The sequence below is a fragment of the Pocillopora verrucosa genome, chromosome 3 (assembly GCF_036669915.1).
Source record: "Pocillopora verrucosa isolate sample1 chromosome 3, ASM3666991v2, whole genome shotgun sequence".
NCBI lineage: Eukaryota > Metazoa > Cnidaria > Anthozoa > Scleractinia > Pocilloporidae > Pocillopora > Pocillopora verrucosa.
In genome coordinates this window covers 8,050,958-8,165,255 of record NC_089314.1, presented here as the reverse complement: position 1 = coordinate 8,165,255, position 114,298 = coordinate 8,050,958, and the positions used below count along the sequence as shown (strand labels likewise).

Below are 114,298 nucleotides of genomic sequence, written 5' to 3'. Positions count from 1 at the left end.
ACTCGGCTCCGCACAAGTACTGCGAAAATGTTAAATATGTAACTGTTCGCCCACTTGATATTTTTTTATATCGTCGTCTTTAATTCGATAACTCGTGGTTTGGTTACCACGCGCCCGAACGGACCTTCAGATGGCCCACGTTTCAAAGAAGGTCGATTTTAATTAAGCGAAAAAACTGAGAAATTCAACCATCGTATAATACGTGTTATTTAAAAACCACTAGGGGACTGTAAAAAAAGTTACCCTATATCAGTTACGAGTAGAGAAGATCCCTCTTGTAAGAAAAAAGATGGGTCCCTTGCTTTCCAATTACATTCAAAAGGTGCGAAACAGGCCAATATAATCACGAGATATATGAGAGTTGTCGCATGCGTGCAAACAGTCCGCGGAATGTAGTGGAGAACAAATGGTTCAAGTATATATATCTAGCGGAAAAAGATATGAATAGCAATGAGTCGTAAACTCCTCCCCTGACAAGGTAATCCGTCATAGGATGACAGAATTGCTAGATATTTCGTTACAACTCCACTAAGTTTTCCTTTTTTCATTTCGCGAGGGGAACATTTCCATGTATTAGTCGACTATCTAGTTAGTTAGTATTGTGTGATATTTTACTAGAGGTTAGATCAAATGAAGAAAAGTGAGAGATTGATTTGGGCAGGAAAAGAGTGGGAATTTATCATTTTTCGTGTTAAATATATCGAATTCTTCAAAGGCAAAGCACAGCTTTACTCATTAATGAAGATTAAAATGCAATTCGTTAATTAAATACATTACACGGCAAACATTTGGTAGACTTATTGCAATTGTGACTTTTTCAAAAGCCTTGACTTAGGCTGGAATTTTTCCAGAGGTTCTTTTACTTCTACCCTTGATATTTCAAACACAGCTGTAGTCTAATTTTACTGAGCAACGACGCTGTGTACCTGACAACAGTGCACCCCACTGTTCTATAGCATTCGACGACATCCAGCTATTCTGCGAATTGCGAAATATTATTCAAAAATTATGCTGCTTTCCAAAAGAGAAGAAGCGAAAATCAGCTTATAATATTTTGCCCGCAAAACAAGTACTGAAATAATCCGATACTTTTTTCGCATCTTAACTCGTAGGACTTTACTAAAACAAGGACGAGACACCAAAATTTGCTATATCTGTATGGACTCAGGCTAGAGAAAGGTCATAACAAGCTGGAGACTGAGTGTCAATTGTAAAAACTTCGCTTATCAATAGAAAAGGCCAACTGCTCCGATAAACATTTTTTTCCGATGTAGTAAATATCAAGAAATGACGCTAGAAATACGATGAAAAGGAAACACAGCAGCTGGGCAGTTCTCACGGTGCTGGAGACTGAATAATGAAAAACTGTTGAATTTTTGGTTTGAATATTTGTTGTATACCTTACGAGAAGAAGTGTATTTCATAGTAAAAAGTGGGTTTTCCAGCATGCATTAATGAGACATCCAGATATTCAGCATTAGCTTGTTGGAATTGGATTACACCTTAAAAACCCATGCATTAAGATTGTTCTTTGAAAAGTTCCTTCCTTATGCAAAGAACGGCAGAAAGTACGTCTTTAATAGGATTGAAACGCGACCTGTAGGCTTAGCCTACTTTTGAAATGCAGTAAAACACATAATTAACAGTGTTTGAATGTTAAAGCATCTCGACGCTCCACAAGTGTCTAAGAGCTTTCCTTTTTGATTATCAATGCTAATGGAGAGCATTAAAGGTAGAACCCAGAAGATGCCCACTAGACTTTATACAAGTGTTGAAAAAAAAAAAAAACACACTGAAATAAAAGAGAAGCGCACTTTTTAAATCAAAATTTATTCAGGTGTTTTTGTCACAATTCTGGTTTTTTTGTCAATAGCTACAGATCACCAAATGATGATAATGAACAGTGGAGGTTTCTTTCATAAACGAGCACGGTAACCGTTATTGCGTTTGGTGTTATCTCCTACGTATGGACAAACGAAAAAATAATCTCGTGGAAAGAAGAAAAATGGATCTTATCAGTGGGGTTAGAATCAATGACATTTGAAGTACATGAACCTCTGCATTTAGACCAGGGAGAGGATATGAGTAATGGCGGAGGACGTTACAACTTCCTATATACATAGGATCCTGTTCTACAGCATGGCATTATACTGAAACCTCAGAGCTCAAGAAAACAAACGATTTGTTCTCAACGAGTATTCGTTTTTTTTTCCTTCGATGATTCTTGTACAAATCAGTTTAAAAAAAAAAAAGTACAATAACTGAGGGGAAAAAACTTGAAGTATGTGTACTTATTTAACAATCATTCCCGAAGTGGAGGTGTATAGTGGTGATTATTTACCAAGCTACGAAGTGGACACTTAATTAACTGCGTGGCTGAGGTGAAGGAGAGCAAGACAACAGTGGTAGATAAAAAAAATGTGAGCAGACACTGAGGAAGGGAATTTCAACGCTTAAAGCATATTTGTTCTGTATTGCTACAACTGGCCAGTGGTTACATGCTCAGAGATATAAAACGTCATCAAGAAACGAGAGTAATTCTAGAAAAATAATGATTTCACCGGTTCTAAAGAGTTGAAAAGTATAATTGTTTAGATCTCCAGTGAGCCATTGAATATTAGTCGGTAAGCGCTTCGCCAGTATGGGACTAAAAGTCAGAGTTAGGGAGTTAAGTGAATAGAATGAGACGCATTTGGCTCAATTGTCATACCATTACGGAAAAGGCGATGATTGCTCATGATTTTTGTTTGTTTGAGTTTTGCTTCCCTGCAAAATTTGAACATACAACTTAATTCCATTCAACAGATATTTCTCTCTGAATGAAAGTAGCAGCACAGGCTGGGACAGAAAATGTAAATAATAAAGTGGGAGCACGCAACAATCTATAAATAGAAATAAAACTTACAAAGTTGAATAAAGTTTTCCTGGCCACCGTAAGCTAGATTCGCGAAACATCAGACTGACTCTCCAGCAAAGGGACGGTTCATTATAGGTAAGTGGCAATTAAAGAAATGGCGGTTAAAAAGCTGAAAAAAAATGGCAGAAACTAAGCAAATGTTAATAGGTTAGGACATTTAGTCAAACTCAAATGATATAAATTCATGTTTTTACCACAGATGGGATATTAGTACAGAAATGAACATCGCAGCTGTAGGCTGCAGTCAACGGAATTGCAGAGCAGAAGCCTGAAGACATGCAAACTGTTGACGAGGACAAGAACTAGCTCCACCGGTATTAGCACGCTTACGCGTGCTACCAAATGGAAAACTGTGGAAGACATATTAGGACAGGCAAATTCTAGTGGTTTCCCCCCCCCCCCGTTCCGATAACAGGCATCTGAGCATAGTTAAATGAAATAAAATCGTTGTTTACGGGTGATGTACAGGTAATCAAATGATTCCCGTGGTGAGCCACAAGAAAATGCAGATAGACTTCTTTGATATTGGCTGAAAAAAGCAGAATTTTCAAGAATACCACGAGTAACTACCACATAAAAGGATCCTCTTATATCTAAAGGCTTTGAAACAAAAGCAAGATGTATGTAGATGTTACATTTTGCCTTTTATTGGATTTTTAACGATTTTATAACGAGAGAAATCACATTCTCGGTCAGCGATCTTGCCCGTGTTTATGGATTGCTCCGCTTTAAGCTACATTTAAGGTGGCTTCCTCAACTATTTACGATTGAACTTCACTTCAGGCGCGAGTTACGCAATGAAACATAGTTAATCATGTTATCGCCAAAGTTTTCTATCACGAGATTTACCAAGTTTGGTAACGATATAAGGTTCTGTTTTGAGTGCCAATGTTTCGATTAGGGACGTAAACGTTCGCAACATGATCATCTATCGACAGGCAGATACATTTTTGGCCCATATGAAATGTTTTCATTCCTCGCCACATATGGAAATGATATTGTCTGACCGTTGAAATGGTAAAACAAAAAAAAAAAAAACAAAATTTCAAGGTCGTTCATTTGGTCTTGACAGTCTTCTATGATTGGTCATTTTTCTCAATATAATCGATTTATTCATATAGGACTTTTTCAAGAAAAAAATAGGCTATATGCATAGTGGATGTATGTGTTTGGGGACGGATCCAATTTGTCCAAGGTGCCGCAGTTTGTTCATTAAATAATAAGAAACTATAACAAAATTTCTCTACACATGATGGTTGCCAAAATAGTCATACTCGGAATTAACGGAATCGGACCCTTACTGCTGAGATGTGATTACGGATCGAATGAACTCCACTCAGTCCTAGTATTATTACTAATAGATCACAGATGACGTCAAAACAGTGGCAAGAACTAAAAAGAGGCACCGATGTGGCGGATGTTCCATTGTACAAATACATATATTATCTGCCGACAGATATCTCAGCAAGTTTTATTATTATCGTATATAAATGGCAATTAATAGTAAGGAATTTGTTTATGATTTACAACTATTTGATCATGTCAACGTTAGTTAAACCGGAACAATCATTAGGCAACCGCCTTTGAAGAGTTCCCAAACCACTGAAGTAACAAAAAATGAAGTCCTTTTTCGCCTTTGTACGAAAATGTCCCTTTGAAAGGTCTAAGAGGCGCGCAAAACAGTGGTAAAAAGGGCATTAGTGGACGCGTTACTTTGTATAGAATGAGTTGACTGCGTAAAACTTAATCTGCACCCAAGAAAACCAACCATAAACATCTTGGACTTAAAATAAACACGAACTCTCATCTAGAACAATGGAGTCACATAAAAGACTGATTTTTAAATGCAGCCACTTATAATCTTTTGTTGGCTTGAACCCTTTTTCATTCTCGTTAAGTACATAAATTCTCACTGTCCGCTTAGGAACATTTGTCTCCATAAGATGGTACACCGTAAGAATATTATTTAAGTTGAATAGGACACATAATTATTATCAGAGACAATACAGCAGTTGGAAAAACTGATTCTGGACTTTCCTTTCAACACCCGCAATCATTTTAGTATTTGCTTCTTGATGCTCTCAATGTTCATCCAAGTGTAATCCACCCAGATGCTCCATGACAAGAGATAGTTGTAATTGAGTTCTGCAAGATCTAATAAACCTGGATTGAAGTTCGAAATTTCTTATCATGTACAAAGCCTCTTTCTCGCAAAACTTCTACCACTATGGACTTGTAGCTGCATCCTCAAATAACCTGGGACCCAGAGAAAAAGATGGAAATTATCGTAAGAAGTAGATTTGTAAATAGATTAAAATGTAAGTCGGGAGTGACTACTGAGGAGAGACGCTCAACCTTTCTCAAATCGTTGCAATTCTTTCATTCGTCGTCAGAATGGATAGCAGTGAATGGGTAGTTATTACAATACGAGACTTTGTCTATATTAAACAAACAATAAAATATAAAAAATAGCTCATTACCGCAGGAAGATTTCTAGGCCCAACTACATTGTTGGGCATAAATGCCTCCCTCGTGATCTTTTTTTTGTGAACAGAGGCCCTCGCCTTTCTTTCTGAAGGGGGCGGATATCTCTCGTGCTCAGGATACTTGTATTGGAAATGGTTGGAGTAATTAGTTGTTTACTGGTCTCTTCAATTCTTTCTCTGTTGCTATTGTGAAGTTGAGAAATACAAGAAGCGCTTTGCAATAACTTCAATGCGAAATATTATCTAGGAAATGGAAACCTTTGGGGCGATGGGGATTTCGTCAGACAAGGGGCTACTGCTCCGAAAAACGTCAGTTTTTTGACCCCTTTACGGTGGCCAATTTACGTTTTTAACTCAGTTGTTAACACTAAATTCCCTGCTGTACTCTACCCACCCGACGCAGGCACCACAGTTTCTGTAGAAAACTTACCCACTTTATTAATTGGGTGATATTTCAGTTAATATTTCCCAAAAGCAAAAACCTAAGTTATCTCCACAGTGAAGCCTAAGTTCTTTGTACCATATTTATGTGTTCTCTCCTTTCAGATCATGTGCTTGACCTTTCTTTCTCACGAGAAGCAGTTGAGGAGATATATTCGTTTGCTTTCAAAGGGCTGGAGGGAGTTAAAGTGAGCAGGCGAACTACAATATCATAACTGGAAAAAAGATTTATTAAAATCTTGGAAATAGTTGAACACAGTACCCTAATCAATCTTGTCAAAAATTCATGGTAAAATAAAAAAGTCTCTCGAGTACATACATGTCGAGGTAAGAGGTGGGATTATTATTCAGGAATAAGAGCTTCTCTAACTACAACACCCAAAAGTTGCCTCTATACTTGATACTTTTTACATTTTACGCCCCTTGCCAAGGGAGCCGTTGGAATGGAATGTTGAGCATCCTCCTCAAATTGACATGCTTACAAATTGGCGAGTGCTACTACCACTCTCAAAAACGGAATATTGCAAGATTCTGTGTAAGAAGAGAACAAAATAAACAGGAGAAAGAAAGAAAAATGGATGTAATGAATGGACATATTTTCAATACCTAAAGGTAATACATTGTAATTACCTTATTTTGATTCTTCAGGGAATAAAAGTGCCTTTCAATGATTGCTACTTGATAGGGCGTAAACCATTTGTTTACATTTAGCACATATACACTTTGATGCAAAAGAGCAAACTATATAAAGATGAAAAACAAGACAAGTAAAGCATACTTCCCCTTACCATCAGAAGAAAAACTTAAGTCCTCATGATAGGACACATCAGATTTTGCAGAGGATTTGGTCCATGCCCATGAATCTGGGATGTAATGATAAAGTTGCATGAGTTCTCCTCTATGATGTATCTAATTTAGTTAATTGAAAGTTTTATAATGTTAACAAGAGAGAATGGCAAATATTTCTCAGCTGGCTTAGATGCTTTACTAGCAGTTGTGAACCCATTCCCTCTAATGGTCAAGGTCACCTCCATATCCAATATTATTCACCACATCAATAACTGTCATTGTGCAAAGTTTGTGATTTATTATAAAACCCACAATTCTTATGAAATTTTTGTTTGCATCTATCTCAACTGCAGTAACCCATTTTATTAAAGGGAGGTTGCTGTCCAACATATAAAAAACTCCAACATTTCTCAAATCAGAAGTTTTACACCCTGCAATAAAGTGCTAGAAGGCAAACTAGTTTCATAATATTTCTCCGCAAAATTGTTAAAAATGCAATGCACACAACTTTCTAAAAAAGTGCATATCAAATTTACATGTAATATTATTTGTTTTTATCCTGTTGCAGGATCTCTTACATGTACATACAGACTCTACATTTTACAAAATGGGTACAAGACATGAGCAACTCAATAGCATACAACAAATCTTACTTGTAAATGGGCGGAAAGGCCACAGTAACACCATCCATATCCATAACAAAACAGAGCAAAGATAGTAATACATTGCAGACATTGATTCCTTCTGGAATAGATAAACCATAGTTGTTATTTAAATGATGCAATAAATCCACTTCTTATCAAGAGTAATGATTGATTGATTGAGTGAATGATTAATTGACCAGAGAACCCTTTTTATTTGCTGATAGATTAAAAGATTAGACATGGTTTGAATTGAATTAATGAATGTAATCAAGAAGTTACAATTCATAGAACCAACGTTTCAACACTCCTGTCTAGTGCCTTCATCAGGGGTGATCTAAACACTGCAACAAGAGGTCCTTTCATACGCTCCTTTTTTCCTTATTTTCTGAGAGAAAATCCCTTTTCCAGCGTTTAGATCACCCCTGATGAAGGCACCAGACAGGAGTGTTAAAATGTTGGGTCAATGAATTGTAACTTCTTGGTTACATTTATTTAATCTTTAAACCAGAGTAGCATCAAACCATGTTGGATTGTCCACCTGGTTGCCATATATTAATCTTTTAATCTAAAATATTATTTTAGATTAAAAGATTGTTAAATTCCTCATCTTAAAACTAGTTTGAGGCAATCACCCAGGAAGTGAATTTCTAGTTCCCCTGGAAGGCATTTGCTAGAATGTCCCATTTAAAACAACTCAACACTAACATTGATCACTGTGAAGATCCATTTCTGCAAATAAAAGTAAATCACTCACCATCCTACTGTACAGATAAACCCTTTTCCTCCTTTTCCATGCCTAAAAATATCAATTCCCAGAGTTACAGCTGCATGCATCATAACTTTAACAAAAGGGTTGATAGCCTTATTCCAACAATTGTAAATTAATTGATCCCAATTTAACTAGATTACCTGGCGTACAGCAGGTTCTGCTAAAATCTCATCCACATTTGGTCTGAAAATGTTACAACAAATTCAGCTGACATACGATGCAATTGAGAAGAGAAGGTTAAAGAAAGTTTAAATGATTTTGGAGACACCTATGTCTTCTAAAAGAAACTTCCCAAATCGATGCTTAATTTAAAAAAAATGTGTTTTCTGGTGTTTCCTCAAATCATAAATAATTATGAAGAGAATACAACAGACCTTTGTTGTGGTGAAGGATTCATCATCTGCAATATAAGTCGTCTAAGCTCTAGGGATATACCTGAAGAGCAGAAGACCAACATAAATCTGAGTGTATGTATGGTATCTGAATCTAAATCTTAAGTTTGTCAAATGTGCTTTGTTTCCTTGGTATGTTTTTCTAAACTTCAATAAGGATACTTCAAATATTTCATGTTAGAAAAGGGTTTCTTTGGCAGGTTTCAAAGCAAGTATTATTAGAAATCTATTTACACTAGTTCATATATGCTAAGGTTCACCACCACTTGTGAAAGTGGTGTTGAGCTGGCTAGTGTAACTTGTATCTCCCACTGTTTTAGTGCACTACCATAATCTTTAAACAACAAATTAAATTAGTCTGAATTCATTTATAGCCTGAAGTAATTTTTAACTACAGCATGCATTCACAGTATTGTATGGTAAAATTTCATAGCAATTTGCTTGCAGTAGATAACATTGACTGTTTGTGAGTGACTTCAATGTGTTTTTCTGGCTGTTCTTGTCACTAGTCTTAGTGGATGAACAAACCTTGTGTAAAGATGTTGGGAAGTTCTCCATTTCTAAGTTGATGCCATGCTTGTCCACCTTTTGGTAATTCAAGATCACTGGCCAACTCTAGTAGAGTTATGCCCAAACTGATTACAGCAAAACAAAATAGTGCCAAATAAAAACCCACACATACATCTACACATACCAAAATTAAAGGGCAAAACACTCATTTTTGCACTCCTGAAATAATGTACACTTTGAATACAGCCAAACCTCTCTAATAAGGAAACCAAAGGGACCTAACTACTGGTGTAAGTAACTGTCTTGAAGAGGTGTCTGTCTTATAAGAGGTAACCACATTTATGTAGCTTTTCATACTTCCTCTATCTGTGTTTAAGTGTCTAGACAGATCATCAACAAAAAAATAGGAGGAATTGAATTGCTGCTACTCTCACAGAAGACAACAAACCTGAAGATGTCTGCACTTTTTGTAAAGTGACCTTGCATTAGCTCTGGAGCAAGGTATTTTGGATCACCTTCCAAAGCTTGGGTGGTGTCACACTAGATATAGAAGAAAAGAAAAGGGTAAAGGGTACCTTGAACATCAATCAATAAAAGAAAAAGAATGCTCAGCACTTATTCTTTGAAAAGGAGATTAATATTTCCACTACTTATTTACAAGTTTAAGGAAAGTTATTTTTTAATTATGCACAGAAGCAAATCAGTTTTTGTCTTTCCCCATTTCCACAGCCAGTGTCAGTCCAAAATTCACCCTAAAAAGCCAGATAAATAAAATTGCAGCTGTAAAGAACATTGGTTACAAAGTAAGTTATAACAAAATTGTTTTTAAAATTATGGATGCTTTGCCAACAATAATTTGAAAAATGGATTTGAAGGTTTGTTTTAATTATCAGTAACATCTTAGTTTGAGGTTAATGTTAGATAGAATTTTTTGGCTGTTTCTGTTTTGTTTTGTTTTTTCTATGGAACAACCTCGGAAGCAGAATGCATTTAATCTAAGGTATTGCACTTCTGCAGTGAAAATCACCTGGCTTGGAGCACTCATTTGCAAAACAGTAGGCCATACTAAGTCAACAACACTTACTTTTGATAACTCCAACACCAAACCAAAATCTCCTATTTTACACAACCCATCCAGACCAATAAAGATGTTTGCTGGTTTGATGTCCATATGAATCAAACCATTATCATGAAGATGCTTCAAACCCTGGAAAATAATTTGCACAAGGCTTAACATTTCTTCTCCTGATGCCAAATAACATTAATTGCCAAGTTCACGGATAAATTAAAGATGCTAAAGGATAAGAAAGACAAAATAGACTCCTTCAGTCATGAAATAGAAAGGCAACAGCAAAACAAAGCTGTTTTGCACCTCAGTTTGACTGCACCTTTGCAACATTCGTAAAGTAAAGATTTATTAACAATCTGTTCGATTATGTGCCACAGATAATTTCATCAACCAACTGCACACAAGAGTTCATTTTCAATAAAGATGTATACAAGTGAAAATGCATACAATGTACCATGCAGTACTAACCAAAGTCAAATCAACTAGAAACTCCCACACAACAGATTCACTGGTTGAATCATTTTTCTCCAAGAAGTCCTTGAGGCTAGATATAAAACAAATCATTATTCAATCACACATATCAACTATATCCATTGTGATAATAATCACTGATTTGTTTAGATCACCATGCTCTTCATACCTCATCTCACACAACTCTGTTTGTATGTAAAGACGTTTCCTGAATTGTAATCAGAAACATAACATTATTTCTACAAGTAATTATAGTATTCATTTCCTTTAGCTGTCACAATGAAACACTCCACATACTTGCAGAGCACTAAAAAATTATAGGAAATAAAATTACAATGGGATATTTATACAGTTAACAAGAGGTAAAGCGAGACTAGAAAGATGCCCAACCTTTCTTCCCATGCCTTGACAAATTTGACACAGTTTCTATGACCTTTTACCAGCTCATGTTTGTTGACCTCTTCAAGTTTATATTTTCTGTGAGAAAATGTAAAACAAATCAGGTTACAGAAAAACAAGATTACTCTGGAATTTGTTGTTGCCAATAAAAACAAAGTGGTCCTCACCTATCAGCATCACCACGGAACCTATCCCTTGATTTCTTAATTGCATAAAGGCATCCATCTTCCTTACTTCTCACTTTGAACACCTGCAAAGGCATTGATTAATCAATAAATTCATATCTTGAGAACCATTCAGTCTTGTCAGCCCTTTATCTACCAGCTAACAAGTGCTGAAGCATTTGGGAAGGATCTCTGTATTGTTAGCTGGTCTGTTTTAAGATATTACTTGCATTAAACTCTAATAGTGAAAACAAAATCAGTATACTGTTTTAATTGTCACAGAATGAAATGCCACTGAGGCATGAAGGATCCACATGTATACCATTCAGCTAAATCATCTCTTCCTAAATGTTTCACAAATCCAAGGTCAACAAGGCTTTCAGTACCTAAGTATAGACTTATTTCTGTTAGGTTAAACCTCTTAACCATAAGAGTGACCAGCATCTAATGGTAAAATTTCCGCACAGCCCCATACTACATTATGCATTCAGTTCTTGGATAGAGAAAACAATGACAAAAACAATACATTGCCATTGGGAAAACAGATTTGTTTGACAATAGTATGGGGCTGTGCGGAAATTTTACCCATCTAATTTCTCCTTCATATAATTCAGATCTGAGAATAAGGGAAATGATCCCCAAACCTAAGGAGCTTTGATTATTAAACAGACTCTCCTTTTCAGTGTCAAAAGAAATGTACAGAGATAGGTTTGAAAAATATTGAATACTAATTTCAGGGCGTAAAGGTTTAAGCAACTGTGAGTATTACTATATGCCCTTTCTGCATTTACACATAACAGCAGTATTGAACTTACCTCTCCAAATGAACCTGCTCCAAGTCTGCTGATAACTACAAAACACTGTTGAGAGAATCAGTTGAAAATAGTCCAAACTTATTTTGTTCATCTGAAGAAAACACATTGAGATGATTCCTCAGTATTGGGCACAACATGTACTGTGCATAAAAATAAACCAACTAAGCAAGCACATTCTGTTAACATGTTTCTCCTTACAGCATCACCCTTAAATCAAATATTAGGGCAATGAGAATATTGGAAATGATCACCGATTTCAGAAGCTCCTGAGCATCAATCAAATTCTCCTAGTCAGTACCATGGCAAATGTAAAGAGAACAGTTTAGAGAATATAAATACTAATCTTAGAGTGTACAGGGTTAAAAGGTCACATTCTAGCGAGTCCACACCGCTGGTGCAGTAGAGTGTATGTTTATACAAGGTTGAGAGTGCAATCATGTTATGTACACAATGAGAAAACCTAGAAAATGCCACCATAATTTCTTCATTGGGACAGCTACTTGTAATAAAGGAACAGATTACTTTAGTCCAGGTACTTTTTCATTATCTTTTACGTCTGTATCTTATGCGTTTTATAAACATGCGAAATATTGTAACATATAATAACGTACTTAGTGTGCAGCTGTACAAATGCTGAAATTGCATTTGGCTTTGAATATGTGCACTAAGGTATTTTAAAAGAATTTTCCATAATTTAATTGCTGTACACTGTAAAAATAGGAGGGAGAGTCTTCACAAAATCTTTTCAGTTAGGAGAATATTATTATAAAACATGAACCGACTTATAATTACCTGCTCAAAATAGAGATCTCGTGATTTCGCATTGTAGTGGGGGCTTTTAATTTCTGATTTGAGTTGTCAAGAATGTGCGTCAAAGAGTGGTTAAGCATTCAAATTTAACAATAAAAGAAACAATATTCAACTCGACGTTCATGAACAAAAAGTTCTGGGAATCTCGAGAGGTAATCCAATGGAAATATTACATCATCAAAATTTCGCAAACTTCAACACAACTACAAAAGACATTAAGCGTTCTTTTCAAAGGATACCACTACCACTATCTCGAAAACTGACTTGCAGTGCTCCCACCGAATTTCTTCCTGTATGTTTAAAAACTCTGCTTATTGGTGGAGCTGATTTCACTGGGGCTCGTGGAGGTAAACAATCTTCTTCAATTAAGTTTCTGTGACTAGGTTTCTTGGGTTTTCGGTGACTAAAAGTGGCCTCTGTGACGATGTTAGGTATCGGCCGAGGACTTTTTAAAGTTTCCCCCATCGTTCACACTGACTTTCACTTAAAATGAGCCAGAAATATGTCCTTTGAAGATGCCATCGGAAGAGATTTATCGTGTTTCAAGATGGCGCACGGTTTATGGGAAGTCAGCGACGAAGTACAAATTTTGGCGCCAAGGACCAAACATTTGCGTCACGTGACTAAAACATCAGTCACCAGTCTCTTTTTCCGATTGTAAACAACGGAGAGGGTTTTGTAATTAGCATGTAAATCCAATTTCTACTCGATTAAGTGCCATGAAGCTAAAACGCTGGGGAAAGTTATTAAAAAGTGCCCCATCTAAAAGCTAGCCTGTTCCAGGTTCTCAGTGGGAAACGAGCCAAAGGGCAATTAAAAGAAAAACGCCGATTGTGCGGGAACACCTGTAATTTTTCGCACGCCTGGTAGTTCCGTCAGTTCCTCAAACCAAAATTCTAGCATGATAATTTTCCTTTCACTGATTGAAAACCAGTCACAGGAGTCTCCCTAATACTAGATCGCGAGACAAGCAAAGACACGTTTAACAATCATTGCGGCCGCGATAAACAGACACATGAGTTACAATTCCATATATTCATGATCGTGTTCGAAACACGATTAATTCTAATACAGAGTTCACTGCTATTGTACCTGTACAGAAAGTGTCAAAAGCAGCACGCGTGTAAAGTCCATTCATATAAACAGATTATTGAAGTATACGAAATTTACACGAAATCAACAGAAAAAATATCCCAAATAAATTGTTTATTTTTCGATTACCTGCTCCACTATACAACGACACCTCTCACCTCATCCGTAACACGCCGACACTAATCCATAACAAACAGTTAACTCTGACAATTCACCCCTTCATTCTCAAGATCTCTACCAAATCTCCAGACAATTCTCATGATGTCAGTTGGGATAATTTGGTCCTGGATCAACTAATAATCTCGTAATTGATAAACGTCTTTACTCTTATCACTTGTCTGCTTGATGTTGTATTGATATTGTAAGGAGAAATTCTGTCTTTGTCACTCCTAGAAGTAAGAAGTTTTAAACTAAAATTTGATATTTGATTAGGTTAAGTGACTCGTCAAACGACCCCACCGATTCCACATGAAAATTGACTCACTCTTTTACGACATTTTAACTTAAAGGAGGAAAATTCTGCCATTAGATTCATACTTTGCTCGTATTAAAAAATACTGCAGCGATTGTGATATTTCAAAGCAATTCCTTCAACTTTTAAACACACTCCCTAATAACCTAAAAATGAAAACCTCACCAAACAGGAGTATGTTCCTGCAATCTCCTTTTTTAAGAGATGCGATTTTTTTCGTTTTAATATATTTCAACTCAAATAAAGAAAAAATTGTATATCGACCTAAAATATCCCACAAGTAAATAGTTGATTAACTTTAAAGATATAACATATCTTATAGGGAACTGTGTTCACCATGTACAAAATGCCCATTTATCTCAGTATAAAAATTGGCAGAGATTCCCACACTATCTGTTTAATAGGCCCATGAAGTAAACGTTATACAGGAGCTAGAACTAGGGCTGTACGGCAAGGAATGTAGACCTGCAAAATAAAAAGGCACAGATACATAAGAACTTAGGGCAATGTAGTCAATGTCGATGCGTAGGGCAAATGCCTGGGTACGAGTACAAAGAAAAATACGCCACGAAAAAGAAGGAAAGGATCTGGGGACGAAGGGTAGTTGACAGCAACGCCGCGTTAGAATTCCCGCCACACAATGAACTTACCAAAAGAGAGAATGGTCTGTCATGCCATGGCTGGCTGTCTACAGAGTATTCACAGTTTGGATCCAATCGCTTGTGCCCACCGTACTCAGCTGAATCTGTCTCCAAAACTATTCTGTATCTGTAATCCTTCGTTAAGAAACGTGATCAAGTCATCCTTGTAATCCCTCTACTTTCTGTAAGGTCTTACGTCTCTTCAAAATAATAGGATAAAGAATGTGTTTTCCCAGTCACTGTAAAAGTAAAGCGTTTGTGCACGTAAAACAAAAGTACGGGAGACTTAAAAGAGAATCATTCTCCAGAAATCATGTAATCTTCATCACCGCCTTGAAAAAATGAGTGACAAAAGTTTCTTTGACCGACTTCTGAGATTCCAATTTCATAAAGGCTTTCAATGGCAGAGTTTAAAATAGTACGGTTTCTTGGGCATACTGCCCCTTTACTGCTTTTTCCTACAAGCACACCGGGAGGATTGAGCTCGGTCGTCAGCCGCTGGTCGACTAATGAGCCTGTGCTCCTTCGCCGAAATTGAACAAACCGCTAAAGTTGAGCCTGAAAGAAACTCTGGGATCTGGCGAAATTTGATAGATCGATCTTATCCATCGAATTCAGTATGAAATAGCTTTGGGTTAATCTATCGATAGGTTTCGTTCAGGATACTTTCCAGCGATGCTGGCCCCGATTCTGTAGTCAGCGAAACTCTTGGTAGGGTGAAAGTTGAACACCCACATTAATGAAGCTCTTTCAAATACGATGAGTTTGTCATCTTCATGGTGACAGGAAACGTAAGCCTGGAAACAAATTAACGAAAATGTTAACTTTGAATAGAATTTCGTCTTGTTATGAATATATAATTATTATACATTATATAGATCGTGTTATTAACTTATTATGAATATATAAACAAGCTATTCTACCTACATTGGATTATGGGTGTATAGTTTGAGAGATTATGGTAAGCAGGATTCTCAGCGTTGAAAACGCCTCCAAAACCAAGCAATGGGTATTATTTTATCAGCTCATCGTAAATCTCGTTATCAGGACATGCGCAGGAAGTTAGGTCTTTATCATTAAGAAGTCGACGTCGTTTCTTAGGGTTTCAATTAGTTTGTAGTAAAGTGAATAAAAAATATACCTTTGAGATTTATTTACAGACCTGCACCATTAAATAGTGCCTTAGATTCAAGGTCAATCTAAAATTTACAAAATACAGCTACTTAGCCGATCGAGCCCTTACAGATACAGTATTTAAAACTGACCACTTACCTGAGAAGACTCCAGCCAATGGTATTTTTCCTCCAGGTGCATCATGGCCCGGTCAAACTCAAACAGACACTTGTATCTAAGCAACGGATCGTCCACTAGATTAAACTGCCTCCGTGCATAGTGATAGCTGTTGTTGTTCCCCTCGCGTGGAAAGTCCAACCATTCCGGATGTCCGAATTCATTTCCAATGAAATTCAGGTAGCCTTCCCCTCCCAGACCAAAGGTTATCAATCTGAGAAGAAAAACAGAACGGTTGGGAAATGATCCTAGTAACAGTCATCACCTCGTCTTGATGTGAAAACTGAGACAAAAGTAGAGTCGAGAAGAAACCTCCAAACAAATATAATTTACCTTATCATCTTGTGTAATGCTAATCCCCTATCGATGATGGGGGTCAGCGGCGTAGTCTCCGACATATGCGTGTACATCTCTTTATCCATTAACCAGAATGCAATAGTCTTGTCACCGACAAGGGCCTGGTCATGACTCTCTGTGTAAGCAATGGTTTTCTCATTGTGTCGTCGATTGATAAGAGTCCAGACAATATCCCACATGTGCCAGTCCTCGTCCTTCAGCTCTTTTAGAACCTTTGAAACATTAGTGACAGGGGTTTCAGTAAAAGCCAATTACTGGGTCTGCCGCCGCCTATAAGTATAGTAAATCGTATGAACGCGAGTGCATTTCGTGATTTATGGGCACGAGTGATGTTTTGAAAGTTCTCAAAATTGCACGAGCCGTAGGCGAGTGCAATTTGAGAACTTTCAAAACATCATGAGTGACCATAAATCACGAAATGCACGAGCAGGTTCATACGATTTTTTATTTATTAAATTCTCGACAAAATTACTCCAACATTTTATCGAGTTGTTCGTGCTCGTATTCTTCCATTTTTGGGTTTACTTTTCGTTGAGTCGCCCATGTTTGCCAGACATTTAACCAGGTCTGTGTAGCTTTCAACGTGTTTTTGTTTTTCGCATTTTCTTTAAGTTGCTCAACGATGTTTTGGTTTGACAAAGCAAACCGGCTGTCAGCCATTTTTTTATAATTTGGTGTTCAAATTTGGCGCTTCCCCGGTGTTTCCATGGCAACTTCTCCGTATTGCACTCTATAACCTCTATTGCACTCTATAACCTATTTATGCATTCATCATTGACCAATCAGAAACGCAATATTTTGTTGAGTATATAATAAGACTTCTTACCGCCGTCTGTTTAGCCTTAGCCTGAGGTGCAGGCGTCTTATTAGTGCGAGCTAACGCTGTAAGCTCGCCATCGTTTGTTTAATTTAGTGTTAGGGTGGACGGTGGGGATAGGGGGCAGGGGAATCTTTACTTCCCCACCCCTACCCCTCTCCTTATTTTTGACCGACGACCACCCCCCTGGTCCAAATTTCTTTCTCTCCCCGGCCTTCCCCTGCCAATAAAATCAAAGACGGCGGCCATAATTTTCGTTAAGAATATACTGAGCACTTACTCGTCAAAATTACGCCTGCTTTGCTGACTAGTTTAGCCTTCAAGCATGCTCTCGTGTTTGGGTTTCGCCTTACGGCTCCTTTTCGAGTAAAGTCGCCCATTGCATCATCGGCAGACGCTTGTGCAGAAAAATTATTGAAACCCTAGATGTTTCAAATGGCCACAGAAAAACTAGACGAATACCTTAGAGAGCACTTAAGTGGTGAGGGTCGAAAATCCAAAACCAAAGTAATAGAGAAAGGCAATTTGATCGTAGGAAAATAAAACTAGCGCTAAAGAAACTAAAAGAAAAAAAAAGCGTATTGTTTGAGGCAGGAAAAGCGTCACCAAGCGTCGATTGATTTTAGATTTGCGTATCACTCGTTGAGAGCATGGCGCACGTTTTCTGAATAGATTACAGAATAGAGCACTTTTCGATTGACTGTCCTAAAACCAAAACCAAAACCAAAACCAAAGTAATCAGGACGGCCGATCAGAGGAAAGAAAAGAACCATTAAGAGCCAAGGAGAACTCAAACTAATACTGCCTAAAGCGCGCGAAAACGCGTGTGGCTAAGTCGTGATTGGTTTAAGTTTTGAATCTGCTTGGCTTAGGAGAGTGGCGCGGGTTTTCTAGACCAATCATTGAGCAATGTAATGCAAAAACAAAGCATTTCTGGATTATTTACTTCAATGAAAATTGCTCTAAGCAAAGCAAAACAAAAACGACACTAAATCAAATATTTTATTCTTTTGCTGCCCTGAACCTTTTGACTCTAAAAATACGAGTCTGACTTTTCCTTCCTAGCTGCTATACATTTTATATCTTGGCGAAGCAAAGCCAGAATTAAGGATGCGCGGATTAAGCTTAGTTTTGATCTATCTGAGTATTCACCTTAATCCATCTGTCCGGGATGGCCATTCCAAGTCGATAGTCAAAACCCACTCCACCTTCAGTGATTGGACGACAAAGGCCAGGCATTCCTGACACTTCCTGCAATGGTACATTGCATGGTACATTTACATTGTAAAGGATACAATGGTTCTGACGATTTCCACTGACGGTGTCGAAACGGCAGTCACTATCACCGATAGCAGTCCCTTTCGAGACCGTCCTCGCATGTACATTTTGTAAAATCTGACAACTCGATTGAATGGTAATCCTTTAACCCCTAAAAGTGACTAACATCTTATTTCCCTTTTACAAACTCTCCTTAACAGCACCCTACGAAATGTATAGAGAACAGTATGGAGAATATGCATACTGATGTTAGGGTGTAAAGGGTTAACCATTAGTCCAAACAATTGACTCCACTTTGCCAATGAATGAAACAACACAGACAATTATTTTTTTTTTTTTTGGCTCCGAACGTCTCCTATCACCTTTAACCTAATTTGATAAACAAAGCACCGGATGGATTCTACGGAATACACTGATTGTTAAATTTTTAGTTTAAATTTACCTCGGCAATCGTGATAACGTCAGGATAAATCGTATGCAACATTTCGTTGGCTAACATGAGGTAGATAAGTGATTCCGTATCTACTCCAAGTCCAAAGTAATCCGGATAGTCTCCGCCGAATCCATGTCCCATTCCGTGGTCATGGTAGATCATAGAAGTGACACCATCAAATCGGAAGCCATCGAAATGGTAATATTCCATGTACCAGCGAAGGTTGGAAAGAAGGAATCGGAGAACCTCCCACCTGAATAAGCAATTGTTCAAATCATTCAACAGTTGGTTCATGCGTCAGTGAACGTTCATCGAGATGTGAAGCTCGCGAAAAGTTTGGGGGGAGCAAACCAGAGGCGGACCCAGACCTTGAGCTAAGGGGGGGAGGGGGTGTGTCGCTTGCCCTGCCGGCTTCTCTTCCTTCTGCGATTCTTCTTTATTTTTACCCAAAGTAAGGTGGGGGCCTGGCCCCTCCCCTAGATCCGCCGCTGCAATCAATATGCGCACAAGCGAGAGATGCATACTAGCGAAGAGTGTACAACATAAAGAAAGAACAACGTTGTTCACTGCAATATGGAAACAAATCTGTTACGTCAACTCACTGAGTGTAGTCAAAGAGTCGACTGTCCCACAGTGAATGAAATCCACGTCCACTCCCATGAAAATAGCAGCTTTGTGAACCATCAAATTCATTCAAGCCATCCATCACATTCTTTGCGGCATGACTGTGCACTACATCCAGTAAGACTAAAATGCCGTTCTCATGTGCTACATCTATAAGTTCCTTCAACTCCTCCGGCGTACCATAACGGCTAAAATGAAAAAAATATATTTTAGCGGCTTTACGGATTCCAAGTGTCGGGATGTTAAATTTAAAAAATTCTAACATCTTTTTAAAAGAATACTCTTTGTTACGGAATGCAGAATTTGGGGTTCACGCTCATTTTTTTACTCCCAGCCACTTGGTTCATCAACAAGTCCCGTCAGCATCCAGATTTAGTGGACAACTTTACTCAATTACAACCTTCTCTTGCGAAAGTTCAAACCTTTCCTTACTGTCTGCCATACAATTTTATGATATTGTTTATGATAATTATTGTAAGGAGAAATTCTGTCTTGACTATTCGTGAGAGTTTAAGGGATAAAACTGTTCAAACGAGATCAAACACCTCACCTGGAGGCAGCGAAGAAGTTGGTTACCTGGTAACCAAAACAGGCGTAATACGCATGTTCCATGATAGCCATAAGCTGTATGCAGTTGTATCCTAATTTTTTTATACGTGGAATGACGTTGTGTGTAAAATCTTTGTAACTTGCTACTTTTGGCTCTGGGGAAGCTATACCAACGTGAGCCTCGTAGATTCGCAGGCCTGAAGTTTTCTTGGGCCGACTGTGCTGCCACTGATATGGTTGTGGAGGGTCCCAATGGATTCCTTCATACAGAATGCTGTCCTCAGGACAAACGGCATAACGAGTCCAAGGAGAAATGCGATCCACTAAATTACCATTTTCAAGCTGAATTGAAACCTACAAAGAAAGTCATGAATGAATCAAGTTACTCCTTGTTGCTGACAAAATATTTATTTGAGGCAAAAGGATGAAAAAATATATTTTCCACACCTACCTTAACTTTTGATCCATGGGGGATTGGTGATGAACCATCCTCCTTATAAGGGAGGACTAGCTCCCAGACTCCAAACTCATTTCTGGTACATGGATGAGAAGTTCTGGACCAGCCATCTGAAAAAAGTCGGATTTGAACTTTTCATACCTTATCTTAAAAACTTGTCTAAAAAGTAAATTTCCCTTTGTCCATCAAAATTGCCAGCCAGATCCAGCCTGCAGTTAACAAACTGGAAAAGCCACAGATCACTTAATATTCAGACAATTCCGAGCTGACTAGTCAATACTAATAAAAAAAAGCAATCATCAAAACAGTTTCACTCACTGAAGTCTCCGGTGAGATACACTCCACAAGCAGCTGGGGCCCATTCACGGTACACCAAACCCTCTGGAGTTCTGTTGATCCCAAACTTTTCATAACCTCTGGTGAACTTTTCCACTCCACCTTCATTCTTCTCAATATCATCCTTTAGTTTGGACAAACACTTGTACCTGTTAACGATAAAAAAACACAATGGTCACAAGTAAGAACACAACTCTTGTGCCTTACCCAGTTGTCTCTCTGGCAAGCACTGTCAAGCATTACCCTTTAGCAGCATTTCCTTATTCTTCCATTTGGTCTGCAAATCTCACAGATAAAAGTGGCTGCAGACTTTTCCTCTGAAATACAGTGACTGACTGAAGCATATCAATATGTATTGTTCCCCCTTCTATCTAATTTCTCTTTACAGTATAACCCCTGAATCAGACTTAAAGGTCACTGCAATAAAGGAAATGATCACCAACTAAAGAAGCTATTGAATGTTAAAAACAATTTCTCCTTGTAAGCTCCTTTGGAAATGCATAAAAAGAACAATATGGAGAAACCAATGTTAAGGTATATAGGATTAAAGCTGGTTCATGGATACAAAGTTTTGTGAACAAACTTGTATTCCAACAAGTATTTCCCCTCTAACCAAATGACTGACTCTAGTTCTTTGCACTTCTTTACTTACAACGTTACACTAAAAATTAAACTCTCCACAATTTGAAGAGTGCAGCAACTACACGAGTTGCACAGAAGACCCCAGTGCAAACCTACCTTCTCTCTATCTCAGTCTGGTATGGTTTTACATAAGGATCATCATGAAGAAATCTGGAAAACTGTGGAACTACTTGGTCATCAACCATCTGTAACAAAAATAAAAATTAAAGGTCTTAATAACTACTCCTTTTTGGGGGAAACTGTCACATTAAATAAAAATGTAACATAAAAAAAAATGAATTGTATTGTATATACAGCTGGATAGTCTGTCCATTACAATTTTTGTTTTTAATATGAAAGTGGGGAAAGCCAGGTAAGAAGAAAAATTGCAAGAGATCAAAAAAAATTTAATGACTATCTAGGAGGAAAAGGTGCATTTTAGACTCCTTCCCAATTTCAGCTCCTTATCTTTATCACTTTCACCATCCTGGCATCAATAAACGAGATATAGTGGGATCAGGGATTTTTTCTCAAACTTTAGCCTTTAGCAGGGATTGAAAAATAAAACAGATGCCATCCTCAAAATATCACTTTTAATACTCCTTATAACTTAATCTCATGTAAAACACACATTGCTCAGTTATATAAACCCTGAAAGCAGAACACAAATTTGTGTTATAGACATTGCAACACAAAGTGAGCTTACACGCCATGTTTTACACAATTTAGGGGAAACAAAAGATCTTCATCTGTTTTTTTTAAACACATTTTGTTATTAATCAGATCAGGATTGTATTTGGATGACTCAAGGCCTTCATTTCATCCATGCTTTATTATAAACTGCACAAGAAAATAACAGCAAATTGCAACAGCAATGTGGTGAGAAACCAACTGAAGAATGAACAACATTTAGTACATTTCATTAACTATTAAAGTAACCCTGACAATTGCTCCAAGTTGGCTTTCTTCCTTTTTTTTAAATTTTCCATGACAAGATTACTGAATTTCCTGTAAGCCAACTCTCTGATATTAGAAAAAAAAATATTGCCTGCACACTGTACAAGGTACACAACATGACTGAAATCTTTCTCCAAGGACATACTAATATCTTTAAAGCCTAAGTTCTTTGCAATCTCGTGGTTTTTTTTATCCTTTTCTTTGAACCTTTTTCAGCTATAAATTTCATGCACTTATCAATTTAAATAATTAACTAATAAGTCAACAATGGTAATGTTCTTGCAATAATATTTATAACACTTTGTTAAGCCTTAATTTAGATAATTTATAGTCCTACCAAAAATGTCTGACATTGTCTCTTTCTAAACTAAAACACTTTACTCTTCTTCTTCATTCTCTACACCACAGAATACGTTAATGGCATGGGTATAAATTTTTTTCACATATAGGGTAAGTTTATGGACTTTGAAATTCTTTAGAGGAGGGAGAGTGACTGTTGCATTGTGCTTGCTCTGTTCAGTGCCTTGTTGTCTTTCAAGTAGTGCAAGAGCTCATCATTTTAAAAACATTTCCTCTGAGTAAGTGACATTAAATCACTGAGAGGTACTGTAATGGAATCAAATACATTTCTTCATGCTGTATCAAATCCAGCAATTGAGGATCATCAAAACTTGATAAAAAAAATCTTTTAAAAGTGAAACTGATAAGGTACACTAAAAATGTACCCTAAATAAAGCAACATGCCTGAGAATTCTAACTAGATGTGCAAACTGTAAGAACATTCCACTATTATTTGTTCACTTTTATGTCAAATATTACAGATAACTGGAAAATGATTGCATAGTGGAACAAGTGAAACCTGTTAAATTCAATCCGACTGAAAATACATTTTGAGGTATGAAAAGTAAATTAATTAATAACCATAGTAAGGAGGTCACCCTTTACAATCTGGTGAATTGTGCAAAAAAGGGGACTCGCTCGTTTAGCTGCCAAACCTTAGCCTTGACTCTGTAGCAGGAAGCAATCATGGTAAGGGTTTGACTACTTCTCATATTAAATAGGATGTTTTTTTTCTGGTTAAACTTTTTGCCTTCTGACACTTAAGTTTTAGGTTTATTGTTTCTCAACATGAGAAAATGTAAGGATTACATTCTTCCAATTTCCTAAGCTCTGTTCAAAATTAGAGTCTCTGTGGCTCAGTGGTAATACATCCGGAGCATGGAATCCAAAGGTCTGAGGTTCGATTCCTCAAAACTTGTCATCTCTCTTATTCTATTAACAAACATGACATTGCTGATCCTATCAGTATGTGGGACATGTGTCATAAGAACTTTGTAATAGGTCTTAATCACCATACAGTCTCTGTGACTCAATGGTAGAGCATCAGAGTGCAGAATCCAAAGGTCTGAGGTTCAATTCCTCATGAGGAATTGAACCTTTCTTTCTTTGTCCCATGACAAGATGAAAAACACCTTTCTCTAAATAGGATGGTTGTTTATCACAGATTACCCCTCACCCCTAATCCTTTCACTCCCAGGAATGACCAAAAACCAAATTTCCCCCAACAGTATCCAGACAATTTCAAGCAGAAATGTAATGAGAATATCAACTTAGAGATATTGTTTGATTCACAAATGGTTCTTAGATCTACAATTCAAATAAAATTAATATATAGAGGATGGTGCAGGAAATTGAGTCAGAGTGTTGGATCTATGAATGAAGAAGAATAAAGGAGAAAATAGCCCCTGACCAGAAAACATAATTTTCATCTCTAAAATTATAAAGTAAATAAACAGGTGTGTCATTGTGTCAATACTTGGCCAATGCCTTTTCCATTGGCTATTGATCACCAGGTGAATCAATAATAAACTATGCTTACTTTATGTTACAACATCGGGGCAGATTATAAGAAGCAATTACACAAACACCAAAGCAGAGTGAAGGTTACATGTACCTTTTGAGCGCCAAAAATGTATAAATTATGTCTCTGAGCCTTTGTGCGCTTCATTCTCCAGTAACCTCACATGGGACTGAAATCTGCATAAACAGAGGAAATTTGAACTTGTGCAGACATTTGTTACTAAAATCATATTATTAAAAGTTATTTTGTTATTAAACATGATTATGGAACAACTGACAGTTAAAATAAAACTCACTACAGAGCATCAACACAATAAGTTTAACATAATTAAAGAAATGTTAAAATCTGTTCAAAGAGTACAAAGGAAAACAATATTAAAGACTATGTATTACATGTTCTTTACTACAGATTATCTTTTAATCCTTTCAGTCCCTAGATCTCATTAGTAATTCTCTATATTATCTGCTGTACAATTCTTATGATGTTAGTTCAGAGAATTTGGTAATGAATCAACTTAGAGTCTCTTGGTTGATATGTTTTCTTTATTCTCATCACTTGTCTACTTGATAATGTATTGATATTGTAAGGAGTATTTCTGGCTTGGTCATTCAAAGGAGTTAGGGGGTTAAAAACCACAGAAATGAAAGGGTTATTATCAAGCAAAATGCCTGTCTCTTACCCATCTATTTCACCTTGGGGGAGGGGAAGGAAAATCTTTTCAATATTTACAGGGTAACTCTAGCGAAGGGGATTTTAGAGATATCCAAGTACAAGATGCTATACATTGTGTATGCTCTTCAATCTTACCCCTCCACCAAAAATCATCTTTTCAAACAGAAAATACACATATCAAATGATCTATTCTCATTTTAGTAATTGAAAGTAACTGAAACATTGTGCATCTATTGTTGTATAGAGGGAATGTAACTGAACATAGTATTTCAGCACAGTGAACCCCGTCAGTGCTGCAGTGATAATCATGCTGCACATTTTTAACAACAACACCTTCATTGTTGCTAACGTCAGGCAAAATTAAAGTTGAATATGATCCAATGCAAATAATATGAAACAAACAGATAAAATGCATAAAAATTTTGAAAATTGTAGAAAAATATCCCAGCTAGAAAAAGGAAAAAAATCATTCACAGATGGCCTACATTAATCCTTTAACTCCCAAGATCTGATTGTAACATGTAATTCTCCCTTCTTACTGTCAAAAATTTCCTTGTAAGTTAGTTGCTAGAATTTAAAGTTAGAACAGGATAACAACTTCTACCTGATAAGTTTGAGTATTCTCATTTCCTGTTTGCTGGATAATGTATGGATATTAAAGGGAGAAGTTACATACAACTCTACATGTTTAGAATCACTTCTAGGAGATAAAGGCTCCAGAAGTAAAGTAAAAAAATAACAGTAGAGTAAGTAAAATAATTTTAATTGCACTTGGTAAGGAAGAATTGATCAATATTAAAATACAGGATGCTACAAATCAATAGAAATCAATCATCACTGGAAACTGATTGATTGCTTGATATTACTGGATAATACTCAAAGTTTGTTGATCGATTAGGTAAAATAATTGATACATAAAAATAATCGCAAGAGTTAGCTCCAGAATATTCTTAATAGTGATTTACTCAACTGAGAGAACAAATGACATTGTCTATATTCAGAATTAACTCAGGGTTTTTTCTTACCTGTAAAATCAATAATCACAAAAACCACAGGTTTTGATTTTTATTGATTTTTGATATAAATTGATTATTTAGGATAGAAAATCATCAATTACAATAGATTAAATTGAGTATTGAATTCATTAATTTGAAACGTCTTGAAATTTAACAAATATCAAAAAAATCAAAAATCAAGTAAAAATATCGGCTTTTCCAGACCATTTCACCAAACTATAAAAGAAACTCAAAAGAGCATAAGGACTATTAACTATTGAAATACACAAATAAAGAGATGAGAGGGTACTTGTAGTTGTATTATTGAAAGGAAACTGATTAAGATTACAGTCTACTGATCAAGAGCAACACACAAATACGCAAAGTAAATGAGTCATTAATGAATATTTCACCAAAATGCTCTTAATGTAACCTCAAAAATCCCATCCTTGTATCATGAAATACCACCCTGATCCCTGCTATAACCGATAATAATAACCTTTGGAACACACTCTCGCTGCACGCGCTAGTGTTTCAATAAATCGGAACTACACTAAGCCTATATTTAGAAACTTTTGCTCAAGTTCAGTAGTCAAATATTAGCATATTGAAGAGACGAGACAAGTTACTTACAAAATAATTGATCCCAAAACGGATGAAAAGCTGATGCTAACATATTTCTTGCAAACTTTCACTTTCTTCCAAATGAAAATTAGCTAGCAGGCTTATGAGGTTCTATTGCAGGCGCAGGTCGAAGTTATGGAGAGTATCGATTAACACTGCGTGGCGCGCGCACTACCACTGACTAGTAAAAAGCGGGCCCGTATAAGTCTTGAGAAACTAGCTATCATGATCCGACAAGTTTAAAATCAGGATCATGGTACACATAAAGTAATTGTGGTTAAACGTACCTTGTTGAACGCCATGGTTGCCCACGGGACTCTTCTTTAGGACGAAAATTGACCCAAGGAATCACCTGACGAGCCAGTCGCCATCTTGGGGTGCCTTCTAAGTAACCTGGCCTCGATGCGCCAACCTAATTCAGCGACGAGGGGTGGGGACTATACTGGTAGCTAAGAGTTTTTAAAACTTCATTGTAATCAAAGTTCGGATAACTTCAAGTAAATGAAGCAATATGCGAATCGGATCAGATAATTGGTATACAGCACCCATTTTAGCTGAACGAATTATTTGGAGGAAATTTCTCTCCATTCGTTCCCTTAAAAAAAAATGGAGAAAATCGGCGATTCAACAAATCCATATGATCTTTTGCAAATTTGAGAACGTCAGATAGAAAAAATAGTTTAGCTGGGATAAAATTAAAATAAGAGTTCAATTAAACACATTTTGGGTGGCAAAAAAAAAACCCTCGCTTTGGGCCTCTCGGAAATAGACAATCGTCCAGAATCCAATATATGATAGACCTAGAAATCATATCGTGACGCAGTCTCAGTCAGACCTCGAAGCCCAAGAAACTACCCTCTACTTCTTAGTACATTCCAGTCATTTAGTCATCTAATTCACTTACGGGAATGTGCCCAATATTTTCAAGGAGGGCCCTAATGACGTGTGTGTGACACGCAGAAGAGTAGTAGACGAAATTCTCTTTTTAAACATTTAAACTGTAACTCGAGTAACTCTTACGCATATTTCGTTCTATATAAAATTTTCACTTCCTTTATTCCTCAATGAACGCGCGTTGCCGCATAAAAAATAGTTTAATGATCTTTAGCCCACCCAATTGTGAGCCAACACCAGCTACTTATCAAATTTTGATATCAAAATAGCTCATATACGAGCCCCTTGAAACGAGGGTTAGTTCGAAGCCTCCGATAGGACAAATGATTTGCTGTTTACATCTAAAGAAAATTCATTTTTGACGAAAAAAAAAAACTAAACAAAAACACTTTTTACACTTGCCTTTATTTTGATGGGTAGGGGTCATAGAACGCGGTTTGGCAGTAATAGTCACGTTTCGTGCAAAAATGTATGTAAATCCATGAAAAAAATGTCATTTCTCTTTCTACATGTTTGTATGGTTTAATACAATTCTATTTTCTCGTTTACCTGTACAGACATTTAGCGCTTATTCACAAAATAGGTCGTTTCAAATCATAGATTTTTCAAAGCCAGATCGTATTTCCCTTTCATCCACGTAACTCGCATAATTATTAATTTTTCTACGTCTTCGCCTTCGTCGCTCCAGAAACGTCAGTCTATTTTTCCATGTTATGGCTTCGAACATCATCACTTCATAATTTTTCTCTTTTCTTATGTCTTCCTTTCTTTTTCTCAACCAATTTACACCTCGACCTATGGTCGAGAGCTAGGCTTCCTCTATATCACGTAAAGAAATCATATAAAAATATGTTTTCACTTCTCTTCAAAAGCTTTAAAATATTCTGGAGATATATACAAAGTCAAAACGCAACAGACTATGGTAAAAATGTCAGCTTCTTAAAGTGGAATGCTCGATGCCTGACAAAATGGCCATTACTTCCCCCCTTGTTAGCTACGCTGCACATTTCAGCACAATTTCCATCATTTCTCCAGCAGTTTTTTACGCTGTTTATACCCCAAGTGCGATGAGTTTCTGATATTTCGTTTTATTCCTAGCACCCTCATACTCCGTCGTCTTTATTGACCTCGTCCCGATGCGGTTCTTTGGATGAGAACACATGCCCCGTCACGGGGCAAACAGTCTTATTTCTTGCGCAGTGTATATGCGTCGTCACGCCATTCGGGTAACGCGCTACAGCTGGGTCATTAAACGGCCGCCGACATGCTTGACATAGTCTTAAAATAAAATAAAATAAAAAAATCAAAGATGCAGTCAATCAGTTTCTATCGAACGTGCCAGAAAACAGACATCCGTTTGTGTCAAGAAAACTGAAAATAATCGCAGTGGACCGAAAGGCCTTACGGGCTTTCTCTGTCTCCTCAGTTCCTCTCATTTGTATGAAACCCCTCTTTCCCAGGACTAACCACAAAGGAGTTTCGCTTGAAGTACGAGACATTTTCAAGCATAAAGGTGATGAGAAGAAAGGAAAATATCAGCTAGGGGATACTGTTTAATTGTGATCGTGGGAGGGAGAGAGGGAAAGAGTTAAATCGATACTTAGCGCAAACTGAACTTTGCAAGAGAATTTGGTTTGGATGAGAATCACTGTAGAAGATGGCAGGGTGAAAAAAAGTTTAGGCTAAATTTCAAATATGATCAAACTGACACGTAGCTACATTAACAACAAAAAAATTACTTTTCCTCCGTCACTGAAAATTTAGCTTTATGGGAGATCATGTGCGAACTTCGCATCTGAAAGAAAAGCAAAACTCATTAAAAACCAGAATTCAAAAGATAAAATATTTCAAAATGAGAAGACATGAAAGATAATTAACATTAGAGTTTGTGGCGTTCATGTTATTGTATCCACAAGCATGCTCACTTTGTGGTCACTTGTCATTTCGGTCCTATTCATATATGTTTTTACCCAACAGTGAGGCCAAGATATCTAAATATTGTCCTGCTGGTTCTCTTTTGCACTCGTGGACCGAAGTGAAGAGTGTTTTTCCTCTTTCTTTATGACTGCTTTCAACACCTATGGTTCTATAGACCTTGATGACTGTAGTAATGTTGACATACCACCTGGAACAATTTTAATGGAGACAATATGTTCCCCACAAAAGTAGGCCATTTTTCTACTTCTCGATTTACTTCGCTTTTTCATTTTTCCTATGCTTTGCATGTCTATGAGCATATCCAGCTTTCACGTTTTTGTCACATCATGCACGGTACAAAACTTGCCTTGAGGTTTTCTCCGCGAGCTAGGCTGCTAAGAATCTTACTGGTGCGACTTTTATGGAGACTTGACCGAACTGAACCACACAGGAACTGAGAAATTACGCCGATCGACCATTCGTCAGGAATCAGCTTCATCGCCTAGAAGAATGGGAAAAAAAAGCAATAACTTAAACAAAATGTTGAGATGTGTTTTAGTTAATTATATTTCAAGGTATTAAAAGGTTGCCCTGGTGATTTAGGTCAAGAATTGTGTCACTCTTCACCCTCGCATTGCGTTTCCTGACTATTGTCTCTCCTGTCTTGATGTTTGATTATTCGAAATTGAATGTCATTTCGAAATTGGTTTTTTTTTTTTAGTACTTTATTATGAGTTTTTTCTAAGTTCTCCTGATTGTTACGCAATTCTTCACGGTGAGATATAAAGACTCAAAAGCCTATAAGATCGGACACGCAGTTTTTGTCTTTTAGTAGTTTTTCTTGACCATCATAATGACTTGATTCTGGCTATGACGCTCGTCGGTGGTCATGTTTGGGTTTGTTTACTGACCCTAGCCTGCAATGCAGGCGTCTTATAAGACATTTCAAGCTCGCGATCGTTTATCCGACCGGCCATGCTTGATGTGGAGTTAGTTCCGTCATTACATCGTAACAAGCTGGGTGGAGGTCTATTTTGGAGACGTTTTTCTTTTTTTATCGAATGTGCATCTGCAAAACTACTCAACGTATTTCAGAAAAAGGAACCGCTTACCTCAGCTGTGTCAAAGTCACACATATGTGAGTTTAGAAGTGCAACCGCTGGGGCTATTAACGGTTCGTGGTCCCTGTGAGACACAGAACAAAAACTTGATTTGCTCATTTAAGGTTTCTTATTTCTCCTTTATCCTTCGATAACAGGACAACGAATTATACCAAGCGAAGGATTTTTATTCAAGACCGCAAGCTAAAACTCCAAATTTTCACCAAATTTAAAACTTCATTTTTCTGATTGAGACAACGTATGTACCCTGAGAAACTTGCGAGGTTGCCAAAGCTTATTAGAGCTACTCAGCAAGTTTAACCAAGCAATGGACGATAAAACTTTTTCAAAACGTAAGTTTTTCCACTTACTCATCAGGAGATAGGTAGACTTCTAACAAAGTTTGGAAAAGCTTCATACGAAAGTTTCTGTCTTTGCCCTGCAGAATAAGAGGTGAAAACCACGCATGACCAAAACGCTGACCAGTTTAAGATCAAAAGCTGATGTATAGAGACCCATTTAACCCTCCACACCCTAACACTAGTATGCATACTCTCCTTATTGATCTGTCTACATTTCCTTAGGTGCTGACAAGGAGAATTTGTTCAACAATCAAGAGCTTCTTCAGTTGATGATCTTTCCCTTCATTCTCGTGATCTTAATGTGTGATTCAGGGGTGATATTGTAAGGAGAAATTGGATTTTAGTCACTGTTAGGGGTCAAAGGGTTAAATTCTATACAAATAAAGCAACCGCTGAGGATCAGATCTGGCGAACAAACCAACAAGGAGTGATCTTCATTTCAATGAGGTACAACTTTCAAATATTCAGCTCTCCAGTTCGGCGATAATTTCACAAAGAAAAACGTCAAACGGGATGGATCTTCTCGTGAACGTTCAAAATTCATTGTGATAATTACTGTCTGTGCATACATATCGGCGCAAATTTTCCGCGAATTGAAAATTATTCCAGAGTAGAAGACCACTCCAAAAGAGATTACAATAATAAATCACAACTTAAATGAAAGCAAGACGTCGAGTTAGATTCACCTTTGAATGTAGCTCACAGAACCTTTCAGCCTCAGAGAAATCCTCAAGTTTGTAAACTAAAATCTTCAGTGCTTTATTGTACTGCTCCATCTGAAAAAACGTACAAAATTATTTAATAAAAAGCGCTGTACAGTGTACATTTCGATGAATATTGCAAAACTAGAACCAAATTAATTGCAAAAACCGATCAGAACACAGAAAATATTACATCGATCCAGTGAAACTCATAGCAAAAAAAGAAACTGCTCGAAGCGCGGGAAAACTCAAGTGACCAAGTCGCGATTTTGTAGCGACTAGTTTTAGCTTTGTATCTCGCTTGGCATCTGATTTGTTGGGAGTTTTCTGGCATAATCTGGGAGGATATTTTAAAAAGCGAAACCATTGCGATCCCAGTCTTTTTACTCATGACAAACCAACAAACGCTGCTCTAGAAGTGTAAGCAACCAGGCTTTCAGTATTAAAATTCATTCTGTTACAAGCCTGTCACTGTCAAACCAGGGCCTTCAAATTGCAATCACAAGCGACGCAAGAACAAAATTGGACTTGATCTCAAGCCGTAAATTGTCATTGCACCACTCACTCTGTTGATATCACTTCACATCTTTTTGATGATTTGCTAAACAATCGCACACCAACCTTTCCATAAAGAATGGCGGCTTCAGCATCTAAGTCAGAATCATCGTTGATCTTGGATAGCAACAGAGCCACTCGATACAGCGAAGACCACTCCAACATTGCCCGCAGTTTCACTCTGCAAAGGAAAACAGGAATACCTTGAGCTTTCTTCGCAAACAAACCGCATGGCCGACATATCAAATTTAAAAGTAACAAACCAAGAAATCTGACCGAGAAAGGTGTTTTTTTTCTGGAAACTTTTCATCGACATCGATACGCCCTTTGTCCAATGTGGCAATATTTAGTTTGTTCTTGCCTACTTGCGAGAATCATACACAATCCTCACTGCTAGATAATAACATACCTTTGTTTATCAAGATTGCCCAGAGAGCAAGATGGATCTCTTCTCATTTTCAACACTTCCTCCAAATAAAGAAGGGCTAGATGAGTGTGATACTTCTCTTTCTGATAAAGGAATAAGAATTCGATAGAGAAGAAACAATTCAGTATATCAGCTAAACTGTTGTTGCTATTTTCCGACCAATCAAGAACGGTGGAGATTTTTCTCATAATAGCGTGCACATAAACTTTGAGTGACTAAATCGCTTTCGATTTGAAAAGTTCAGTGTCACCTCACGGGTTAAAATCTTCCTCCTACTGAAACGTGTTGTTTGTGGTCCTCTTCACTAATATAAGGTGGGGTAAAAAGGAACTCTAGATGAGGGGGACATTGGGATTTTCAGTTTTGGCTATTTTTAAATCGGTTTTTCGGTTTTGGTGTCCATTGCGGTTTGCGGATTTTCCGTTATTTAGCATTTTGTTTCGGTTTTCGCGAAAAATACTAACGGGTTTTCGGATTTGACCTATTTGGGTTCCGGCTTCTCTTCGATCTGAGCGGCAATTACGCGCCTTCACTGATCTCGAATAGCCGCGAAACGCAAATGTTATTGAGAGGAATGCGTAACAAACCAATTCAAATATCGCAGGGATCCTTTAGTAGCCCACGTGAAGCCGTACCCTCTCCCCTCCCCCCCCCCTTGGTGAATTGAAAGCGAGGGAGCCTCGCCTTCGTTTCACCTTGGGGGGAGGGGAGGGTACGGGTACACGTAGGCCAATCTCTAAGAGGTTCACGAGTCTTGAATGACGCACAAGACTTTGACCATCTGTAGGGGTCCATGCGTCTTGAATGACGAATATGGCGCTGCAGTAAGACAAAGGACAGTGTGGCAAGAAACAACAATGGCTAAGCACGGAACACTGCTTGAGTTTCTTTATCAACGCCACCTCGAAGTTGGTGACCAAGTTACAGGCCACACGTGACTGATTGACTCAACATTCCAATAGGATTTCCAAACTTTCAGGTCTTAGTTCGCAAATGGAAATGTTAGATTAGGGATTTTCGATGAAACTTTGTAGAGCTATAGATTTTTTGCGACTGTAAAATTGCAATCCTATAGAAGACTTTTGTGCGAATTTCCTTAATTCAACCGGGCTCCATTACCAGCTGCTGAGTCCGCAGAGACCACGCTCGAGGTCCTCGAGAGTGCAGCTGAAATAAAGCCTACAATTTAAGCAGATACTAGAAGATAAGAATGCCAAGTCCATGGCATTCACAGATACTGTGATAAAATTAATGTCGTTTACTCTGCATGTTCCACTTGTCACCACTGACTGTATCGGATTGATCAGGGTTTTAATAACTGGGATCTAAAAATGTATCGGTTATGACAGTTTTGCATGCGGTTTTCGGTTTTGATCGAATTTTTTTTCGGTTTTCGGTTTTGGATGATTTTTTTCTACGGTTTTGTGGTTTCTAATAAGCCCCAATGCCCCCCTCCTAGATGGATGACTGTTTAAAAATGTGCAAGAAATATTTTCTTAATTACGTTAGGGATATACGGTTGGTTGCTTATCAAAAGCCGACAAAAACGAAGACCACACGAGCAGAAGTTATGGTCAACTTCCTTAAAATTAAAAATTAAAAAAAAACGGTTGTTCATCTTCGCGTACAAAAATGCTTGCAACTAAAGGGTTTTATACCTGAAATCCGTTAATGGTATCGATAGCTATTTACACTACTGGCGGGACGTTTCCATTTACTCGTTGACTGTCACAATGAGTGTAAGTGTGTTTGGTAATAATTGTTTAAAGAAACATCACAAATGAAAGCAATGGCAGTTGTTTCGTGCTGTGAAAAGAACGTCTCGAACATTTGTCATACCTCGAATTTCCTGTCGTACACAAGATACTCAAGATAATATTGTAAAGCAACAGGAAATCTCTGTAGGTATTCTACAATCAAGTCTGGTTTCATTTTTTCGTCTTTGGGTTGATAATCTGTTGGTCTGTCTGTGAAAACCTGCAGAGATGTTAAGAGAGGATCACCAAAAATATCACACCATCATTAAATTAAAATGTTGTATTAAAGTTTACCCTCCGAAGTACAATAGTTAATTCCCTTTCTTCTTTTCCTTGGAGATTCCGTGACATTTTTTTTTTTGGGTAATCACACCAAACAACTTTCAGCTCCCGAAGATTTACTAAAAACGGTTTGCTGTCACAAGGAGACAACGAATCAAGGCGAAACTGAATGGAAGTGTACCACGAAACCTTTTTCTTCTGCCTCTAATAATGCCTCGCTTCCATCGCTAATTCATTGGAAAAATTTTTCGTTATTCGGGTCGTTCCGTTTACGTTCTCATGTCTGTTTCTATCATCGATAACGTGTCGCTCACTCATTTGCTCATAAACTTAATGCACCTTAACGGCTATTTCTTGATTCTTCGCCAGCAGCCAAGGAACGTTGTTCCAGAGAAGCTCAGAATCCTGCAACCTTAAAAATGGGGTAAGAAAAACTGAAATCAACCTTTCAGGAAATGCTTGATTGTTTTCAATAACTGGTTATTTTTGCGTGCATACAGAAAGTTAATGTTGATTTTCTTCCATTCATCGCTCAAAATTCGTCAACTGACGATAAAATCACCAACAGATAAGACCTTACGATACAAGTGACCATTACTTTTGCATCTATCAAGGACCTCAAACCATCGCGATCTAAGTATTTTCAGTATACAGTACAGTGCTTGATTCCAAGTTCCATGAAAACCTTTTACAAAAAATCAGTGCAGTTTGAATGACATGAATCTTTACCTAGAAAGATACTTTGCGACGTAGTCTATCCCCGGGAAGTTTCTATCTCTAATCTCCTCCTGTATAAGTCTGGGAATGTAACAATAAGAGAATAACATTAAGGAAAACTTTCAATGAGGCCAAGCTCCCTCCTGCGATTTCCGTTTTGCCAGCGTTAGTCGAAGTCCTCTGAATCGTTTTCAAAGACTTCAAGGAACGCGAGACAAGACTAAGAGACTGCGAGCCACTGTGACAAGTCTCTCCGGCAAGCTCCTCCCTTAAGCACTGTTTTCCAGACTAAGTCGCTGCGACTTATTTCATTTCCTCTTTCAGCGCACAAACTTAATCTAGATTGAACTTGAATTGAAGGGGTAAGTTTCTGAAGTTTCATTCGCTCTGACGAAGGGCTAACGCTCGAAACGTCAGCTTAGATACTCTTTACGGAGGCCAATTTACATTATCAACTCGGTGGATAAAACCAGAATTATCTTGTTATCCCCCCCCCCCCCACCCCCCACCCCACCCCATACCGACGCTACACCACTGTTCCTTACCCCCTTTATTTATTTAAGCATGACATCTGCCATATAATTGCTGCGGGCTCTTGTTTAAAATTGTGTTTTACACTTTACGAAACTCAATAAAAAGCTGCAAAAAAACATACCTTTTCCAAACAGCTATCGCTTCCACAGGTTGTTTGTGATAGTCATAGAACAGTGCCAAAGCGTGGTACCTCTAAAAACAGAAAAAGACAAAACGCACTTTCTACGTCTCCTTTGTCACAGCAAAAACAACAAAAACAGCTCAGCCCTTTTCTTTTCATTTTAAGCTAGAGTCATGACGTTGTCTCAACCCTTTTATTGCAAGGATCTGACAGATACTCTATTCTCTAACTGCAATGGTCGTATATTTCCTTGTATTTCAGTTGAGTGAGTTCGGTATTAAACAAGATAACACCTTCTGACTGACAAGTTCGTCCATCCTCATCCGCTATTGCTGGGTAATGTAATAATATCATTAATATAATGATATTACCTATAGGCATTAAACAGTATGAAGATAAAATTAAATGTACCGATCTTCTGAATGACTACAAGTGTCGGTTTGATATTGCGATATCTTAGCTTAGAGAAGCTGTGTGTGCGCTTCGTTTTACACACCGAACAAGACTATCGTCAAATGGAGAAACGTCGAAATTTAATTACGGCAAGGCAGAGAAAGACTTGAGGGATAATACTAAAGAGAGTAAGAACAAGGGTGGGTAGAGATGGTGAAGATTAACGCGGATTAACGGTGAGCAACAAATTTACTGAAAAAAGTTTTCAAGATGTATGGATTGCGTGTAGCTTTTTAAACGTCTTATTAAAAATAAAAAACAGGTTGATGTCGAAGCTATTCGGTTTGTGTCAAGGTCTAACCATGAGAATAAAATAAATATGATAAAATACATACCTCGTGTTTTTGAAGGCAACTGATGGTATCTGCCACAGTGCAGGCGTTTCTATTAGACACCAACCTTAGTAAGTCTGGAGAATTTATTTGTGTGTACAACTTCACCAGAGCCGTGTCGACCTCCTACAAAAGACGAAAGAAGCCCCCTATGTCTAAGAAAGAGCGCACTTCGTGAAACCAAAACATTAGTAATCACAACGGTAAATCAGGACAAAAAAGTATGCAACATCGAGTAAACTTAGTGAGATGACTATTTAGAGTCAACCGATTCATACAACAAACAAACAAACCTCTTTGTAGCCCGAATCTTCAGCAGATTCTCTGGTTTCTTCCTGGAAAGATAAGATGATATCATGATTTTAGCAGCTACTTTTAGAAAAATATGATTACGACCTCGAGATTTCTTTGATAGTCGACGAAGGCCAAACATTTCGCGTAAAGATTGAAAGCGAATAATTTGATTGTTTTAGCATAAATATGCCAGTCGTTCATAGCTTAATGACCTAGCAAGTATGTGTTTTTATTTGATTCTGTCGACAACCGAACTCTGTGAGGCTAACCACTTTACGCAGCTGATCTATCACGGATCATATAATAAGCTGAGTTGTACAAGCATTCTGGTTGCTTCTTATTTACGATCTATTGGAGGCATAGATGGCGTCACCATCGACAGCATTTTTCTTCTTTATTATATGAAACAAACAGATTTCATGTTACCATGGATCTGTACAGTAATAGATCACAGAAGACTTAAAATGTTGTGAGAGCATCAGTGACACACTCGGCTGCGCCTTATTTGCCACTTTTCAGTTCTTACTTCATTTTCAAGTCATCTGTGATCTATCACTGTACAGACCCACAGCAACATAGAATCTATTTGTTAATTTGATAGAGAATAGCACAGCAAATCGGGTTGCGGCATCTGTGAAAGAACACGTGTACATTTGCACTTTTCATATGGTTCTGCTCGTGTAACTTTCCATGTTCAGATCATTCGCTCACAGTGGCGAAAAAAAAAGGAATGCGATATTTTCACTTTAACTGTGGGTCGTGCAACCAGCACAAACTAAAGCAATAAAAAGCACAGACAATGGACCAACTCACAAGGAACTGCATCAAGAATAGCTTGGCCTCCGCCAAAAACTGCTTACTACCTTTCACTGCAAGAAGGCGAAAAAAAAAGCAAAGGTTTAATATGAAATACTACCGAGAAATCCAACAAACCCAAGCAAACCTTCTCCGTCCTTTGACTTGTTACCCTAAGTTATTACAATCACATTCACAGAAAATAAAGCTTGTATACTTCTAAATCTTGCCCTAAAACACATCAAAGTGGCCCCTGGTAAAGCTAGACTCCAGACCACTCGAAAAAACGTACGGCACGGTAATTGTTAGGCCACCAATCTAGAATGTCTGAGTTGCATCACTTAGCGAAAATTATGATAATGAGCTCACCAAGAGCACTCAGCTCTGTTATTTCTCTGGATGGTAGATATTTCCAGTTAGAAGAGAGGAGGTCTGGAAATAAGATTATCAGCTAAAAAAGAAAAACAAAAGACGTGACATTAAAATATCAACATGCAAACGAAATAATACGCAAAAGATAGTTGCTTTCAGGAAATTTTGCAACAAGCTGGTCAGCAGTATGTAAAACTAATACATCCCCTCTCGTAGTTCCCAATTTTATTTCGATGTTAATAATTCAATTCTGGTTTAATTTTGGTTTAATTTTGGTTAATTATAAGTACTGTACTAAAAACTGACAGAGCAACAATCTTAAGCTTGCAAAATCAGTCCCTTGAACGCTGCAAAGCTGCTCTCTGAGCTTCACAAACGGAACTGCCGTAGAAACCGGGACAAGCCAAGAACAATTAAACCGATTTTCTGAGAGTTTGCCTGAATGAAAATAACTCAACAGGCACAATTAAGCTGATCCACGGCCCTTAGTTATTTTCCCGTGTTTCATTTACATTATTCTACAATAGGAAACAGCGTGCACTAAAATGGTGATGATTATTTTTTGTTTTGTTTCTTCAATGGCTGTTTGCCTTTACGGGTAGTTAAAGCCCCTCCTGATTGTGAGCAAGTCTTTGGCATATTAATCATTCGCAAACGTTTGGCCAAGACATACCACGGACACCCCAGTCAACAATTGAACTCACACTGTTTAACCAGGTTGAGTAGTGAGCAAAGCGTTTACACTGATTTTATCACAATGAAAGGTCTCCCTTTTTTTTTCTTTAACGCAGATAAACCATCCTAAATGTTACCCAGGTTCTAAAGAAGTAGACCCGCAATATCTATAGTGCTGATCACCTAGCCATAGTTTTTCAAAGGCTGGATAACGCCACACACTAGATAAATTTCTGCCTGGTTAGAAAAGTACGTTACGTTAACCCTTTAACTCCCATGAGTGACCAGGACAGAATTTCTCCTTACAATATCAATACAATATCAACCAGATAAGTGATGAGATTAAAGAAAAATATAAATTTGGGGATAATTAGTTGATCCAATACTAAATTCTCTGAACTAACAGTATAAGAATTGTATGGTTGACAGTAAGGAGAATAACAAGTTTGATCTGGGAGTTAGAGGGTTAATACATATCCACTGGATAGTTTTACCCGCTCTTTGAACAACTAGCCAAGGCCGACACATTTTCCGAGATTATTGGAAACCCTTAAAGAACATTTGAAATCGCAAAGCGATACCTCTCTCGGATCCAGTCCTCCCTCTTTCATGAGGCTTCCTGCTTCTGTAAAGTACCCTTCTGCCATGTATATAAATCCAGCTTGCTGTTGCGTTCTTTGAAGGATCTGAAACAAATGTCGTAACAGGTATGATATTTCAAATTACCAACCGCTAAATTGCATACAGCTACTAAATCTTGTGCAATAAACTGAGTGTTAGACACGCCTTTAGGCTGGTAATTCATCATTAAGTATCAGAGTACACAGGTCACGTCACAGTAAAATTGTTTCCATTCCTTTGCACAACTTAATCCAGTTTAAGAATTGAAGGCCTTAATTAAGCAAAGTTTAGAAGGAGCTGTTTACGAGCGACAAAATAAGACACGAGACGAGAAGTCAAGATGGGAATGATCTTCGCAGTTATGAACACTACTTTTAAGTAGTGTTCGTTATTTTCACAACTGCTTTTAATAAGGCCTGAAAAACATTCAGGTTTGTACGGGAATTCAACCCATGACCTCAACGATACCGATGCAGTGCTTACCAACTGAGCTAACAAGCCAACTTTGAGCTAGCTTGTTAATAGCGTTCATAGCTGCGATGATCACTATCATCTTCATTAATTATTCTGCACTTCAAATATACAAAGTTGTACAAGAAGTCCTCTTAATGAAAAATATCTAAACTGCAAAAAAATTCGAAAAACAAGTTTTACGAGCCAATTTTGTACTTAGGCTAGTTCAATTTAGTGTTCATCAAATGACACAAAAAATTCTATTTTTCCCTGTATCTGCTTGTGACTCATGTGGCACGTTTTTGTTCTTATCACATGACGTCATTTTGATCTACTCCTGGACAGCCATAATGTAAAATGGAATCCATCTGATACATGTACCACTCCCACTACAAATGAAAAAATTCTTAGGCAGCCAGGTCATAAATAAATTAGCTATTGCACATGTTGTTATTTAATATCTTTTTATAGGAATGTACCTTTTCATCTCTTTGCGGCCCTGTTGCTGTTTCCATGGCGACATGAGCGAGCTGAAGAGCCTCACTTACTCTTTTCTCGTTTAACAACATCTGCACCTGGTGAATACAGTCAATGGTAGGGTGGGCAGTCAACATCTAAATTTATCTAACGACCTCCCGGGACACAAAAGCAATATTTTAAAGGGCCCTAAGAGTTATTAGTGACATTCAATCCACTTTTTCATCTTGCTGGTAAAGAACTTGAGATGCCTGTAACGTGCTTGATGATCGCGCACAGCGAAATCTCTTTTCGTGATCTGCGATTTGAACCCTTGTGTTTGCACGTCATTGTAAGGCTTGGATAGTGATTTCACTCAGCAATTTCCGTAGCCAGCCGTTTTGTAAGAACTCTGTGACACAGATGGTGGCAGTGGCCGAAACAATAAGCCAATCCCCTTTACATTTTCACTCCGACTTTTCACAGCTCTGCCACTCAAAAGTTAAGTCTGCAAACCAACCAAATGGCCTACACCAACAACGCTCCTGCGGAATTCAGCATGGGTTTCATTGAAACCCCTGGCCAGAGCTCTCAATCTCTAATCTGCTGTGCAAGCCATGAGCCCAGTAATTGCTTAGCGTTAAGTAATTAACCCCACTCAGCTGCCGGCTATGGATTTTGTAAGTTCTGTTGATTCAAAGCGCAAGTGGTGAAAAACGTGCTCGTAAACAATAGATGAAGAAACTAACCTGTTTTCTGAACGAAAGCTGCACCAAGCAGTAGACTTCTCTTGAAGAACAAACAAACACTTGATTATCGTAATTCAGAAGGAGTCTTCCACCCTTGAAAAGATAAAGCATTCAAATCAGGAGCATGGTTTGAAGTGATAGGACTTTATTACCTTATTTTGCCATCAGTGTAGGTATTTAAAACTGCTTTGCCAAACAACGGGAATTAAATTATTTCAGAAACCAAGAAAGTGTATGACAGGAGTAAAAGAAGAACTGAATGTATAACACTCAAAGTTAATGAGCTTACATCAAGAAGATTTTAACTGAACTTCTCATACCTTGAATATAAGTGACTGCTTCTGTGATTTTTGGTCTTGCCCTATGATGCTTTAAAAAGCAGAAAGTGAAACGATATAATTCAGATTTAAATTTATCAAATGAACATTATCAAAGTTCTGCTCATTGCAGATTGGCACCAAAAAAAGAAATGCAAAATGCAAAAAATTAGTTAATTGTCTATAAACATTGGACCTGTGAACAGAAATGGAGTTGGCTCCAAGTGCTACAGCATAAGGAAACGAATATCCCAGAGCCAGCAATCTCTCTGACCAGCTGAGTGGTGCCCTCTGAGAGGTCCCTTCTGAAGTAACAAACATGCCCATGACATCTGTGGGCCCATTAAGTAAAAACTCCTCCTACAATGAGGCAACAAAACTTCACTTTACTAATGGATGGACAACACTGATATAGTTTCTGGCAAATCAAATTGTTTAGAGAAAGTCTTGCAGACAAGAATAGTGGACCACACAACATGAGCAACCTTAAGTTTTTTGTGTCCAAAGTAACCTGAAATTGCTAAGCTTTCACTTTACATTGCATTGATGGAATCAGAAAACCTGCCCTCCTTTCTCAACCATTCTTATTCAAAAGTGAAACCAATAGCTCTTTGGTCACTGGGTTAGACCACCCTTGACACTCAGCTCATGCATTTAAATTTTGACTTCTCATCTGCTGCCCATGATATTTTCTTTTCCTCTGAATGGCCTCTAGGATTACTTTGGTTTGGGGTTGAACAAAACTCAGTCATTGCACTCTCTATCTCTCTCTATCTATCTATATCTCTATTCACCCATAAATCTCCCAAAACAGATTCACAAACAAGCACTCACCATTCCAACACCCATGACAAGTCCTTTAGTAACTTCAGCCTCATAATGAAATAACTCTTGAACCTAGGTTCAAACATAATATAAAAATGTTTTAAAACTTGAAAACAAATACTTCTCGACTGAGTCTGGTTGGGTGTGAGGGAAAGTATTTGGCCCTCCACCATGGCACACAGACCTCTGACCATACTCAGTCCATACATCCTGACATAAAGGCAAATACTTTCCTGTCTGACAATTCTACACAGTTCATACTTTGGGTACTGGTACACATTATTTTGATCCCATATTTCTGCCTGATCAACAATTACTTACAAGGCAATCCTGTAACTAAGAGAGTTGACACTGTGAGGTACATTTCTGTAGTTTGCAATCTGAGATACAACATCAATTAATTTAGTCCTATACCTTGCCAGAGAGAATATTAACCAAGCAGTAACGATGTTGATTAGCCAATGCCACACAAACAGATCCTCCATCGACTGCCTGAAGCATGAACAGGACCATTAAAGTTACACTTTGCACCAAAGTAAAATCTCAGTCACTAACTCAATGATTAAAAAGAAGCCCTTAAATTCCATTTCTGGGACACCCCAAGAAATCTTTTTAAATTGATAACCACTCTAATCTTGATCCTGCCATTTTAAGGGAGGGGGGAGGAGTAAAAAGGGAGAGAATGTAACATACTTCATGTACTTATTGCTTCATATTGCAGATTTCCATATTGCAAATTACAGATTTTTTAATTTCTTCATTTCTTTTCTTAAATTACTGACACTTAGCCATAAATATTTTTTGTCACACATGCCAAAATAACAGAGTGGCATAGAAGTTTAGAAAGAAAGGCTCACCACTGTGTAGCCGACATGTAGCCTTACCCTCCCCTCCTCTCCCCCCCCCCCCCCCTTGAGGAGAAACAGAAGGGATGGAACCTTGGGGAGAGGTAAAGCTGCACAAAAGCTTATCAATGGGAGATGATCAATGGCTACCTCTACTTTGAATGTTCATCAATCCTAAGAAAGTAATTTTTTTTGTGTAAAATCCATGACCATTTGATTCATATCACTATTACAAGAAAAAAAATTTGATCATTACCATGTGCAGTGGAGGTTCTGGAAGTGGTATTTCTTTCAATAGAGTTATCCTGTCTTCAGTAACAGAGAGAATATGGATGGCTTTCTTTTTGGAAAGTGACATACACACCTGAAAATTAGACATAATTTAAAGCATTAAATAACATATAACTTCTCTACCATACACCTTTAAGTTTCAAAACTTACTCTGCTACCAAATTCTTTTCACATTTTTGGTTTTGCTGGTTTGAATTTCGGGAAAAATGAGGCTCATTTAGTCGGAAGAAAAGAAATTTATATCAATGGTGATTGCTTCCTTGTAGCTCTTGACATTTCTACATGTATATGCACACTGTACACACACTGGGCACTATGGTCACACACAGTGTCGTATAAAATTTTATTGTTGTCCTTTCCTCTAAACAAATAGGTGAGTTGAACATCATTCTTTAATGCAATGCATATTGTTTTAAACTTTCAACATTTATTCAACTGGTCAAATACCTTACAACTAAAGATAACAGTGCAACAATGAGAACAAAATACTTTACCTCAACAGCAAATGGGTCAAACATATTTGGATTATCATTTCTACAAATAGCTGTCACCTAAAAAGCAAAAAAAATTTAATAACATCATCAATGAGAAGTAGAAGAAGTAACTAATTAAAGTTCTGACTTGAAAAGACATTACTGATGTTTGACTGTTACCTGGCATTTCATAACTATTCTTGAAATGTGAGCATTAAGAAGTTAAACCTACTCATGGACCAAAAACTGTTGGATATTATGAAAAGGTTTTGAATTCATCGTTGTTGTTATTTCCTTCACTGCTTCAGTTCTCATTTGAGACTGATGATACAAAAAGATTGCCAAAGACCCTACCTACTTCTATATTTTGTAAACTTATTCCTCTACAGACATTGAGGATGTTACATGACTGTTGCTATTATCATAATCCCTCTCATGTTAGAACTAACTACTTTAAATCACAGAACCTTTCATATGAAGGTTCTTCTTTGACTGACCTGTTTTACACTAGATAATCATTAGCATTGTACACAGCACTACAACATCTGAGTGTACAGATACACCACATTGAGTACTGTAAAAGTCACAATAATTATTAATTTATGCACAAATCTGTGGAAAACATAACAATTAAATACCTGAACTATTAATAATAACAATAACAGCCAATCGCTGGAATTCCTAAAAGTGGAATGAATACTATGTTCCATACCAGTAAAAAACAAACATGCATACCCCTTTAAATCTGTCCTTAAATCCAGTGGCCAGAAACTGTAACAAAATGTACAAAATGTTGAGAAAAACTGCATTCCAAAGGACATGATGCACCAGTCAGGATTACAAGTTTCCCAAATTTGTTAGTCAGCTGGGGAAAGGCTTAAAAGATTCCAGGCTGGGAAAACAGGCAGGAAGTTTAATCATGATTATCACTTTTACAGTAAATGGTTTGAACCCAAGGGCAACATGTGGTAGTGTAGTCTGATCATCCAGGTGAGTGTAGTCCCGAAAAGGACTGTTGTTGACTAACATTTCAACAACCTGAGCAGAAGTCATCATTTGAATCAAGATTGTGAATGTTGCCTTGACTCTCATGATTGCTTTCGCTCAGGTTGTCGAACAACAGTCACCACTACCAACAACAGTCCTTCTCATGACTACACTCACCCAGACGATCAGACTACACTAATCTATCACATTATCACTTTTAGTCATTTCAGAATGCCATTCACTGTGACAGTTATTGAGCACCAGAGAGGGAACTGAAGCACTCAGTTACATACTTCAATATCTGCTTTAGCCATACTCATGGAAAAAAATCAATCCTCACCTCCATGCCAAACATAGTAAACATCAAAATACTACCTAGTGGTATGGAATGAAAATGCATGTCAGTCATGATTTTCAAAATTAGCCTTTTAACCCCTGAGAGTGATAAACAACTTATTTCTCCTCACAGTATCATTCTCAAATAAAACAATAAGGTCACGAGAATAAAAGCAATGGTCATAAGGTCAAGAAGCTCTTGATTGTTCCACAAATTCTTTTAGAAGTACTATAGGTAATATGTACTGAACAGAATGGAGAACTTGCAAACTGATATTTGGCTGTAAAGAGTTATGGAGAAAGGACAATGCACCAAATGGGATATGTTCAAGTAATCTACACCATTAATAAGGCTTCAACTTACCATCACACAGAACTAGAAGTCTGTTTATTGCCGGAGCAGTCAAAACTTGTTGTATTGGCTTTTTCTGTCGATTGGAACAAGATTCACCTCTTAGAGTGAAAAAGCACCACCTTGATCATTTTTAATATCAAAATACCTTGGCTGAAAAGGTAGCAACATTTACTGACTAAAAATTTCTAGACATTTTGTATGCAGTGCAATTGCAAGCTCTACTATTATTGATAACATCATCTATTAATAACATATAACAATATTATTACAACAGTAATTAAGGACTAAATCTCACAGGTGAGGAAATTGCAGGAAAAAGAAGCTTGAAACTAATCAAATAGCAGCAGGGTTCAAACCTTTGCCTCCCAGCTATTACAACCTTCAACTTAGGTACATAGCTAGATATTGGGACAAAGGCAGATTTTCATACACAAATGAAAATATGCATTAACAAACCATTCCAAGATGTTTACAAGCTTGAAGTCTTGACTGAAATGTTGTCTTTCCCAATGGTGAAACACCTTCATCAATCACATAGTTCAGGACAAAACTGAGAAATAAACAAAGCAAAAGCTCTGTTCAGTTAATCTTGGTTACTAGGAATTAAATAAAACATGAAACATTTTCACATAACTAAACTATCATTCAATTATAACTAAACTTGCAGTTAAGGTACTCAAGTGTGTGTTTAAATAAGGTAAAAGCACATTTCATTAAAAAAAATACATACCAATCTGATGTACCAATGTATAAATTCTGGGCTGCACAATCAAGGCACTCCACCTGGTCAAAATGTCATCATTAGAGAAGAAAGTTATTGGTTTTGTTATGAATATAGGGTAAAAAAAAGTGGATCCCTAACAAATGTTGCACAAGATTCCATGCAGATCTCAAAGATTTGATGAGTAGTCTTAACAACTTCCTGTACTAGGCAACCAGTAGAAATATTCATTTCTAAAACTTTCGCGATATTGACCAATATCAACAAATACTTGATAGTAGGAATTATCATTGTTATCAGTCAGTTGATAAGATTAACGCTGATACTTGAAAAACTGATGAAAATGGATGACTCCAATAAATCTCTCTCGATATTCTTCAATTTCACAAAAGTGCGCTCTGAAATATTATATCAATTTTCAATTTAAAGTTTGCGCAGTTTACGTTGCCCATTTAGATCTACGCCGAGCGGTACCTCAGGATCGGTCAGTTTTTAACATTCAGAAATACATGTAGAAGGGTTGATCACGGGTAAACAAATCGTAAGAGGGATGAATAGTAAATCTTCAGCTTTATCATGCAGCATTCTCAAAAATAGATATCTTTGGAATTAATTAATTTCATAAAAATAAATAGCTCTATGGCAATCGATTCATCGTGTTTCAATCTATTTTATGGGTGAAAAGAAGAGATATACAAAGTTAACTTACCGTTTTTGGTCTATCTGCAGAAGTAGTCACTATTCGCTCGATCACTGGTGCTATTTCAAACGCTCTGAAACTCATTTTTGCCTGAGATTCATAGTTGGCACTACTGCCATAGAACTCCGCCATATTGTTTTGACCAGTCATGAATCGCGGGCTCGCATTGTGCAAACTTGACCCCAGCTTCACTCTTTAATTGGAGACGATACCACCCTGAGAGGAACTAAGGGTACCCTGGCTTCCTCTGAACTTTGTTCTTGCGTGGGAAACGCGTGGGAGTTTTAATAGTGTGGGCGAAGATAGCAATAATTTCCGACAGAAGTGCTAAAAACAAAGGATTTTCTTGGACATTATGTTTCATCTTAGCAACTAGAACAAAACGTAATTTTTTCTCGATTCAGTGACTCATACGTTGGGAATTTTCTAGAAAATAGCATGGATCGAACTACATTCAGTAATTTTAAAGCATTTCGCAGTTCAATAAACAAATAGAAAAGATTTCAAAAGTGTGAGAAATGTTAATTACACACCGCTATGAAGGTTATCTCTCTCAAAAATGGCTTTGGGGCCACCTTTTTCGGTTTCAATTTAGTTCGGGAGCTGACAATCATTATGTGGCATCAGTTGATTAAATACGTACTAAACTACTTCTTTTCTCCTTTTTTTATTTTTGTTTATACTATTTGCAACCTTCTGTATCAAAATGTTTCAAGAGTTCTAAAGTAAGAGAGTCAAAATTTTTCCCGATATCATGAGAATGGTTTGATACAGCAATTTTATGTTATTTTTTCAGTTTTTAGCGGAAATTTTTTCGAATTTAGTGAAAACGAAATGGACTCTACTCGATTTCACCGGAAACTATGGAATATTTGGGCGGGGGGGCTCCATATAAGGAATGTACATAATAATTTATTCTCCTCTCATTAGATTACTTGAATTGTTTGAGTTAGAAAGGCAGGAAGACGCAACATTCGGGGAACCGATTTGCGACAGATTTAATCACAGTTAGCTACAGATTCTTTCCTTCCCTTTCTCTGTATATTTTCCGGGGAAAATGAGCATGGAATATGACGCTGACACCGTTTCAGCTCCTCGGCTCGTTGTGATGAAACGAGGAGAAGGTGGCTATGGGTTTAACCTCCATGGCGAGCGAAATATTCAAGCGGGGCAAAGTATCAGCGCTGTTGACGATGGCAGTGAAGCGCAGAAAGCAGGCCTTCGAGTCGGGGATAAAGTGATCGAGGTAAATGGAATGAATATTGAGAATATGTCTCACGGCGATGTTGTCAAGCGGATCAAGATGAACGTGACCGAAGTTTCCATGTTGGTTTGTGACCATATTACTGAGGCGTATTTGAAACAAGAAGGTCGCCCCATAACCGCTGATATGGCTAATCTAATGACAGTTTATCAGAACAAACAAGTTGAGAGTGAGCCAGTACCATCAGAGCCGCCACAACCAGTTGTTGTGGAAGAAGAACCCGAACCCGAAGTGGAGGAGTCGAACACCGTGGAAACAGCACCGACCATAACAGACGAATCGAGCACGAACGAAGTTGATTCTGCCGAAGTGGCGAACGAGGCAACTACACCCGAGGAAGTTAAACAACTGAACGAGGTATTGGAGAAGGAGGAGGAGTCATTGCCTGCACCAACGACAAATGGTACCGTGAATCACTCCGAAGTCGAACCTGCTCCAGAACCTTCTCCAGAACCTGCTCGTCCGCAACCAACTCCAGTAGTACCAACTCCAGTAGTACCTCCTCCAACTGCGCAACATGCATCGACCCAGAAACCAACATCTAAACCGCTAAGAAGCACCATCAAACAGCAAAAAACTGAGAGCTGGGATGACAAATACAAGAAGTTCCAGAATTTGTGATTTCCTTTCATTGACACTGCACTTATGGAACAGGAGTTCTGCTCACGTTATGGAAAGTGACGGAGAACATTGCAGTTGAAAGATGGCTACCAGTGCGGTGATGTATGTATACTAGATTTGAGCTAGAGTTCGCCCTGAAAACTTCAACGTTTTCCTTTGAATTATTAAAAGAATTGATATTTTTGAGATGAAGTTTGTAGAACTAGTTTGACATAAGCACACATTTTTGTATCATTCAAGGTTAGCGAAGTGCCTTCACTATGGCATTCGAATTTACAAACTTAATTATAAACCTTGTAGTTTAACCTTGGAGCTTTTTTCGGTGGTTTCTAGGAAATCATCCCTTTTATTCTGATTTCCAGGGCTTGTGATTGTTCAGTATAGATGTCAATTCCTCGCTGCAGTCGTCACATTATGTTAATATATAATCATGGCTTTGTAGCTCTTAATAGGAAATATTTCAAAATCGAATGTTGAATTGAAAACATCTTATGACTTTGACAGTCCTCCAGAAGGTCGCAATAAATAGCTATTTCCACTGAAATGAGTATGGATTGATTACTCTCAGCTGGAAGATGGATTCTGACCAACTGTTTCGAGTTTTTTCAGCAAAATATTTTTATTAATTATTTCGTGGCAGATGTTAGGTTAAAATGCCAAACAGTTTATTTTTTTCCTATTCAGTCCTCCTCCAACGAACTCAACGTAGACGTACATTTCGATGTCCTTTGCCCATAATGTATCATTGTAAATTGTATTGTCGCTTTCGTAATGATATTTCCAATATCGTCAAGCTATTTTTGTGTATCTATTTTGTTTTCCAATCGTTCAGTAGCTACAGGTAAAGATTTCGCTTGATCGTGCATTCGAAACGTCAACTGTAGGAGCTCTTTACAGTGGCCAATTAACATTTGAATTGCGGTTTGTTAGCCACGGACAATTGAGGCAGTCTTTTCACAAACTTTGCTATTTCAAGTTGTTGGCTTTCATTGGTCACAATTGAGCGTCGCTTTATTTAAAGCAGTTGAGAGCAAGAATAATTAACGGGTTTGTTTACTTCGTACCCTCGTATCGAGCAATATTTATTGCGACAACATTGCAACTTATTAAATACCGACGATACTCCATTAAGCGCGTTCGCACTTTACCGCGAGCGATATATTTTCGGATAGATTTGAACGAACGCGGTGTAAGATAAATATTCATCCGGCTATATTACGCCCTTGATCTTTTTAACACACGAGACTTAGTAAATAGAACGCTTATTATTCTTAAATTCTATTCGAAACATTTGTTTTCTACCACGGTATCGGGTGAAGCTTTCACTCAAGGTTCTCTGTACCGTGGTCGTACTAGTAATATTCAGCTTTTTCGCATTAGCCAAAAGCGCTCTTTTGTAGGATGAATTCTCCGACGTGTGACCAAATGTTTTGCATAACAAAGAATCCCCAGGTAAACTTTTGCTATCATATTTTCGCAGCGGCCGCGACTCTTCTAGAAAATTATGATATGCTGGCTAGTTCAAAAATCGAACTTTCATACTAAGCTGGAATGCGACATGTGAGAAAATTTCCAATAGAGACTAAAGGAAATTAGACCCTCATAACAATGTAGAAAAGAGCTAACTTCTTATATGGGGAAGTGATCATTTTACTGAAGTGGTTAGCCTTGTTATACAATGAAATCTTACTTAGCATAGGAACAGCTGCCCCTTCCCAGAAAAAAATTATAAAAGCGCATACACTTTTTTAGTAAAATTCATTATCAAACAGCAGCTTTTTTATTCTGGACTGTCACATAATTTGATTGTTAGGGGACATCTTTCGCTTGCTGTACTTATAACTTATTTTGTAACATGCAAGGAGGTGCTTTTTGTCATCCTGCCACTAATGTGAGACTCTGATATTTACCTAAGCAATAAACCCCATTTCCTACCAGTTTATTGGCATAGTAACCCAATAACCTATGTTATTGATGTTGATGTTGGAAGAACATGTGAAAAGTTTTGTAAATCAGAAGCCAGAGTGATTGAAAAACTTTGGTCATACTCTCCCAACATGCTGAGTGAGTTATTGCCCAGTAAACTAAATAAATGTGCAGTGTATAAATGTGCCTTTATAAATTAAACTTGAATGTTTCAATTTTGAATGGTTTATCAGTGCAATGGACAAAAGGTTTTTGACCAATCAGGGCCCTCATAGTATCTCTAGTCATTTTATGTAGTTAGATGGTTGAGTTCTTGTTTTTAACCCTTTAACTCTTAGAAGTGATTCACATGTAACCTCTCCCTACAATATCAATTCACTATCCAGCAAACAGGTAATGAGAGTACTCAATTGTATCAGGTAGAAGTTATTATCTTGATCTAACACCAAATTCTTGCAACTAATTTACAAGAAAATGTGTAGCAGCTAGAGAGGAGAATTAACAATCAGATCCAGGGAGTTAAAGGGTTAACAAGACCTAACATCATCATTGTAAATAACTGTGCCAGTGCAATCCATTATTGTGCACGTGTATTTAAAATCTGTCTGATGTAATACAGCCACACTCAATGGCACGTGAAACACCTTACATGCTTAAATAAATATATGACAAAGGACTGTAATTTCTAGTGAAAGTGTTTTCAAAACAGTTTGTTTACTTTTTTATGAATTCACTTATCTTACTCAAGCTAAAATTTGACATTATAATTCATCCACCAACCCTGAATTTTTGCCCAACTAAAGAAAAAATTTCTAGGGCTTGGTTGTGGAAGGATGGTTATGATAAGCCATGGTAAGTGTGAAATCTGATTTCTTATCTGAAAACTTTGAAAGGGAATTCATTATAATTCTTTTTGTCTACAATTTGATGATTGGATGCTCTTTAAAAGAATAGAGAAAATTGTCTGAGAAAGGTTTTTGACGTAATGAATGAAGAAACCTGGATTGGTGCTTGTCAGCTTTCAAGCAACTGGGCCCAGCAGTATATCAGAATAATATTCTTGCAATGCTGACAACAATTACAGTGATGATTTCAATATACTTCCAACAAATGGAACACTCAGCGAACTTCTCATTTGCAAACATTAGAAGTTGAAAAGATTGCATTACTCATCAATTACAAGTAGTCTAGATTTCAATAACTTCTTGGATGCAGAAGGTCAGGAGATAGTCAGTGACTCAAAAATTCTTCACATTAGATTAAAACTACAACATGGAACTTCAGCATTTCATTTTCTATATACTATCATCCTCTGTTCACAATGTAGCCTTTTTTGACATTTTTCAAAGATTATTTCCTTCCTAAAGAAGACCAAGATTTTTCATTAATATCCATCTTCATTCATTTTGACCTTTTTCTTGAATTGAATGATGTACCAATAAGTTGAGGATGGAAAGGGCAGCATAGAAGGCTGCCAACTGGTACTGTTTCACACTGTTGATAAGCAAACATTTTATTATTATGGACTGCCTTGCTGTTTGCCTTCTTTGTTTCCTTGTGCATGAGAAAATGCAGAAAAAAATCCAGAATTGCTGAGCATGGATGAAGAAATGAAGTGACAGTCACATCATACAGAAAGGTGATGTTTCATTCTGTTTCTGAGGTTGTTTTAGAGTCACTTTAACAGGGAAAAACCTTAGAAAGCTTAAATCCTTGTTGGGAATGGTGCAAGGCAAAAAGAAAGTGTAACCATTTTGCATTCAAATTATTGTTCTTTTTCATGCATAGGATTCAAAGAGCAATTTTCAAAATATTGATCAGCTGAAAATAAAAATTGTTCAAAAAGGTCTAAGCTCTGTAAATGGGGAGATGCTTTTAAAGAGTTGAAATGCATAGACTTTGGTTTTGTACATTTTGTCTGTCTGATTCTTTGATACTTTGTTTTGCCATGTACTGTAATTATTTGAAATGTTTAGCAGACAATCATTTATTAATTTGTTGTTTGTCGTTATCAACTTGGGGGGCTATTGGAATGCTATCACACATTTCTAACAGCTTCTGTTTTGGATTATTAATACATTTTTTTTTTGAAAGTTGTCTGTTGTGTTTGTTTGAAAGACTTTGAATGCAACCACCTTTGTTTAACCTCTGTTTAGGCTTATTAATATTCTACATATTCTTGTGTAAAGTATATTTAAAAAGCAGCTATTTTTTCTTGTGTCTTGTCGTACTACTTAAATGAATTTTGTGGTTTATTCAGATTTCAAATTCAACAGGATTTGAATGTCACACCTGAGAATTGACTGGAATGACAAATCTTTAGGTGGCACTGACCAGAAAATTGACACTAAACAATTTTGGATAGCAGGTAATGGCCACAGTGCCAAAGAATCATTCCTGGCATGTTTTATATTTAATACTTTGGTAACAGTGATAATCTCTCTCTCTTTGAAAAACTTGGCTGTCTGGTGGATTGGATAGTTGATAAACTGATGAGAGCTTGGTAACCTTTCCTTAAATATCAATGCAAAAAGGGTGTGGAATCTTGAAATGAAACCAGCTCTCGTGATTTTTAATTAAATATTAATGCCCAACAGGTTGGAAGAAGATTTACTAAACTTATTAATTGTGAAGGGTTAAAACTCTTTCTTCTCCAAAGCATTTTTCACTGTTTCTTCATAAACCAAACCTTCCCTAAACTCTGACCAATAGAGAATTTCTTCTTACAATATCAAAACACTATCAAGTAGACAAGTGATGAGAATGAAGAAAGATATCAGTAAGGGAATTCATAAGTGATCCAAAGCCAAATTCTCCAAACTCATACCACTAGAATTGTATGGCAGACAGTAAGGAGAATTACTAACAAGATCTTGGGAGTGAAAGGGTCTTGTACTCATGTTCTACAGGTAGGAAGGAGATATTTAAACTTATTGGTAAGGTCGGGTATTTTTCCTTCTCTAAAGCATTTCCGTTGTTCCCTCCTGACCCAGACCTTCCCAAAAGGGACACCCAGGCGATCAGAATGCGTGATACACAGTTTTAATCTCTCTAAGGTTCAATTAAATGGGGGGGGGGGAATTTCTAAAGAAACTGTGGTGCTGCGTCGGAGGGAGAGTGTAACAGGTAATTTAGTGTTAACAACCGAGTTGAAAACGTAAATTGACCTTCGTAACCAGTTTAAAGGCTGACGTTTCGAGCGTTAGCCCTTTGCCAGAGCGATTGATGAAGGGCTAACGCTTGAAACGTCAGCCTTTAAACACTTGACGGTAGTCAATTCACGTTTTCAACTCAGTTGTTAACAGTAAATTACCTTTCAGTTAAATAGGGCTATGGCGACCGTAAATCATGTGCTGTACCGCAGGTTGGTCACTTGCATATCAATGGTTTCCAAGTGATCCAACAGTGCCCAATCACCGCGCCCTATCTCCATCTAAGCCTGCGCTCTTCTGTACTTCATGAGGTTTTGTGTTCTAAAGCAGGACATCGTTCTCGTTAATATATTTATATCTTTGATTTGTTTGTCTGTGTTGTTGATGCAATTACAAGGACTGAACATTAACTTTAAAAACATCTACAGAGAGAGAAAACACTGTATTTTGTGAAATACTATAGATCACTTAAATTACTTATCGACTCAACAGCATCACAGTATAGATATCCTCCTTGAAGGAAATAGCTATTACGGTATTTGGTAACGAGTCGATCCTAACGAAGATAACTTTTCCTTAAAATACTGTGAGGAGCGCGTGACGTCACACGCGTGCTGACACGAGTGAAAAAATTAATATTAAAAGCCATAACATTTGCAACGTTCATGAACAGCTCATTGTGCTTGGCCTTCCTCTGATACAAACAATCTGTTTTGAACTGTTTGTAGAAAAATGTTTCATCAATTGTCTCTAATTGCAGTCAATAGACAGCTTTGTTTTGTTTCATTGAGGATTTTCTTTGAAGAAAACATAACAGAAAGACCTATGTTAATTTTGTTTTGCCAAAAAACATTGACTTTAATTTGAAAGAACTTTGCCTGACAATTACCTGTGGTAGCCCAGAGTACCTGTACCTCTGAAAGCACTATGACCGAGCCCCTTGAGTTCTCTGTAAAACAGTTTTAGTGATTGCCTCATCGGCTGTTGGTAAATCACGTTCCTCAGTGCAGTCAGGATGGCCAGTCGTGGTGACAGACCCCCATAAAAGGTAACACCATTTGTCTGGGATCCTCGTGGATATTGCCGTCACATTCCGGTCCAAGGGCATCGATTGAAGGTTTAAAAGTGATACTGGAATGGTGAAGACTGGCACGCGAGAATCTAATATATAGTGTGCCTTTCTGTCAAAATTTAACGAATCTAAAAACATTCCTCTTTATGACACTAAAACTTTAAAATCCGCTCAATCAAACGAATCCTTTAAATTTAATTTGTGGCCAAACCAATAGTTGGTAGTGGATGAATTGGCTGAAGTACATCGAAACTTTGGATTTCGCCCTTTTTTGTACCGTCCGAAAGTCTGTTCCCCATCAATGCTATGTGGAGTGGAGCCGCGCCCGCACTCGTTGACGTCACTGCGGTGTGTCAAGAAAAGATTATTTTTCTGTCCCCAGGCTACGGTGCATTGTGAGCAATTATGCCCTCGAACATCAATATACTCCACTTCTTTGCACTCTCTGCCTGCCATAAAAGTCAGAATATCGAATTTCTGAAAGTCTGCCCTCACATAATCTTTATAATCGACACCAAGTGTTGGGAAACTACACGTTATTCGCCAATGCGTTGACTGAGATTTTAATTTCGCCATTTTACTTAACGGTAGTCTGTAAGCTTGCCAATTGGCCATTTCTGTATTCTTTGGAGAATCAACAAGTAGCCCTACCGACGCAAACTGTTCCTCCCTGTTGCTTAAGCCTTGTGAGGTGACCAAAGTCCAGGCCCAACCGGGTTCAGAGGCCAGGTCGCAATACATTTTATAGAGATGACCGTCACCGTCTTGGATACAGTAGAAACCAGATGCGCGGACACCTCTGTGCGCCGCTTCTAGACAGCTGTGCGGTTTCTTACGGTAAAAAAAGATAGAACCAACAGGTGTTTTGTTAATATCTCATGATATTTTGATATAACATGCCAGGTTTGACGTTTCTTGATTGAAAAATCCGCCATATATTTTTATATAGAGGCTTTTAGAAAACGAGATATTTTTCTGTTAGCCTGTGGTAGGCCTTATTTTTTAATAGTTGTACTAAAAATAAAGTCACGAATTAGAAAAATGATGTTTGTCACTTTATTGTGTTTGAGTAATGGTGGTGGAATTTGACACGATCATACAACGAAAGTAAACTTCGATGGAACACAGCAATTGACATCGAATAAAAAAGAAAACTATGCTAAATTTGTGTATCTTCAAATATTATCGTTTCTTTTTGACAAGGTGATGTGTACTTGATCGGGATTTTGACTGACAAGTTTAACCACAGGCGGCTCAAGTTCTAGCTGTGAAATGATCAATTTGCGACGGAAATAATAGCCATGGTGACATTATAAGTGTTTGTATGGGAATATTTACGGCCGCTCTTGAGAATAAAAAAAATACAATCAAATTCTCGACGAAAATACCTCACCTTACTTCCACAGTGCATCGCTTGTTATCTGACCGCTTACTTTGTTGAGAAGAACCCATTTCAGTGAATAATCCATTCCTAGGTTTACTATATGAGAGACTCCTCTTATGAAGATCGTAAATATTCCCATACAAACTCTTATAGTTTTGCTATGACTCTTAAGGGTAAAAATCAAAAGTTTAAAAATCACTGAAACAGGCTGATTGTGTTTTCGTGGTCGATATTTTTTGTCCCTCTGTTACCTCAATACATTTTACAAAAATTAACTCTATTGAATACTTAATAAATTGAACGATTTGATAACAACGAAATTTATTTCATAAACTTGATATTTTCAGCTAGGTCAATAAGAAACACGATATATGTGTTTATTGTACATGGCAAATAATGCTGTAAAATTTCGTTTACAGAAAAAAAATGAAATGAATACTAAAGCAGGTGAAAACTAACCCAAGGAATATTGTTTTCGCTGCAATCTATGTTGATCACTGTAATTTAAAATTCTTACTTCTTTTCGTTGTATCTGGCCAAAGGCAAATCCATGTTTCGGAGTCACCTTTGAACGAACCGCTCCATCTTCATTGTTATTCAACTCACAAATGCCATCTCTTACCGCTGACGTTTGATAATTGAATGACGAACACGGCGACATTGACAGGCATCTTTGAGCACAAGAGAGAAATCCACGGGTTACCAACGAAGTAATCACATGGCCAACTAGAACATGATCGTGCAATATCGAGCTTTTGGTCTCTAGACAGAAGTCCTCTGCGCCATGGCCCGACATACGACTAACGAAAAATAAAAGTAGCACTTCTAGTTTCATGTCTGCTCCGTGCAATAACCGCCAAAACAGATCGATTTCTTTAGTAGAGTTAAAACAAACGCCGTGAAATAAGTAAATGCAGATGGGTAAAAGAGGATTCTTTTAATTACAGAGTGACGGAAGCGAGTGCGACAATATATAAACTATTATGACTAATTATCTTGCCTTGTGATAAACAATCTTATCGGCGCGCGGTGCAGCTTTTTTGGAAACCTTACCAGGGCTAAAAATGATGTTGTTTGCAGAAGGGTCTAGCATAATGGACTCGTCCACTGGATAAAAAATAAAAACAGAACATTTAAAAGTCGAAAGGGAATAAATTACCTTGCATCATGAAGTTAAATTTCAACAGCTTACATCGAACATTGTCAAGACTTACGATCAGGTTAACTTAAGTAATGAAGAAGACGATTAATTAAGATCTTTCAATTTCGAAACACACAGTACCGGTAAATTACCAGATTCTTCTTCCAGGTGTGTTTCACTGTAATTTTACGAGAGACATAAGACTTCCCTTGATTTATCCATGATTAACGACGAATTATGCCGTGAATTGAAATTCAAAAATAATCCGGTATTGCATTGGTTTGACCATACTTCTGTTTGGTTCCCGTTCAGGAAAATCGCACCATTCTTACATTCATTCTCAGATTTAAAGATTCAAACTTATATAATCATTTGCGACTTGGTCAATCGTGTTTTTCGTCAAGCAGCTTGCTTATTTTCGCTCTGAATTCTGATCGACTTCTCATGGTATTTTCGTCTCCTCTGATTGGCTGTAGTCATTAAATTGGTTTTAATGGTGTGCCCTCTAAATGTGATTATTTTGAAAATCAGAAAAAACTATGAAATCATTATACATCCTGATGAAGCGATAAACATGACAGGAAGACAAAACTGAATCACAGAGGTTATACGAACCTATTATGTGGCCTGGTTTTCCATATATTCATAATACTAAAAAAATCAATAACGACGACAGAATTATAGATTTCTTCAAACAACAACTTTCTCTGCCTACCTAATATTTCGTGCCGATGGCAGAATTAGCCTTTTTTTCAACATTTTGCTGTAAAGTATTTAAATGTTTTAGGAGTTTATTTATAAGATTTCTGAGCTGCAACGCAAGGTTATTTCAGCTGGCACAAAAGGTTTCCAAATTTTAAAATGCATTAGTCATCGATTTTTATGCCATGATTCAGAATATTTTTTTTTTAGTTTTTATCATGTTTTCGTTTGACATTCGTTTACTCTTGAAAGCCTAAGAGTGACCAGCATCTAATTTTTCCTTACAGCAATACTGCTAAACAGCTCATCAAGATCAGAAGATCAGGAGATCCGAGAAAATTTAATTTGAAGACAAATTCTCCGTGTCAGTACCAAAGGAAATGCGTAGAGATGAGTATATGATATGGGAAGTGTTAAATGCTTCCCAGTCTGGCATTGACTGCTGCGCTAAATAACATCTCGGATCTAACCTAAGTCAAGCTACATTTTTTCGGAAAGGAAATCAACGACCTCGACAACCAGAGGTATTCACAAGTTTGGATTCTAGTTACATACACTTGAGGATACTTGATGAGGAATTACGACTTTGTTAGTCTCGTACCCAGACCTTTCACGACCAAGTGGCCATTGCACGATAGGATCTGGGTACGACATTAAGACTTTGTTGCCTATCGCTGAGTGTAAATAGTTCAGGTTTAGAGCCCGTTCCAGTACTACGCAATTTATATTACCTAATGCCTCGCTCACTCGCCAGAATCCATGGGATATCGGTCTTGACCCACTACAGCTCGCAGAAATTCAAACAAATTTTTAACTTTCCTTTTAAGCAAAGACCAAAGTGAGAAAAAATTTAAACTGAAATACAATTTTTATGACACCCCATGTATGTCGCAAATAAATTGCAGACTATGACTAAGAAAAGCTTGTTTTCCCATATGTATTTGGTAATGATGTTTGACATTATGAGATTGCGCATAAAACTGTGTTCAACCAACTGAACTATACTGAAACCTTTGCAAATTTGCGAAGGATCTGCAATTACACGGTAATTTTCCAAGAATAACAGATTCTCTTTTCTACAATTCCTTTTTTCTTTAAAAGGTTAACCAAGTCAAGTCACATTACGTCGGCTATGAATTCTCTAGAGCAATGATTCTATAAAGGTTTAAGGTGGCCCGTTGCTATTTTCTTTTCTAGGAAATGTTGTTTGACCCTAAAATCTGGTAATATCTTTTATAAAATAATTCAAATCGTACGCGCGTTCTGATTGGCCATAAAACCATTTTACATGAGCGTATGTAAACACGGTTTTCGTTCCTCTTCCATTAGTTATTTTATAAAAGAAGTATAAAATAGTTTCCGTGTTTACATAGCCTGATGTAAACACGCGCGTCGTGGTTTCCTACGCTTATCTCGTGTTCTCCCAACCTCCCGCGTGTTTACATCAGGCTATGTAAACACGGAAACCATTTTACATTTCTTCAATTTTATTCGCAGTGCGATATGATTCTTTATGAAATCTTCAAATTTGTTATTCCGAATGCCAAATATCAAATCTTAGGTATACATATATATCTTTGTTCAAAGTTTATCGTAATTGGAAACGTTTAGTCCGTCGCCATGTTGGTGTTCCAGGCAAATCCCACAGGATTTAGAATTTGTCCGTGTCGCGCGTTTAAAGCGTTTACATAACAGAAGCGAATCCTGCTCAAAGTAATGGATTAAGTAAAAGGAAATTACTTCACCACAAACCAAATTATGGAGAAAGTTCCATCTCTTAGAGTTCCCAAATGTGTTTGTAACCTTGGTGCAACATGAATTTGCATAACAAAGTATTAAAATAGAAGACATAGAAGTACTCGCTACAGCTGGTTAAGACTTGTAAAGTTTATTCTAAGTTTACAAATTTGAAGTATTTGGTATTTGAATTTCAGATTATCACTATTCAATATTTTGGGTCCTTCACTCCTTCTCCGTTAGCTTTCTTTGACGCTGCGATTGGAAAGGAATTGTACTCACCTTTTGCGATCAACGTGTTTGATACTTTCCAGCAGGTTGAGACTCACTTTAACAGAGATAAAGACTCCTGAATATTATAACATTGTCCGCTGGCGGTTTTCGTTCGGGAGTTCAATGTCGATAATGGAAGTTTGTTTTCGTTACACCCTAGCTTTGCAATAATGATCTTCCATTGTTTGCTCAAAGTTTGTTTCTGTAAAGACTTCTATTGTAAAGTAACCCTCTCCATGGAACTAAACGAGCGTTTCTTGTAAACATGTTCCTCAACTGGGACAGGTTAAGAGGCTACCGAATAAATAATAATGTTTTGTCGCATGTAAAAGGCTTCATTAAACACAAATTTGTCATCGCACATGCCATAAAGCTCTAAGCGTTTATCTGGTCACATCGCAGCTTCATCCAAAATGTTCTCCAAAAAGATTATCGTTTGTTTTGTTCTGTTTTCATATTATTGCTATGCCCATGAACGTTCTTGTCAGCAGTATACTGAATCTTTTGATTCTCTTTTCTACAACCGCGTTCTGATCGGCCAGGTGATCAAGTCGTTGTTCATTCGTGGTGGAATTCTCTCCTGTGCTCACAGATGCTTGTCTCTTCCGTCATGTTCATCATACAATTACCAAATGTCAGAGTCCGACTATGGCATTTGTGAATTAAACGGCGGAAAAGAGGGCGATCAGGAAAACTTGGTGGAAAGAGCTGGTTATGAGTTTCGCACGGCGAAGAAAGGTAACTTAGCTGTGTTTTCCATCTCTGTTTATCCTTCTTTAAATAACTTTAGAATCTCAGCATTTTCAAAAGTTAAGTACCAAAACCAAAGAAGAGAAGAGTAGAATGAACGGGAAAGAGGAAGAGAGGAGTACTGCTAAAACAACCTTTCAATGTTGAAAAGCTTACTGAAGCTTGAACTTATTAGAGCTTGTAGAAGTTTAGCCCTTCTACACTCTGATTTTTTTTTTATTTTGGTAGGCACCACGTAGCTACAAAGAGGCAAGGCAGCCGACCATTAACCCTCTATCAGGCTTTTTCTGTATCCAAGACAACAACGGTGATATGTTTAAAGTCTACTGCGACTTCACCTCAGAACCCGGTTGGGCCTGGACACTAGTTATGTCAGAAAGCTTACGGAACAAGAAGATCCTCGCAGCTAAGAACACTACTGAAACTAGTAGTTGTAAATAGGACCTGAAAAAATTCAGGCCCGTACGGGATTTGAACCCATGACCTCTGCGATACCGGTGCAGCGCTCTACCAATTGAGCTAACAAGCCAACTGGGAGCTGGTCAATGAATTGGGTACAAATAAACATCCAAGTGAATGAAGAATTCAGATATATGAAAATTCATATATTTGCACTGCGGTGGAGAGATGAAATTAGAAGATCCTCGCAGCTAAGAACACTACTGAAACTACTACTAGTACTAGTACTAGTTTCAGTAGTGTTCTTAGCTGCGAGGATCTTCTAATTTCATCTCTCCACCGCAGTGCAAATATATGAATTTTCATATATCTGAATTCTTAGCTTACGGAACGTTGGCAAACCTTTTACCCGACAGGCTTTGTTTGCAAATGAGCCAATGAGCCCAGAGGTTCCCAACTGGGAGGCGTACAGGCTTCAATTAGATCGCATGAAAGGATTGAGATCTAAGTCAACATACTGGCGAATAACTTGCAGCTTCGATCCTGCGAGCGTTGTCGACTATAGAGATTACGTTCGAGAAAAGTTTAAAAACTTCGACTTGTTGACTTATGAGGGTTATAAAACTTGTGAACACGTCGATTACATCAATGTCCATGGACACAGCTGTGAAAAGTGCACCGCGGTTTGGTATCAATCCGATGGGTACATTTTAGTCCACCGAAGCTATCAAAATAATTGCGAATTTGGTAGAGCACCAGGGTCCATTCAAGATAATGACAGGTATAGCAAGCAAAATTTTAGTCGGTATGAAGTGTACAATCCTAACTTCCGGTGTACATCAAGTAGCTCTGCCACAACCAATTATTGGTTTGGTTTAAGACCACCTTTTCACTGACTGACTGGGTTTTCCAGTTCTCATATTTCTTTCTTTCTTTTCTGATGAGACCTGTCACACCCAAAAAAACCATTTTAATTTGAAACACAGCAAAGAAGAACGATAACCTGCTCTTACAAGAAAAACAATTGTAAATGAACTAGCTTGCTGATTATTTTATTTTAAAAAATAAGCGCTGTGATGTAAATGTTGTCTGATATGTCTTCTGTTTTGTTGTTGTTGTTGTTGTTTTTTTTTCTTACGCTGCCTGATATAATGATTGAAATCTAGAGTAAGTAGCCTCCATAAATAAAGTACTGCAAAGAGGGTAACTATTTAAGTAGCGTAACTTATCAGAAGTAACATGATTTGAGGTATAATGTAATTGCAGTTGTTATGTTAGTAACGCAACGTTATCAGTGGTATTGTATAACTAACGTAGAGTAATAAGTAGTATAACAAATATGCTTCAGTTTGTATTCACTTTTGATAGATACGGGCGGCCATGTCAGCTGGGTGAGATAAAGAATTTGTATTTAGAACACTAAATCAAACAATTTTTACGAGAATTTCGAAATAAAGTACTTAATCATGATCCTTCCGATCAACTGATTCAACCACTGACTGCGTTCGCCGAAACAAGAACTTTCGTGTGAACCAGATCAAGGTCAGTACACAAACTAAGCGCGTCCATCCGTGGAAGTTAGACGAGGCTTTTACAATCTAAAAACTTACCGCTACAGTTAGCGCTTAAACTTAAATAAGTTCGGAATTCGAATCCATGCGGTAAATATATTCTTATTATAAAACTAATGACTAAATCATACCGAGCTGATCAACTAACTGACTAACTAAACTAACTAAATACTTCATAACAATTGTATCGTAGCTTGTGTTAGTTTAGCATTGTCCGCTTTGTAAATATCGTGCGTTTCTGTCATTGGAATTATAGTGATATTAATAAACTAATGTGAAAAAACAATTTTTTTAGGCTCAAAAAAAACAACAACACAACTTTGTATATTTCATCTTTCCTTTTGTTGAATACAGTCGAATCCCGATGACTCGAACCAAGGCTAACTCTAACCTCGTGCTAACTCGAGCCAAAATCGTTTTCCCCTCACCAAATTCTCTAACTTCCCCTCACAATTTAGATTCAAACTCAAACTACAATTCCATTTGAAATCTTTCCATGTAGACATATACTTTCAAAGTGTCTTTATTGTTCAAAAGATAAAATTACATATCTTATGTTACATTAAAAAAAAGGATGTAAATAAGCTTAGGTGTATCTAAATAAGATAAGTATATACGTGGAAACAAATACAAAAGTCTAATACAGGAAGTACACTTTTACAAAGCTACATTGTACTTAAAGACAATTCTATTAAAAAATGTATTCTTAAAACGGTTTGTGCGAATGGCGGGCATGACAGGGGATTTATTTCTCAAATTATACCTCGTGGTCTTGGTCTCAGGGAAGTAGGCTCTAAGAGGATGGCTCAGGATAGTTGAAACCTTGCGACAAATTTTGTGATCTTGCGTTTTAAGTAAGTCACCTATCACTAATTTCTTAGATATGTAACTACGTTTAAAACAACGATCTAAAAACTGCTGGGCTATAGTTAGCTCTGACTCAGAGGCCCCATGCACAGATAGAGCATAAGTAATATTAGGTAGGACAATGGAATTAAATAAAACATCTACTTCTGCTTGGCTACATCCTTCTTTGCGGAGGCATCTGATAACGTATAAACATTTATTAGCTTTACCTAACTTTTCTTTTAGGTGAGTACTGAATTTGCAGTTCGGCTGAAACGTGAGACCAAGAATGGTTATTGTACTAGTCTGAGGTATGCCAAAAATACTTTTGTAGGCCTCAGCAGTGTGACCTTTTTTATACATAATAAGCTCTTTACATTTAGTAGAATTTGAATTCATTCTATTTTGGCTTGCCCACTGTAAAAACTGATTTATTAAGTCTACAGAGTGATCTTTATAATAATATACCGGAGCAATAATCGTACAGTCATCAGCGTATTTGAAACCAAGTGTCTCGTTCCCTAATTTAATTTCCAGATCGTTAAGAAATATATTGAACAAATAAGGTCCTGAAACACTACCCTGGGTTGTGCCCTTGTTAACTGTTTTCCAATTACAGACATGATTCCCGAAAATAACTCTTTGTTTTCTATCTCGCAAAAAACCTAACCACCAGTTTATGATATACGGGTTAAGTGGTAGACTCTTAAGTTTCTCAGCAAGGAGTTGATGGCTCACAGAGTCAAAGGCCTTACTGAAATCCATCGCGAACATCCGCACTGCCTTGCACTTGGGATCATCAAGAAACTTGCAGATCTTATTCTGTATAAGTAGCAGAGCATCTGTGCAGCTCCCTCCTTCTCTATACGCGAATTGACTATTCAACAGCTGTTCTTCTACCGGCCTTTGGGCGTGAATCTTATAGACTGCCTTTTCCAGGGCTCTTGCTATTACAGGGGTTACGTTGATCCCCCGGAAGTCCCCTCTTGCCACTGGAACATCAACTTTTGGCAGTGGGTTTATACTTGCCCTTTTCCACGATCTAGGCCATTGGTGCGTAGCGAGAGACAAATTCCATAGCTTAGTAATGATTGGAGTGAAGATCTCCGCATGGTCTTTCCACACCCAATACGGAATTTGGTCAGGACCAGTTGCAGTCTTCTTTAGAGTACTCAGTGAGTTCCATACATATCGTTCACTAATTTCCGGGACTTTCACCTCAGGACCAATTTCAAGTAACGCGGGCTCAACGTAATCGCCATCCGTACACAGGTCACCGAAATACTCGTTCAAATCTTGAGCGGTCTCTCTATCCAGCGAAACGTTTGTGGACCGCCGGCGTTGAGATATCAAGTCTACGTTTTTCCACCATTCTCTGCTCCCCATTTTGCCCTCCAGAAGCATCCTTCTGTTTTCGCCAATAACCTTCAACACATTTCTACTAAGCTCTCTATGCTTATTAGTGCGTAAAACAGAGATGCGAGACTTGCTACGTAGCATGTATTTAACTAGCGGTGTCATCCAACTTGGATCACGGGACGAAAGGGAAACCGTTCGTAAAGACATGCACCAGTTAATATTTGACAGGATCTTCAATTCTAAGATGTTCACAGCTGTTTCGATACTATCCGCCTCCAAAACATCATCCCAGCATTCTGATGCGAGGGCAAGGTAAAGAGCTTGCTTCCTATGCTCACGACAATCCCTAAATTGCACTTTCTTACGAATAGGCTTGAGTTTCTTGCCCGCTGGAACTATAAATCCAACGTGATCCGTCTTAATCAGCATCTTTATAGATAAAGCTTTTCCGAAGAGCTCTGGCCTATTTGTAAGACAATTATCCAAAAATGAATCCCCTCGTGTTGGAAAATCCACTAAAGCGGTCCAACCAGTAATGCGTTTAAGTCTCGTGAGATCAAGGTGATTAAGATCGCCACCGCAAACAATAGTAGCGTTTGGGTGATTATCCAGCATTGTGTCAAAGAAATTAAGAAGATAATCCATTAAATCGCATTGCTGGTATGATGTTTTCGGGGGGTGATAAAGACCAGATAAAAGAATGTAATTCCCACTTGGCAGCAACACAGTCAGGCAAATAAACTCGTATAAATTAGAACGATAAACATCAATAACTAAAAGATTACTCCTTGTATAGATAGCAACACCTCCCCCATTCCTTAGATCGCATCCAGACCAATTCCTATCCCTTCTGAAGATATTATAACCCGAGATATTAACCACCGTATCGGGTACCTCAATTTTTAAATGAGTTTCCGACACAACACAAGCATCGATGTCATTATTTCTTAAGTCGGCCTCCAAAGCCACAACCGCTCGCACCCGACTAGTTGTTTTCCCCAAACTACAGATGTTAATAAACAAAAGTTTAGGGACAGCAAGCTGACCAGAACTAACAGAGGTGTGTTCGCGGGACACCACTTGTTTTGGTACACTGACGAGATTGCTAGGGTTTCGTCGTTTTTCAACCCGCAGCCGGGGAATAGCAAACCCACTTTCCGCCCTTCGTCCAATGACGACAGAAATATTCTGAATAGTTCTCTCCTTCACATGCTGAACATTTTTTCTCAAACCTCCCCGATTACCACGAAACCTGAGCAGCTGTAGTTTCTTAAGCGTCTCTAAGACAGGGCTCGAAGGTTTACCAGATTTCTTTCTCAAACCGAGTAAATAGTTTCTTCCATAACATGGAATCTTACTTTCGTCAGACCAGGTTTGCTTTCGTAGATCATAGCTCTTCTCTGAAGAAATAGGACCAGGGTTCGTCTCCACATCCATAAAAACTGTAATGTCTATCGTTAACAGGGAGCAATCCGTCGCCGCAAGCAGTATATAACCATGTTTAACCCATTTCATGATAGGCCTTCGAAGTCTATCATGGCGGTGCGCCCTTGTTGAGTAGCACTTACGAGCTGAGAAGGAAATTCCAAAGACGTCGCAACCAACCGAACTTTTTCCTCTCCAAATAGGCTTGAGAGAGTCAAAGTCTTCATCCAAGTATATATTGTAATAAAATTGAAGCTTAAAATTGATTAAAATAGCTAATAGAAGAGGAGCCAATATCCTTGTGGCCGCCATACTCGGCGCCTGCGCAGTACCTCTTTGGCCAGTCTACCATCAAAGGGCAGCTGTCAGTTCTTTCAATGGTATGCAGTCTATCGACTCGACAGTAACTGCTTCATGAAGAGTTCAGGCTCTATAATCAGGTTCTTCCAAGTTGTTCTGTCTTTTTCTCGCTGCCACCAGGTACCTTCTGCAATGTTCTTCCGCCACAGGTCTCTGAAATATGAGATATGTTCCTTTTTGCTGAGGAAAATATCCTTCGTCTCAGAGAGTGTTTCATCTATGAGATGGAAATGATGTAAGTAATAAAACGTTGTTTACGGAATACCCACATGTTCTCAAAAAGCACTGTCCTCGTTTACGTTCTCTTTTCATACTATTGCTATGGCAACGAGGTCTATTGTGGACGTTTCATGGAGTCTTTTGATTCCCTCTGATCGGCCAGGTGATTAAGCCGTTGTTCACTCGTGGTGGAATTCTCTCCTGTGCTCACAGATGCTTGTCTCTTACGTCCTGTTGATCATACGACAACCAAATGTCAGAGTCTTACCATGGTGTATGTAAGTTAAACGGTGGAAAAGAAGGCAAACAAGAAACCATAAAAGAAAGAGCTGAGTCCATCTTTAAATACCTTTAAAATATTAGCATTTTGTCAAGTACTAACAACAAAAGCAACATAGAGCAGAGTGAAGGATATGCAGAAAACCTTGCGGCAAAATATTGCAAGTTTAGGTTATTAATTAAAAAGGTTTTGCACTACAAATAAGGAAGATGGTAAATTTTGAGTTCGGTAGTCAAGTAGAGAAAGATGTTTTTTGTATTGTCTCGAGAGAGAGACATTGAGAAATTCTGAGTCCTGATGAGAAATTCAAACTCAGACCTTCGGATTCCGCGCATCGGAACATCAAAGCGCTGAATTCCGAGGGTCGGGGACTCGATTTCTTTTGAGAACTTATAATTTTTTCTTTCTTCCAAGCTCTTGACACGACGAGACTATCTTTCTTTAGTTTTGCTCATTATTTGCCAGTAAAACCTTGATCATTAGAAATGTTTAATGATCCTAATAAAGCATTAGGACAATGGTACTGTTTATTTAACAATGTACTTGGCATGCACATGCCTTTGAAGACACGTCGAATTAAAATTCAACACCGACCTGAATGGTTTTTCTGCTACAATAAGCTCTGCGATCAAACAGTGTAAAAACTTACATAGGCAAGCAATTTGGTATAATACCGAATTGCATTGGCGAGAGTATCGTCTGGCGCGCATTCAAGCTGTCCAATTAACAAGGAAAGCTAAGCGTGATTTCTATCGTAACTCCATTAATTGCAACTTATGGAAATAATCCGCAACTTAGCTCCTTCACAAAGCTCCAATCTTCCAAGCAATCTATCGGTTGATGGAACAATTTATGACAGTCACATTGATATTGCTAACTTGTTCAATGCTCACTTTGTCAATATTGCTTCCTCTGTTGTGCTTAACAAAAACGAAAGTACGACTCCCAACTGGGATTATCTGAAGGGCTTAGTTAGGTCCAAGCTTCCACTGGGAGCTTCTTTTACCATACTTCCAATTACATCTGTCTTTGTTCTTAATAGTCTTCGTCATCTACCCACTGGAAAAGCCGTAGACCTAAATGGACTTAGTAGGTATTTTCTGAAATTGTCGGCTCCTTCTATCGCGTCTTCTCCAACAACAATTTTTAACCTTAGCCTCTCATTAGGTTCTTTTCCTGATCTTTGAAAAAAGGCTAAAGTATCACCTCTATTTAAAGACGGTTCTCTATTTGACCGCTCTAATTATTGACCGATTTCTGTTCTTGCTACTCTCTCTAAGATTCTAGAACGTCATGTTCGCAATTCATTTTATAACTTTCTTACTGAAAACGACCTCGCACTTGCGAGCTTGCTGTTACTGATCTTATTGATCGCCTTCGCAACAATATGGACAACAAAATCCTAAATTTCACTAGAATTCTAATGACAGAAACGCACGATATTTACAAAGCTGACAATGCTAAACTAACACAAGCTACGATACAATTGTTATGAAGTATTTAGTTAGTTTAGTTACTCAGTTAGTTGATCAGTTCGTTATGATTTAGTCATTAGTTTATAATAAGAATATATTTACCGCATGGATTCGAATTCCGCTTATTTAAGTTTAAGCGCTAACTGTAGCCGTAAGTTTTTAGATTGTAAAAGCCTCGTCTAACTTCTACGGGTGGACGCGCTTAGTTTGTCCACTGACCTTGATCTGGTTCACACGAAAGTTCTTGTTTCGGCGAACGCAGTCAGTGGTTGAATCAGTTGATCGGAAGGATCATGATTAAGTACTTTATTTCGAAATTCTCGTAAAAATTGTTTGATTTAGTGTTATAAATACAAATTCTTTATCTCCCAAGGTTAGCCAGCTGACATGCCCGCCTGTATCTATCAAAAGTGAATACAAACTGAAGCATATTTGTTATACTACTTATTACTCTACGTTAGTTATACAATACCACTGATAACTCTGCGATACTAACAAAACAACCACAATAACATTATACCTCAAATTATGTTACTTCTGATAAGTTACGCTACTTAAATAGTTACCCTCTTTGCAGTACTTTATTTATGGAGGCTACTTAGTATACTCTAGATTTCAATCATTATATCAGGCAGCGTAAGAAAAAAAACAACAACAACAACAAAACAGAAGACATCTCAGACAAAATTTACATCACAGTGCTTATTTTTTAAAATACAATGATCAGCAAGCTAGTTTATTTACATTTTTTTCTTTGTAAGAGCAGGTTATCGTTCTTCTTTGCTGTGTTTCAAATTAAAATGGTTTTTTGGGTGTGACAGGTCTCATCAGAAAAGAAAGAAAGAAATATGAGAACTGGAAAACCCAGTCAGTCAGTGAGAAGGTGGTCAAACTCTTAAACCAAACCGATAACTGGTTGTGGCAGAGCTACTTGATGTACACCGGAAGTTAGGATTGTAGTACACATACCGACCAAAATTTTGCTCGCTAGAACCGTCATTATCTTTGATGGACCCTGGTGCTCTACCAAATTCGCAATGCTTATTATAGCTTCGGTGGACTAAAATGTACCCATCGGATTGATACCAAACCGCGGTGCAATTTTCACAGCTATGTCCATGGACATTGATGTAATCGACGAGTTCACAAGTTTCATCACCCCTATAAGTCAACAAGTCGAAGTTTTTAAACTTTGCTCGAACGTAATCTCTATAGTCGACAACGCTCGCAGGATCGAAGCTGCAAGTTATTCGCCAGTATGTTGACTTAGATCTCAACCCTTTCATGCCATCTAATTGAAGCCTGTACGCCTCCCAGTTGGGAACCTCTGGGCTCATTGGCTCATTCGCAAACAAAGCCTGTCGGGTAAAAGGTTTGCCAACATTCTGTAAGCTTTCTGACATAACTAGTGTCCAGGCCCAACCGGGTTCTGATAAACATATCACCGTTGTTGTCTTGGATACAGAAATAGCCTAATGCAGGTTTAATGGTCAGCTGTCTCGCCTCTTTGCAGCTGCGTGGTGCCTACCAAAATAAAAAAAAAAACTCAGAACGCAGAAGGGCTAAACTTCTACGAGCTCTAACAAGTCCAAGCTCCATCGAGCCTTTCAAACCTTGAAAGGTTGTTTTAGGAGTGCTCCACTCTTTCTCTCTCCCATTCATTCTACTTTCGTTTCGGTACCTAACTTTTGAAAATGCTGAGATTCTGAAGTTATTTAAAAAAGGATAAACAGAGATGGAAAACACAGCTAAGTTACCTTCCTCCGCCGTGCGAAAACATAACCAGCTTTTTCCACCAAGTTTTCCTGATCGCCCTCTTTTCCGCCGTTTAACTCACAACTGCCATAGTCGGACCCTGAAATTTGGTAATTGTATGATGAACATGACGGAAGAGACAAGCATCTGTGAGCACAAGAGAGAATTCCACCGCGAGTGAACAACGACTTGATCACCTGGCCGATCAGAACACGGTTGTATAAGAGGGAATCAAAGGACTCCCTGAAACGCCCACAGTAAAACTCGTCACCATAGCCATAGTAAGAAAAGAGAAGGTAAAGGAGAATAGTGCTTTTTGACAACATTTTGGTAAAAATCTCGAAGCAATTCAACGGCTAGACAAGAGTTGGGCTACTTGTTTGACTTGTATAAATGTTAGCGTACAATGCATTTATCACCAAGGTCATGAGCTAAAAATGTTAAAGCAATAAAACATTAATTTGCTCATCTTTGTCTATTTACTTTTCTCAATTAAGTTAAAGAAAAATTAAGAGAGAGTTATTTCATTACGGTGAGTTGGTTTTTACAAAAACTTTGAAAAATGTTTATCTCAACATCATTAACATAGATGGGTATTTCATCAAAAAAGTTTCATGACTTATACATAAGTTGTATGTGTGAGGTAATACGCTCGCTGTGACTTAGAAATTAGCATTTGAAGGGAAATTTCTTCAGCTAAAGAGACTTTCTAGAAGCATATATCTTACGCCTTTTTGGAAAAGCAATAGCGAAGAGACCCAGTTTTCTACCCACGGTAATGAGGTTGTGTACGCACAAAGACATGATCGGGGATCGGTGCACCGAAGTCCACCTCCGAGCACAGTTCAGTCATAATTCCATATTCACAGTTAATTAATGACTGCATAGAGTGTTTTCAGCAGGTTCTTCTATCAAAAGACTTTTAAACAGTGGGCACCTCGATTTCAAGTTCGGAATTAAGCTCAATTATTACTAATACTAAGGCTTATGTAAAGTCTCAGCGGGTCTTCCAGAAATATTTACTATTGATGCAAAACCGTGCTGTGCCAATTAAAATAGCGTTATCTTTCAGAAACTTTCTAGTGAAACAACTGGTTTTTTTTTCACGAGAAAAATAGCACGTTGAGTTTTTAATTTTTTACGCTTTTTGTTTTGCTGTCGTTTGTACAAAAAAAAATTGTGCTTTTTTGGATCAACATGTGAATCAACAAAAGAATTTTCTCAGTGAAAAAAACCAATGGTTTTAATTCCCTTCAAAACATAGGGAGATAATTGTGTCCGAGACAATGTTAGCCTTTCGAGAACAAAACCTGCTGAGGCCCCGACAAAGGAGGCAAATAGTAATTTTAAAAAATTCAAAAGTGGAAAGTTAATGCGATGGTGACCTTCAAGGACAATGTGTTAAAAATGTTAAAGCAATAAAATATTAATTAACTCAAGGAGTTCTCATTCACCGAAATCAGCAGGGATGCCGAACGAAGACAAAAGGCAAAAATAAAAATAGTTTTTTATGCTTCTGGTGTAATCTATAGACAATCACGGATCACATCTATGACGGCGTAATGTGACTGACCTATTACGGCTCCTGATAGATTCTATAAATGGTTGCGCCATGTTTCTAATTGTCGAATAGGAAACTCGATTTGCTGAAGTGTACACTCCTTTACCGATTAAAATCGCAAACATGTGAGTTACAACAAGAAGTATCCGCGCTGAACGCTTGAAATAATTTTACCTGCGTCCACTGGTGAGATATCGAGAAATTCCACATCTACGTGCACCCAAGTAATATTCTCTATGTAAAACTGCTGTAAAATTGCATGTTGATCGAAATATATTCTAATACCGACCGAAAAAGAAGGTGTTCTGCCGTAAGGAAACGAGTTAAAACATTTGGGGCGAACTGGTAAAGGATGGGGCGCACCCTTTATATTTCTGGGAGTGAACTAACATAGGTTGTAGGGGGCGACCTTATAATGGGGTAAAGTCTCCATAAAATGTTTTAAGTTCGCCACAAACAATCAATCTTTTAACCCAAACAGTGTCAGCATCTAGTATCTCCTTATAGTATCACTCCCGATAAAAAAATAAAATTAAGATCACAAGCATAAAGGAAATGATCAACATCTTATCTTTGTCAGTTCTGCAGGAAATGAGTAGAGAATATTAAAGAGAAAACGCAATCTAAAAATTAGGTCGTGAAGACCGCCTTGACTATCCTAGGTATGGGTTAAAAATAACCAAAACCACAATGGCTTCTATTTAAATTTATTTTATTTAATTTGTCAGTCACTCCGTTAGTCTTACAATATCTCTGTGGTGGCTAATTTGGATCATCAACGCAGTCGATAAAACCGATTTATCAAGGTTTATCATTTCTTTGGTTCACTCATTACTTATTGATTACTCAATTTATTATATTCATTTTGAAATCAGTGGTGATTTCCACGAATCCACGAAGAATTTCCACGGTTGACTTACGACTTTATTGATTCCTCAATTTATTACATCCATTTTGAAATCACTGGTAAAAACCACAGAATACTTTGCGATACAAAACCTTGCTATGCCAAAACAACACACGTTGGAGTATTTTTGAAACATTGAACTGCGCGGAGGATTTTAGTCTCGGTATGAAAGATTTATAGGGGTAATAATTGAAAACTGTACTAGATAGGTGGATAATACTTGTATAACGTATGCTGTGCATACCTCACTTTCATCTTTGCACACCAATCGAAATTTAAACTTTAAGACATTTTGTTCCACGGCAAAGGATTGTTATATTAATGATTTTCATACACTTTGTACTAAATTAAAGATGAGCTGCAGATTGAAAATCAAGTAAAGAACCGCCAAACTAGTGTACACAGGAGGCACGGGTTCGAATACAGTCGAAGTCTGAAGATTTTTCATGCTTCTTTCCCGCAATTTCCAAAATTGTAGCTCACCGGTGAGGAGCATTGCTCCACTTGGTTAATGATTTTTTTTTTTTTAACGGAAACTTGCGAAGAGCGTACATGTAGGGTTTGGAATAAAAACAAGAACGGACGACGAATGAGAGGGGAAAATGCAGACGTTTAACGATGCTATGGCGAGATATGTCGGTGGAACTACGGACTGCTGGGCATGTACTCGACACCTGTCCCGAATAAACCGGGAAGCAAAACGTTTTTGTGCGTGCCCACTTCGCATCCACTCGACATAGTTATAGTCTAAGATTCCATGTTGCAGTGCGTCCGTTCAGTTACAGATCACAGATGACTTCAAGGTGCGGTAAAGACGAAAAATTACCACAATAGGTGCTGCCGACTGTTTCACAAAATAGCTCTTGCATGGGTAGCATGTCTCTTTTCATTATTATTTCTTATAAGCCTGGGTTCTTCTTTTCCGCTTTGCTAGCTAGGCAAAACAAAAACAGTTGGAGGCTAAGAGCACGTCAACAAGGTAAATATGGATGTCATCGTTTGTGTATGACACATGATGCATTTTCTCAGGGAGATAATGAACATATCTTGTGTAGGCGCAAGAATTTGTATTATCATTTTTTGTTGGTGTTGGTGTTTCATAGTTTCGTGTTAGGTGTTTATTTTCTCGTCTTCCATTAGTATCCTTTGTCAGTTACCAGTTTTGTACTTGTTATATTTATTTGCATATCGTATATATATTGGTTGCGCGTAATTTATTTGGTTAGTTGTCTAGTTTGCGAAAATTATCGTTACATATCTAGCTCTGGGTTTCATGTTTTCGTCTTTGGTTTGGTCACATTCGTCTTGTAAGTATCCTTGTTTATTTCGCTTTGTCGTTTTCCAGTACTTTCACTCATACGATGTAAGTTATTTTATGCTCATTCGCGTGTTTGTAATTTTGTCATTTTCAGTTACCGTATTCAACAATGTGTCAAGTTTGTTCTAGTAAAGTTTGAAATACGAGTGATTAGCGTTTGCGGCTATATCTTGGAAAGACGAAATCAGGAACAAAGAGATTTTGAAGAAGGCAATTATTCCATTTATAGCTGATATATTAGCCCAGATGCCCTTGGGATGGGCTCGGCCAGAAGACAATGGACTTCGTTGGATTACCCCGGCAATAGCTATACTCCCAGCTTCGTGAAGGCAAGAGAACCAGGAATGTCTTGGGCTGCGATTCAAGGACGCCGTGAAATGAAACCAGAAACTGAAGAACATTGCATAAGGTACCCTGAGGCAGCGAGAAAAAGACAGAAAAATCTGAAGGAACCCTATTATAGAGCCTGAACTCTTTGTGAAGCAGTCACTGTCGAGTCGGCAGACTGTATAGTATTAAAAGATCTGGCAGCTGCCGAAGTATATGTCTTCTTGAAAAGATTTAAGATGGAATTGTTGTTTGTTGGTTCGTTGTATGAGTTTCAAATTCAGGGAAGGCTTTGATGAATTTTAATCTAAGTCTTTCATGTTTCTACTGCAAGAGGAAGTGAGAGAGTTTAGTGAGACATTTTTAACTGAAAACATAACTTTACCAGCTTGATAGCAATTTAGTGACATTATTTTTGCCATATTTTTATTCTCAAGTCTCTCATACCGCAACTTAATGCTTATTGTATCTTAGTAACTGTTATTTTCATCTATTCATTTATTTATTTCTGATAATTCTCATGAAATTTATTTCTTTAAAAGTGATCACGTCGGAAATGATAGCCAATCAAAACACATTATTCAACAAACGAATAGAACAGATATGCAGAACTATGTGGCTTATCTTAGGCCTAATAAAATAATAAGTTTTTCAAATTTTTAAATTTTTACTCTTTATTAATACTCCAACGAGAGAAACAATACTTTTGAGGCTAATAATAAAAAACTAATACTATTTACGACACAAGGCAATGCCACTGAGTTCGTTCCCTTACTTACAATACTAATTATTACTCCACGCTAGTTATACAATGCTATACGGATTACTTTCCGTTACCAATACAACTAGTTATATTAGAATTCGAATAGCGTTACTTCTGGTAATATGAATTTCGTAACCTAATTGTATAATTACATTTTTGCAGTACTTTGCATAACTTATGAAATCTACTTTCTCTGATTTTTAATCATCATATCAACAAGCAGAGAAAAACAAAAGACTTTTACATTACTGAAGTCACAGTGCTTTTTTTCAAATGAAATAATCAGCAAGCTAGTTTATTTACATGTTTTTTTTTCTCGTAAGAGCAATGAGAAAGAGTTCAAACTTGTGAACCAAACCAGTAGTTGGTTGTGGCAGAGCTATTTGATGTGCACCGGAAGTTAGGATTGTAAAGTACATACCGACCAAAATTTTGCTCGCTGTGAATGCCATCAACTTGAATGGACCCAGGTGCTCCAGCAAAGTCGCAGAGGTTTTCATAGCTTTTGTGGGTTAAAATGTACTGAGCAGACTGATACCAAACTGCAGTGCAGTTTTTACAGTCGTGTCCATGGACATTGATGTAATCAACGAGTTCACAAGTTTTCGTACCCTTATTCTCATGAGTCAACAAGTCGAAGTTTGTAAACTTTGCTCGAACGTAATCTCTATAGTCGACAACGCTGGCAGGATCGAAGCTGCAAGTTATTCGCCAGTGTGTTGACTCAGATCTCAACCCTTTCATGCGGTCTAATTGAAGCCTGTACGCCTCCCAGTTGGGAACCTCTGGGTTCATTGGCTCATTTGTGAACAAACCCCGTCGGGTAAAAGGTTTGCCAACGTTCTGTAAGCTTTCTGACATAACTAGAGTCCAGGCCCAACCGGGCTCTGAGGTGAAGTCGCAAAAGACTTTAAACTTTTCACATTTGTTGTCTTGGATATAGAAATAACCTGATGCAGGCTTACTAATCTGCTGTCTTACCTCTTTGCAGCTGCGTAGCGGCTGCGAAAATGAAAAAGAACGCAGAAGGGTTAACCTTGTACGAGCTCTGACAAGTCCTATCTCGAGTTTATTAAAGACATCTTACTGTTCTCTGCTTTCGTTTTGGTACTTTTTTTAATGAAAATGCTATGATTCCGAAGTTATTTTAAGTAAGATGAACCAAGGTGGCAAACACGGCCAAGTTACCTTTCTTTGCCGTGCGAAAACATAGCCAGCTCTTTCCACCAAGTTTTCCTGATCGCCCTCTTTTCCGCCGTTTAACTCACAATTGCTATAGTCGGACTCTGACATTTGGTAATTGTATGATGAACATGACGGAAGAGACAAGCATCTGTGAGCACAGGAGAGAATTCCACCACGAGTGAACAACGACTTGATCACCTGGCCGATCAGGACGCGGTTGTAGAAAAGAGAATCAAAAGATTCAGTGTACTGCTGACAAGAACGTTCATGGGCATAGCAATAGTATGAAAACAGAACAAAACAAATGATAATCTTTTTGGAGAACATTTTGGATGAAGCTGCGATGTGACCAGATAAACGCTCAGAGCTTTAGGGCATGTGTGATGACAAATTTGTGTCTAATGAAGCCTTTTACACGCAACAAAACATTTTTATTTACTCGGTAGCCTCTTCACCTGTCCTAATTATGGAACTCGTTCATAAGGAACGCTAGTTCAATGGAGGGGGATACTTTACAATAGAAGTCTTTATATAAACAAACTTTGAGAAAACAATGGAAGATCATTATTGCAAATTTAACGCCCCAGGATGTAGCGAAAACAAAGTTCCATTATCGACATTGAACTCCCGAACGAAAACCGCCAGATGACAATGTTATAATATTCAGGAATCTTTATCTTTGTTAAAATGAGTCTCAACCTGCTGAAAAGTATGAAACACGTTGATCGCAAAAGGTGAGTACAATTCCTTTCCAATCGCAGCGTCAAAGAAAGCTAACGGAGAAGGAGTGAAGGACCCAAAATATTGAATAGTGATAATCTGAAATTCAAATACCAAATACTTCAAATTTGTAAACTTAGAATAAACTTTACAAGTCAGCTTAATTAGATGTAGCGAGTACTTCTATGTCTTCTATTTTAATACTTTGTTATGCAAATTCATGTTGCACCAAGGTTACGAACACACTTTGAGAACTCTAAGAGATGGAACTTTCTCCATAATTTGGTTTGTGGAGAAGTAATTTCCTTTTATTAAATCCATTACTTTGAGCAGAATTAACACGTGTTCGCGTGATGCGTCATCATTGTCTGTACTCACACCTTTCATCTTAACAATACGGCAGAGAGTTCTTAATTTGGTTTGGGAAGGACAAAAATGAAAATGTTTCTTGCAAAAGAAAAAAAAAAATTTAGTTAATATGAACTTACAACAAAAAAAGTAACTTGAGCCGAAGTGGATTAGGCCGTCACTCCTCCTTAAGCATTCAATAGGCTCATATTCACCGACACGAAGAACCAGCAGATGGAGAATTTAGCACTGTGCAAATCTAAAGAACAATATATTTTATTGTTTTTGACAAAATTATTTCACAAAGTGGGTTGCACACAGGAACTGCGGAATCCACCCCCAACTGGCTCCCCTGTTTCGTCCTTCCGAGGGTCGGTCTAGCCCAGTTTGTAACCTAACATAGACTCTGGAGAGCTTTTTTAATAATTAGAAGCTTCACTTTTCGGTTTGCATACTCTCGTATGGCACAAAGTTGAAGAAAAAATGTAGATGTGATTGTTTTTGAGAAATTCTAAGCAATGAGGCAAGGAATGAGTTTAAACAATCACAGAAGACACACATATCACAATTTCTGCTCACATTTCTCACGAAGAAACTTACAATTACACTGAAAAACAGTTAAATTAACATTTTGCACCCCAAACCACTGATGCCTTTGTATTATCAAAGGGAGTCGAGTACATTATTTTCAGACCGTTATTAGTTTTGTCTACATTCAATATATTTAAAGAAGTGATATTTGGATCCTTTCGATATGTAAATATTTTGGAGACAAAGCAGGTGCGATTTTTCGTTTAATACTACATTTTGGGTTTCAAGAAGACACAGCACTCTCCATTAACTTGAATAACAGTGAACAGCGTTAACTCAACAGAATTACAAAAGTTTCGTTGCGGTATTGAAAAATTTGGAGAAAAATTGTTCGCGTGAAGTGTCATCATTGTCTGTACTGACACCTTTCAACTTAACAACACGGCAGAGGGTTCTTAATTAGGTCTGTGCGGGACAAATAATGAAAATGTTTCTTGCGAAAAAAAAGACCAAACAATTAAGTAAATATGAACTTACAACACAAAAAGAGAACTTGAGCCGAAGTGGATTATACCATCACTTCTCCTCGTGCATTCAGTGGACTCATATTCATGCGACATGAAGGACCAGCGGATGGAAAATTTAGCACTGTGCAAACCTGAACACGATATTTTTCATTGTTATTGACTTATGACAAAATTATTTCACAAAGTGGGTTGGACACAGGAACTGCGGAACCCACTCCCTACTGGCTCCCCTGTTTAAACCTTCTAAGGTCGGTTTAGCCTAGTTTGTCATCTAACATAGACTCTGGAAAACATTTGTAATAATTAGAAGCTGCACTTTTTGGTTTGCATACTCTCGTTTGGCGCAAAGTTGAATAAAAAATGTAGATATAACTGTCTTTGAGAAATTCTACACCATGAAGCAAGGAATGACTTCAAACAACGAGAGAAGACACACATCACAATTTCTGCTCACATTTCTCACGAGCAAACTTAAAAAATTACCCTGAAAAACGGTTAAATTAACGTTTTGCACCCCAGGCTGCCACTAATTTTGTTTATTTTTAATATATACAGAGAAGTGATGTTTGGTTCCTTTCAATGTGTAAATGGGTCGGAAGACAACGCATGCAGGTGCGATTTTTCGTTTAATACTGTAGTTTGTGTTTCAAGAAGACACACCACTCTCTATTGACTTGTATAACAGCGAACAGCGTTAACTCAGCAGAATCACAAAAGTTTCCTTGCGATTTTGAAAAATTTAGAATAAAATCTCTTGACTTGTCCAATTAATAATTTAAGGCAATTTAGTGTTAAAAACTGAGTTGAAAACTTAAACTAACCATCGTAAAGAGTTTAAATGCACCTTTCGTCAGAACTTTACCATCTTACATTAAGGAAAGCCAACATGCGCTTGAAATTTTTCGTGACTTGAATTTCCTCGACCAAAACAAATTTATTTTCACCATGGATATTACATCTCTTTATATTGTCGTTCCCAACGACGAAGGTCTCCGGGCCCTAAAACATTTTTTCGATCAACGCACTGTTAGGGAACCTAGCTCTGAAACACTACTCCGTCTAGCCGAAATAGTTCTTACACTCTCTTGCTTTCCATTCGGTGGTAACTACTACAACAAACTAATGGCGTAGCTGTGGGTACTAAATGGGACCCAGCTATGCCAATCTTTTCGTAGGTTTTATCGAACATCAATTTTTTAGTCAATACCAAGGCCCCAAACCTAACTCTACGGCCGTTACATTGACGACTGCATCGGCGCTACCTCCTCTACCAGCCAGGACTACAAACGGCTAAGAAGGAAAACACTGACTGCATTCCATTTAATCTCATATTTCACCCTCACAATCAAGCTATCAGTCTTAAAAACTTTAAATTACTCCAAAACGATTCAGAGACTGGTACTATCTTTTCGCAACCTCCACTAATTTCATTCAAACGTGACAAAAACATGGGCAACTTTTTGGTCAGAAGTTCATTTTAAACCAATCCCCAATCTGGAACTTTCAAATGCGCTCGCTCACGATGCAAAACTTGTCCTTTCATTCATAACGTAGAGAATATGTCGGAACCCTAGAGATCCATTAAAATAACGGATTACTTTACCTGCACCTCTGCCAATGTCATTCAATGCATAACCGTTATACAAAAGAGTTATACTTTGGTGAAACAGGGAGACGACTAGGTGCCCGATTCCGAGAACACCTTCGCGACGTAGAAAGAAATGACAAGGACGCATCCAAACCAGTCGCGCTAGACACTTTAATCTCCCTAATCATTCTAAACAACATATGGCAATTTGCAGCCTCTCCCTAGATCTAGGAAGTTCGGAAAGCCGCAAAAGGGCTAACGCTCAAAACACCAGCCTTTAAACTCTTTTTCGATAAAAAAAGATTAAGCCTAAAACTCTTTACAGTGGTCAATTTGCGTCTTCAACTCGGTTGTTAACACTAAATTACATGTTAAACTCTCCAGCCAACACAGCACCACAGTTTCTTTAGAAAATTACCCCCTTAATAATTTAAGGCTTTTGCCTAATGCAAAGCTCACGGTCTGCAGCCCAATGGCCACGGCCATCAGCTTTACAGCCAGCGGTTCAAGGGTACAGCGGCAAACGGGCCACGGTATAATTTATGGCGCGGGGGCTTGCGTCCTATTTCATCACTACGTGTTTCGGTCAGTGAGCTTGGTCTATCTAACAAGGATGGTGAGTCTTCGTTTACTTTTCGGATCGTTTGGATCATTTTCAATCTTTGCAATGCTTTCTTTCAATTCGTTAAGTCTTTTACGTCTTTTTTCACATAACTCTACGGCAAAGCGGAAAAATATTCTTTAAGTTTCAATTTCAGTCACAGAAAGCATTTCATCTATGAGATGGAAAATGATGTAAGTATTAGAACTTTGTTTATGGAATACCCACATGTTCTTAAAACGCACTGTTCTCTTTTCCGTTCTCTTTTCGTACTATTGCTATGGCGACGAGGTCTATTGTGGGCGTCCCATTGATTCCCTCGTATACCACCATTTATCATTTGTTTTGTTCTGTTTTCATACCATTGCTATGCCCATGAACGTTCTTGTTAGCAGTACACTGAATCTTTTAATTCTCTTTTAGGCTCAAGTCCCTGATACTCTGGCTTAAATGCATATTTTCTTTCGGTAACTCTTATTATGAATATATTTATTTCTGATGATATGATTTCCAGCAACCAAAATGAATTTTCATTTTGCCATCGATAGCCCATTGTCATCCTGACTGTTTTTTGCTGAAAATTATGTTTTGAAAATTTGTCATTTGGGAAAAAATCTCCAATCAAAACAAAAGCACAGTGAGATCACATTAACTCGAAGCTTGAAGGAAAACTGAAAAAGGTTCAAGTTAGTCTCATACCCAGAACATCCAGGGACAGGCAGTTATTCAGGTCTGAGTTATCGGGAGTTCGAGTTACCGGGAACTAGAAGAAAGGGAAAAAAGGTGTTTGTTGGTTTTTCTATTCATACAATATAAATTTGACTCAAATTTGATATGAGAAAGAAGTCAAGCGGATATGGAACACTAAATTTCTGCAGAAAATCACAACGTGACGTAAATGTTTTGGACTGCCGTGCATTGTTTCGATTTGCCACGTATTGATAGACGTGGTTCGACGTGGCTCGAGTTATCAAGAATAAAACATATGAAAATTGACCTGAAAAGCCTTAACATAGGATTCAAGTGCAACAGAGTGAGGTAAAATGAAAGATTCCCTCAATAGATCATCTGAGATATTAAAGTCGCTTTTCCATTTATGAACAATATTAGGAGGCTGTGATTTCTTCATAACAAGTAAGGAGTAATAATCTTTCGATTTCTTTTTCTTCACATCAAAAATGTTGTTATTTATTTGAAGCGAAGAAGGCGTTAGTGTATAGATATAATCACGATCATCTTTCAAAAAATCAGGTATTGAGTGTCGAAGACCTGCCCATTGTAGAAAGCTAATTTTTCTAATTTTATTTGAAACGTAACTGAAGGAATCATTAATATTCAAATCGAGCCGGAGATCGTGGATGTGAGTGATTCCGGAGTCAAAATATTTTTTGTAATAGATAGGCTTTTTATCTATTCTAATCTCTTTATTATTCCAAATAATATTTGTCCAATTCAAGTCTGTAGCGAAAGTTTCACGAAATTGTGACAACCATAGAAGAAGCTCTCGATAAAACTGGGAAGTGATTATATAATCGTTAACATCATAGTTACAATTTAAAAAGAACAGTCCTCCAAATGTTTTCAATTGGTGTTGTAAGTACCGCTTCCATGTTCCATCATTTGCGTTAAATATTCGTTTAAGCCATGCCAATCTCAGAGCTTTAGCCATGCTCTCTAAATCAATCATTTTTAATCCACCTTCCCCATAATCATTTATTGTTGACAGACGCGTTACTTTATCTGTTCCTTTCCACAAGAATTTGAAAAGCAATTGATTCAATTGTTTCACCATCTCGTTGGGTGTAGGCAGAAGTGAGTATACATAAACAAATTTTGGAATTAGAAAGGATTTTATTATATTATCTCGCGGGTTCAAGTTACCGTGATTATATTTCCATAGATGCAGGGAAAATCGATTTTGGCTCGAGTTAGCGCGAGGTTCGAGTTAGCCTTGGTTCGAGTCATCGGGATTCGACTGTATTAAACAAGAGGAAAGAAGAAATATACAAAGTTGGATTGTTTAACTTGGGCCTATATAAATTTTTTTTTTTTACATTAATTTATTAATATCACCATAATTCTAAAAACAGCAACATACAATACTTACAAAGCGAACATACCAAACTAATACAATCTACGATACAATTATTATGAAGTATTAAGTTAGTTTAGTTAGTCAGTTAGATGATCAGCTCAGTTTGATTTAGTCATTAGTTTTTATTTAGAATATATTTACTGAATGGATTCGAATTCCGAAGTGATTTTGGTTTAAGCGCTAGCTGTAGCGATAAGTTTTAAGATTGAAGAAGCCTCGTCTAACTTCCATGGGTGGGCGCGCTCAGTTTGTCTATTGACCTTGATTTGGACCCACACGAAAGTTCTTGTTTTTGCGAACGCAGTCATTGATAGAATCAGTTGATCGGAACAATTATGATTAAGTACTTTATTGTTAATTTCGAAATTCTCGTGAAATTGTTTGATTTAGTGTTCTAACAACAGATTTGTCATCTCCCAAAGTCAAACAGCTGGCATGCCCGCCCGTATCTATCTAAAGTGAATACAAACTGAAGCATATTTGTTATACTACTTATTACTCTACGTTAGTTAAACAATATACTACTGGTTACTAACAAAACAACTAAAATTACATTATACCTCAAATTATGTTACTTCTGCTAAGTTACACTACTCAGTAAATAGTTACCCTCTTTGCAGTACTTTGCATTATTTGTGGAGGCTACTTACTTCAGATTTCAATTATTATATTAGGCCGCGTAAAAAAAAACAACAACAACAAGCTAGTTCATTTACAATTTTTTTCCTTGTAAGAGCAAGTTATCGTTCTTCTTCGTTTCAAATTAAAGTGGTTTTTTTGGGTGTGACAGGTCTCATCAGAAAAGAGAGAAAGAAATATGAAGACTAGAAAACTCAGTCAGTCAGTGAGAAGGTGGTCAAACTCTTAAACCAAACCAAACCAATAGCTGTTTGTGGCAGAGCTACTTGATGTACACCGGAAGTTAGGATTGTACACTTCATACCGACCAAAATTTTGCTCCCTATACCTGTCATTATCTTGAATGGACTCTAGTACTCTACCAAATTCGCAATGCTTTTTATAGCTTCGGTGGAATAAAATGTACCCAGCGGATTGATACTAAACCGCAGTGCACTTTTCATAGCTGTGTCCATAGAAATTCATGTAATCGAGGAGTTCACAAGTTTTATCACTCCTATAAGTCAACAAGTTGAAGTTTTTAAACTTTGCTCGAACGTAATCTCTATAGCCGACAACGCTCGCAGGATCGAAGCTGCAAATTATTCGCCAGTGTGTTGACTCAGATCTCAACCCTTTCATGCGGTCTAATTGAAGCCTCTACGTCTCCCAGTTGGGGACCTCTGGGCTCATTGGCTCATTTGTGAACAAATCCTGTCGAGTATAGGGTTTCCCACGTTCTGTAAGCTTTCTTTCTAGTGTTCAGGCCCAACCGGGCTCTGAGGTGAAGTCGCAGTAGACTTCAAACATATAACTGTTGTTGTCTTGGGTACAGAAATAGCCTGACGCAGGCTTAATGGTCGGCTATCTTGCCTCTTTGCAGCTGCGTGGCGTCTACCAAAATCACAAAAAAACTCAGAATGCAGAAGGGTTAAACTTCTACAAGCTCTAATAATTTCAAGCTTAATTAAGCTTTTCAAACATTGAAAGGTTATAGGAGTACTCCATACTTCTTCTTCTTCCGTTCATTCTAATCTTCTCTTCTTTCGTTTTAATCACGTGTGATGTAGATCGCGACGTTTCAACTGCATACTGCTAGTCTTCTTCAGGCAATGAGGTCGACTGGTCAGGCGTGATCTTATAAAGCATGATGCTCTGCTGTGATTAGTTGTCTTTCGACAGCTCTGATTGGTGCATTTCGATCCTTGCTGTTCACTCAGTGATTTGCTCCCTCGGCGGTCCGCTATCACACGGCTCTCCTGTTGTTGTGTTTTTTGATCCTGGGCATCCATGCTTCTGGAATTTCTATTCCCCTATCCCTGTTGATGTTGTTAGGGTGAAGTCTTATATGAATTGCTTCTTTGACCCTGCGCGTGTAGTAATAAGGGTCACGATCAATAAACTTTACTTCGTTCCAGAGTGGCTTAAGTCCGGTGTTGTGGGCATGCTCTGAAACGGTGGAGGTCTCGGTACGGGCGAGTCGAATGTCTCGATCGTGCTCCTTAATTCTGTCTTGCATAGGTCTTCCAGTCTCTCCGATGTGCACCGTGCCGCATTCACAGGGAATCCTGTAATCTACGCCATCTTTTTTAGCCGGGTCGACAGCGTATTTTGGTCGCACTAACTAAGATCTTAGCGTAGTCTCCGACTTGAAAACAGCGCGTACGCCTTGTTGGTTTTTGCTACGAGACGTTTGGCGCTCGTAAAGGCACTTAACAATATCGCGTTTTAAGAGAACCTGACGGCCGCCTCACCACCAGGGTATACAGGAAGCCCACGCACACCGATCAATACTTATCGTATGATTCGCACCACCCTCAATCAGTAAAAAGGTAAGTAAGGTAGAGTAACAAGAGCCCATTTAGGATTTTGTTGTCCATATTGTTGTGAAGGCGATCAATAAGATCAGTAACAGCAAGCTCGCAAGAGCGAGGTCATTTTCAGTACGAAAGTTATAAAATGAATTGTGAACATGACGATCTAGAATCTTAGAGAGAGTAGCAAGAACAGAAATCGGTCGATAATTAGAGCGGTCAAATAGAGAACTGCCTTTAAATAGAGGTGATACTTTAGCCTTTTTCCAAAGATCAGGAAAATAACCCAATGAGAGGCTAAGGTTAAAAATTGTTTTCAGAGAAGACGCGATAGAAGGAGCCAATAATTTCAGAAAATGCCTACCAAGTCCATCTAGGTCTACGGCTTTTCCAGCGGGTAGATGACGAAGACTATCAAGAACAAAGACAGATGTAATTGGAAGTATGGTAAAAGAAGCTCCCAATAGAAGCTTGGACCTAACTAAGTCCTTCAGATAATCCCAGTTGGGAGTCGTACTTTCGTTTTTCTTAAGCACAACTGAGGAAGCAATATTGACAAAGTGAGCATTGAACAAGTTAGCAATATCAATGTGACTGTCATAAATTGTTCCATCAACCAATTGATGGTTTGGAAGATTGGAGCTTTGTGAAGGAGCTAAGTTGCGGATTATTTTCCATAAGTTGCAATTAATGGAGTTACGATAGAAATCACGCTTAGCTTTCCGTATTAAATAGATAACTTGATTGCGCGCCAGACGATATGCTCGCCAATGCAATTCGGTATTATCGGTATTATACCGAATTGCTTGCCTATGTAAGTTTTTACGCTGTTTGATCGCAGAGCTTATTGTAGCAGAAAAACCATTCAGGTCGGTGTTGAATTTTAACTCGACGTGTCTTCAAAGGCATGTGCATGCCAAGTACATTGTTAAATAAACAATACCATTGTCCTAATGCTTTATTAGGATCATTAAACATTTCTAATGATCAAGGTTTTACCGGCAAATAATGAGCAAAACTAAAGAAAGATAGTTTCGTCGTGTCAAGAGCTTGGAAGAAAGAAAAAATTATAAGTTCTCAAAAGAAATCGAGTCCCCGACCCTCGGAATTCAGCGCTTTGATGTTCCGATGCGCGGAATCCGAAGGTCTGAGTTTGAATTTCTCATGAGAACTCAGAATTTTTCTTTGTTTCTCTCTCGAGACAAGACAAAAAACATCTTTCTCTCCTTGACTACCGAACTCAAAATTTACCATCTTCCTTATTCGTAGTGCAAAACTTTTTTAATTAATAACCTAAACTTGCAATGTTTTGCCGCAAGGTTTTCTGCATATCCTTCACTCTGCTCTATGTTGCTTTTGTTTTAGTACTTGACAAAATGCTAATATTTTAAAGGTATTTCAAGAAGGACTCAGCTCTTTCTTTTATGGTTTCTTGTTTGCCTTCTTTTCCACCGTTTAACTTACATACACCATGGTCGGACTCTGACATTTGGTTGTCGTATGATCAACAGGACGTAAGAGACAAGCATCTGTGAGCACAGGAGAGAATTCCACCACGAGTGAACAACGGCTTAATCACCTGGCCGATCAGAGGGAATCAAAAGACTCCATGAAACGCCCACAATAGACCTCGTTGCCATAGCAATAGTATGAAAAGAGAACGTAAACGAGGACAGTGCTTTTTGAGAACATGTGGGTATTCCGTAAACAACTTTTTATTACTTACATCATTTCCATCTCGTAGATGAAACACTCTCCGAGACGAAGGATATTTTCCTCAGCAAAAAGGAACATATCTCATATTTCACCTGAGACCTGTAGCGGAAGAACATTGCAGAAGGTACCTGGTGGCAGCGAGAAAAAGACAGAACAACTTGGAAGAACCTGATTATAGAGCCTGAACTCTTCATGAAGCAGTCACTGTCGAGTCGATAGACTGCATACTATTGAAAGAACTGACAGCTGCCTTTTGATGGTAGACTGGCCAAAGTATATGTCTTCATGGAAAGATTTCAAATGGAATTGTAGTGTGTTTTTCGAATCTTTTTCAAATCTAGAATAGACTCTGACGAGTTTGAATCTGAGGGGAAGTTAGAGAATTTGGTGAGGGGAAAACGATTTTGGCTCGAGTTAGCACGAGGTTCGAGTTAGCCTTGGTTCGAGTCATCGGGATTCGACTGTATTCAACAAAAGGAAAGATGAAATATACAAAGTTGTGTTGTTTAACTTGAGCCAAAAAAATTGTTTTTTCACATTAGTTTATTAATATCACTCTAATTTTAATGACAGAAACGCACGATATTTACAAAGCGGACAATGCTAAACTAACACAAGCTACGATATAATTGTTATGAAGTATTTAGTTAGTCAGTTAGTTGATCAGCTCAGTATGATTTAGTCATTAATTTATAATAAGAATATATTTACCGCATGGATTCGAATTCCGAACTTATTTAAGTTTAAGCGCTAACTGTAGCGGTAATTTTTTAGATTGTGAAAGCCTCGTCTAACTTCTACGGGCGGACGTGCTTAGTTTGTCTACTGACCTTGATCTGGTTCACACGAAAGTTCTTGTTTCGGCGAACGCAGTCAGTGGTTGAATCAGTTGATCGGAAGGATCATGATTAAGTACTTTATTTCGAAATTCTCGTAAAAGTTGTTTGATTTAGTGTTCTAAATACAAATTCTTTATATCCCAAGGTTAGCCAGTTGACCTGCCCGCCCGTATCTATCAAAAGTGAATACAAACTGAAGCATATTTGTTATACTATTTATTACTCTACGTTAGTTAAACAATACCACTGATAACGTTGCGTTACTAACAAAACAACTACAATTACATTATACCTCAAATCATGTTACTTCTGATAAGTTACGCTACTTAAATAGTTACCTTCTTTGCAGTACTTTATTTATGGAGGCTACTTACTCTAGATTTCAATCATTATATCAGGCATCGTAAGAAAAACAACAACAACAAAACAGAAGACATCTCAGACAACATTTACATCACAGCGCTTATTTCTTTAAAATACAATAATCAGCAAGTTATCGTTCTTCTTTGCTGTGTTTCAAATTAAAATGGTTTTTTTGGGTGTGACCGGTCTCATCAGAAAAGAAAGAAAGAAATATGAGAACTGGAAAACCCAGTCAGTCAGTAAGAAGGTGGTCAAACTCTTAAACCAAACCAATAATTGGTTGTGGCAGAGCTACTTGATGTACACCGGAAGTTAGGATTGTACACTTCATACCGACCAAAATTTTGCTCGCTATACCTGTCATTATCTTGAATGGACCCTGGTGCTCTACCAAATTCGCAATTATTTTGATAGCTTCGGTGGACTAAAATGTACCCATCGGATTGATACCAAACCGCGGTGCACTTTTCACAGCTGTGTCCATGGACATTGATGTAATCGACGAGTTCACAAGTTTTATCACCCCTATAAGTCAACAAGTCGAAGTTTTTAAACTTTGCTCGAACGTAATCTCTATAGTCGACAACGCTCGCAGGATCGAAGCTGCAAGTTATTCGCCAGTATGTTGACTTAGATCTCAATCCTTTCATGCGATCTAATTGAAGCCTGTACGCCTCCCAGTTGGGAACCTCTGGGCTCATTGGCTCATTTGCAAACAAAGCCTGTCGGGTAAAAGGTTTGCCAACGTTCCGTAAGCTTTCTGACATAACTAGTGTCCAGGCCCAACCAGGTTCTGAGGTGAAGTCGCAGTAGACTTTAAACATATCACCGTTGTTGTCTTGGATACAGAAAAAGCCTGATACAGGGTTAATGGTTAGCTCTCTTGCCTCTTTGCAGCTGCGTGGTGCCTACAAAAATTAAAAAAACTCAGAATGCAGAAGGGCTAAACTTCTACGAGCTCTAACAAGTCCAAGCTTCATCGAGCCTTTCAAACATTGAAAGGTTGTTTTAGGAGTACTCCACTTTCTCTCTCCCATTCATTCTACTTTTCTCTTCTTTCGTTTATGTACCTATGCTGGAAAATGCTGAGATTCTAAAGTTATATAAAGAAGGATAAACAGAGATGGAAACACAGCTACGTTACCTTTCTCAGCCGTGCGAAAACATAACCAACTTTTTCCACCAAGTTTTCCTGAACGCCCTCTTTTCCGCCGTTTAACTCACAAACGCCATAGTCGGACTCTGACATTTGGTAGTTGTATGATGAACATGACGGAAGAGACAAACATCTGTGAGCACAGGAGAGAATTCCACCGCGAGCGAACAACGACTTGATCACCTGGCCGATCAGAACACGGTTGTATAAGAGGGAATCAAAGGACTCCCTGAAACGCCCACAGTAAAACTCGTTACCATAGCCATAGTAAGAAAAGAGAAAGTAAAGGAGAACAGCGCTTTTTGACAACATTTTGGTTAAAATCTCGAAGCAACTCAACGGCTAGATAAGAGTTGGGCTACTTGTTTGACTTGTATGAATGTTAGCGTACAATGCATTTATCACCAAGGTCATGAGCTAAAAATGTTAAAGCAATAAAATATTAATTTGCTCATCTTTGTCTATTTACTTTTCTCAATTAAGTTAAAGAAAAATTAAGAGAGAGTTATTTCATTACAGTGAGTTGGTTTTTACAAAAACTTTGAAAAATGTTTATTTCAACATCATTAACACAGATGGGTATTTCATCAACAAAGTTTCATGACTTATACATAAGTAATATGCTCGCTGTGACTTAGAAATTAGCGTTTGAAGGGAAATTTCTTTTGCTAAAGAGACTTTCTAGAAGCAGAAGCATATATCTTACGCCTTTTTGGAAAAGTAATAGCGAAGAGACCCAGTTTTCTACCCACGGTAATGAGCTTGTGTACGCGCAAAGATCGGGGATTGATGCAGCGAAGTCCACCTCCGAGCACAGTTCAGTCATAATTCCATATTCACAGTTAATTAATGACTGCATAGAGTGTTTTCAGTAGGTTCTTCTATCAAAAGACTTTTAAACAGTGGGCACTTTGATTTCAAGTTCGGAATTAAGCTCGCTTATTAATAATACAAAGGCTTATGTAAAGTCTCAGCGGGTCCAGAAATATTCACTATTGATGCAAGACCGTGCTGTGCCAATTAAAATAGCGTTATCTTTCAGAAACTTTCTAGTGAAACAACTGATTTTTTTTTTCACGAGAAAACTAGCCCGTTGAATGTTTAATTTTTTACGCTTTTTGTTTTGCTGTCGTTTGTACAAAAAAAAAAAATTTTGCTTAGGGTTAGGCTTCAAAAAATAGGGAGATAATTGTGTCCGAGACAATGTTAGCCTTCCGAGAACAAAACCTGCTACGGCCCCGACAAAGGAGGCAAACAGTAATTTCAAAAAATTGAAAAGTGGAAAGTTAATGTGATGGTGACCTTCAAGGACAATGAGTTAAAAATGTTAAAGCAATAAAATATTAATTAACTCAAGGAGGGAGGAGGAGGGAACGAAGACAAAAGGCAAAAATAAAAATAATTTTTTATGCTTCTGGTGTAATCTATAGACAATCACGGATCACATCTATGACGGCGTAATGTGACTGACCTGTTACGGCACCTGGTAGATTCTACACATGGATTGCGCCATGTTTCTAATTGTCGAATGGGAATTTCGATTTTCTGAAGTGTACACTTCTTTACCGATTAAAATCGCAAACATGTGAGTTACAACAAGAAGTATCCGCACCGAACGCTTGAAATAATTTTACCTGCGTCCACTGGTGAGATATCGAGAAATTCCACATCTACGTGCACCCAGGTAATATTCTCTATGTAAAACTGCTGTAAAATTGCATGTTGATCGAAATATATTATAATACCGACCGAAAAAGAAGGTGCTCTGCCGTAAGGAAACGAGTTAAAACATTTGGGGCGAACTGGTAAAGGATGGGGCGCACCCTTTATATTTCTGGGAGCGAAATAACATAGGTTGTAGGGGGCGACCTTACAATGGGGTAAAGTCTCCATAAAATGTTTTAAGTTCGCCACAAACAATCAATCTTTTAACCCAAACAGTGTCAGCATCTAGTTTATCCTTATAGTATCACTCCCGATAAAAAAATAAAATTAAGATCACAAGCATAAAGGAAATGATCAACATCTTCTCTTTGTCAGTTCTGCAGGAAATGAGTAGAGAATATTAAGGAGAAAACGCAATCAAAAAATTAGGGCGTGAAGACCGCCTCGACTATCCTAGGTATGGGTTAAAAATAACTGAAACCACAATGGTTTTTATTTGAGTTTATTCATTTAATTTGTCAGTCACTCCGTTAGTCTTACAATATCTCTGCGGTGGCTAATTTATATCATCAACGCAGTCGATAAAACCGAATTATCAATGTTTATCATTTCTTTGGTTAACTTATTACTTATTGATTACTCAATTTATTACATTCATTTTGGAATCAGTGGTGATTTCTACAAATCCACGAAGAATTTCCACGTTTGAATACTTTTATTATTGATCACTCAATTCATTACATCCATTTTGAAATCACTGGTAAAAACCACGGAATACTTTGCGATACAAAACCTTGCTGTGCCAAAACAACACACGTTGGAGTATTTTTGAAACAATAAACTGCGCCGAGGATTTTAGTCTCGGTATGAAAGATTTAGAAGGGTTATAATTGAAAACTGTGCTAGATAATAGGTCGATACCACTTGTATAACGTATTCTGTGTATACCTCACTTTCATCCTTGCACATCGAAATTTAAACTTTCGATCCACGGCAAAGGGTTGCTATATTAATGATTTTCATACACTTTGTGCTAAATTAAAAATAAGCTGCGGTTTGAAAATCAAGTGAAGAACCGCCAAAGTAGTGTATACAGGAGGCATGAGTTCGAATGTCGAAGCCTGACGATTTTTCATGCTTCTTTTCTACAATTGCCAAAATTGTAGCTCAGCTGTTAGAGGCATTGCTCCACTTGGTTAATGATATTTTTTTAACGGAAACTTCCGAAGAGCGTACATGTTGGTTTTAGAATAAAAACAAGAAGGGACGATGAATGAGAGGGAAAAATAAAGAGGTTTAACGAAGCTAAGGCGAGATATGACGGTCGAACTACGAACTGCTGGGCATGTACTCGACACCAGTCCCGAATAAACCGGGAAGCAAAATGTTTTTGTGCGTGCCCACTTCGTGTCCGCTCGACATTATTCCCGCTTTTCAATGTTGATTTCAAAGAAAATATTCAGATATCCCATCCCACCAAACCTCATCCTTGCCCCCACTTAAAAAAAAAACACGAACAAAAGCTATTCAAAATCATTTGAGACAGCGTTAATTTTTATTTAAAGTAAAGCTGTTTTCAGCTCAAGCTATAGTCTAAGATTCCATGTTGCAGTGCTTCTGTTCAACTGATCACAGATGACTTCAAGGTGCGGTAAAGACAAAAAATACCATATTAGGCGCTGCCGACTGTTTCACAAATTAGCTCTTGGATGAGTAGCAAGTCTGTTGATTATTGTTTCTTATAAGCCTGGGTTCTTCTTCTCTGCTTTGCTAGGGGAAATAAAAACAGTTGGAAGCTAAGAGCACGTCAACAAGGTAACTATGAATGTTATCATTTGTGTATGATACTTTAAAAGCTTGATAGGGAATTAGTGACATTATTTTTGCCATATTTTTATGCTCAAGTCTCCTATACCGCAAGTTAATGCATATTATATCTTAGTAACTGTTCTGTTTCATCTATTTGTTTATTTATTTCTGATAATTCTCATGAAATTCATCTTTTCAAAAATGGTCACGTCGGAAATGATAGCCGATCAAAACACAATATTCAACCCACAAAAAGAACAGATATGCAAAGCTTTGTGGCTTATCTTAGGCCTAATAAAATATTAAGTTTTTCAAATTTTTAAATTTTTATTGTTTATTAATACTCCAACGAAAGAAACAATATTTTTAAAGCTAACAATACAAAACTAGTACTATTTATGACTCAAGGCAATGCTTATGAGTTCGTTCCCTTACTTACAAATAATTAATATTTGATAATAATAGTAATAATTTATTGACTTCTGAGGCGCAAATTCTAAGTATATTACAATACTGTGTATATTACAATACTAATTATTACTCCACGTTAGTTATACAATGCTATACGGATTACTTTCCGTTATTATCAAAACAACTAGTTATATTAGACTTCCAATAGCGTTACTTCTGGTAATATGAATTTCGTAACCTTATTAAATAATTACATTTTTGGCAGTACTTTGCGTAACTTATGAAATCTACTTACTCTGATTTTTAATCATCATATCAACAAGCATAGAAAAACAACAACAACAAGACATAAAAACAAAAGACTTTTACATCACTGATGTCACAGTGCTTTCTTTAAATGAAATAATCAGCAAGCTAGTTTATTTATATGTTTTTTTTCTCGTAAGAGCAATGAGAAAGAGTTCAAACTTGTGAACCAAACCAGTAGTTGGTTGTGGCAGAGCTATTTGATGTGCACCGGAAGTTAGGATTGTAAAATACATACCGACCAAAATTTTGCTCGCTATGAGTACCATTAACTTGAATGGACTCAGGTGCGCTACCAAATTCGCAAAGATTTTCATTGCTTTTGTGGGTTAAAATGAACTCACCGGCCTGATACCAAACTGCGGTGCAATTTTCACAGCTGTGATCATGGACATTGATGTAATCGACGAGTTCACAAGTTTTTTTACCCTTATAAGTCAACACGTCGAAGTTTTGAAACTTTGCTCGAACGTAATCTCTATAGTCGACAACGCTCGCAGGATCGAAGCTGCAAGTTATTCGCCAGTGTGTTGACTCAGATCTCAACCCTTTCATGCGGTCGAATTGAAGCCTGTACGCCTCCCAGTTGGGAACGTCTGGGCTCATTGGCTCATTTTTGAACAAACCCCGTTGGGTAAAAGGTCTGCCAACGTTCTGTAAGGTTTCTGACATAACTAGAGTCCAGGCCCAGCCGGGCTCTGAGGTGAAGTCGCAGTAGACTTTAAACTTATCACAGTTGTTGTCTTGGATATAGAAATAGCCTGATACAGGCCTACTAATCAGCTGTCTTGCCTCTGTGCAGCTGCGTGGCGGCTGCGGAAATAAAAAAATCGCAGAAGGGTTAAACTCCTACGAGCTCTAACAAGTCCTATCTCGAGTTTATCAAAGACCTCTTTGGGTTCTTCTACTCCTCTCTTCCTCCCTCCCGTTCACTTCACTCTTCTCTGATTTCGTTTTGGTGCTTTATTTATAAAAATACAACGATTCAGAAGAGATTTTAAGAAAGATAAACCAAGTTGGTAAACACAGCTGAGTTACCTTTCTCCGCCGTGCGAAAACATAGCCAGGTTTTTCCACCAAGTTTTCCTGATCGCCCTCTTTTCCGCCGTTTAACTCACAAACGCCATAGTCGGACTCTGACATTTGGTAGTTATATGATGAACATGACGGAAGAGACAAGCATCTGTGAGCACAGGAGAGAATTCCACCGCGAGTGAACAACGACTTGATCACCTGGCCGATCAGAACACGGTTGTATAAGAGGGAATCAAAGGACTCCCTGAAACGCTCACAATAATCCCCGTCACAATAGTAACAGTATGAAAAGAATATGCAAAGGAGAACGAAGGTTTTGGAGAACATTTTGGTTAAAATCTCGAAGCAACTCAACAGTTAGGCAAGGGTTGGGCTACTTCTGTGACTTGTACAAATGTTAGCGTACAATTAATGCATTTATCAACAAGGCCATAGATTAAAAATTTAAAAGCAATAAAATATTAATTTGCTCTTCTTTGTCTATTTCCTTTTCTCAATTAAGTTATGGAAAAATTTAAGGAGTAAGATAAAGTGAAGTAAAACTTAAATTACAGGGTAAGTAGCCCATTCAACTCCAAGGCTGGTCTCCATAGGGGCTCTGTATCTTAAAAAATTAATTTGTATGAAGAATTTTCATAAACTATCATATTCAAAGAGACTAATGAAAATATAACAATAGAATTTAAGAACTACATTAAGAGCTCAAAAAATACAATTCAAAATTACTTTTAGAGCCTAAAATATAATAAAACATCAAATTTATGATAAAAAGAAATGTCCTGCTCGGCGGCAGAACGTCTGAATGTTTTTCACTCTTCACAATGTTTATAGGGAGTTTCCTAAAAAACTTATGTTTTTTTATTAAGGTGATTTTTTTTTAACAAAAAATTTAATTAGTTGAAGAAAGATCTTTCCAGTAACCTTACTAATTCAGATAGGTGTTTAGTTACTGAAACATAATTTTCATATGTTAAATAAGACACTGGATGTGACTAAGTAATGTGCTTTTTAAGGAACATTTTTTCAGCAAAGATATTTTCTAAAATCATATATCTCAACATGAATTTATACATAATTTTTATGTGTGAGATAATACCCTTGCTCTGACTTAGTAATTCGCATTTGAAAGAAAATTTGTTTAACAAAAGAGTTCCCAAAAGCATGTATCTTACGCCTTTTTGGAAAGGTAATGGCGACGAGACCGAGTTTTCTACACTTAAACACTTAGACACTTAAAGTAAAAAGGAAATAGATTTTTTTTTCACGAGAATTCTAGCCGCTTAGGTTTCAATTTGTTTCTGTTTTCCTTTCGTTTGTATTTTTTTTTTGGTCAACATGTGAATCAACATAAGAATTTTCTCAGAGGAAAAAAAATGCAATGGAGTCGGAGACATTGTTGCGGTATATGGTTTTGTTAAGTCTCAGCAGGGGTTATAGGTTAAAGGTATTATAGGCGGGGGTTATACGGCACATGAAATAATATTGAAAGGCCTTCACTTTTGCGATACAAGACTAAAGAGAGCCATTCCCTATACTCTAATGGCACGAAAAGTCTTTTGCTAGAAGTTTGCATCCTACAAAATCGTGACACAAGGCATTGAGCCTTTTTTTTGTTTCCAAGCCTTAACATACTGAAAGCTTTCTTTGCCAACCTTTATTGTCTTCATTAAAGTGCCTATGACACGAAATTTTTGTTTTTGCATTTTATGGTCAACAGCTGTATTTAAGATTGGACATAATCGACCTTAGCGCCAAGTGAGTGCTCCGTGACAATTTTGTGCATTGAAAGTACGATTTGGTGGCCAAAAAGTGTCTCCATTAAGCGCGCTGCCAAAACGATCATGTTACACAGCTGTGACGTAGAAAACTGTGAAGAAAAGTCGGCAACTTTAGTGGAGAAAGGAGAAATCTAGATGAAAGGACGAACGTATTGCGTGGCCAAAGTGCCAAATGATGCTAGCTACAAGAATAATACACATACACCGGGTATTTCTATACATTACTTTCCAAAGGATGTGGCTGTTTGGCCAAAATGGACGCGGTTCGATCGTCGACGTCGAGGAGATTTTGCTCTTCAATGTCGTCGGCCTTATGTTCCGTACCGGCTTCATAGACGCCTGTTACGAACACTCATCATTGGTCAAATCAGGGAAAGATAACCAGTGAATTCAGCTAAAAAGATAATGCAGATTAAGGGACCTGTTCCCACGCCATACACGATCGTTCAACATTCTTTTCGAATGACATTTCGCAAGCGAAGAATGGTGAGATCTTTGTTGTTGTTTATTTCACGCGCTTGAGATGTACTTATACTCCTTGTCTTTCCACATGACTACATTTGCGCTTTTCTCATCGTATGAAAATCCTACCAATTGTAGTTTCCATCGTATTTTAATAACAGAAATACATTATTTGTAATGAAGTTCAAGCCTTTTCCTGAGCTGATACATATCCTGTTACGTGAACAGTGCGAAACCTCTGGCATAAACACAAGCTCGAAACGGCCGTGCATTCTCCTATCCTAGGTTTCCGAAGATCCAATCCCACGAGCCATCAATTTCCCCCTGCTCTCAAGAAACTAAAAGAAGCAACAGTAGCGATGTCATTGTAATAACAGCACTGCAACGAGATTAATAAAGAAACACAAATTTTATTGAATTAGATGGTAGCGAATCCAAGAGCTGTGTGAAGTTGTGTGAGCTGTGTGAATTCATAATACTGATGCCACTAGTGATGCACCACTGCAATACTGCAATGCTTAAACTAAAGAAGTTTTTCTCTATTAAAATCCCTATTTCAGATTAACTTGAATCAGATGGCTATAAACTCATTCGTTATCAGTTCGGTTTGACCAGCGCGACGGTAGCCTCGTGATACAGCTGATTCTTTCGTCAAAAGTTAGCTTTGGGTCAACAAAGGGAATTTCTCCACAGCAACGAAACTCTAGAGCGAAAACATAACCAGCTCTTTCCACCAAGTTTTCCTGATCGCCCTCTTTTCCGCCGTTTAACTCACAAACGCCATAGTCGGACTCTGACATTTGGTAGTTGTATGATGAACATGACGGAAGAGACAAGCATCTGTGAGCACAGGAGAGAATTCCACCACGAGTGAACAACCACTTAATCACCTGGCCGATCAGGACACGGTTGTAGAAAAGAGAATCAAAAGATTCAGTGTACTGCTGACAAGAACGTTCATGGGCATAGCAATAATATGAAAACAGAACAAAACAAATGATAATCTTTTTGGAGAACATTTTGGATGAAGCTGCGATGCGACCAGATAAACGCTCAGAGCTTTATGGCATGTGTAACGACAAATTTGTTTAATGAAGCCTTTTACATGCGACAAAACATTATTATTTATTCGGTAGCCTCTTCACCTTTCCCAGTAAAGGAACTTGTTTACGAGAAACACTCGTTTAGTTCAATGGAGAGGGTTACTTTACAATAGAATTCTTTACATAAACAAACTTTGATCAAACAATGGAAGATCATTATTGCAAATTTAACACGCTAGGGTGTAACGAAAACAAAGTTCCATTATCGACATTGAACTCCCGAACGAAAACCGCCAGTTGACAATGTTATAATATTCAGGAATCTTTATCTCTGTTAAAATGAGCCTCGACCTGCTGGAAAGTATCAAACACGTTGATCGCAAAAGATGCGCACAATTCGTTTCCAAATGCAAGGTCAAACAAAGCGGTCGCAGAAGGAGGGAGGTACCTAAAATATTGAATAGTGATAATCTGAAATTCAAATACCAAATACTTCAAATTTGTAAACTTAGAATAAACTTTACAATTCAGCTTAATTAGCTGTAGCGAGTACTTCTATGTCTTCTATTTTAATGCTTTGTTATGCAAGTTCATGTTGCACCAAGGTTACGAACACACTTTGAGAACTCTAAGAGATGGAACTTTCTCCATAATTTGGTTTGTGGTGAAGTAATTTCCTTTTACTAAATCCATTACTTTGAGCAGGATTAACAAGAGTTCGCGTGAAGCCTCGTCATTGTCTGTACTCACACCTTTCACCTTAGCAAAACGGCAGAGAGTTCTTAATTTGGTTAGAGCAGGATAAAGAATGCAAACGTTTCTTGCAAAAAAAAACCAATTTAGTAAATATGAACTTACAACAAAAAAAGGAACTTGAGCCGAAGTAAATTATACCGACACTCCTCCTTGAGCATTCAATGGGTTCATATTCACGCGACATGAAGGAGATGGAGAATTTAGCGCTGTTGAAATCTAAAGAACGATATTTTTCGTTGCTTTCGACTCAACACTAAACTATTTCAAAAAGTGGGTTGGACACATGAACTGCGGAATCTACCCCGTACTGGCTCCCTGTTTCGTCCTTCCGAGGATCGGTTTTGCCCAGTTTGTCACTAACATAGACTCTGGAGAACTTTTTTAATAATTAGAAGCTATACTTTTCTAAACACAATTCTAAACAATGAGGCAAGGAATGAGTTCAAACAACAAGAGAAGACACACGTATAACAACTTCTGCTCACATTTCTCACGAAGAAACTTAAAATTACTTTGAAAAATAATTAAATTAACATTTGGCACCCCAAACCGCTAATGCCTTTGTATTATCAAGGGGAGCCGAGTACATTATTTTCAGACCATTATTAATTTTGTCAACATTTAATATGTAGATGTATAAAGAAGCGATGTTTAATTCCTCTCGATATATATATGTTTGAAAACAAAGCAGGTGCTTTTTTACGTTGAATACTGTACTTTGGGTTTCAAGAGGACACCCCACTTTCTATTAACTTGTAAAACAGTAAACAGCGTCAAACTCGACAGAATTACAAAAGTTCGTTGCGATATTGAAAAGTTTGGAGAAAAATTGTTTGTGTGAGGTGTCATCGTTGTCTGTACTCACACCTTTCAACTTAACAATACGGCAGAGAATTCTTAATTTCGTTTGTGCAGGACAAAGAATGAAAATGTTTCTTGCAAAAAACACCAAACAATCAAGTAAATATGAACATACAAAAAAAAAAAGGAACTTGAGCCGAAGTGGATCATGCCATCACTTCTCCTCGTGCATTCAGTGGGCTCGTATTCATGCGACATGAAGGACCAGCAGATGAAGGATTTAGTGCTGTGCAAACCTGAAGAATGATATTTTTCTTTGTTATTGACTTAGGACTAAATTATTTCTCAAAGTGGGTTAAACTAGCTCCCCAGTTTCCTCCCCTTCCGAGGGTAGGTTTAGCCCAGTTTGTCGCCTAACGTAGACTCTGGAGAAATTTTTTAAGAACTAGAAGCTACACTTGAAAATGTTTCCTGCAAAAAAACACGATATTTTTCATTGTTATTGACTTATGACTAAATTATTTCACAAAGGGGGTTGGAGACAATAACTGCGGAACCCACCCCCTACTGGCTTCCCTGTTTCAACCTTCTGAGGGTCGGTTTAGCCCAGTTGGTTACCTAACATAGACTCTGGAGAACATTGGTTTGCATACTCTCGTTTGGTGCAAAGTCGAAGAAAAAATGTAGATGTAACTGTTTTGGAGAAATTCTACACAGGGAAGCCAGGAATGAGTTCAAACAACGATAGAAGACACACATTACAATTTCTGCTCACATTTCTCACGAGGAAACTTAAAAAATTACCCTGAAAAACAGTTAAATTAACATTTTGCACCCCACACCGCTAAAGCCTTTGTACTACCAAAGGGAGCCGAGTACGTTATTTTCAGACCATTAATAACTCTGATTATATTTAATATACAAAGAAGTGATGTTTGGTTCCTTTCGATGTGTAAATAGGTCTGAAGAAAAAGCATGAAGGTGCGATTTTTCGTTTAATACTGTAGTTTGTGATTCAAGAAGACACACCACTCTCTATTGACTTGCATAACAGTGAACAGCGTCAACTCAGCAGAATCACAAAAGTTTCCTTGCGATGTTGAAAAATTTAGAGTAAAATCTCTTGACGTGTCCAATTAATAATTTAAAGCAATTTAGTGTTAACAACTGAGTTGAAAACGTAAACTAACCATTGTAATGAGTTTAAATGCACCTTTCGTCAGAACTTTACCATCTTACATTAGGGAAAGCCAACACGCACTTGAAATTTTTCGTGACTTTCGTGACGTGGATATTACATCTCTTTATATTTTCGTTCCCAATGACGACGGTCTCCGGGCCCTAAAACATTTTTTCGATCAACGCACTGTTAGGGAACCTAGCTCTGAAACACTACTCCGTCTAGCCGAAATAGTACTTACACTCTCTAGCTTTCCATCCGGTGGTAACTACTACAAACAAACTAATGGCGTAGCTATGGGTACTAAATGAGACCCAGCTACGCCAATCTTTTCGGAGGTTTTATCGAACATCAATTTTTTAGTCAATACCACGGCCCCAAACCTAAACTCTACGGCCGTTACATTGACGACTGCATCGGTGCTACCTCCTCTACCAGTCAGGACTACAAACGGCTGAGAAGGAAAACACTGACTGCATTCCATTTCACCCTCACAACCACGCTATCAGTCTTAAAAACTTTAAATCACTCCAAAACGATTCTGAGACTGGTAGTATCTTTTTGCAACCTCCACTAATTTCATTCAAACGTGACAAAAACATGGGCAACTTTTCGGTCAGAAGTTCATTTTAAACCAGTGACCAATCTGTAACTTTCAAATGCGCTCGCTCACGATGAAAAACTTGTCCTTTCATTCATAACGTAGAAAAAATGTCGGGACCCTAGAAATCCATTAAAATCACTGATCACTTTACCTGCCCCCACGTCGATGTCATTTACCGCATAATTTGCATTTATTGCAAAAAGGTATACATTAGTGAAATAGGTAGACGACTAGGTGACCGATTCCAAATTCACCTTCGCGACGTAGAAAGAAATGACAAGGACACATCCAAACCAGTCGCTAGACACTTTAATCTCCCTAATCGTTCTAAACAACATATGACAGTTTTTGGCCTTTCCCTACATCTGGGCAGTTCGGAAAGCCGCAAAAAACTAGAACAAAAATTTATCTTCCAAATCGGCACTCTTAATCCGCACGGCATCAACGAACGCTTTTCATTCAACTAATTTATTCCTGTTTTCTCGTCACCATATTCCCACAAATAGCGTAGCTCCATTTTCTGCATATGAACCCACACATAACCCACAATTCCTCCAATCGCTCTGACGAAGGGCTAACGCTCGAAACGTCAGCATTTAAACTCTTTACGGTAAAAAAATAAAGCCTTAAAACTCATTACAGTGGTCAATTTGCGTTTTCAACTCGGTTGTTAACACTAAATCACTCGTTAACTCTCCCTCCGACGCAGCATTACAGTTTCCTTAGAAAATTACCCCCTTAATAATTTAGGTCTTTTGCCTAAAGGAAAGCTCACGGTCTGCAGCCCAACGGCCACGGCCATCAGCTTTACAGCCAGCGGTTCAAGGGTACAGCGGCAAACGGACCGCTGTATAATTCACAGCGCGGGGGCTTGCGTCCTGTTTCCTGTTTCATCACCACGTATTTCGGTCAGCAGTCTACACATGCCTATGCCAAACCTATGAGCTTGGTCTATCTAGAAGGATGGTGATTCTTCGTTTACCTTTCAGATCGTTTGGATCATTTGCAATCTTTGCAATGCTTTCTTTCAATTTATTAAGTCTTTTAACGTCTTTTTTCACAGAACTCTACGACAGAGCGGACGTTTATTCCCAAAGGCCTCAGACTTCTGGCTGATTAGTCTCGTAGCATGGCGATATAAGGATCATATTAAACAACAACGCCCACAAGAAAGGTAGCAGTTAAATGGGCTGCTGGGCCCTGGGCCGAGAAACATACCTCGTGCAATTTGACTGGTGCGAGCAACACACAAGAATTTTGTAAAAATGATTGGTTTAATAAATGATAAACAAACTAACTTTTACGACTAATTCATTATTTTTACTTTTTCACAATGAAAAGAAACAAAAATGGATCATAAATATGCCCTAGTCAATCACGTGATATGCAAATTAGAGGCTTCAGATCGTACCATGGAGCTTTCCAATTTTGTACATAGCAGTCTTTGTAGTGTTGTTTTGGGTGGATCATTGAATCAAAGAACTTTCCTTTCACTTGCAACATTTATTTGGAGGGTTGATTAATGACTATAACTTTTCCCCGTGGAAGGAAAAAATCAGGAGAAGAACAAATACAGGAGAAACATCTTTATAGTTTATAACATTTGGTGTGCAGATGCAGGCTTGATGATCAGCAGTCTTGCCTCTTTACAGCTGCGTGGCGTCTGCGAAAATAATGAAGAACGCAGAAAGGTTAAACGAGTCTACGAGTCCTTGTATAAGACTTTGGAATGCACGCCAGTTGTAACAATGTTAGCACTCAATTAAAGTATCTTTCAGTTAAAGTATCCAGGCCTAAATTACTTAATGCAATGGCTGCAGTCATCAAAGCCTAGAACTGATTATCAAGCAGTGATTGGAGATTGTCACAAGAGAATTCACTCAACTTAGGGTCTTACTATCGTACTTGCTTTTACGTAGGTGAGCAACAAAAATGAGTTTGTGTAGAATAAATAAAAACTAATCTCGGCCGCCTCCCTCCTCCACAGAACAATTTCGCTATTCTTTACCGCAACCCCAAAACTTGATGGAAACTTTTAACTTTAATGACTGAGTAATTTTACTCTCTCGTCCTGAAATTTTATTTGGAAAAGTCAATTCAAGTCCACGAGCTTTTGGAGTCTTACTAACATTTTTTATTTATACCTTTTCAAGAAATTAACCTATCGGCTCGTATTAACCTTCTTAAAAATGGTGTTATCCCAAGGTTTTACCAGCAAATAAGGAGAAAAACTAAAGAGAGATAGTTTCGTCTTATCAAGAGCTTGGGAAAAAGAAAAAATTACAAGTTCTTATAAGAAATCGAGGCTCTAACCATCGGAATTCCGCGCTCCGATGCTCCGATGCGCGGAATTCGAAGATCTAAGTTTGAATTTCTCATGGGGACTCAGAATTTTTCGTCGTCTCTCTCTCGAGACAAGACAAAAAACGTCTTTCTCTACTTCACTACCGAGCTCAAAATTTACCATCTTTCTTATTCGTAATGCAAAACTTTCCTGATTGTTTACCTAAACTTGTACAAAGGTACAAAATGACATACTGCGTGCTGTTGATGATAACAAGTCGGTTATACTCCTTCTACTCGACTTGTCCTCAGCCTTTGATACGGTTGACCATTTGATACTGTTATCTTGACTCTCCCATCGTTTTGGTATAAAGGGTACTGCCCTTGCTTGGTTTGATTCGTATCTTAAATCTCGCAAACAGTTTGTGCAAATTGAAGATTGTCAGTCATCACAACGTTGTTTAGCACATGGGGTGCCTCAAGGATCTGTGTTAGGTCCCTTGCTGTATTTATTATATACATCTCCGATTGCTGATATTATCAATTTTCCTAGTCTAAAGTACCATTTGTATGCTGATGATTCTCAACTTTACATTTCTTTTAAAACCGACTGCTTTGCTGACCTCGCTCAAGCTAAGTCATCTGTTGAGCTATGTGTCAAAGATATCGACTGGTGGATAACAAACAACATGCTAAAGCTCAATCAAGAGAAAACTGAACCGATTGTAATTAGTTCAAAATTCCGCCCAAAGCCTGTCATTTCATATGTGTCAGTTGGTGATGAACAAATACTCCCCAAATCTTCAGCTAGGAATCTCGGTGTCATATTTGACGAATGCTGTAATATGGTGGAACATGTAAATAAGATCTGCAAAACGTCGCACTACCACTTAAGGAACATTTCTAAAATTAGGAAGTACCTCACTGAGGAAACTACGGAAATTCTTGTTCATGCATTTGTTACTTCAAAACTAGATTATTGTAACTCTTTATTGTATGGCCTCCCTAAGCATATGATAAGTAGTTTGCAGTCTGTGCAAAACACGGCTGCTCGTATCGTTACTTTAACCAAGAAATTTGATCATATCACCCCTGTATTGATTCAACTGCATTGGTTACCTGTTCACTTTCGGATTCTTTTTAAAGTTTTATTGTTAGTTTATAAGGCCCTAAATGGTATGGCACCATTATATATCACGGAATTACTTAGTTATCGTACATGTTCACGTACGCTACGTTCTACTGATAAAAAATTTCTGGCAGTTCCGAAGTCAAGACTTAAAACATACGGAGACAGGGCCTTTTCCGTTGCTGCACCTAAACTCTGGAATGAGCTGCCACTAGATCTTAGAAGTTTAGATACAATTAATTTATTCAAGAAACACTTAAAGACCGATCATTTTAAAAAAGTATATAATGTTTAACTTTTTGATAATTTGGAATAGGATTTACTGTGATATTTTTATAAATAAGTCTGCAAATAGGTTTTTAATTTATTCATATTTTATTACCAGTGGGATCTTTTTAATTATTTTAATATTATGAATTGTAAAGCGCTTTCGTCAATTAGTGGAGTTAGCGCTACATAAATTATGTTAAATTAAATATAAAAAAAATTAAATTAAAATTAAACCTGTAATGTTTTTCTACATATCGTTTACTCTCCTTTTTGTTACTTTTGTTGTTAGTACAAAATGCTAATATTTTAAAGGTAATTCAAGGAAGCATCTGTGAGCACAGTAGAGAATAACGACTTGATCAACAGGCCTATCAGGACGCGGTTGTAGGAAAGAGAATCAAAAGATTCAGGATACTGCTGACAATAACGTTCATGCGCACAGTAGTAGTATGAAAACAGAACAAAAAAATGATAAATGGTGTTGTAAGAGGGAAATACCCCATGAAATGCTCACAATAGACCTCGTCGCCATAGCAATAGTACGGAAAGAGAATGTAAAAGAGAACAGTGCTTTTTGAGAGCATGTGGGTAAACAACCTTCTATTACTTACATCATTTTCCATCTCATAAATAAAACGCTTTCTGTGACTGAAATTTGAAACTTAGAGGATATTTTTTTCAGCAAAAAGGGGCATAGACCATATTTCAGAGACCTGAAAGGTACCTGGGGGCAGCGAGCAAAAGATAGAACAACCTGGAAGAACCTAATTATAGGGCCTGAAATCTTCATGAAGCAGTCACTGTCGAGTCGGCAGACGGCATACCATTGAAAGAACAGGCATTTACCTTTTGATGGTAGACTGGCCAAAGTATATGTCTTCGTGGAAAGATTTCAAATGGTATTGTGGTTTTTTTTTTGTCGAATTACTTTCAAATCTGGAAAAGGTCTAGACGAGTTTGAATTTAAATTGTAAATATTTTTGCCATGTTTTTATGCTCAAGTCCCTGGTACTGCAACTTAAAGGCATATTTTCTTTCAGTAACTCTTACTATGAATATATTTATTTCTGATGATATGATTTTTAGCAACCAACATGAATTTTCATTTTGCCATCGAAAGCCCATTGTCATCCTGACTGTTATTTTTGCTGGAGATTATGTTTTGGAAATTTGTCATTTGGGAAAAAAATCTCCAATCAAAACAAAGTACAGTGAATTCACATGAACCCGAAGCTTCAAGGAAAACTAAAAAAGGTTCAAGTTAGTCTCGTATCCAGACCATCCAGGGACAGGCGGTTATTCAGTTACACGGTAGGATCTGGGTACGAGATTAGGTCTGAGTTATCGGGAGTTCGAGTTACCGCGAACCAGAAGTAAGGGGAAAAGGGTATTTGTTGTTTTTTCTATTCATACAATGTAAATTTGAATCAAATTTAATAAGAGAGTGGAGTCAAGAGGAAATGGAACACTAAATTTCTGCAGAAAATCACAACGTGACGTAAATGTTTTGGACTACCGTGTATTGTTTCGATTTGCCACGTATTGACAGACGTGGTTCGACGTGGTTCGAGTTATCAAGAGTAAAATGTATGAAGAATGACCTTAATGGAAACGAAAATTGCCCCGAGTTAGTTGGAGGTTCAAGTTATCGCGGGTTCAAGTTACCGTGGATCAAATTGCCGTAGATGCATGACCAAAATCCAGGGAAAATCGATTTGGCTCGAGTTAGCGCGTCATCGGGATTCGACTGTTTTTAATAAAAGGAAAGAGGAAATATACAAAGTTGGGTTGTTTAACTTTGGGCTAAAAAAAATTTTTTTTACATTAATTTATTGATATCACCATAATTCCAATAACAGCAACATACAATATTTACAAAGCGGACAATACTAAACTAATACAATCTACGATACAATGGTTATGAAGTATTTAGTTAGTTTAGTTAGTCAGTAAGTTGATCAGCTCAGTTTGATTTAGTCATTAGTTTTTATTTAGAATAAATTTACTCAATGGATTCGAATTCCGAAGTGATCTTGGTTTAAGCGCTAGCTATAGCGATAAGTTTTTAGATTGTAGAAGCCTCGTCTAACTTCCATGGGTGGGCGCGCTTAGTTTGTCTAATGACCTTGATTTGGACCCACACGAAAGTTCTTGTTTTTGCAAACGCAGTCAGTGATAGAATCACTTGATCAGAAGAATTATTATTAAGTACTTTGTTGTTCATTTCGAAATTCAGGTTTGATTTAGTGTTCCAACAACAAATTTTTATCCCCCAAGGTCAGCCAGCTGGTATGCCTGCCCGTATTTATCAAAAGAGAATACAAACTGAAGCATATTTGTTATACTACTTATTACTCTACGTTAGTTATACCATACCACTGATTACGTTGCGTTACCAACAAAACAACTACAATTACATTATGCCTCAAATTACGTTACTTCTGATAGGTTACGCTACTTAAATAGTTACCCTCTTTGCACTACTTTGCATTATTTATGGAGGCTACTTACTCTAGATTTCAATTATCACATTAGGCAGCGTAAGAAAAAACAACAACAACAACAAAACAGAAGATATTTACATCATTTACATGACAGCGCTCTTTTTTTTCAAATACAATAATTAGCAAGCTAGTTTATTTACATTTTTTTTCTTGTAAGAGCAGGTTATCGTTTTTCTTTGCTGTGTTTCAAATTAAAGGGGTTTTTTTGGGTGTGACAGGTCTCATCAGAAAAGTAAGAAAGAAATATGAAGACTGGAAAATACAGTCAGTCAGTGAGAAAGTGGTCAAACTCTTAAACCAAACCAATAGCTGTTTGTGGCAGAGCTACTTGATGTGCAGCAGAAGTTAGGATTGTACACTTCATACCGACCAAAATTTTGCTCGCTATACCTGTCATTATCTTGAATGGACCCTGGTGCTCTACCAAATGCGCAATGCTTTTTATAGCTTCGGTGGACTAAAATGTATCCAGCGGATTGATACTAAACCGCAATGCACTTTTCAGAGCTGTGTCCATGGACATTGATGTAATCGACGAGTTCAAAAGTTTTAGCACCCTTATATGTCAACAAGTCGAAGTTTTTAAACTTTGCTCGAACGTAATCTATAGTCGACAACGCTCGCAGGATCGAAGCTGCAAGTTATTCGCCAGTATGTTGACTTAGATCTCAATCCTTTCATGCGATCTAATTGAAGCCTGTACGCCTCCCAGTTGGGAACCTCTGGGCTCATTGGCTCATTTGCGAACAAAGCCTGTCGGGTAAAAGGTTTCCCAACGTTCTGTAAGCTTTCTGACATAACTAGTGTCCAGGCCCAACCGGGTTGTCAGGTGAAGTCGCAGTAGACTTTAAACATATCACCGTTGTTGTCATGGATACAGAAAAAGCCTGATGCAGGGTTAATGGTCAGTTGTCTTGCCTCTCTGCAGCTGCGTGGTGCCTACCAAAATAAAAAGAAAACTCAGAATGCAGAAGGGCTAAACTTCTACGAGCTCTAACAGGTCCAAGCTCCATCGAGCCTTTCAAACATTGAAAGGTTGTTTTAGGAGTGCTCCACTCTTTCTCTCTCCCATTCATTCTACTTTCGTTTAGGTACCTAACTTTTGAAAATGCTGAGATTCTGAAGTTATTTAAAGAAGGATAAACAGAGATGGAAAACACAGCTACGTTACCTTCCTCTGCCGTGCGAAAACATAACCAGCTTTTTCCACCAAGTTTTCCTGATCGCCCTCTTTTCCGCCGTTTAACTCACAAACGCCATGGTCGGACTCTGACATTTGGTAGTTGTATGATGAACATGACGGAAGAGACAAGCATCTGTGAGCACAAGAGAGAATTCCACCACGAGTGAACAACGACTTGATCACCTGGCCGATCAGAACGCGGTTGTATAAGAGAGAGTCAAAGGACTCCCTGAAACACCCACAGTAAAACTCGTCACCATAGCCATAGTAAGAAAAGAGAAAGTAAAGAAGAACAGTGCTTTTTGACAACATCTTTGTTAAAATCTCGAAGAAACTCAACGGCTAGATAAGAGTTGGGCTACTTGTTTGACTTGTATAAATGTTAGCGTACAATGCATGTATCACCAAGGCCATGAGTTAAAAATGTCAAAGCAATAAAATATTAATTTGCTTCTCTTTGTCTATTTACTTTTTGACAATTAAGTTAAAGAGAAATTAAGAGAGAGTTACTTCATTACAGTGAGTTGGTTTTTACAAAAACTTTGAAAAATGTTCATCGCAACATCATTATCACAGACGGGTATTTCATCAACAAAGTTTCATGACTTATACGTAAGTTTTATGTGTGAGGTAGTACGCTCGCTGTGACTTAGAAATTAACATTTGAAGGGAAATTTCTTCAGCTGAAGAGACTTTCTAGAAGTATATATCTTACGCCTTTTTGGAAAAGCAATAGCGAAGAGACCCAGTTTTCTACCCACTGTGATGAGGTTGTGTACGCGCAAAGACATGATCGAGGATCGGTTCACCGAAGTCCACCTCCGAGCACAGTTCATTCATAATTCCATCTTTACAGTTAATTAATAACTGCATAGAGTGTTCTAAAGTCTCAGCGGGTTCTTCTATCAAAAGACTTTTAAACAGTGGGCACTTTGATTTCAAGTTCGGAATTAAGCTCAATTATTACTATTACTAAGGCTTATGTAAAGTCTCAGCAGGTCTTCCAGAAATATTCGCTATTGAGTGCAAAACCGTGCTGTGCCAATTAAAATAGCGTTATCTTTCAGAAACTTTCAAGTGAAACAACTGATTTTTTATTTCATTTCAAACCTCATCCTTGCCCACACTTAAAAAAAAAAAACACCAACACAAACTATTCAAAATCATTTGAGACATCGTTAATTTTTATTCAAAGCAAAGCTGTTTTCAGCTCAAGCTATAGTCTAAGATTCCATGTTGCAGTGCTTCTGTTCAACTGATCACAGATGACTTCAAGGTGCGGTAAAGACAAAAAATTACCATATTAGGTGCTGCCGACTGTTTCACAAAATAGCTCTTGCATGGGTAGCATGTCTGTTGATTATTATGTCTTATAAGCCTGGGTTCTTCTTTTCCGCTTTGCTAGGGGAAATAAAAACAGTTGGAAGCTAAGAGTACATCAACAAGGTAAATTTGAATGCTATCATTTGTGTATGATACTTTAAAAGCTTGATAGGGAATTAGTGACATTATTTTTGCCATGTTTTTATGCTCAAGTCCCCTATACTGCAACTTAATGCATATTGTATGTTAGTAACTGTTTTTTTTCATCTCTTTGTTTATTTATTTCTGATAATTCTCATGAAATTCATTTTTCTCAAAAATGGTCACGTCGGAAATGATAGCCGATCAAACCACAATGTTCAACAAACAAGTAGAACAGATATGCAAAGCTTTGTGGCTTATCTTGGGCCTAATAAAATATTAAGTTTTTCAAACTTTTAAATTTTTATTGTTTATTAATACTCCAATGAAAGAAACAATATTTTTGAAGCTAATAATACAAAACTAATGCTATCTACAATACAAGGCAATGCTACTGAGTTCGTTACCTTACTTACAATACTAATCATTACTCCACGTTAGTTATACAATGCTATACGGATTACTTTCCGTTATTATCAAAACAACTAGTTATATTAGACTTCGAATAGCGTTACTTCTGGTAATATGAATTTCGTAACCTTATTAAATAATTACATTTTTGGCAGTACTTTGCGTAACTTATGAAATCTACTTACTCTGATTTTTAATCATCATATCAACCAGCATAGAAAAACAACAACAACAACCAGACATAAAAACAAAAAACTTCTACATCACTGATGTCACAGTACTTTTTTTCAAATGAAATAATCAGCAAGCTAGTTTATTTACATGTTTTTTTTATCGTCAGAGCAATGAGAAAAAGTTCAAACTCGTGAACCAAACCAGTAGTTGGTTGTGGCAGAGTTATTTGATGTGCACCGGAAGTTAGGATTGTAAAATACATAGCGACCAAAATTTTGCTCGCTATGAGTACCCTTAACTTGAATGGACCCTGGTGCTCTAGCAAAGTCGCAGACGTTTTCGTAGCTTCTGTGGGTTAAAATAAAGTCAGTGGACTGATACCAAACTGCGGTGCAGTTTGTACAGTTGTGTCCATGGACATTGATGTAATCGACGAGTTCACAAGGTTTTTCACCCCCATTCTTATGAGTCAATAAGTCGAAGTCTTTAAACTTTGCTCGAACGTAATCTCTATAGTCGACAACGCTCGCAAGATTGAGACTGCAAGTTATTCGCCAGTGTGTTGACTCAGATCTCAACCCTTTCATGCGGTCTAATTGAAGCCTGTACGCCTCCCAGTTGGGAACCTCTGGGCTCATCGGCTCATTTGTGAACAAACCCCGTTGGGTAAAAGGTTTGCCAACGTTCTGTAAGGTTTCTGACATAACTAGAGTCCAGGCCCAGCCGGGCTCTGAGGTGAAGTCGCAGTAGACTTTAAACTCATGACAGTTGTTGTCTTGGATATAGAAATAGCCTGGTGCAGGCTTACTGATCAGCTGTCTTGCCTCTTTGCAGCTGCGTGGCGGCTGCGAAAATGAAAAAGAACGCAGAAGGGTTAAACTCCTACGAGGTCTAACAAGTCCTATCTCGAGCTTGTCAAAGACCTCTTTGGATTCTTTCTCTCTCCCTCCCTCCCGTTCACTTCACTCTTCTCTGCTTTCGTTTAGGTACTTTATTTATAAAAATGCAACGATTCTGAAGTGATTTTAAGAAGGATGAACCAAGGTGGCAAACACAGCTAAGTTACCTTTCTCCGCCGTGCGAAAACATAACCAGGTTTTTCCACCAAGTTTTCCTGATCGCCCTCTTTTCCGCCGTTTAACTCACAAACGCCATGGTCGGACTCTGACATTTGGTAGTTGTATGATGAACATGACGGAAGAGACAAGCATCTGTGAGCACAGGAGAGAATTCCACCGCGAGTGAACAACGACTTGATCACCTGGCCGATCAGGACACGGTTGTAGAAAAGAGAATCAAAAGATTCAGTGTACTGCTGACAAGAACGTTCATGGCCATAGCAATAATATGAAAACAGAACAAAACAAATGATAATCTTTTTGGAGAACATTTTGGATGAAGCTGCGATGTGACCAGATAAACGCTCAGAGCTTCATTGCATGTGTAACGAAAAATTTGTGTTTAATGAAGCCTTTTACATGCGACAAAACATTATTATTTATTCGGTAGCCTCTTCACCTGTCCCAGTTAAGGAACTTGTTTACGAGAAACACTCGTTTAGTTCAATGGAGAGGGTTACTTTACAATAGAGGTCTTTACATAAACAAACTTTGATCAAACAATGGAAGATCATTATTGCAAATTTAACACGCTAGGGTGTAACGAAAACAAAGTTTCATTATCGACATTGAACTCCCGAACGAAAACCGCCAGTTGACAATGTTATAACATTCAGGAATCTTTATCTCTGTTAAAATGAGTCTCAACCTGCTGGAAAGTATCAAACACGTTGATCGCAAAAGATGCGTACAATTCGTTTCCAAATGCAACGTCAAACAAAGCGGTCGCAGAAGGAGAGAGGCACCTAAAATATTGAATAGTGATAATCTGAAATTCAAATACCAAATACTTCAAATTTGTAAACTTAGAATAAACTTTACAAGTCAGCTTAATTAGCTGTAGTGAGTACTTCTATGTCTTCTATTGTAATGCTTTGTTATGCAAGTTCATGTTGCACCAAGGTTACGAACACACTTTGAGAACTCTAAGAGATAACTTTCTCCATAATTTAGTTTGTGGTGAAGTAATTTCCTTTTGATAAATCCCTTACTTTGAGCAGGATTAACAAGAGTTCGCGTGAAGCCTCGCCATTGTCTGTACTCACACCTTTCACCTTAGCAATACGGCAGAGAGTTCTTAATTTGGTTAGAGCAGGATAAAGAATGCAAACGTTTCTTGCAAAAAAAACCAATTTAGTAAATATGAACTTACAACAAAAAAAGGAACTTGAGCCGAAGTAAATTATACCGACACTCCTCCTTGAGCATTCAATGGGCTCATATTCACGCGACATGAAGGAGATGGAGAATTTAGCACTGTTGAAATCTAAAGAACGATATTTTTCGTTGCTTTTGACTCAACACTAAACTATTTCACAAAGTGGGTTGGACACATGAACTGCGGAATCTACCTCGTACTGGCTCCCTGTTTCGTCCTTCCGAGGATCGGTTTTGCCCAGTTTGTCACTAACATAGACTATGGAGAACTTTTTTAATAATTAGAAGCTACACTTTTCTAAACACAATTCTAAACAATGAGGCAAGGAATGAGTTCAAACAACAAGAGAAGAGACACGTATAACAACTTCTGCTCACATTTCTCACTATGAAACTTAAAATTACTTTGAAAAATAATTAAATTAACATTTGGCACCGCAAACCGCTAATGCCTTTGTATTATCAAAGGGAGCCGAGTACATTATTTTCAGACCATTATTAATTTTGTCTACATTTAATATGTAGATGTATAAAGAAGCGATGTTTAATTCCTCTCGATATATATATATATATGTTTGAGGACAAAGCAGGTGCTTTTTTTCGTTGAATACTGTACTTTGGGTTTCAAGAGGACACCCCACTTTCTATTAACTTGTAAAACAGTAAACAGCGTCAAACTCAACAGAATTACAAAAGTTTCGTTGCGATATTGAAAAGTTTGGAGAAAAATTGTTTGCGTGAGGTGTCATCGTTGTCTGTACTCATACCTTTCAACTTAACAATACGGCAGATAATTCTTAATTTCGTTTGTGCTGGACAAAGAATGAAAATGTTTCTTGCAAAAAAAAAAACCAAACAATCAAGTAAATATGAACATACAAAAACAAAACATACGTG

The 114,298-nt window shown here is 37.7% G+C and overlaps 9 protein-coding genes and 4 pseudogenes across 11 annotated transcripts; 2 read left to right on the top strand and 11 right to left on the bottom strand.

The window, feature by feature from the left end:
* Positions 1–6,322: 6,322 nt before the first annotated feature.
* LOC131782851 (membrane-associated tyrosine- and threonine-specific cdc2-inhibitory kinase) lies at positions 6,323–13,243 on the bottom strand. Its single transcript, XM_059099581.2, has 16 exons — positions 12,916–13,243; positions 12,659–12,711; positions 11,867–11,911; positions 11,055–11,137; positions 10,879–10,965; positions 10,658–10,696; positions 10,486–10,561; positions 10,033–10,155; positions 9,397–9,488; positions 8,967–9,073; positions 8,421–8,481; positions 8,187–8,229; positions 8,032–8,073; positions 7,287–7,377; positions 6,633–6,707; positions 6,323–6,375 (listed from the first exon to the last, which is right to left on the bottom strand). The coding sequence occupies exons 1-16, from the start codon at positions 13,139–13,141 to the stop codon at positions 6,323–6,325; spliced, it is 1,296 nt and encodes a 431-aa protein (XP_058955564.2). The 5' UTR covers positions 13,142–13,243.
* A 622-nt stretch (positions 13,244–13,865) lies between these two features.
* On the bottom strand, positions 13,866–27,132 carry LOC131782862 (1,4-alpha-glucan-branching enzyme). Of its 3 annotated transcripts, none has more exons than XM_059099598.2 (14): positions 27,040–27,132; positions 24,555–24,637; positions 21,761–21,849; positions 21,005–21,171; positions 20,681–20,796; positions 20,231–20,583; positions 19,659–19,868; positions 19,066–19,309; positions 18,498–18,596; positions 16,505–16,740; positions 16,154–16,385; positions 15,548–15,678; positions 14,891–15,008; positions 13,866–14,705 (listed from the first exon to the last, which is right to left on the bottom strand). In XM_059099598.2, the coding sequence occupies exons 2-14, from the start codon at positions 24,606–24,608 to the stop codon at positions 14,661–14,663; spliced, it is 2,094 nt and encodes a 697-aa protein (XP_058955581.2). In that variant the 5' UTR covers positions 24,609–24,637; positions 27,040–27,132; the 3' UTR covers positions 13,866–14,660. The 3 variants fall into 3 exon arrangements, with proteins under 3 accessions (XP_058955581.2, XP_058955582.2, XP_058955583.2); XM_059099599.2 differs by lacking the exon at positions 27,040–27,132 and adding an exon at positions 26,762–26,893; XM_059099600.2 differs by lacking the exon at positions 24,555–24,637 and having other exon boundaries at positions 27,040–27,129.
* Positions 27,133–28,033: 901 nt separating this feature from the next.
* On the bottom strand, positions 28,034–47,302 carry LOC131782872 (transforming growth factor-beta receptor-associated protein 1-like). The gene is made up of 31 exons (XM_059099612.2): positions 47,179–47,302; positions 46,479–46,531; positions 46,205–46,298; positions 45,758–45,821; positions 45,398–45,432; positions 44,806–44,841; positions 44,092–44,148; positions 43,563–43,670; positions 42,876–42,953; positions 42,471–42,533; positions 41,833–41,996; positions 41,640–41,688; positions 41,320–41,412; positions 40,594–40,689; positions 39,622–39,726; positions 38,363–38,444; positions 38,012–38,067; positions 37,198–37,239; positions 36,908–37,030; positions 36,120–36,190; positions 35,477–35,545; positions 35,087–35,159; positions 34,548–34,685; positions 32,691–32,791; positions 32,348–32,462; positions 31,712–31,801; positions 31,035–31,102; positions 30,676–30,748; positions 29,931–30,065; positions 29,386–29,441; positions 28,034–28,924 (listed from the first exon to the last, which is right to left on the bottom strand). Exons 1-31 carry the CDS (start codon positions 47,299–47,301, stop codon positions 28,750–28,752), a joined length of 2,685 nt encoding a protein of 894 aa, XP_058955595.2. The 5' UTR covers position 47,302; the 3' UTR covers positions 28,034–28,749.
* A 793-nt stretch (positions 47,303–48,095) lies between these two features.
* On the top strand, positions 48,096–49,598 carry LOC131782857 (Na(+)/H(+) exchange regulatory cofactor NHE-RF1-like). Its single transcript, XM_059099591.2, has one exon. The coding sequence runs from the start codon at positions 48,227–48,229 to the stop codon at positions 49,052–49,054; it is 828 nt and encodes a 275-aa protein (XP_058955574.2). The 5' UTR covers positions 48,096–48,226; the 3' UTR covers positions 49,055–49,598.
* A 4,971-nt stretch (positions 49,599–54,569) lies between these two features.
* On the bottom strand, positions 54,570–57,436 carry LOC131782873 (uncharacterized). The gene is made up of 2 exons (XM_059099613.2): positions 57,106–57,436; positions 54,570–56,035 (listed from the first exon to the last, which is right to left on the bottom strand). The coding sequence occupies exons 1-2, from the start codon at positions 57,421–57,423 to the stop codon at positions 55,376–55,378; spliced, it is 978 nt and encodes a 325-aa protein (XP_058955596.2). The 5' UTR covers positions 57,424–57,436; the 3' UTR covers positions 54,570–55,375.
* Positions 57,437–60,854: 3,418 nt separating this feature from the next.
* Positions 60,855–62,486, top strand: LOC131782845 (uncharacterized; annotated as a pseudogene).
* Positions 62,487–70,012: 7,526 nt separating this feature from the next.
* On the bottom strand, positions 70,013–71,206 carry LOC131782847 (uncharacterized; annotated as a pseudogene).
* A 4,602-nt stretch (positions 71,207–75,808) lies between these two features.
* On the bottom strand, positions 75,809–77,268 carry LOC131770373 (uncharacterized). The gene is made up of 2 exons (XM_059086078.2): positions 76,945–77,268; positions 75,809–76,758 (listed from the first exon to the last, which is right to left on the bottom strand). The coding sequence occupies exons 1-2, from the start codon at positions 77,266–77,268 to the stop codon at positions 76,096–76,098; spliced, it is 987 nt and encodes a 328-aa protein (XP_058942061.2). The 3' UTR covers positions 75,809–76,095.
* Positions 77,269–84,215: 6,947 nt separating this feature from the next.
* LOC131770370 (uncharacterized) lies at positions 84,216–86,156 on the bottom strand (annotated as a pseudogene).
* A 2,796-nt stretch (positions 86,157–88,952) lies between these two features.
* Positions 88,953–90,169, bottom strand: LOC131770368 (uncharacterized). The gene is made up of 2 exons (XM_059086076.2): positions 89,846–90,169; positions 88,953–89,609 (listed from the first exon to the last, which is right to left on the bottom strand). The coding sequence occupies exons 1-2, from the start codon at positions 90,167–90,169 to the stop codon at positions 88,953–88,955; spliced, it is 981 nt and encodes a 326-aa protein (XP_058942059.2).
* A 3,519-nt stretch (positions 90,170–93,688) lies between these two features.
* Positions 93,689–98,366, bottom strand: LOC131788591 (uncharacterized). The gene is made up of 3 exons (XM_059105673.2): positions 98,214–98,366; positions 95,087–95,281; positions 93,689–94,861 (listed from the first exon to the last, which is right to left on the bottom strand). Exons 1-3 carry the CDS (start codon positions 98,340–98,342, stop codon positions 94,205–94,207), a joined length of 981 nt encoding a protein of 326 aa, XP_058961656.1. The 5' UTR covers positions 98,343–98,366; the 3' UTR covers positions 93,689–94,204.
* A 9,811-nt stretch (positions 98,367–108,177) lies between these two features.
* On the bottom strand, positions 108,178–109,388 carry LOC131785392 (uncharacterized; annotated as a pseudogene).
* Positions 109,389–111,039: 1,651 nt separating this feature from the next.
* On the bottom strand, positions 111,040–112,533 carry LOC131785408 (uncharacterized). Its single transcript, XM_059102295.2, has 2 exons — positions 112,192–112,533; positions 111,040–111,970 (listed from the first exon to the last, which is right to left on the bottom strand). Exons 1-2 carry the CDS (start codon positions 112,513–112,515, stop codon positions 111,308–111,310), a joined length of 987 nt encoding a protein of 328 aa, XP_058958278.2. The 5' UTR covers positions 112,516–112,533; the 3' UTR covers positions 111,040–111,307.
* Between the last annotated feature and the right edge of the window lie 1,765 nt (positions 112,534–114,298).

What these genes read in the sequence shown, in the direction of transcription:
- LOC131782851 (XM_059099581.2), bottom strand. Translation starts at nt 13,141, where the DNA reads ATGGGGGAAACTTTAAAAAGTCCTCGGCCGATACCTAACATCGTCACA. An exon ending in GAGCAGGTTCATTTGGAGAG is followed by an intron (nt 11,138 to 11,866) that starts GTAAGTTCAATA and finishes ATGCCTTTGCAG; the next exon opens with GTGTTCAAAGTGAGAAGTAA. An exon ending in TTCTAGTTGATTTGACTTTG is followed by an intron (nt 10,156 to 10,485) that starts GTTAGTACTGCA and finishes ATTATTTTCCAG; the next exon opens with GGTTTGAAGCATCTTCATGA.
- LOC131782862 (XM_059099598.2), bottom strand. Translation starts at nt 24,608, where the DNA reads ATGAAGCGCACAAAGGCTCAGAGACATAATTTATACATTTTTGGCGCT. An exon ending in CAGACTGAGATAGAGAGAAG is followed by an intron (nt 21,172 to 21,760) that starts GTAGGTTTGCAC and finishes TATCGTTAACAG; the next exon opens with GTACAAGTGTTTGTCCAAAC. An exon ending in AACTTCTTCGCTGCCTCCAG is followed by an intron (nt 19,869 to 20,230) that starts GTGAGGTGTTTG and finishes TTTTCATTTTAG; the next exon opens with CCGTTATGGTACGCCGGAGG.
- LOC131782872 (XM_059099612.2), bottom strand. Translation starts at nt 47,301, where the DNA reads ATGGCGGAGTTCTATGGCAGTAGTGCCAACTATGAATCTCAGGCAAAA. An exon ending in AAGATTCGGGCTACAAAGAG is followed by an intron (nt 37,031 to 37,197) that starts GTTTGTTTGTTT and finishes CGTCTTTTGTAG; the next exon opens with GAGGTCGACACGGCTCTGGT. An exon ending in ATCAAGAAATAGCCGTTAAG is followed by an intron (nt 34,686 to 35,086) that starts GTGCATTAAGTT and finishes ACATCTCTGCAG; the next exon opens with GTTTTCACAGACAGACCAAC.
- LOC131782857 (XM_059099591.2), top strand. Translation starts at nt 48,227, where the DNA reads ATGAGCATGGAATATGACGCTGACACCGTTTCAGCTCCTCGGCTCGTT.
- LOC131782873 (XM_059099613.2), bottom strand. Translation starts at nt 57,423, where the DNA reads ATGAAACTAGAAGTGCTACTTTTATTTTTCGTTAGTCGTATGTCGGGC. An exon ending in GCCAGATACAACGAAAAGAA is followed by an intron (nt 56,036 to 57,105) that starts GTAAGAATTTTA and finishes TTTTACCGTAAG; the next exon opens with AAACCGCACAGCTGTCTAGA.
- LOC131770373 (XM_059086078.2), bottom strand. Translation starts at nt 77,268, where the DNA reads ATGTTCTCCAAAAAGATTATCATTTGTTTTGTTCTGTTTTCATACTAT. An exon ending in TTTTCGCACGGCAAAGAAAG is followed by an intron (nt 76,759 to 76,944) that starts GTAACTTGGCCG and finishes TCATTTTCGCAG; the next exon opens with CCGCTACGCAGCTGCAAAGA.
- LOC131770368 (XM_059086076.2), bottom strand. Translation starts at nt 90,169, where the DNA reads ATGTTGTCAAAAAGCGCTGTTCTCCTTTACTTTCTCTTTTCTTACTAT. An exon ending in TTTTCGCACGGCTGAGAAAG is followed by an intron (nt 89,610 to 89,845) that starts GTAACGTAGCTG and finishes TAATTTTTGTAG; the next exon opens with GCACCACGCAGCTGCAAAGA.
- LOC131788591 (XM_059105673.2), bottom strand. Translation starts at nt 98,342, where the DNA reads ATGTTCTCCAAAAAGATTATCATTTGTTTTGTTCTGTTTTCATATTAT. An exon ending in ACCGTGTCCTGATCGGCCAG is followed by an intron (nt 95,282 to 98,213) that starts GTGATTAAGTGG and finishes CTGATCGGCCAG; the next exon opens with GTGATCAAGTCGTTGTTCAC. An exon ending in TTTTCGCACGGCGGAGAAAG is followed by an intron (nt 94,862 to 95,086) that starts GTAACTCAGCTG and finishes TTATTTCCGCAG; the next exon opens with CCGCCACGCAGCTGCACAGA.
- LOC131785408 (XM_059102295.2), bottom strand. Translation starts at nt 112,515, where the DNA reads ATGTTCTCCAAAAAGATTATCATTTGTTTTGTTCTGTTTTCATATTAT. An exon ending in TTTTCGCACGGCGGAGAAAG is followed by an intron (nt 111,971 to 112,191) that starts GTAACTTAGCTG and finishes TCATTTTCGCAG; the next exon opens with CCGCCACGCAGCTGCAAAGA.